This window comes from Dipodomys merriami, unplaced genomic scaffold (genome assembly GCF_024711535.1).
Source record: "Dipodomys merriami isolate MVZ:Mamm:240054 unplaced genomic scaffold, mDipMer1.0.p SCAF_23, whole genome shotgun sequence".
In the NCBI taxonomy this organism is placed as follows: domain Eukaryota; kingdom Metazoa; phylum Chordata; class Mammalia; order Rodentia; family Heteromyidae; genus Dipodomys; species Dipodomys merriami.
Genome location: NW_027203715.1, coordinates 7,502,372 through 7,646,550, shown reverse-complemented (window position 1 = coordinate 7,646,550; position 144,179 = coordinate 7,502,372). Strand labels below are relative to the sequence as shown.

At 38.3% G+C, this 144,179-nt stretch overlaps 2 pseudogenes; both read right to left on the bottom strand.

Moving 5' to 3' along the window:
- Nucleotides 1-1,101: 1,101 nt before the first annotated feature.
- LOC138835148 (tubulin beta-2 chain-like) lies at nt 1,102-6,817 on the bottom strand (annotated as a pseudogene).
- A 32,293-nt stretch (nt 6,818-39,110) lies between these two features.
- Nucleotides 39,111-118,635, bottom strand: LOC138835147 (leucine-rich repeat-containing protein 14B-like; annotated as a pseudogene).
- Nucleotides 118,636-144,179: the final 25,544 nt, after the last annotated feature.

Sequence of the window (144,179 nt, the reverse complement as noted above, 5' to 3'; positions counted from 1 at the left end):
TCCATGCATCCCTTTTGTCCTTACAACTCCCCCTGGGCCTCAGATAGCTTTGAATGCTGGAAAAGTGAGTATGAGAATGGGTCATTGGGCCATGACTCCCCTTCTCTCCTTCACTTGGAAGGACAGAATCAAGCAGTTCTTGATACACTATGGGGCTGGTCAGCTTTTCACTCCCTCAAAGAGCTAGACTCACTTCTGTCCTTAATGTTGCCAGATGCCTTGAGAAACTACCCTGGCAACCAAGATCTTGCACTCATCCTGTGAGTTCTGCTTCACTGTAAACTGAACTGTAAGCACAGGGATCGGGGTTCCTGCTACAGTTTCTGGAGAATGTGACTGCAATCCCTCTGATGGGGCATGAGACAAGAACCTATCATTGTGTGAAGGAGAAGTAGATCTGTAATGGCCAGTATTCATAACTGCCTTTTGTGGTTCCATTCCCAAAGAGGAATGTGTAATGGGTGGCAGGTATAGCCAGTCCTGTGTCAGAATAGAGGAGGAAGAGGCCCTGCTACCTCAGTGCCCAGACAAGCCTTGAACGTCAATCCTGTCAGTACTCCAAACATCAAATTGGTACTAGGAAAATTGTAACATCTAGTTTTAGTTTTCTTTCTCTTCAAACTGCATTTTTGCTACTGGCATGCTATTGAGAGATTGCTAACTTTAAAACTGGGCCAGGGAAAATAAAAAATATTGGCATTTGTCATACTCCTCTTCAAAATAGCAGGAATACCATGAATTTGAAACTCCTCTTGAGCACCAGTCCTATATTGCTAAGATTAAATCCTGCTGGCCACCTTTATATTTCAAATGCATTGAAAGAATAAAAGGGATTCTTAAGAAGAATAAGGACTAAGAGTATAAAATGTATACTTCTTTATTTATATAAATAAGGCTTTCATACAATTATATTTAAAAGAAATCTGTATTTTTACATTCACCACCAGTGAGTTTCTGACAGGAAAGGCTGTGCATAATGATACACAGCAAGGATCCCACTCCAGGACAACAGGAGCTCAGGAAAGCACCATTAATTTGAGAAGTAGGCAGGCTCTGACACTCCTGTTGCACTGCTAGCAATGGGAAGTCTTAAACTAGTTCCTACACCAAGTCTTCTTCAAATTCCCCCTGTTCATCAGCAGTGTCATCTTGGCACTGCTGGTATTCGGACACCAGGTCATTGATATTGCTCTCAGCTTCAGTGAACTCCATCTCATCTATGCCATCACCTATGTACCAGTGCAAGAATGCATTGCACTGGAACATGGCACTGAACTGCTCTGAGATGCACTTGAAGGGATCCTAGATGGCTATGTTGTTGCCGATGAAGGTGGCCGACATCGTGAGTCTATGTGGGGGTGGGGTGGGGGGGAAGGGAAGGGGGGATGTCACACACAGCCGTCTTCACATTGTTGGGGATCCAGTCTCCAACGTAGCTGCCGTTCTTGTTCTGCATGTTGAGCATCTGTTCATTCACCTCTTCATGGACATGCAGCCTCGGAAGATGGCAGCCGCTGTCAGGTAGCAGCCATGGCGGAGATCACAGGTGACAATCAAGTTCTTAGGGTCAAATATCTGCTGGGTGAAGCTCGTGCACTGAGAGAGCATGGTACTGCTGGCTGGCACGGCTGGCCAGGGGCACAAAGCCAGGCATGAAGAAGTGCAGGCGGGAAAGAGCACCATATTCAAGGCCAGCTTGTGCAGGTCTGCATTCAGCTGGCCAGGGAAGCACAGGCAGATGGTAACCCCGCTGTTGGTGCCTGACACCAGGTGGTTCAGGTCGCCATAGTTGGGCGTGGGCAGCTTCAAGTTACAGAAGCAGATGTTGTACAGGGCCTTGTTGTCGATACAGAAAGTTTTATCTGCATTTTCCACCAGCTGGTGGACAGAGAAGATCGCGTTGTAGGGTTCCAGCACTGTGTTTGACACCTTTGGGGAGGGCATGACACTGAAGGTGTTCATGGTGTGGTTTGGGTACCCCTCTTGAATATTGTTGAGAATCAGGGTGCCCATGCTTGACCCGGTGCCACCTCCCAAAGAGTGGGCCAGCTAGAAACCCTGTAGACAGTCACACCTTTCTGACTTCCGCCTCACCACATCCAGTACCGGCTCCACCAGCTCAGCTTCCTCTGTGTAGTAGCCCTTGGTCCAGTTATTGGTTGCCCCGCTCTGGCCTATCAGACACAAGCCATGATGGGACACACACTCCAAGAATATTTACTGTGCCATTTGCATTGTGAAGACAACAGGACTCTTCTGAGCCAACCTTTGCTTTTAATTTAGATAACTTTGGTGAAATAAAGGAAATGTTTTCATTGTATCTGGGACCCTACAAATCACCCAGGTTCTAAAGAAATAAAGACAATGTGGAGGAAGATACATTTTAACCCAAATCAACTACTTGTAGAAATGAAGAACAGAGCCTGCCTCAATACTGGAAATGTAATTAGTTTCACAGGAGGGACAGGAGCACATTGTGATCATAGGAAAGCTAAGCTGCAAGCACTTGTCTGCACCTTGCTCACACATAGCTATGCTTTGATTTCTGGTGTCCTGAAGTAGTTCTCTGTTATTGCCGGGCCTTTGAAATGACCAGCAGTGCTGAAACCTTGTTGGAGGCTTTCCCTGATTGCTGATCTTTCCCTTCAGAGGCTTCTTTGTCATGGAGGGCTTGCAGAGTTGCACTGATCTGAGCTGTCTGAGTGGCCGGGGGCATGACTCCAGTGGACTGGAATAGGTGGGTTAGGTGAGGACACTATCTAGGTGTATAAAAGCTCAGACCAGCACTGGAGTGCCTGGATGTTAGGACCCATAGACCATGATGACATACCAAATATGAAGTTGTCTGGCCTGAAGCTCTGGCCAAATGGTCCTGATCTCACTGAGTCTAAGGTTCCCGGCTCTAGGTCCACCATGATGGCCCGAGGAACATATTTTTTGCCTGTGGAGACAAGAGTTGACTTAGGCCTATAATTGACAAGAAACTTAGGGGCAGAGCTTATGATTCTGAGTGACTCTCAGCATTCATTACAGAAATTACAGCATTTGAGACATGGAAACAGAAAAGATTGGTTCAGCCATTGAGGGATTTTTTGAAGAGGAGATTAGCAGTGGTTCTCTCACTTCAGCCCTCCCTTCTTTTCAGGCCTCCTGGTCACTTCCGCCTTTTGCACACCATCCCATCCCTGCCAATCCTCCAGGGCTAGTCAGTCTTTACTGATGCAGTCAATATAAGCTAGCTTATGTGGATTCAGAACAGGCAGAAGAAAGTAGAAATGCATTTGGAAGGTGGATGGAAAATGCCTCTCAACTGTGACTACCCTTTTTGCCCCTTGGCCAATGAGACAGTCATGAGACAATCAAATTGCTTCAGCTTTCTTGTCATCAAGAGGTGATTCAAACTTATGCATTCTCTTTCTTGACACTGTCTCTCAAATTACAGAGGAACAATATGGTAATCTTGCTTCACAAAAAAAAATGGAAAAGACAACATTGAAGGAAAAGCTCATTGCTTCATGATGAGTGTTGGGCTGTTAAGAGCCAGTTGTCATTGTTGGAGTTTTTTAAAGTTACTCACCCATAAATCCTTACAGGTGTCTTCCTTGCCAAGGTAATTCAAGTCATTGATTGATATTACCCTTTAAAACTTCCATGGACATGTTGAATATTTTTGTGATTACCATCTTGTTGTGAGATGAAATCCATTTCTGACTTAGTAAGGAATGGACTTGAGAATTCTGATAATTCTATTAGAACTTCAATTCTGAAGGAAGCTAAATAAATCTTGATAGGATAAGAACAAATATATGTGAACTAATCCTTCCTCTTCATCCCTTTTCCTTCCCCAGTACTGTTAATTGGGCCACTGGCTCCTCTTCTCCAGTTCCAAATGCCTCAGGCCTTAACCCATTCCTTCTCCACCTCCTCGCATTTTTCTCGTCTCCATTCCTGCCAGTTTTCATCTTCAGGTTCACCTTTAATTCACCTGCTATTGTCTCTGCACATTCCAACACTGTAGATTCCACCAAATGTGGCTTGTCAAGGGAAATAATTATACACTATTTTCTTCTCATATACTTGTACTGTACTCTATAGTAAATCCACTGGCTACATAGCATGTACCTGTTATTAAGTATGATGTCATGTAGAGACACTTGAATGTGTGTGGCAGATTATTTGTAGGTTCTATACAAATACTATTTTATATAAAGAACTTGAGTGTGTGAATATGTTGTTATTGGTGGGGGTCCTCGAGCCCATTCCATGAGGATACTGAGGGGTGATTGAATTTTAAGTAATGGTGCTGTTTTCATACTTCTTTAAATGAACTTATGAACTTATTAAAAGACTATTTTTTCAGCCCTTTGTTTATGGATCAAATCTATAATCCTAGCTAATCAGGAGGCTGAGATCTGAGGATCATGCTTCAGTGTTGGCTCAGAAGGGAAGGAATGTACTTGGAACTCTTATTTCCAATTAACCACACACACGCACACACACACACACACACACACACACACACACACACACACACACACACACACACGCACCACAACACAACACAAAGCTAGAAGAGAAGCTCTATCAATTGAGCCACTAGTAGACTTCCATGTGAACAGTGACCTGATTGAGCCTCACAGGTGTCTGCTGGACCAGACATCCATTAAAAGGGCTAAAGGATGCAGATATCTCATACAAGCTGTGTGACATCTCTGATTGGGTCTGGGATGGATATGGCCACAGACTGTCCTATGACCTTGAGAGTCATATAGCTCTCTCCTACAGACAATTAAACCCTGTACAAAGCATCCCAGTAAGTACCTTCCCTTAGGACCCCTCCTGTCTAGCAAGACATTTGATATTCTCTTCTTCAATAAATCATTGCTGTTTTATTCTTCCCTCTGCATCCATGAACTCATTCTTTGCGATCATAGAGACAAAAGATGTGATTCAGTTATTAGGTTTTCAGTATCAACATGATGGCCTGCTTCAAAACAGAACTTTTTTCTGCTTCCTGGGCACCAAAGCTGGTGGATCCTGAATGCTTTTATCTTGAGCCCTTTTTGTGTTGCCACCAAACCTGTGCTAGAGTATCATCAGTGCCCAAGGGACACACCGGGAATGCGTTTGTTCCAATCATACATGGTATACCTAGGTGTTGAGTCTGCAAACATGATGGGTACTCACAGATGTGTGACTTAGTGATGTCAGCCACTCAGCACAAGGTTTCCCTGGACCAGAGTCTCATCTCCATGCATTGAGTGGATGATAGGTGAAACCTTTGTTTCTCATACACAGATTATATCCTGATTGTTCCTAGCAAATGAATTCCATAGACCACAGGGGAAACAAGCTGAATCCTTCTTTTAGTCATTTCTTCCCTAACACTGACACATCTGCTCCTTGAAGACACCATGGCCACATACCTCTCAGTAGAGGCTTTCCAAGACCCTACTCCATCATGTCACCCACCCACTTCAGATCTTTTAGCAGCCACTTTCCTCTAATAAACACTTCCCTCACGTCCAGCCTCCCCTATGAAAGTCTTCACTGTTGGGTTTTTATCCTAATGTAGGGGTCACATGCTTAACTATCAAGGTCATGGTTATTTGATATCTTTGGGGTCTACACACAGGACTGCTCAGGGCCATATTGATCCAATGTCTATGGCTCTGTTCACAAGACTGCTCAGTGCCAGTGCCAGGGTGATGGGATGTATAGTGTCTGCATATGGGACTGCTCAGTACTATAGTGAATGATGCAGAATATCCATAGAAGGGCACCATTTTCCCATTGAGATTTTCAGCTTTCATTACTTGTGTATAGCTGGAATTTCACACAGCACTCTAAAATCTATGGGAATTTAGGAGAGAGCCTCTTTATCATGAGTTAGCAGAGAATGGAATAAAATAGAATACTCAGCTGTAGTGGTGGTGGCTCTAGCTGGTATTTCTTGATAGCAGACTAAGATCTGAGGATCTAAGTTCAAGGCCAGTCCAGGCAAGAAAATTCAGTGAGATTCTTATCCCTAATTAACCACCAAAAATCCCGAAGTAGAACTATGACTGAAGTGGTAGAGCACTAATCTTCAGCAAAAAAAAAATCCAAATCAATGTTTATGCATTAATTTAAGCCTTAGGACCAACACACACACACACACACATACACACACACACACACACACACACACACACAACCATTTGTCCAGCACTGGTGGCTCACACACCTGTAATCCTAGCTATTTAGGACGCTGAGGTCTGAACTTCAGAGTTTCAATCCAGCCTAGGCAGAAAAGTTTGAGACTTATCTCCAATTAACCACCAGAAAACCAGAAGTGGTCCTGTGGCTCAAAGTGCAAAAGCACTAGCCTTGAGGGACAGTGTCTAGGTCCTGAGTTCAAGCCTTTCGACTGACAAGAAAAATAAAATGTAACACCTGGATCAGGTCCTTTGTCTCCTTTGTTTGAGGAAAGAGTCTACAGACAAAAAGGAAGAGGTAAGACAGCATAACTTTATTGAAGGAAAAGACCATCAGAACCCTTGCTAGACAGGAGAGGCCCATGGGAGGGAAGGCACTAGTTGGTGTGGGTTATGTAGGTATTAATGAGGTGTCTTTAGGAATGAACTATATGTCTCTCAAGACCATTGGACAGTCTGCAGGTCATATCACTCCCCAGGCCTAGTCAGAAGCTCCACAAAGCCAACCCAAGATCTTTATGCATTCTTTAGTCCTTCTGAGTAAGTTATAATTTTGGTACCTACCTCTGGGGTATAGTCACCTCATCACAGTGTTCATTGTTCCAGGGGCGATGGGCCATGATATGATGTCAAGGAGCCTGCACACAGGACTGCTCAAGGCCAAAGTAAAAGAGAACTTCTATGGGAGAGAGACTTTGCCTCCATTGCACAGACATGCTCTTTTTATGCTCTGATAACTCTGGGCGGTTTTTCCATGTTTTCTCATTTTTTTCTCCAATGCTTTAGATGGAAACCAGGACATCATGCATGTAAGGCACGCACTTTCCCATTGCACTTATATTTCTTTCCTTGGATTTGTTTTTAAATGAGCAGTAGATTTCATCTTTGTGTATAGGAAAATAGTTATCAAATATCTCCATTTTAAAGGTTTCAGCTGATGAAGTAGCACAGTATTTTTTATAATCTAAAATAGAGATATTCTGCCTTGGATATGTCCAGAGGCCTCAGACATAAAAAGGCTTGGGATAACTGCTGTGCAATTGGAAAGGCCAGGCTGAAGCCTTTTCCTTTTGCCCCAGCTTGCTGTTGCACCAGTGCTCCTTTCACCAGAAATGCTCATTTTCTCCATTTCTGCTCTTTGACACTTAGCTAGAGGAGTCAGCTCCAGCCCTCTGAGAACTCTCTATGGGGGTGCGGAGTGGGGATTCCAGTATGGGAGAGGGCTTCTCTTCCCCCTCCATCTTTTGTGCTGGTCTTGGGCTTGATCTCAGGGACTGGCTCAGTCAGTTTTTCTGTTTGTTTATTTTTTCTTGTTTGTTTGATTTTTAGTCAAGAGCAGAACTTAGGCAACAGTTTCACTTCCAGATATTTGGGCTCCTAATTAGTGATGAGTCTCATGAACTTCCCTACACAGGCTGGCTTTGAACCTCATTCCTCAGATGTTTGCCTCATGAATAACGTGGATTATAAGCATGAGTCACAATCACCTGGCAGAGAGAGGGGTCTTCTTTCAGACATACCGACTACACAGTGACAAAGATCAAGAGGGGTAGCCTCTTTGTTTCAGCTGACCCCATCTTTTTCCATCACATCCAGCGTCAGTCCTGTACCAGCTATGGAGAAGAGCTTGGTGCTTCTTCAGGCCTGATCTGAATTAATTCATTGATCATACTAATAATAAATAAAATATTTCATGAGTATGTTTGTCTTCTCACCAACAGGAACGGATCTAGAAATCAAGAATCATTTATACCTTAGCTTTCCAACTCCAGAATGTAGAAAATTACTCACGTTGTATATGCCTTTCTTTACTAAGTGAATTAGATCAGAGCAGCCTTCACATGTGCTTCTCACCCAGTGGAGATGATAACAAGGTAGCAAGATGTTGGGCAGTCTTGTATAGAAATTGGGCAAGGACCATAAAAACAAACACATTTTGACTTTGAAAGGCTGGAACAAAATCTACAAAGCAACGGTCCCCATAAACAGGCAGGAGTAGCAATACTAATATCAGATAAAATAGACTTCAAATTAAAATTAGTTAGAAGAGATAAAGAAGGTCACTACATACTAATGAAGGGATCTCTCCTTCAGGAGGATAGTACAATTGTAAATAGTTATTCGCCAAACAACGGAACACCCAAATTTATCCGAGAAACACTCCTTTCTCTCAAATCTCATATAGATCTAAAAACATTAATTGTTGGGGACTTTAACACACCACTATCGTCACTAGATAGATCAACTCAGCAAAAACTCAACATAGAAACCGCAGACCTAAACAGCTGCATAGATCAACTAGATTTAACAGACATCTACTGAATATTTCACCTAGCAGCATCAGAATACACGTTTTTCTCAGCAGCACATGGAACATTTTCCAAAATAGACCACATTTTAAGTCACAAAGCAAATTTGTCCAAATTCAGAAACATTGAAGTTATACCTTGCATTCTCTGAGACCACAAGGGAATAAAATTGGAACTCAACACCAAAAGCCACCAAAGAAAGTCCTATAACATATGGAGGCTGAACAACACACTGTTGAACCACCAGTGGGTCATGGAAGAGATTAGAAACAAAATTCAATTGTTCATGATATTCAAAAAAAATGAGCACACAAACTACCAGCTTCTCTGGGACACAGCAAAGACAGTACTCAGAGGCAAGTTTATAGATCTGAGTTCCTACATCAACAAATTGGAGAGAGCTGAAACCAACAATTTAATGAGACAGCTGAGCTTCCTTGAAAAAGAGCAGCAAGATAAACCCAATCCAGTAGATGGAAAGAAATAAAGAAAGTTAAATCAGAAATAAATGAATTAGAATCCAAAAAAATCATAGAAATAATCAACAAAACAAAGAGTTGGTTCTTTGAAAAACTTAACAAAATTGAGAGACCCTTAGCAAATCTTATCAGAAAAAGAAGAGAACACACCTAAATAAATAAACTCAGAGATGAGAATGGTAACATCACCACCGAAACAACCAAGATTCAGAATATTATAAGGGAATATTTCTCAAAACTTTATGCTTATAAGTTTGAGAACTTGCCAAAAATGGACCTTTTCCTAGCAAATATCGACATGCAGAGACTAAACCAAGATGAGTTAAACCATCTTAACAGGCCCATATCAAGAATTGAAATAGTAATAGCAATCAGAGACCTCCTTTCTGCTGTTTTACAGCGGAATTCTACAAGGCCTTCAAAGCAGAAATCACACGAGTACTCATTCAACACTTCAATGAAATTAAAGAGAAACTTCACTACCGAATTCATTCTATGAAGCTATAATAACCATCTTCCCAAATCCAGGCAGGGACTCATCAAAGAAAGAACTATAGACCCATATCTTTGATGAACACTGATGCCAAACTTCTCAACAAAATTTTGGCAAATCAGCTTCAACAATTCATCCAAAAACATCATACAGCACAATCAAACAGGATTCATTTCAGGGATGCAGTGCTGGTTCAATATACGCAAATCAATAAACATAATTCATCACATCAACAAGGGTAAGGACAAGAACCACATGATTATCTCAATAGATGCAGAAAAAACATTTGACAAGATCCACCACCCCTTTTGAAGGTTCTGGAAAAATTAGGAATCCATGGAACCTTCCTCAATACAATAAAGGCTGTATAAGACAAACCTACAGCCAGTATTATACTCAATTGTGAAAAACTAAAGCCATTTACTCTAAACTCAGGAAAGAAACAAGGATGCTCACTCTCTCCTCTACTCTTCAATCTAGTATTAGAATGCTTAGTTACAGCAATAAGACAAGACCCAAACATAAAGTGGATCCAAATAGGGAAAATGAAGTAAAACTCTCCCTCTTTGAAGATGAGGTGATCTTGTATTTTAAGAATTCCATGGACTCTGCTCCCAAATTACTCATGGTGATTAAAAACTTTGGCAAAGTAGCAAGGTATAAAATTAATCTCCCAATATCAATGGCTTTTCTATATGCCAACAAGGGGAAAAGTGTGGCTAAAATCAGGAAAACAACTCCATTCAGAATAGCCCTACAAAAAATAAAATAACTAGGAATTAACTTAACCAAACAAGTGAAGGACCTCTATGATGAAAACTTTAAAAACCTGAAAATGGAAATCGAAACAGAACTTAGAAAGTGACAAAAAACTCCCATGCTCCTGGATTGGAAAGATCAACATCGTCAAAATGGCAATACTTCCCAAGGCTATCTACAAATTCAATGCGATATCTATCAACATTCCAACCTCATTCTTCAAGGAAATAGAAGAGGCAATCTAAAAATTCATATGGAACAATAAAAGACCCAGAATAGCAAAAACGATCCTTCACAGAAAGAACACTGCTGGAGGAACATCAATACCAAATTTCAAACTCTACTATAAAGCCATAGTAATCAAAACAGCTTGGTATTGGCACAAGAACAGACCTCAGGACCAATGGAATAGAATTGAAAACCCAGAAATGAACCTACAGACCTATAGCCATCTAATCTTTGATAAGGGAGCTAAAAGAAATAGAATGAAAGAAAGACAGCCTCTTCAGTAAATGGTGCTGGCAAAAATGGTTAACTAGTTGTAGAAAATTAAACTAGATTGTTATCTATCTCCCTGCACCAGAATCAACTCCAAATGGATCAAATATCTCAGAGTCAAAGCAGACACTCTGAAAACTTTACAGGATGGAGTAGGAGAAACCGTAGGTCTGCTTGGCACAGGCCAAAATTTTCTTAATATATACCCAGAAACACAAAAAATCAAAGAAAAGTTGGACAAATAGGATTGCATGAAAGTGCATAGCTTCTGTATGGCAAAGGACATAGTTCGCAAGATTAATAGAAAGCCCACGGATTGGGAGAAGATCTTCACTATCCTTACAACAGACAAGGGTCTTATATCTGAAATATACCTGGAACTCAATAAATTAAATCCCCCAACAACAAATCATCAAAGAAACAACTCCCCAATAAATAAGTGGGCTAAAGACGTAAAGGGAAAATTCTCTGAATAGGAAAGAAGAATGGCCAATAGAAACATGCTCAACCTCTCTAGCCATAAAAGTAATGCAAATCAAAAAAATATTGATATACCACCTCACACCAGTTAGAATGTCTATAATCAAGAAGTCTAATTACAACAGATGCTGGAGGGGATGTGGATAGAAGGGAACCTTACTGCATTGTTGGTGGGAGTGTAAACTTGTTCAACAACTTTGGAAAGCAGTATGGAGGTTGCTCAAAATACTCCACATAGAGCTGCAATCCCACTTTTGGGCTTTTACCCAAATGTTCACAATCAACAACACACTAAAGCTCCCAGCACAACTATGTTTACTGCAGCATTATTTACCATTGCTAAGATATGGAACCAACCCAGATGCCCCTTGGTAGATGAATGGATCAAGAAAATGTGGTATATATACACAATAGAATTCTATGCCTCCATCAGAAAGAATGGAATTGCCCCATTTGTTAGGAATTGGAAAGACTTGGAAAAAAATATATTAAGTGAAGTAAGCCAGGCCCAAAGAATCATAGGTCCCATGGTTTCCCTTATTTGCAATAACTAGTATATGTCTGAGTCAACTAGAAAAGGTCAGATAAGTTGATGTTAGGGGAATGAACCCCAAGGTACGTATTCAGATGTTTTTTTGGTTTTTTTTCCTTTCATGCAATTGTTTCTATCATATTTACAAGATTATTTCTATGCTGCTTTGTATGTCCCTCCACCATACTTTCACTGTTTTTGATGTTGGGATAATTTGTGGAGGAGAAGTGAAAAAACAAATCGTTTAACTAGGGATACAGGTGGACCCATTGCACCAATGAGATGTACAAGTTGTTATGCCGAAAAACGAACTTAACAACTTGGGGGAGGATCGGTTGTGGGGAGGGGAGGAGTATGGGAAGGGATGGGAAGGGGAAAGGAGGAGTCAACAATGCTTGATAAGAAATGTACTCGTTATCTTGCCCATGTAATTGTAACTCCTCTGTATGGAATTCTCATAGTAAAAAAAGTAAAAAATAAAATAAAATAAAATAAAATAAAAAGATGTTGGAAAGGGTGGCTCGTCTGAAATCTGAGCTACTCAGGAGGACAAGATCTGAGGTTTGAGGTTTGAAGCCAGCCATAGCCAAAAACTGACACTTTTGTCTCCAGTTAACCAACAAAAAACCTCAAGTGTATCTCAAGTGACAGAGCCCTAGCCTTGAGCACAAAAGTGAAGAGAGAGTATAAGGCCAAAAATTCAAGCCCTAGGGCCATCACACACATATACACGCACACACACACACTCACACACTCACAGAGTGGGAGAAGCTACGTGGACTAAATGAACAATTGGGACTCTGCCAGTGGTTTTTTGTTTTGTTTGTTTGCTTTTGTTGGTCATGGGGCTTGAAGTCTGATGCTAGGCACTGTCCCTCAGGTCTTCAGCTCAAGGCAAATGCTCTACCACTTGAGACATAGCGCCACTTCTGGTTTTCTGGTGGTTTATTGGAGATAAGAGTCTCACGGACCGGGCACCAGTGGCTCATGCCTGTAAACCCATGGTTTCCCTTATTTGCAATATCTATTATATGTATGAGTCAAGCTGAAAAGGTCAGATAATGTGATGTTAGGAAAATGAACCCTTAGATATGTATTTTAATGTTTTTTCTTTCATGCATGTGTTTCTAACACATTTATAAGATTATTTCTTTGTTGCTTTCTATGTCCCTCCCCCACAATATAACCCCCGCTATCACTATATTTGATGTCAGTATAACTTGTGGAGGAGATGGGGGAAAAAAAGTCGTTTAAGGATTCAGGTGGACCTGTTGCAACAATGAGAAGTGCAAGTTGTCATGTCAAAAACGAGCTTTACAACGTCGTGGGGGGGAAGGATTGAGTGGGGGGAGAGGGGGTAGGCTGGGAAGGGATGTGAAAGGTAAACAAAGGAGGAGGCTGCAATGCTTGGTAAGAAATGTATGCATTATCCTGCCCATGTAATTGTAACCCCTCTGTACAGTATGTTCACAAAAAAAATTAAAAAAAAGAGTCTCACGGACCGGGCACCAGTGGCTCATGCTTGTAATCCTAGCTACTCAGGATGCTGAGATCTGTGGAATGCGGTTCAAAGCCAGCCCAGGCAGGAAAGTCCGTGAGACTCTTATCTCCAATAAACCACTAGAAAACCAGAAGTGGTGCTGTGGCTTAAGCGGTAGAGTGCTCACCTTGAGCTGAAGAGCTGAGGGATAGTGCCCAGGCCCAGAGTTCAAGTCCCATGACGGAACAACAACAATAAAAAGGAGTCTCATGTACTTTTCTGCCTAGGCTGGTTTTGAACCATGATCCTCAGATTCAGCCTCTTGAGTAGTTAAGATTGCAGCCATGAACGACTGGCACCCAGCTATGCCAGTGTTTTTAATGATCTCCTTCCCTCATGAGTTCTGTTTGAAAATATGGCTTCTGCCTTTGGACAGTGGCCACCGGTAGCGCTAGCTCTGGTCAAATCCAGGCAGGAATTTCTGAAGCTTCTCTGACCCTGTGTACCCAGGCACCCTCACCACCAGCCCTCGCTGCCAACAGGAATAAGTAATGAACAATCACATGACCAGATGAAGTGCAGAAAATTCCATGCTTAGTGATCTTTTACTCTAAATAGCATTTTTAAAAGAAACGTTTGGTAACACAATGAAGAGACAAAGGTCAAGGGGGGAACCAATACAACAACAATATAAACGAAACAATATGTTGGAAATGATCTGTACAACTTGGGGCTGGGTGATGGGGGTAGAGAAAGCAGGAGAAAATTGAGGGATGGGGTAACAAGTTTGTCAAGAAATGTATTTATTACCTTATGTAACACTAAACTGTCTGTACATCATCTTGACAATAAAAATAAATAAATAAAAATGTATAAATAAAAGGAAAATTTCAGCATAGCAGACTGGGAGTGAAAAGTCACGTTTATGAAAGCAGAGTCAAACAAGAATAGTTTCTTAGGTTAGTGAAGGAAAAGATGATGTCATATTCATTTTTATATTACTCAGCCTCAGAAGACAATGAGCACATATTTAAACATACATTTTATGCGAGGCACTATTGTCTCATGGATACAATTCTAGCTACTCAGGAAGCTGACATCTGAGGACCAACGTTCAAAGTCAGCATAGGCTGACAAGTTTTCAAGACTGTTATCTCCAATTAACTAGCAAAAATAATGATACTAGAGGCATAACTATATGGCATAGCACCAGCCACAAGCCAAAACAAAATAAAACAAAGAACCCCAGTAAGAATGAGAGATCCATTTTTCAAGACCTAATAGTGGGACACACACACACACACACACACACACACACACAGGTAAGCAGGATGCTAGCACTGTATGCCAGAGATTAACTTGTAGGTATGCTAGAAACTACTTCTCAGGAGATCTCTCCCAACCCTGAGCAAAGGACAGGCTCTCTGAGAAGATCCTCTCTTCCCCTGGCAAGTCCCACATATGCACAGCCCTCTGCCCTCCAATTAAATCACTTTGTTTTGTGTTTGCTGTTATGTGGTCTTGAACTCAGGACCTTTTACTGTGATGTAGCTTATTCACCTTTTCAGTGCTTACTTGGAAATAAGAGTTTCATAAACTTTCTTCCTAAGACTGGCTTTCAATCTCTTATCTTTAGATCTCAGACTTAGTACCTAGGGTTACAGGTGTGAGAAATGAGTGCATGACCTCTAAACTATTTTTAAGCCTTAAATTTCTTTTTTGTGCATTCATGGTCCCCCCTCTTCTTTTCAATGGCAGTCTCTGTGGTTTTCTGACTCATTTCCTTTGGCATTCAGTGATATCAGTAACCAGATCTCTGATGGTGGGACAAATCTCATTGTTTGATAGACATACAAGGAAAAAGTTGGGGCTTGAAATTTTTCCCCAGGTAACAGGAGATTAAAAACTTGGTGAGGATAGGAGTAGAGAGGTGGTCGTTAGGATTCTAAGGTGTATTAGTTAATATTGTTTAAAAAGAAATTAGGATATACTTACATAATTTTTCCAATTTTTAATGCTACTCATTAAAATCATATTCATTATGGTTCGGACCTGGAATGTCTCCAAAAAGGATAGTCATCCATTGTAGCGATTAATGTTCAGAGATGCAGCTTCAGTGAAGTAATTGCATTTGAGTGCTCTGTCCTCATCAGTAAGTAAATCCATTGTTAAGTTCCTAATTTGATAGACTTTTGGAAGCGATGGAATCTTTGAAGGTTAAAAGACCTAGTTGAAAGACCTGGGGTTTTAAAAGTGATATCCTTTCTATTTGGTCCATGAGCTGAGTAGCTTTTTCTTAACACATGCTTCCACCACAATGTGGCAGACTCTCTGGAATCTTCCCAGATTCATCAAAGGACAAAGCTGCCCTTGAGTGTGTTTACCACAATGATAAAAATAGGTAAATCTGTCATTTTTGGAGGTTAATTGCTTTTAATTAGAACAGTGATTCTCAGAGTATGGCTCAAACCTACATCATCAGCACTGAGGAATTGTCAGAACTGTCCGTTTTTTTGTCTTTTAATATTTTTTGGTAGTTTTGAGGTTTGAATGAAGGGTTTTACACATTGTAGGTAGTCACTCTAGCAATTTGAGCCATGCCTTTTAAACTTTAGTTATTTTTCCTATAAGGTTCTATGTTTACAACCCCAAGGCAAGCCTCAAACCATTATCGTATCATCTAGCTTTCTGAGTTGTTGGATTTACAGGTAGGTTTGATCCTGAGATAGGATCTTGATAATATTTTTTCTGAGTTGGCCTTGCTTCCTAAGTAGCTGAGATTATTGGCTAATGCAAACCCAAATTGCTGGCTGTCTTTTTCCTTTGCCCCAGATAAGCTAATTAGAGAAGAAGGGTAAGAGTGAGCCTATCCAAATGATTTTGGGGAAATGTAGATTAAATGTAGATTGGATTTGCAGGAACTGTGTTGAGGACTGCTTTAGTAGAAATTTAAAAAAATATTCTAAGGATGATAAAGGCTGATTTTTGAAGAGATATGAGTGATGGAAAAACATGTTTATCACTCTTTAATTTGTTATCTGTCCCTTCACAAACATGTGACATCCAAAGCTGGCAAAACTATGTCCATATTGTCAAACATAGCTAACATCCTGTCCACACACAGCCAGCAGGCAGCAGATATCCATTATTAAGTTAACATGCATAATTGAATAATAGTAGAATAATAAACTATTATTTCAGTCTTTATTAGAAAGACAGTCAGCAATGTAGGCCCATATAGTTCAAGCATTTGTGTGTCTTAAATCATTTAAATAAGGATACAGTTGGACTCATTGCAACAATGAGATGTACAACTCGTTATGTCAAAAACAAACTTTACAACTGTGATGGGGGAGGAGGATTAGGTGGCGGGGTATTGAGAGGATGGGAAGGAATGGGAAGGGGAAACAAAGGGGGAGACTACAATGCTTGATAAGAACTGTACTCATTATCTTGCCCATCTAATTGTAAACCCTCTGTATAGTATTTTCACAATAAAAAAGTCTACAAAATATCTGGGTTCAAGTTGTAATTAATTAACTTTAATTTTTGTGCCTTTCCTGGGCTTGAATTCAGGGCCTGGACAATGTCCTCATGCATTTTTGCTCAAGATTTGTGCCCTACCGCTTCAGACATGGCTCCACCTCTGGTTTGTTGATGGTTCATTCGAGTTAAGAGTATTACAGACTTTCCTACCCAGACTGGCTATACATATGATTCTCAGATCTTAGTCTCCTGAGTAGCTGGGATTTATGAATATATCATCAGTATCCTGAAAGCTTTTATTATAGAGATCTTAACATGTTCATTTGTATGCAGAATTAGAACAAATCATTATTCTCCTTAAAAGCTTTGATTGCATATTCTAATTATAGCATGTGCATTAATTTTGTTGCTGTCATTAAAAATCCCTACAACTTCGGGGATTTAATTGACTTAAATTTTGTATATCAAAGTGACATATAAGCTTGGTACTGGTGGTTCGCACCTGTAATCTTTGCTACTCAGAAGAGTGAAATCTGAGAATCATAGATAAAACTAGCCCTATCAGGACAGCCTATGAGATTTTTATCTGCAATTAAGAGCCGAAAAATGGCAGAAGTGGGGCTGTGGCTCAAGTTGTAGGGCATTAGGCTTTTATCAAAGCAGTTTAGGGACTCAGAATTCAAGCCTCAGGACTAGCAGACATAAAAGGAGACAAGGGAGCTGCACAGAGGCAAAAGGCCTGAGAAACACTGAAGGTTTGTGTTTTTAAGTTTTAATACAAAGTTGTAGAGATTTGATTACTCACAACGGTGGTACTTAAATGAATTAGCAGGCAACAAGTGAGTGTTTGTGGGTCTCCTTAGATGACTCAGTTTATTAGAGTGTCAATGGAAAAGATCACCTGACAAAATGAAAAGGGCAAAGATGAATTTTGGCTATTACAATACGAGTTATTCAACTCAGCTGAAACAAAAATTGGGAGAGAGTGTGCGGTGTGTGCCAATTCTGTGGTTTAGACAGGGCCTGGGTGCTGTCCCTGAGCTTTTTATTGCACAAGGCTAGTACTCTGCTCCTTGAACCACTGTTCCACTTCAACTTCTCTGTGTTTAATTGGAGATAAGAATATCACAGACTCCTCTGCCTGACCAGTCCATGTTGCACATGTAGTGACAATACCAAATGGAACCTCATTATCAAAAAATAACCATGGTTAAGTTCATACTTATGATAAAATATTTGAACTATAATTTTTAGATATTAACAAATATATTTTTGTATGCTAGGCATTGGTGGCTCATGCCTGTAATTCTAGCTACTAAGGAGGCTGATATCTGAGGATCAAAGCCAATCCAGGCAGGAAAGTCAATGAGACTTTTTTTTAAATTTTTCTTTCATTTATTTTGTGAACATACTGTACAGAGGGGTTACAATTACAGTGGCGGGATAATGCGTACATTTCTAATCAAGCATTGCAGCCTCCTCCTTTGTTGACCCTTCACATCCCTTCCCAGCCTCCCCCCCCCCCCCCCCCGCCACCCGACCCAATCCTCCCCCTCTCCCCCCCCCCCCGCACCAACGTTGTAAAGCTCCTTTGCTACATGACAATTTGTATTTCTCATTGTCGCAACAGGTCCACCTGAATCCTTAAACGACTTGATTTTCCCCAATTCCTCCACAAGTTATACCAACATCAAATATAGTGGAAGCAGGGATTATACTGTGGGGGAGGGACATACAAATCAACAAGGAAATAATCTTATAAATGCATTAGAAACAAATGCATGGAAGAAAAAAACATTAAAATACATATCTAAGGGTTCATTTTCCTAACGTCACATTATCTGAACTTTTCCGGTTGACTCAGACATATAATAGATATTGCAAATGAGGGAAACCTTAGGACCTATGTTTCTTTGGGCCTGGCTTACTTCACTTAATACAATTTTTTCCAATTCTTTCCATGTCTTAACAAATGGGGCAATATCATTCTTTCTGATGGAGGCATAGAATTCCATTGTGTATATATACCACATTTTCTTGATCCATTCATCTACTGAGGGGCATCTGGGTTGGTGCCATATCTTAGCTATGGTAAATAATGCTGAAATAAACATAGTTGTGCTGGAAGCTTTAGTGTGGTCTTGTTTGTAAACATTTGGGTAAATACCCAAAAGTGGGATTGCTGGGTCATAGGGAAGCTCTATGTGGAGTCTTTTGAGGAACATCCATACTGCTTTCCAAAGTAGTTGAACAAATTTACATTCCCACCAACAATGAAGTAAGGTTCCCTTCTGTCCACATCCCCTCCAGCATCTGTTGTTGTTAGAGTTCTTGATTTTTGCCAATCTAACTGGAGTGAGGTGGTATCTCAATGTTGTTTGGATTTGCATTTCTTTTATGGCTAGGGAGGTTGAACATTTCTTCATGTGTCTATTGGCCATCCTCCTTTCTTCTTCAGGGAAGTTTCTCTTCAAGTCTTTAGCCCACTTATTTATTGAGCAGTTGTTTCTTTGAGGATTTGTTGTTGGGAGATTTAATTTTTTGAGTTCCAAGTATATTTTAGATATGAGACCCTTATCTGTTGTATGGCTAGTGAAGATCTTCTCCCAATCCGTGGGCTTTGTAGTGATCTTGCTAGCTATGTCCTTTGCCATGCAGAAGCTCTGCAAGTCATGCAAACCCATTTGTCCAACCTTTCTTTGATTTGTTGTGTTTCGGGGTCTCTATTAAGAGAATTTCGGCCTGAGCCAAGGAGACCTAGGGTTTCTCCTATTCCATCCTGTAATGTCTTCAGAGTGTCTGCTTTGACTTCGAGGTCTTTGATCCATTTGGAATTGATTACGGTGGAGGGTGATAGAAAAGGATCTAGCTTTAGTTTTCTACAAGTAGTTAACCAATTTTGCCAGCACCATTTACTGAAGAGGCTGTCTTTCTTCCATTCTATTGTTTTAGCTCCCTTATCGAAGATTTGATAGCTATAGGTCACTGGGTTCATTTCTGATTTTTCAATTCTATTCCATTAGTCCTGAAGTCTGTTCTTATGCCAATACCAAGCTGTTTTGATTACTATGGCTTTATAGTAGTTTGAAATTTGGTATTGATATTCCTCCAGCAGTGTTCTTTCCGTTGAGGAGCGTTTTTGCTATTCGGGGTCTTTTATTGTTTCACATGAATTTTTAGATTGCCTCTTCTATTTCCTTGAAGAATGAGTTTGGAATTTTGATAGGTATCGCGTTGAATTTATAGATAGCCTTGGGAAGTATTGCCATTTTCACGATGTTAATCTTCCCAATCCAGGAGCATGGGAGGTTTTGCTATTTTTGAAGTTCTGTTTTGATTTCCTTTTTCAAGATTTTAAAGTTTTCATCATAGAGGTCCTTCACCTCTTTGGTTAAGTTAATTCCTAGGTATTTTATTTTTTGTGGGGCTATTACAAATGGAGTTACTTTCCTAATTTCAGCCACAGTTTTCTCATTGTTGGCATACATAAAAGCCATTGATTTTGGGGGGATAATTTTATACCCTTCTACCTTCTGAAAGTTTTGAATCAGCTTGAGTAATTTGGGAGTGGAGTCTATGGGATTCTTTAAATACAAGATCATGTCATCTGCAAAGAGGGAGAGTTTTATTTCTTCTTTCACTATTTGGATCCATTTTATGTTTGTATCTTGTTTCATTGCTGTAGCTAGGCATTCCAATACTAGATCGAAGAGAAGTGGAGAGAGTGGACATCCTTGTCTTGTTCCTGAGTTAAGAGGAAATGGCTTTAGTTTTTCACCATTAAATATAATGCTGGCTGTAAGTTTGTCATATTCAGCCTTTATTGTATTGAGGAATGTTCCATGGATTCATAATTTTTCCAGAACGTTCATCATAAAGTGGTGATGGATCTTGTCGAATGCTTTTTCTACATCTATTGAGATAACCATGTGGTTCTTATTCTTGCTCCTGTTGATGTGATGAATAATATTAATTGATTTGCGTATATTGAACCAGCTTTGCATCCCTGAAATGAATCCTGTTTGATCGCGCTGTATCATTTTTGGATGAATTGTTGAGGTCGATTGTCCAAAATTTTGTTGAAAAATTTTGCATCAATGTTCATCAAAGAAATGGGTCTATAGTTCTCTTTCTTTGATGAGTCCCTGCCTGGTTTTGGGATGAGGGTTATGATGGCTTCATAGAATGTGTTCAGTAGTGAACTTTCCTATTTCAATTTCATTGAAGAGTTGGAAGAGTATTGGTGTGAGGTGTGTTTGAAGGCCTTGTAAAATTCCACTGTAAAACCATCTGGTCCTGGACTTTTCTTAGCAGGAAGTCTCTTATTGCTGTTTCTATTTCCATGCTTGATATGGACCTGTTAAGATGGTTTAACTCATCTTGGTTTAGTTTTGGCATGTCAGTATTTGCTAGGAAAATGTCCATTTCCGTTATTCTCAAACTTATTAGCATAAAGTTTTGAGAAGTATTCCCTTATAATGTTTTGAATCTTGGTTGTTTCTGTGGTGATGTTTCCATTCTCATCTCTGAGTTTATTTATTTGAGTGTGTTCTCTTCTTTTTCTGATAAGATTTGCTAAGGGTCTGTCAATTTTGCTAATTCTTTCGAAGAACCAACTCTTTGTTTTGTTGATTCTTTCTATACTTTTTGGATTCTAATTAATTTAATTCTGATATAATTTTAATTATTTCTTTCCGTGTACTGGATTGGGATTTATCTTGCTGCTCTTTTTCAAGGAGGTTTAGATGTGTCATTAAATTATTGGTTTCAGATCTCTCAAATTTGTTTATGTAGGAGGTCAGAGCTATACACTTGCCTCTGAGTACTGCCTTTGGTGTATCCCAGAGGAGCTATTAATTTGTGTTTTCATTTTTGTTGAATAGCATAAACATTTGAATTTCCTTTCTAATGTCTTCCATGTTGCACTCGTGATTCAGCAGTGTGTTGTTCAGCCTCATGTGTTACCAGAATTTCTTTGGTGGCTTTTGGTGTTGAGTTCTAATTTTATTCCCTTGTGGTCAGAGAAAATGCATGGTATAACTTCAATGTTTCTGAGTTTGCTTTGTGGCCTAAAATGTGGTCTATTTTAGAAAATGTTCCATGGGCTGCTGAGAAAAACGTGTATTCTGATGGTGCTGGGTGAAATGTGCGGTAGATGTCTATTAAATCTAATTGACCTATGCAACTGTTTAGATCTGCGGTTTCTCTGTTGAGTGTTTGCCGAATTGATCTAACTAGTGGGGAGAGTGGTGTGTTAAAATCCCCAACCATTAATGTCTTTGGATCTATGTGGGTTTTGTGGGAGAATAGTGTTTCTTTGATACATTTGGGTGCTCCATTGTTTGGTAAATAGATATTTAGAATTGTAATATCCTCCTGAAAAAGGGATCCCTAAATTAGTATGTAGCGACCTTCTTTATCTTTTCTCATGAATTTTAATTTGAAGTCTATTTTATCTGATATTAGGATTGCAACTCCCGCCTATTTATGGGGTCTGTTTTCACGGTAGATTTTGTTCCAGTCTTTAACATTGAAAATGTGTTCATTTTTACGGGCAAGATGTGACTCCTGAAGGCAGCAGATAGAAGGATCTTGTTTTTTAATCCAACTAGACAGTCTATGTCGCTTACTTGGAGAGTGAAGTCCGTTAACATAAGTAGATAGAACTGAGGGGTATTTGGTATTTCCTGCCATGTTATCCACCTTCTTGGGGGCTGCGAAAACTAGGTTCTTCCTATGGTTCTTGGATTCTCAGTTTGGGTGCAGTTTCTTGGCCTTTATTGTGGTCTTGTTGGTTTTCTATATGTAGGAAATCTTTAAGAATCTTTTGTAGGGCTGGTGTGGTGGAGATGTATTGTTTCAATTTTTCTTTGTTATGGAAGGTTTTTATTTGGCCTTCAGTTATGAAGGAGAGTTTAGCTGGGTACAGTATTCTTGGTTGATAGTTGTTTGTTTTTAGGGCATGGCATACATCATTCCAGGCTCTTCTTGCTGTGATTGTCTCTGCTGAGAAATCTGAGGTTATTCTAATTGATTGCCCTTTATAGGTGATTAATCTTTTCTCCTTGACAGCTTTAAGGATCTTTTCATTGGTCTGAGTTGATTCTGTTTGGATTGTACTGTGATAGTGGGATGTTCTATATTCTTCTTGTCTATTTGGGGTTCTAAAAGTTTCTTGTATCTGAATAGGCCTATCTTTTTGCATGTTTGGGAAGTTCTCTGCTAGCATCCTGTTAAACAAATTTCCTAGACCATTAACTTCTGTTTCTAGGTGCTCCTCTACGCCCATTATCCAAAGATTAGGCCTTCTGATGGTGTCTTCCACGTGTTGGACAGATCTATCATATTTCTTGGACTTGTCTTGGATGGTAGTATGTTCTTTCTCTATAATATCTAGGCTGTCTTCAAACGCTGAGATTCGATCTTCTTCATGGTCTAACCTGCTGTCCAGACTTTCTACTTTGTTTTTTATCTCTTTTCCGTCTAATTGGTCGCTTTGATGGCTTCAAATTCTTTGTTGAAGGTTTGTTTTAGATCTTGTATGAACTTCTTTACTTCCTTAATTTGATGTTCAGTGTTTATTCTCAAATCACTTAGTTGATTAGTTATGGTTTCCTTGGACTCCCATTCCTTCTGTTTGGTTCCATTCAGCATTGCCTTTTTGGTCTTCCTGACTTCCTTCAGCTCTTTGTTAATGTATTCCATGAATTCCTTTAGTGATCTTTGTGTATTCTCATCCTGCTCTCTCAATTCCTGTATTACTCTTTGCTAGCTTCCTCCCTTTCGTGGGATTCCTGTAGTTCTCTTTGAGTATTCTCAGCCTGCTCATGCCATTCCTGCCTTTCTCTTTGTGTATTCTCATGCTGCTCACGCAAATCCTGTATCAATTTTTGAGTAGCTTCCTCGCGCTTATGATATTCCTGTATAAACTTTTGGATTGCCTCCTCTCTCTCCCTATCACGCTCATACAGAGACCTTTTTATGTTTTCAATCTTTTCATTTATCATGTTTGCCAACAGTGTTTGTAGAGCTATTTGGGAACTCTCCTCTGGATTATTCATTATCTGTTCCTTCCCCTGGTTATCAAGAGTGTGAATTGAGATACCCGGATTTGCCATTTTTCTTGTGTTTTTCCGGCTTACTCTGCCCGTTTGAGATGAAAAGAGCTCCAGTGTTGTGCTAGTACACTATCTTAAGGCAAGCATCAACCAAAGTCTGAATTTGCACACACAATAGTCTACAGATACAATCTAGTTCAACAGATACATCTATTCCACATCAAACAACTATATGTTAATGGGCTACAAACCGCGAATAAGAATTTTCACAACCAGAAATTATTAGGGTTAGGGAGAGATGTTGTTAAAAAAAGTAATAGATTGATGTGGGAAGGCACAGGGAGAGTTAACTAAGTCCAAATCTCAAAGCAGGAAATAGGTTGTGTAGGATGAAAGTAGAGAGAGAGATAAAAAAGAAGAAATGGAAAGGGAAAAGAAAGAGAATAGAAAAAATATAAAAGTAAAAATTAATAATATTATGCAGAACAAAACCAATCTATTTAGAGAAGAATGTGAATATATTGAGAGAAGGGGAGGGATATAAAGGAGATGTGAAAAACGTAAAAATAAAAATGCTTAAGGGGCTGGGATGGTGGCTCAGTGATAGAGTGCTTGCCTTGCATGCATGAGGCTCTGGGTTCGATTCCTCAGCACCACATATACAAAAAAAGCCGGAAATGGTGCTGTGTCTCAAGTGGTAGAGCACTTGCTTTGAGCTGAAGAGTTAAGGGACAGCGCACAAGCCCAGAGTTCAGGCCCACAACCGACCAAAAAAATAAAAATAAAAATAAAAATGCTTAAAATATTATATAGGTATAAAAAGGTAGTACTGCTATTAAGGAATTTAAGCCTCAGAGGTTTTGAATTGAGTAATAAATTTGTGGATTAAGTGTGTACACAATGGGGGATGTTGTCTAATAGTCAACTAAGAGTTTATCTGAGGATGTGCAGGACAACAATTAAGTCACATAAAGAAGAACGAAAGAGAGGAAATGGTGAAAAGGACAAGAAAGGAAGAAAAAAAGATCAGAAGTCCAGTAGAGCTAAACAAAAAACAAAAAGATAATTAAAAAAGAAAATGAGAAAGAAAACAAAAAAAAGAAAGAAAAACGCACACTCAGGTATCCCTAAAATAAAAATTATAAGAGGAATAAAAGTTACTGGAAAACAATTTTTTTTAAAAAAACGCAAAAATTAAAGATTAAAAAAAGTTTTAGAAAAGAAAAAAAAATTTATATAAGGTACCAAAAAAAGAAGAAGAAGTAGAAGAAGAAGAAGGAGAAGAAGAAGGAGAAGAAGAAGAAGAAGAAGAAGAAGAAGAAGAAGAAGAAGAAGAAGAAGAAGAAGAAGAAGAAGAAGAAGAAGAAGAAGAAGAAGAGGAAGAGGAAGAGGAAGAAGAAGAGGAAGAGGAAGAGGAAGAGGAAGAGGAAGAGGAAGAGGAAGAGGAAGAGGAAGAAGAAGAGGAAGAAGAAGAAGAAGAAGAAGAAGAAGAGGAAGAAGAAGAGGAAGAAGAAGAGGAAGAAGAAGAGGAAGAAGAAGAGGAAGAAGAGGAGGAAGAAGAGGAGGAAGAAGAGGAGGAAGAAGAGGAGGAAGAAGAGGAGGAAGAAGAGGAGGAAGAAGAGGAGGAAGAAGAGGAGGAAGAAGAGGAAGAAGAAGAGGAGGAAGAAGAGGAGGAAGAAGAGGAGGAAGAAGAGGAGGAAGAAGAGGAGGAAGAAGAAGAGGAAGAAGAAGAGGAAGAAGAAGAGGAAGAAGAAGAGGAAGAAGAAGAGGAAGAAGAAGAGGAAGAAGAAGAGGAAGAAGAAGAAGAAGAAGAAGAAGAAGAAGAAGAAGAAGAAGAAGAAGAAGAAGAAGAAGAAGAAGAAGAAGAAGAAGAAGAAGAAGAAGAAGAAGAAGAAGAAGAAGAAGAGGAAGAGGAAGAGGAAGAGGAAGAGGAAGAAGAGGAAGAAGAAGAAGAAGAAGAAGAAGAAGAAGAAGAAGAAGAAGAAGAAGAAGAAGAAGAAGAAGAAGAAGAAGAAGAAGAAGAAGAAGAAGAAGAAGAAGAAGAGGAGGAGGAGGAGGAGGAGGAAGAAAGTTCTTTGATTTTGGGGGGAGGGGTGGGAAAAATCCAGTATCTCCCTTGTGTATGTAACCAGCCTCTTGTTGGAGTCTCTGGTCTGCTTGTGGTCCTGTGTCTTGGTTGGTTTCTTAAGTCAGTTTTTTCGAACAGGCAGAAACATGCTCTGCTTTACCCAGGATTTCGCGATCCTCCTCCAAGGCTAGTTCAATGGGAGGCAGATCTACTTTGAGAATCACAAAAGAGGGAGTTGCAGTGATGAAGCTAGGTTCTGGGTAGAGTTGAGGCCTTTCAACAAACAGTAGCTTTTCCCGCTGGCTAGTTTGTGAGAAATTCACAGCACCCACTCTGGAGCCATTCTCAGGGTTTCTGTTTACTGAATTACAATTGATTGTCGAGGCTGCTGAAGGGAGGGGCAGCTTCTGGCTCTGATTACCCAGTGAAGAAAGCCACTGCTAGGGCTGGCGCCTGAGCTGGGTGACTTTTCCCTGGGTGGAGCTAAGTCTGGCAGGTCATGCCGCCGTTAAGTTCTTTTGACCTGCTAAATGACTTGTTTTATTCCAAGGCTTGAGTTGGGGCTAGCAGCTCCAATGAGCTTTGTCGGTATCCAAGATGGAGATCTCCGGTACTGGGGGGGTGGGAGGGGTGGCCTTCCTTCCTCTGCTCCCTGGGAAGGAGTGAGGATGTCAGGCTTCTACTCCCGCCGAGTCTTGGTTCCTGGGTCATCTCTGGTTCTCTGAACTGCAGGATGAAGATGTCCGTTCCTTGTCGGTTCTTGCTGGTGTTGAGTAGAATCCACTTGCCCGCTGCATCTGGCTCCTTCATCCCAGACTGTCTGTGGTTCAGGTATGGCCCCTGCAGTCTCCGCCGCCACCGCTGCCGCCGCCACCGCTGCCGCCGCCGCCGCCGCCACAGCTGCTAGCAAGAGCTCAGATCTGTCTCCTAGCCTGGATTTTCTCTCTCTGGCCTGACTCTCTTTTCTGTGATGGCACACTTGGTGTGATTCTCTGGCTTAGGACTGTTCACTGGAACTCTAAAACTGCTTTCTATGCGAGAGCTTGTTTAGACTCCAGCTTCTGCTCCTCCATCTTCCCGGAATTCCATCTCCATGAGACTCTTATCTCCAATAAACCACAAGATAAACCAGAACTGGCACTGTGATTCAAGTACAGTGTTAGCCTTGAGCTGAAGAGCTAACTGACAGCGCCCAGGCCCAGAGTACAAGCCCCATAACCAAAAATGTGTATACTCACACACACACACACACACATATGTAGGGATTGTGTTATTCTTTTACCCATTCATCATTGGTGGACCTACAGCTTTCTTAATGATTGCAATAAATCTGGACAAGATCACATAGTAGATCTACTATTGCCAACTTAGATATTTTAAAATGTGCATTTCCATGCAATTTAGTACATTAATGATGTTGTCCAGTGATCTACTTTGAAACTTTTTCCATCTTCTCTAATTGAAACATTGGAGAAATGCACCTTCTACAGATCTGCTTTGCTAATTACATCACCATCAATTATTTAATGCATATGGCATTCCATTAAGGTAACTGTCTTTTGAACTAGTGCAGCTGCAAGCACTTAATCATTCATATGTTTACTCATATTTTTTTTATTTTCAAGATGATGTACAGAGGGGTTACATTTACCTAAGTAAAGTAGAATGTGCATTTCTTCTCAAACATGTTACCACTTCCCTCATTTTTCTCATTATTTCCCTCCCCTCTTACACCTTCCCCCCAAGTTGTACAATCATTTCCGACATATTATTCTGTGTATATTGCTGCTCTGTCATCTTTTCCCACCTTTCTGTTGTTCCCCTTCCTTTTCCTTATTCAGATAAATGTATATAAAATACCAGAGTACCAAAATCAAATACAGTGACAACAGGGGATATATCATAGTGGGAAGAAAATACAAAAAATTTACTTGTTTTTATTTTTTATTTTTGGCAGGGGGGCGGGTGGTCATGAGGCCTGAACTCTGGACTGGGGCCTGTCCCTCAGCTCTTCAGCTCAAGGCTAATGTTCTACTACTTGAATCATAGCATCACATCTGGCTTTTTCTGTTTAGATGTTGCTGAAGAATTGAACCAGGGCCACATGATTGCAATAAATAGAGGCAAGTACTCTACTACTGAGCCACCTTCCCATCCTGTTGTTGCACTTTTAATGTACTATGTGATTTTTTCGTTTTTTTGGTACATTCTCTTTTTTTAAATGAGTTTCAAATAATTGTGGAAAATTCTTTCACATACAAATAGATCCTGTGGAGATTTTAGCTAGAAAAATTTTCTATGTGTTTCATTATTTTTTATTTTTGTCGGTCATAGGGCAAAAAAAAAGAAACTTTGCCACTTTAGCAGGGAGGGGGGAAGGGAGGAGGAAATGGGAAGGTATGGGAAGGGGAAACAAAGGAGGAGCAACAATGCTTGATAAGAAATGTACTCATTTCCTTGCCCATGTAATTGTAATCCCTCTGTGTGGTATTTTCACAATAAAAAACAATAATAAAAAATTGCTATGTGTTCTGGTATATAGGTATAATACTGTCTTCTTTGGAGGCCAAAGTAGGAAGATTTCTTGTTCAAGTCCAGCCCTAGTAGATTAGCAAAACTATATAACCCCCAAGTATAAACAAAAGGGGTTGTGGACATAACTCAAATACTATAGCACCTACGTACCATGCACAGGCTTTGGTTCAATCTTCAGGGGAAACAAAAGTGAAAAGGAAGAGAAAAAATCCTGAATTATCAAAGTTGATACTGTGCAGATATTTCTAGATAACCATTTAGCCATCAAATCTATACAGGAATTTTTAGAAAGAGATAAGAATTTCAACAAATTGCAATTGCAGCAAACATGGCTTATTTATCTTATTTATATTATGGTGGGAATAATAGGCAATTAGAATGAATATGAGAGCTTCAGAAGAAATTGGCAATTTATCGAGGAAGAATGTAAAGCATTGCTTTGAGACACTAAAAATGGAAGCAGCAGGTCAGATTTCAGACATATTTGCAGCTGAACTGGGATGTAGACCAGCCGTGCCCTTACTACAGTCCCCTGAAAAAATTTTTGCCAACCTCTGCTATCCTTCTGGGCTGTAAAGCCATTCTCCTAACCTGCTCAGAGACAGGGGCTTCACCCTCAACCAACGTCTTACAAAACAGTTCACCTTTTGCCAGCCCCAATCAAAAGTCCTGACAAATAAGCAATGGAATTCCCATCTCTCCTTCGTGTTTTTGAGCTAAAATTCTGCAGCCATATTTTAAGAATGTATTTTCAAGATTGTTTGAATTCATGTTTCCTGGATGGGAAACTGGAATAGCCCCAAATGCATCTATTTTTATTTGTTTCCCACTCTGCTGATGTTGTACTCACTTGACACCATGGAAATCATTGTGGGTAACCCTTGAAGTTGAGCTAATTTTTCAAGGCCCCTGGGCAGTGGGATAGATCACCCTCTCAGATTAGCTATTACAACCAGTGATTAAAGTGTAACCTGGTCTTTCAGAAATAACAGAAATTCTGCCACGTTTTTCAGTTCTGTTAAATGTGGTGGACAGAGCTAACCCTGAATGCTGGCTGCATGTTGGGTTGCCATAGAAGCAAGCGGCATCCTTGGCCACTTGTTCCAGTGCCCACTTCCCTATACTCCAGTTCTATCTAGAGAATAAAATACTCGAAGTCATCTATCTTCCACACTGATGTGTCTCTGCTTACCAGGAATCAATGCCTGGGGTGCTGGTAGGGCAGCAGAGGACAGCCTCCTTCTGCCTTCCTTATTTCACGCAAGTTTCTTTGTATATACTATCTCTCTTGTAACGCAAGGCTCTGGTGGAGCAGTGTTGCTAATGGGGCAAGATAGAAATCCTAGGAGGTGGAGTTCTCTTTTAATTTTAAATTACTTAATTCTCAGTTGTCTCACTTTCTGAGGTATAACATATAAGCAAGGGGACAAAGAAATATGCTTTTAGCAAATATCAGAAGAGTTCACTGTGTCTATTAGAATTGTTGTTTTTGTTGATCATAGAGTTTGAACTTAGGGTCCCGGCACTGTCCCTGGGCTTGTTTGCTCAAGACTAGAGCCCTACCACATTGAGCCAAATTTCCACTTCCAGTTTTCTGGTGGTTAATTGGAGATAAGAGTCTCACAGACTTCCCTGCCTGGGCTGGATTTGAACCACAATTCTCAGATTTCAGCCTCCTGAGTAACAAGTATTACAGTCGTGGGCCACCAGCACCTGGCAGAAATTTTTTTCTTTTTTCTTTTTTTAAATACTGTGAGATTTGCAGAGAAAGCAAGAAATTAGAATCTATTGTTGGGAGAGCAAATTAATTAAATGTTTTGTGGACAGCTTGACAAAGTACATTAAGTAATGAAATATGCCTCATCTTTGACCCAGCTAAATACATCTGAATATTCCTCAAAATAAGTCACAGAGAGAGGAAGATATTCTGGGCAAGCATGCCTCAGCACCATATGTCCGTCCTAGGCAAGGTCTGGAAAAATAACCTAGGTGATAAAATTATTACTGCATGTATTCAACTAACTGGAAAGCAATTCTTAAAATACTACATGCCTATTGAAAGGAAAAGGTATTCTTGACACAGGAAGCAAAACAAAAACAAAGTGTTAAAAATAATAGAGTTATCTTGGGGTTCATTTCGCCTAGCATCATCTTTTCTGACCATCTCTGCTTGTCTCATATGTCTATAGTTCTAGCTATTCTGGAACCTAAAGCCAGAAGCTCACTTGAACTCTAGTTCAAGGCTCACCTAAGCAACATATTGAGATACTGTCTAACACAAATAGCTGTCTTCATCCAACCAGACCATGCCCAAGAAATTATGTAGTTCCAAATGTTTGTATAAAGTACACTTAGGAAGAAGAGGTTCAGGTGTACCTTCACATACAAGGGTGACAGATAGGTAATGACAAATATTTAAGGCTTGAAGACAGAATTTTTATTGTGTTCACTATAAATGATGTATTTGAACAGATCAGACAGACAGATAGAATTGTGTCCATTCATTGAGCCTAAATCAGAATAAAACATACTTAATCGAATCCATTACATGTTACCACAAATTATAAGGCAGCTATCCAACCTGGGTCCTTGCATCCAGCATAAGGAGAATTCAGGTAAGAAGAAAACATATGTAAAGATGATCGAAGGGTTTGGTAGAAGAGAAAAATAACAAAGAGCACATATTATAGACACACCACAGAGAAAAGGGCAATTCGGCCCAGGTCAGCCATCTTGGCCATCTTCCTCATTACAGAGATTGGTCTTGGGTTAAATAGGGAGAATTGTAGACCTTGAAGATGGCTTTCCGATTGGTGGCTATCCTTTCTGTTTCTTGTAATGTTATGACTTCAAAGATTTATTGCCCCATCCTTATGTACTCAACATTTTGAGCATACTCTTTATTCTTCTGTAGCCCTCTTCGCCCATATCCATGTCAGCTAGCTTTGGTTTAGCAGCTGATCATGCCATCTGCCAGTTCTATAGACCACATGTTCTGATTGACTACTTTGCACTAACTCACACTAGAATTACTCTGATTTAAAAAATATGCCATGTTATACATGCATCTGAACAACATGTGGTAGCACATAGAACATTATGTATCAGGTAAAAATAGGGAATAAACATTTTCAGAACAAATACTGTAGTATATTCCCTAAAGTATTAAGTACTACAATTGTTTTATTGAAATGTATAATCATACGTAACTGGTATTTTTGTCAATAAACCTGCTTTTATTTAGGAGGTAGTATGTACAGAAATAGCTCTTAGACAGAATATTAAGTTATCGTAAAAACAACTCCACTTCCATTTCTATTCAAGATGGGTAATTTAGGTATCAATTCCCTCACTTTCTAGAGCAATGAGTTCTCTTCTTCATAGGCAGAACACAGATTCTGATAGCCTTCTTGCTTTAGAGCTGGCCCTGACATCACCCTGACACACTGGCATGGCTTTTTCTTCCCACCAGGTTTCTATCTGATAGGGAAGCTTTATGGTTGCACACTGAAGACTGACCACCCCAATCTCCAGTCCATGTCTCCCAACTTGAGATAGGATATTTCTTACAGTACCTGAAGTCCATTAGTCCATTAGTCCATTATCTATCTATCTATCTATCTATCTATCTATCTATCTATCTATCTATCTATCTATCTATCTATCTATCTATCTATCTATCTATCTATCTATCTATCTATCTATCTATCTATCTATCTATCTATCCATCCATCCATCCATCCATCCATCCATCCATCCATCCATCTATCTATCCATCTATCTATCTATCTATCTATCTATCTATCTATCTATCTATCTATCTATCTATCTATCTATCTATCTATCTATCTATCTATCTATCTATCTATCTATCTATCTGTCTGTCTGTCTGTCTGTCTGTCTGTCTATCTATGCTCTATTTTGTGTGCCAGTACTGGAGTTTGAACAGAAAGCCTCATGCTCTTCCTTAGCTGTTTTTGTTCAAGGTTGTCAGCCTCCCATTTTAGCCACACTTCTGCTTCCAATTTTTTGCTGGTTAATTAAATATAAGAGGCTATGGACTTTCCTGCCCAGGGTGGCTTTGAAACACAATCCTCAGATCTCATCCTTCCAAGTAGCTAGGATTACAAATGTGAGCCACCCCTGGGTGACTTCTTATCTTCATACACCTCCTATGGTTTGTGTCATCACCCAAAGGGCTTCTAGCCATAGAAAGCTTACCCATTCTGTCCATGGTTTCAAGATGGAGGCAGCCAAAACTGACAGTCTCAAAGCCTGTGATTTCATCCCACTAGACCCTACCGAAGCCTTCACCACATGAGGCATCTCCCTGCCATGTTCTAGCTCCAATCTTTTTATATCCTTTCTCCCTTTTCTCACCTTCTACCCAGACATGCATAATCTCATCATTACCTTGGAACTAGTCATCTATCCATCTCATTCCTGGCATTTAAAGAACCCCTGGATTCCAATAGCTCAAGCCTGTATTCCTAGCAACTCAGGAGTCTGAGATCTGAGGATTGTGGGTCAAAGTCAGCTTAGTAAGAGTGAAGCCCACGAGAACCTTACCTTCACTTAACTACTAGAAGTTGAGCTGTGGTTCAAGTGACAGAACATGCTAGCATTAAGTAATAAAGTTCAGGGACCATGTACAGGCCCAGGTCTGTTGTGCATGTACACAAATACGCATGAAAACACATAATGTAATCTGGTTTTATCGTTTGGTGTTTGAATAAGGCTACTTGTTTACAACCTTAGGAAAGAGCACATTTCAGTTGCTTTTTCTACAGTGAACTTGGATGTAAGTCCTGTGTTGTCCTCAAACCCCTGAGTTTCAACAACTGAATATTACAAGTACTGGGATGTTATGCCTGAATGAAATCAACTGATGGTTGAGTCTGCCTTTGCCAGCTGACACTGTCCACAGGGTACGTCTAGTCTTTAGACACTTCCTATGGAAGTGACTGTCCCTTGTAACGTAAAGACTTTTCAGCGGGGGGGGGGGGGGTGGGAGGGTGTTGGGCTGGTAGGGATGGTAAGGGGAAAAAAAGGAGGCAACAATGCTTAATAAGAAATGTACTCATTACCTTGTTCATGTAATTGTAACCCCTCTGTACAATGTTTTCACAATAAAACTTACTAATAATAAAACAAACAAACAAAAAAGACTTTTCTGCCCCCTGGCTCCTGAAACCTCCTCTGAAGGTTTCTTCCTCCTGTTGTCAGGATTCAGCTCATGTGTGCTCCTCTCCAAAAGGCTGAGCAAACTTTCTTGGAAGATGCATTCTGTCTCCAGGGAGAATGAGACATAATACCTCTTTGGGCAGTAACTCAGGTTTCTGCCCAATCCCATCTGCCAGGATTTTGACTGGGCACTCAGAGCTGCAGCTAATATGGAATGAATGAAAAAGACAACAGTGAAATAGAAGACCTCCCAAAAGAGCTTAGAGAAAGAGTCATAGATTGGAAATTGCTTGGAATATGGTCTTCCCTCCATGAGGCCTCTCCATTTACTAGCTAGCATTCCTGGGCTGGAGTGCCTCTTTGTGGCTCCACCCTTGTTCATGTAGACAATTCCTATATTGCCAATGTAACATCAAAAGCTGATGTTCCCAGGGACATTGGAGGGGACAGTAAGAGGTAGCTACCTATTACTTACACACAAACTACTTAGGCTGTCTAAAGAAATGAAGTCTGGTCATTTGTAGCATTGTGTTGGCAAATTCACCATCTATGGATGGGAGTGCATCTTAATCCTAGTGGAGCTAGAAGAGTCATACAAACGGATTACCCTGAAGCTGTGAGCAGAGCTAGCTGTTGCTGCTGGCTTCTCGACTATTATGTCTTTGAAGTACCAAGAAAATGATGAAAAAATCAGCACATCAAAGCAATTCTCAGTGTTCTTTTGTCACAAGAGTTCCAAAATAAGTTTCCAGCAATAGTTTTGCAAAAGCTTTGGCTGCTCTGTCCCCAGGAGAGACGTCACCTGCCCAAAGTGCCTATTGGACCTGGACATCATCTTAGAAACCAGCTCATCTGGGCTTGTTTGAGGGCTCTCGAGGTAGAGGCGGGGGTGGGAAGTTGATATCCCCAGACCTTATGTCTTTTATCGAGGCATTATCTCTTATTATAATGGTCTCTTTTCTTTTCAGTGAATATCAAGTGTTGTCCTGAATACTGGGTACAAAGCTGTGAACAGAATGAGGTACTTTCATCATGGGGCTTATTTATTGCTGCAAAGCCTAATGCATTATAAATAAGTGGAGATTATGCAGATTATTATGAGAAAAAGGTAAGGAAAACCAAACTGTATGATTTCACAATTGAGGGATGTGTAGCTTATACACAAAGCCCAAAAAACAAACAGCTTTAATGTTGTTTCTCTTTTTTTTTTTTTGGTGGTAGTAGGGCTTGAACTTTGGGATTGGGCGTTGTCCTTGTGCTCTTCAGCTGAGGTCGAGAACTCTATTTGGTTTTCTGGTGATTATTTGGAGATAAGAATCGCAGGGAGGGCTGGGAAGGTGGCTCAGTGGTAGAGAGCTCTCCTTGCATGCTTGAGGCCCTGGGTTCGATTCTTCAGCACCACATAAGCAGAAAAAAAAGCCAGAAATGGCGCTGTGGCTCAAGTGGTAGAGTGCTAGCCTTGAGCTGAAGAGATGAGGAACAGCACCCAGGCCCAGAGTTCAGGCCCCACCACCCGACCCCCACGCCAATATAAAAAAGAATTGCAGGGAGTTTCCTGCCCATGTTGATTTGAATCGTGATCCTCAGATCAGCCTCCTCAGTAGCTAGGTTTACAGGTGTGAACCACTGGTGCCTGGCTAATGTTGCTTCTTACTTGCTCACCTTTGGTGCCAACAACCTCCATGAGTCAAATCTCGAAGTGTCAAATTGAGAACTATCTTGTACTTTGAGAAGTTATAGGGAAATAAAAAATTCAGAGATATATGCCACAGGTTAGGGAGTCAAAGTTGGATTTGAATGTTTTGTCTCCCTTTGGGTGAATGCTTCCTCTTCAAAGATTTAACAATTTATCAAAAACAAAACCAAAAAATATGGGATGGATATACTTAAGCCATATCTTGTCTTGAAAGCCTTCTTGTTTTGAAATTATTTTAAACTCAAAGAAGAGTTGCAAAGAGTAGTGAGAGTTCCCACATACTTCTTCACTGCTTTTTTACTATGAACATACTATTAACATCTTATATAACCACTCTCATTTACTGATTCTAAGACATTCACATTTGCACAATATTTTCAAGCTCCAGATGTTATTTGAATTGTATCATATCCCTCTCTAATGTCTTTGTGTATGTGTTCTTGTATTAAAGTACTGATGGCCACAAAAAGGGGTCAGAAATAATTTTTTCCTTACCTGGAAAGGAAGAGGCATGGGGCATAGTGCTAACAGTGTGTAAGTGTGGAGACTGCACATTTTGGAAATGGTTACAAGCCTTATTAAAAGAACTATCTAGTTAATAAAAGTTGTCACCCTGGTCAATTTTCCTGGGCCACTGCCTCAAATGTTGCCTTAAAAACCAGCTGGACACCCGCCTATCAAGCCTATGCCACATATCCTTAACCAGTCTTAGTAGAAATTTGCAGCCCAGAAAAATGTGTGATAACCCTTTTGAGTCGGTGTGGGACCCTGCTGCTGCTTCTACCCACCCTTCTGGATAAAGTTCAAGGACGGCCTTATAGTCATCTGGAAGGAAATCTATGTTGTCATCCTGACCATGTTGACCATAGTGACAGTGGACTGGACTCCTGCCTGACTCCATCTCCTCTGACTGCTTCCCAGTGGAAAGCTGCTTTGGATCTGCTGAAACTGAGTCTGTGGTATATTATTTCAGTGATATCCAGTAACTCTCTCTATTCCCACAGTAGATATTGAGGGCAAGGATGATATCACTGGCTTGCCTCAGGCACTTCAAGGATTAGGAAACTAGAAATCCACTCTACAATCAAAGCCTTGCTTGGTTTGGGTGTGGTAAAAGGCCGCTTCCAACAATAGCTATAAAGGAGAGATCTTTATCAATGGAGGTAGTAAGAGGAATGAAACTCACCCCTGCTATTAGAATTAAAAATTTAACAAAATTCTCCACCCAAGGGATGCCTTGAGGCAGTTCTGATAACCTGGTTCCTCAAGCCAAAGAAGCAAAATGGGCCCAAAAGCCACAAAGAAACTCGGGGAAAGAAAGAGTGTAGTAAAGAAAGCCTTAGAAAGGAATTGAAAAAAAAATCTCATCTGGATTAAAAAAAAAAAAAGGATATAAAAATAAGGATTGTCTTAAAATGTTTGTCACAGTGAAAAGGGGAAGAAGACAAACCCCAGAAAGTTTAAGTATGTAACAAATGGTAGGAGTATGTCTTAAAAATGAAGCTTATGAGTAAGTTGGTATGAAATTAAACTAGCTTTCATATACATAGAGTCAGGATGGGTGAATTGATGTGGAACTATTCTTTATGTTTATCTGTATGGTAGGGAGGAAGGATATGCCCACTTCAATCTAGATGCTGGTTTAGCTAATTAGAGCAGACTCGTTGTGAGAGGGGATTCTCTTAAATTTAGCATGACTGAATGACTCCTTCCCTTTGCCCTTTTGCGCTCCCATTGCATTGTCTATTCCAAAGGGTTTATGCCCTGTGAAATGATGTTTGGCAGACCATCCTTCTTGTGTCCTCACTTAAAAACTGCAATGTTGACATAGATGACTGCTCCAGTCTTTACAGGCACTGCAGACTGTTCAACAGGAACTCCATTCCCAATTTCAGGCACTCCTGCAGGCAGCCCCTGTAGTTGGCCCTAATTACTGATCATGAGACACTGTGTGGGTCATATGACATAAAAAAAAACTAACTATCCTCAGTGGAAAGGACCTTATACTGCTATCCTAACAGCTCCAACCACTGTCAAGGTGAATGGGATCTGGTCCTGGATCCACGCTTCACCACTTAAGGTGGCCCTGCTACGAGAAGAGACAAATGGATGGTGTATAAGGACCCTGAAAAGCCTCTCAAGCTAAGACTTATCTCATCATAATTTTTCATTTATGCTTCTGTGCTCTAAATGATGTTAACTACCACTGGCAGTTTAAAATCAAAGAGACAAGGGGACAGTTTTCTTACTTCTGCTATTGTAATGTCCCTTATTGTAGCAATTTAATTTTACCAACCAACTCAACTTGTGGAATATGACAAACTGCTTCAGGTATCTTGATGTCACACCCCTTCTCCTACTATGTTCTGGTGCAATGGAAGCCTATGGTCATACATTAATCCAACCTTGGCATCTTGGATTTTGATAACAGCAGTTCCCCAATTAAATCTTTATACCAAAAGTGAAAATTTTCAGAGATTGTTATCCCACCTCTTAACCAAGAGGACAGATTTTATTCCTATAATGTTAGGGGTGAGTCTGGTTACCTCTGTTGGAGGAGCAGCTTTTGCTGGAGGTGCTGTAAGACATAGTTTAAAACTTGCTCAAGAATTTGAGGAGAGGGTAGATGAGGATACTCATGCCTCTTCAGTGTCTCTGGCATGCATACAAAGACAACTGAACTCTCTAGTAGGGGTGGCCTTGCAGAATCATAGGGCACTAGACCTTCTCACAGCTTCCAAAGAGGGAACCTATGTTTTTCTAAGGGAAGAGTGCTGATACTGTGTAAATTAATCACGGCTGGAGAAGAAAACATAAAGGTTCTAGGTAAACTGTGTGAAGGACTCCACCAGCATCCATCTGCTAAACTAGATCTAGTATGGGTTCAAAGCCTTTTGGCCTGGTGGCTAGTATCTCTAGCCACCAGCAATTATACTATTTCTTCTACTTGTTATTACTGGTTCCTGTGTGGTTAAGTCTTTGATATCACTTATAGAAAAAATAATTGGGACTGTCAAGCTGATGGCCCTTCAGGCCCAGTACAGCCTCCTGAGTCAGGAAAAAGAGTCAAGAATTTGACTCAGTTACAAAAAGAAAGGGGAATGTAAGGATCTCTTAGGATAAAAGACCCCAAGACCAAGCAAGGACACTGAGTCAGAATATTAACCTCTTATGGGGAACTGAGGAATGCAATAATCTCTTGCTTGAAACTGAGGAATGAAATAACAGGAATTTGCCATTGTAAAAGTCCCTTGTTTGAAAAAAAAAAGTTGATGTTATCATATTAATACAACTTTGCAGCTTGTACCTGCTTGTGTTTTTTGCCTTCAATAGCCTAGGCTGTGTTCATGTTTAGGGTCATAGTGTTAGCTCCCAAGTCTACACTGTGTCCCTGGCAGGACAACTTCTGTAACACCTAACAAACTTCTTTAATCTCTAAGCCCGCTTTGATGGACTCATTCTCAGACCCTGTAAGAATTGAAATAACAGTGATTAAGTTGTCTTAGACACTAATGAGGGGAATTTGTTTTAAGGATATCTCAGGTAACCTCAAAGTAAGAATAGAGTAGGATCAGACCTAAAATCTAGAAGTAGCCATGAACATCCATTGGCAACCTGGGAATGATTGTCTCCTGAACCCACATACCTGTTTCAGCATTCTCACTGTTAAGAAAATGGAGGAAAACAGAAAAGGAATAGGCCAGACTCAATGATCAACAGGTGGGGACTGTTTATTGCCAGCAAGGTGCATAGACCTTTCAGGTTTGGAGGTTGTTTGAGGGACTATATTTTGGATGGACTTATATAGGGCTTGTTTTCACAAAGAAGCAGAAAATAAAAAGTGGCTTATGCTCTCTTAGGCCACAAGGAGACTTCCTTGACCAGGCCCACAAGTTGAATGTTCTACACTGGATGAAGGGCTATTGTCCCCTGGGGACCAAGTGTTATATCCTTGGCCAGGCACTGATTGGAACCTGCCTGCTGACAGGCATGTGGCCACGCTTGTTTTCTTGTACCTGGTGTCTTGCTTAAGCTGGAGGAATTAGGCAGGAATCAATCTTTCACTCACTGTAACAAATTTTTCAAGCCAAATTGCACAGATTCCAGCCTGTTACCTTTCCTGCAGCAGAATGTGGGGACATCAGGTTATACAGTGCTGTGGCGTTTTAGTGAGAGCAATGAAAAGAGTCCCCAGTATGTGACTTCTGTTAGAGTCATAGGAACTCTTGAACAGAAAAGTGTTGGTAGCTAGTTGTGATTCAGCTAGCTGCAGAAGGTCTCTGGCATCTCTAAAGGAGAACTGGGTCTCTCTGTTGACTGCCACTGGCAGGTAAGAATGTTACTGTAACAGAATAGAGTTCTAATGCCTGTTCCCAGAGCTAGGGCTGGCTCTGATTAGTAGAACCAAAAGACAAGGCTTGGGAGTGGTAGAGGCTGGTGGTCAAATGAATCTAGCTGCTCAGCAGAAAATGGAATATGAATTTTACTAAGAAATACTGGAGCATCTCTTAGTCATGAGATACCCTCAAATCAGGCTTTCACTGAGCTGGATGCAGAGCAAAACAAGCACAAAGCCACTGGTAACAACCAAAAACCAGCCCTGCTTCTATTCCCTGCAAACATTCTCCAGGAAATATTGCCACACCATGCAGAACAATTCCTACCAGATCTGCTGAGTTTCTGCTAGGCCCAAAAGTCGGGTTCCCTTTCCATTTTACTTTTCATTTTCAGTCTTTTTCTCTTGTTTGTTTTTCTATGAGATCTTCTTTTATTTGTATTTATACACACACACACACACACACACACACACACACACACACACACACACACACACACACACACACACACACACAAACATTTGTGAAAATACCTTACAGAGAAGTTACAATTACATGAGTACATGAGCAAGGTAATGAGTACATTTCTTATTAGGGATGGTAAGAGGAAACAAAGTGGGAGGCAACAATGCTTGATAAGAAATGTACCCATTACCTTTTATTTGTATTCTGTGACAAGTGATCTGATTTTTCCCTGTTACTGCTTCCAGCACATGCTGCCCTAGGTCCAATTGAACACTCTACCACAATGCCTGGACCTCTGCTGTAACAGCTTCACCTAGTCCCATAATTGAATCCCAGGAGGCTGGGAATATGGCTCAGTGATAGAATGCTTCCCTAGCATGCATGAATTCATGGGTTCGATTCCTCAGCAACACATAAGCAGAAAACACCAGAAGTGGTGCTGTGGCTCAAGTGGTACAGTGCTAGCCTTGAGTAAAAGAAGTTCAGGGGCAGTGCAAAGGCCCTGAGTTCAAGCCCCAGGACTGGCACAAAAAAAGGAAAAAGAATTGAACCCCAGGGCTTCCGATGTCACATTTAGAAGGCATGTTTTCTTCCTACATTGTTTGTCATGTGTATCTACAGCTTTCTCTAACAAAGGTTTTTCATTGAAACTACAGTTGCTTACATCTTAGCCTTAGGATCTGATATAGGAATTGATCTCTGGGCAACAGGGCTGGTTGAAATGCAACACATTTCCTTAGCACAATTCAAGGGCCTACTCTCCTTGTTTTAATGTTCTGGGAAAGTTTTCTTTTTTTTTGGGGGGGGTCCAGTCATGGGGCCTGAACTCTGGGCCTGGGCACTGTCCCTCAGCTCTTCAGCTCAAGGCTAGCACTCTACCACTTAAGCCACAGTGCCCCTTCCGGGGTTTTCTTTTTGCTTATGTGGTGCTGAGGAATCAAACCCAGGCCCTCGAGCATGCAAGGCAAGCGCTCTACCACTGAGCCACCTTCCCAGCCCCTGGGAAAGTTTTCTAAAGCAGTTTTGAAAGTTTGAAGCAAGAAAGCACCAAGCTCATGGCTGGTCTCATTAACTATTGGGTGAAAACTCCAGAAAAGTGGTGGGAGGTGGGGATGTCTTCCTGCTTGGCCCATAGTAGCACAGCATGCAGCTCTTCTGCAATCAAGCTTATTTCTACTGATCATATGTGGACATGGCCAGCTCATCCTGGTACTCTCCAGGTAGTATTTCTTAGGCACCAGGAACTCCATGTAATGAAGTTCAGGGAGTTTACACAGTGCAGAGAAGAGGTGCTTGAGGGTGCAGGCTGACAGCAGGTTAGCAAGGAACTTGAGCTCCTAGAGATAGAGGCAGGAACACAGGCCCAGGATCATCATGACCACATAGCTATGGGTAATAGCACACTCCACTGGGGTCCACACCCGCACTATCTGGGCAACCTGTTGCCGGAGCTTGAGGAAAGTAGAGGGATATAAATGAAGCAGATTGTGTCTACTGAGGTGCAACACATCCAGCTGGGCAGCATGGATACAGTCTGCCAAGAAGTTCATGTCCACATGGTTCAGAGCACAATTGGCCAGGTCCAGCATTCTCAATCATGTCCTGAACGGGCTGTAGAGCATGGAATAATCAGCACTAATCAGAGGAGTTCCATGTGAGCAACAATGGATGTGAGCAATCCATCTGCTTGTCTGTCACAGAGAACAAAGACTACACCTTGCAGGGCAAGTCTTGTTCTTACCTGACTGCATGCAGTCTATGAAAATAGTTTGTGACACATGATGCTACATGAAATGCAAATGTCTGTGTCCATAAATATGATTCACTGGGATGCAGGCTTGCTCCCTTGCTTTCAGACAGTCTACAGCTGCTGGGCTTGCTGTGTGGTTCAGAATTAACCTGAACCAATGAAACCTTTGTCTTCATCTCACCTAAATGGCAGATTTTATCAACAACCATTTTCATATGAAAGGAGTTATGTACATGATCCTGGAGAGAACATCCACTCTGAGAGCTTGCTACAGAGGAAATGAGGCATTAGTAAGAAAAAAGAGCCATTACTCTAACAATAGAAGAATCCATTACTGTAGAGCCAGGAAGGGAAAGCCAGACATCCCCAACTGAGGCACCATATCCACAATCCATTAATTCTGATTTAGATAGTGTTGGCAGCAAACATCAGCAAAGGGGCAGCTGGGCCCTGTCTCTGACTGAGTCCCTCACTGTCTGTGCATGCCCCTCTTGATATCATAACTGCAAATGGGTGAAACTATTAGCTAAGACCTTATGATAATCCTGCTTATGGAGGAGGCCAGGCATTCCCTCAATTCCCATGAATGATCTTGGGTTAATATCTGCTCAGAAAGGCCAGGGTGACACTGCAGTCCCACAGTCAGCTGACAACAACCTCATGTCAACCAGCTGAGCCAGATTTCTATACCTGACCTGAGATAATGCCAGTCATACAGTGTTGGGAACTTTTTTTGCACCACAATAGACAGCTACAGGAGTCACTATAGTTAGCTTTGCCTTATAAAGCAACATTCTAGACCCATTAGTTAGCATGTTCTTTTCACAGAGACCTCTCCCTCTCCCTTCCCCCTTCCCCTTTCCCTCTCTGTCCTGCTCTTCTTGCTTTCCCCCACTCTTCCTCCTATCTATGCTAGGGATTACAGCCAGGGTTTTTCATGTGCTAGTCAAACACTGTAGCATCAAGGCACATTTTAGCCCTTATTTTTCTTTCTTTCTTTTTTCTTTTTTTTCTTTTCTTTCTTTCTTTCTTTCTTTCTTTCTTTCTTTCTTTCTTTCTTTCTTTCTTTCTTTCTTTCTTCCATCCTTTCTTTCTTTCTTCCTTCCTTCCTTCCTTCCTCTCTCTCTCTCTCTCTCTCTCTCTCTCTCTCTCTCTCTCTCTCTCTCTCTCTCTCTCTCTCTCTCTTGACTGTCTCTTTCTCTCTTTCTTTTCTTATTTTGAAGACCAAGACACCATTCAAACTCCGTATCTGATGCTTTTGCTCACTGGCTGGTACTCTAATATTTGAGCTACACCTCCAGACCTTGTTTTTTGAGGCATTCTCCCCATGTTATCCATGCTGGACTTGAACTCACTTTCCTTCTTCCTCAGGCTTCTGAGTGCTGGGATTGCAAGCCTGGTTTTGATGCCTACCTTACACATTGTCTCTTTCTAACTAGAAGCAGTACCCTGAGGTCCCTCAATATTCTGGATCACTCCTGGTCCTCCAACTTCTTTATTTCTCTTTTGTGCTCTCTTATGTGCAGCTCCAGAGAGCATTGAGCTTGGGGCTTTGTGAATAAGCTGTTCTTCTACCTATCACTCAGTGCCCCTACAGCCTGTGAAGCCAATGACCAGAGTGCTTGACCCATCCCTCCTCCTTTCAGTCTCTGAGATTCACCCTAGGAGAATCTGGATCTTCCCTGTCAGCATGGAGAGGGCCACACTCAGCTCTATCAGGTAAGTCATGTGACTGAGCTCTCAGGAGATGGAGCCAAGGAGGCAGTCTTCATGCTTAGAAGTTGGGACAGAAGTGAAGGGTGTGTCAAAGGCCTTAATGGGGAGGATGAGTGAAGTCAGACGAGGGAATCCCACCTGGGCTAACAACTGCTGCACATGCCAGCATGTAGTCGCACATTGTGGGCCACTTCCAGCTTGCACAGCTAACCTGTCCTGGCTAGGCCTAACACCTGCAGAAGCTACCCAGGGCTCAAGCTGTCTTCCCTGAATGAGGGGCAGTGCATTTGCAGAGCAGCCATATCTGCTGATTCCAGGGCCTGCACCACTATCTCAAAGTTGCCTTCAATGGGCTGGGAAGGTGGCTCGGTGGTAGAGCGCTTGCCTTACATGCCTGAGGCCCTGAGTTCGATTCCTCAGCACCACATAAGCAAAAGGAAAAAAGCCAAAAGTGGCGCTGTGGCTCAAGTGGTAGAGCGCTAGCCTTGAGCTGAAGAGCTGAGGGACAGTGCCCAGGCCCAGAAGGGCCCCACGACTGGACCCCCCCCCAAAAAAAAGTTGCCTTCAATGACAAAGAAATAAATGAGGACTTCAATAGGTCACCTAACTGCACAGGGCTCTGCCTGTAGTTGGCAGCATATTCTAGCCAGGAGCTCAATGTGGTTCCATATTCCCAGAGCCCTTCCACAAAGGCATTGCTGAACCTGCACATCCCGGATACCCATAAGGTCAGATCTCTGCAGCTGATGAATCCTTTTAAAGAATTATTAAGAAAGATTTTTCCTTTGTTTTATTTAGAAAAGAATATTTTAAAGGTTCATTCCCTAGAAAACACTTCCCCAGTTTTAAATGCCAAGACAAATAGTTGGGTTCCACATGAGAGTGCCATTAAGATACTAGAACTCTACGTACTTTTCAGGGATACAATGAATTTTGGGATGACTCAATGTTTTAGGTATCCATGATTCTAACACTAGATACATTTCTGCTTTCTCAAAACACTGAGAAGAGATTTTGATTCCAAGAGACTTTGAAAAATAGTATGAAGTCTTTCATAACTCCGCATCAACTCTTCATTTTATGAACTTATTTTCCTAATATAATTTATGAAGCTTTATAGTTAATTATTTTCTCCAAAGTCACAAAATCATTTTTTGAAGATTTTCTAATAGGGATAAAGCTTTGAGACTGAAAGGTCAATATAATCCTTTTTGTCTACTATAATCAAGAATCTCTTAAAATTATTGTTGAATGTTAAATTCCTCCAAAGCCTATACTTGAATGGAATCGCTTCTATCTTGAGGGTATGAATTGTGTGTGCTTGGGAAAAGTTCCATTTATCCCATTAATATGTGGAGGATATTTCACAGTAAGGAGATCCAGGTAGTACTTACCCACTTTGGTCTCATCTCTGTACTCTGTGCGTTTGGGCAAACATCAACTTTGTTCACGACTCATTTAACTTCTGTAGATTCTATGATGAAGATACTCTTTTTTTGTGGGGGGGGTCTGGTTGTGGGGCCTGAACTCGGCCTGGGCACTGTCCCTCAGCTTTTCAGCTCAAGGCTAGCGTTCTACTACTTGAGCCACAATGCCACTTCTGGCTTTTTTCTTTTTGCTTATGTGATGCTGAGGAATTGAACCTAGGGCCTCAGCCATGCCAGGCAAGCACTCTACCCCTGAGCCAACTTTCCAGCCTGATGAAGATTCTCTTAAATTTAATTTTTTTCTAAAATATATCAGAAGCCTGTAAGTATTCCTCAATACATCATGTATTCCCACAACTTATGCAATCCCTTCCTTTGATAAAAAGTCCTTCCTCTAATTAATATTAGCTAACTCCAATAGTATAGTATAAATAATTACTCAGGTTGAGGAGAGAAAGTTGTTCTATAAGTGAAATAAATACTTAGTTTTATCAAATTTTATCATTTTTAACCTCTGAAAAACTCTAGAGGTCCTAACTAAAAGCAGCTTTCATTTACACACACAAGAAAAGAGGTTAATTAATCTATTATACACTAAGAACAATGAACCTCTGAGAGAAAAACCCATGGCATTTTTAATTATGGCTGTTATTATTATTTTAAGAACTTTTGTATCCCTTTTTATCCAAAGAAAAAAATTAGATACTATTCTTAAACAGACCAAGTTTCATTACCAAGAAAGCTAAAAGAAAACCTAAATAATGTGAGAAAATAACTATATATTATAGATTTTAACCTCAGAGAATATATGAAGAACTCCTCACTCAAGTAACACAAAAGGAAATTCACTTTAAAATAGTTGTGGAACTTCAACAAACATTTCTTCAAAGCAGAGAGATAAAGACCCACTAAGCAACCCCAAAGTTGCTAGGAAAATGCCATCAAAATCACAGGAAGATACTGCTTCATGCCTTCTACAATGACTGTGACTTAAAAAAATACAGAAAATGGTCTGGGAATGTGGCTTGGTTGTAGAGTGCTTGCCTAGCATGCATGAAGCCCTGGGTTCAATTCCTCAGTACCACATAAATTGAGAGAGCTGGAACTGATGGTGTTGCTCAAGTGGTAGAGAAAAAGAAGCTCAGGAAGAGTGCCCAGACCCTGAGTTCAAGCCCCAGGACTAGGAAAATAAGAGGAGGAGTTGAACTCTTTTGGCACAGCTAAGGTAATGAGAATGTAGAATGTTACAACCACATAGAAAACAAGTTGGTGAATCTTCAAAGAGTCTAACATAGAATTACAATATGACTCAACAATTCTATTTGTAAAGATACAAACAAACAATGGACAATAGAACTTACATGGATGCCAGTGTTCATTGTAGCCTTATTTATAAATACTGGAGAGAAACCTTCCGAATGTTCATTTATAGATGAATGAATAAACAAAATATGGCATCTCATAGTGTGGAAATTAATGTGCCACAAGAAATAAATGACACTCTGTCCATGCTGTAACATGGACTTCACCAACCTTGAAAAACATTATAAAACTAAGTATTTCAAACCAGACACAAAAGCATAGCTCATGTATGATTGTACTTATAAGAAATATCTAGAATAGACAACAGAAACTGATAGCAGATTAGAGATTGTCCACAGTTAGAGGGAGGAAGAGATGAGTGACAATTTATTGATTAATGATGATACAGTTTCTGTCGGGTCTTTGTCCGTCCCACGAAAGACGGACGGGGTCTGAGGAAAGGTAAGTGCGGCGCTCGCCCGTTCCCCAGCCTCCCTCAGCCCGGGAGACAATCAGACACAGGAGGGAGCCAAATCCATCAGGTAGAAAACTCATTTATTAACAGAGAGCAGCCCTTTTTAAAGACAAAAAGGCAAAGGAGAAAGAGGAACCAATCACTGTCAAGGTCATACCCTATCATGCACCTAAGCCTTTACGGACTGGTTAGGAACTGATCAGAAGTTCAATTGGGATCTGCCCACTCTACTCCCTCCCAGCGCCATCTTTGCTGCCCATGTGCTCTACAGTTTCTGTTTGAAGCAATAAAAAATTTAAATACTGGTGATGGTTGCACAAAACTATGAATATGAGCAATGTAACTTAAACACTTATATATTGGAAATTTGGTTATTTATAATTCACCACAGTTTAAAATGTCAAAACATGAAAATTAGTATTAAAGATGTGTTTCATGGGCTGATAAAAACCAAAATGACAGCTCAACATGAGTGGCTCATGCTTGTAATCCTAGCTACTCAGGAGGCTGTGACCTGAGGATTACAGTTTGCAGCTAATCCAGTCAGGACTTTTATCTCCAATTATATACAAAATAAACTGGAATTGTGGCTGTGACTCACATGGTAGAGAGCCAGCCTTGTGTGAAAAGGGCTAAGGGACTTGAGCTCAAGCCCCAGTACTAGCACAAAAGAACAAAAAAAAACCCAAATGATAACGGTTGTTCTCAGCACTCAAGAAACCTACTAATTTTTGTTCTTTCTCAATGTTTCCCTAATGTTAGGATACGAAAACCACATCCAGGAACTTTTAAAAATTCATCTTTCCTCAGCGTTTCCATAAATGCATGGCAAATCCCAGAATTGCTATACTGATTTCTATTACAGGCTTGTGACATCATGATTTCAAAACCACACACAAGGGGCTAGGGATGCAGCTCAGTGGTAGTGTTCTTGCGAAGTGTGCACAAGACCCTGTGCTCCATCCCCACGACTTCCTTCTATGAAAAAACTCCAAATCACAACACACATACTCATAAACAAAAGTATTGTTTTAACTGATCATTTCCTATAAGAATGGCTTCTATTATTTCTTTGACTAATATTTAGCAAATCTGTGGCTCCTAAGAGAGACACAATTTACACTAACAGAGTTAACTGAAGTGATAATTTATGTGGAAGGTAGAAATTTCTCATAAACTCTAACGGAGAGCATTATATTTCAAGTGGTACTAGGGAATTTCTTTTATCTTGCAGAAACCAGTAACATTTAGAGGCACATCAAAGACCTTTTAAAAGAAAATATGGGAAAGAATAACACGACCATTTAGGAATGCCTCAATTTCTTTTTGAGACAACAAAATAATAATAATAATCAGAATGAATATTTTCTGGATTTTGAAGATTCTGTGTATTAGCACAATGAAAATATGAAGTTTTTATAAAATTTAAAACTCTTCATTCTAACAGATCACATACAGTTGGATTTAAAAGTTTCTCTTTCTTATTTGGTAAAAGAAAATGTTACATTTTGTCTGGCTTGCCCCACAGGATCAAAAAAAGCAAGAAAATCCAAGTATTCCAGCTGGTTGCTGGTGGCTCGTACATGTTATCTTAGCTGAGGATGAGATCTGAGGATTGCAGTTGAAAGGCCAGGAAGAAAACTTCCTGAGAAATTTATCTCCAATTAACCACCAAAGAAAGCCAGAAATAGGGCTGTGGCTTAAGTGGTAAAGTACTAGCCTTGAGCAGGAATGTTCAAGTACAGGACCCTAGTCCTGAGTTCATGCCCCAGGATTAGCAAAAACCAAACGAAACCAAACAAAAAATACCACCCAAGAGAAAACCCCCAAATATCCCCTTTATTCCAATCTTGCTTTCTCAGATATTAGTGAGCACATGCCTGATAAATCCTGCCCCATATTGGTGAGCATTGTCCCCCCAGGAAAACTTGATCATTCTCCATCATGTAAACTCTGAAGTGGATGAGAAAGAGAAGTGTTTGAGACTTAAGCACTAATATTTCGTTTAGTATCTTTTTTCCAGTAGCAGGAAAAATTGATGAAAGTCTGTTATTGCAATATCTCAAAGCTGGGATTCAGCCGAGCTGCATTCCTGAGTTCATAGAAGAATTTATGTTAGGAAGTGGCGCTGTAGCTCAAGTGGTAGAGTTCTCGCCTTGAGCTGAAGAGCTAAGGGACAACGCCCAGGCCCAGAGTTCAAGCCCCACGACTAAAAAAAAAAGAATTTACGTTATGCTCCTCAGTTCAACAAGAAGAGGTCCATGTTTTTATTTTCCATGCTACTTCAACACTTCAACCCTTGACATTCAGATAGAACACACACACACATATGCCTTAAAGGGCTTCTCTTCCACATTTTGCAAAAGATAACGTTGAGCATGTAGGTTTAGGTATCCATTTCTGTTGTTGCCAGGGGCCAGCCTCGGATCACAATCCTCTACATACTCATCCTTCATAGCTCAAATTATAATGTGTACCATTATCCCTGCTTGTTGGTTGATCTGGAAACTCACATTTTACCCAAGCTGGCTTCAAAATGCAATCTTCAATACTACTTTCCAAAGTGGTTGAGCAAGTTTATACTCCGACCAACAATGCAGTAAGGTTCCCTTCTGTCCACATCCCATTCAGCATCTGTTGTTAATAGAGTTCTTAATTATAGCCAACCTAACTGGGGTGAGGTGGAATCTCAATGTTGTTTTGATTTGTATTTCTTTTATGGCTAGGAAGGTTGAGCATTTATTTCTTCATTGGCCATCCTTCTTTCCTCTTCAGAGAAATTTCTCTTTCATTCTTTAGCCCACTTATTTATTGGGCAGTTGTTTCTTTGAGGATTTGTTGTTGGGGGATTTAATTGAGTTCCAGGTATATTGTAGATATGAGACACTTGTCCGTTGTATGGCTAGTGAAGATCTTCTCCCAATCAGTGGACTTCCTATTGATCTTGCCAGCTATGACCTTTGTCTTGCAGAAATTCTGCAATTTCATGCACTCCCAATTGTCCAACCTTTCCTTGATTTGCTGTGTTTCTGGATCTCTTTTACAAAAATTTCTGCCTGTGCCAAGGAGACCTAGGGTTTCTCCTATTTTATCTTGTAATGTTTTCAGGGTGTCTGCTTTGACACCCAGGTCTTTGATCCATTTGGAGTTGATTCTAGTACAGGGTGACATATAAGGATCTAGCTTTAGTTTTCTACAAGTGATTAACGAATTTTGCCAGCACCATTTACTGAAGAGGCTGTCTTTCTTCCATTCTATTTTTTTTAGCTCCCTTATCGAAGATTAGATGGCTATAGGTCTGTGGGTTCATTTCTGGGTTCTCAATTCTATCTCATTAGTCCTGAAGTCTGTTCTTGTGCCAGTACCAAGCTGGTATCATTACTATGGCTTTGTAGTAAAGTTTGAAATTTGGTATTGATATTCCTCCAGCACTATTTTTTCTGTTAAGGATCGTGTTTGCTATTCGGGGTATTTTATTATTCCATATCAGCTACTTTGAAAAGTAGTATGGAGGTTCCTCAGAAGACTCCATATAGAGCTCCCCTATGACCCAGCAATACCACTTTTGGGCGTTTACCCAAATGATCACAAACAAGGCCACACTAAAGCTACCAGCACGACTACGTTTATTGCAGCATTATTTACCATAGATAAGATATGGAACCAACCCAAATGCCCCTTCATAGATGAATGGATCAAGAAAATGTGGTATATATACACAATGAAATTCTCTGCTTCCATCAGAAAGAATGGCATTGCCCCATTTGTTAGGAAATGGAAAGATTGGTACAAATTATATTAAGTGAAGTAAGTCAGGCCCAAAGAAACATAGGTCCCCTTATTTGCAATAACTGGTATATGTCTGAGACAAGCAGAAACGGTCAGATAAGTTGATGTTAGGCAAAATGAACCCTAAGATAAGGACTCATTTTTTTTTCTTTCTTGTGATTTTTTCTTTTTTTGAGGGGGGGCGGTCCGGTTGTGGGGCCTGAACTCTGGGCCTTGGTACTGTCCCTCAGCTCTTCAGCTCAAGGTTAGCGCTCTATCACTTGAACCACAGCACCATGTCTGGCTTTTTTCTTTTTGTTTATGTGGTGCTGGGGAATTGAACCTAGGGCCTCATGCATGCAAGCAAGTGATCTACCACTGAGCCACTTTCCTGCCCCTTTCTTGTGATTATTTCTAACATATTTATAAGATGATTTCTTTCTTGCTTTGTATGTCCCTCCCCCACAGTATAACCACTGTTTTCACTGTAGTTGATGTTGGTATAATTTGTGGAGGGGAAGGGAATAAACAAATTGTTTAAATAAGGATACAGGTGCATCCATTGCAACAATGAGATGTACAAGACGTTATGTCAAAAAACGAACTTTACAACCTTGGTGGGGGGGGAGCATATGGAGGAAGGGATGGGAACAAAGAAGGAGGCAACAATGCTTGATAAGAAATGTACATTACCTTGCTCATGTAATTGTAACCTCTCTATATGGTACTTTCACAATTAAAAAATGCAATCTTCCCTATCTCCACCTGCAGAATAGCTAGGATTATATATATGTGCCACCGTGTTCAATGTAAAATTAACTCATTTTTTTGTTTGACTGAGGTTTGAACTCAGGGTGGCATTCTACCACTTTGTCCATACACCAGCTCTTATCAAGTTTTTTATCTTTAGTTTATGGATCACTTACTTCACTCCAAGTATCAATTTCATTTTAATTTTAAGAATTATAGTTTATTTTTGTTTTCCTTAAAATATTTGTGCAAAGGAAGGAATGTTCTGTTTGAAAAATAAAGATAGTTACCCTTTAAAATATTTACTCTGTATTGAAACTCTTAGAAGGCAAGGTATGGCTCAAGTGGCAGAGCACCATTCTTTTTTTTTTTTAATATTATTTTATTTTATTTGAGAACATACTGTACAGAGGGGCTACAATTACATGGGCAGGATAATGCATACATTTCTTACCAAGCATTGCAGCCTCCTCCTTTGTTTACCCTTCATCTCCCTTCCCAGCCTCCCCCCTCCCCCACCCAATTATACCCCCCTCCCCCCCCACCGACATTGTAAAGCTGGTTTTGACATGACATTTTGTACTTCTCATTGTTGCAACAGGTCTTGAGTAAAAACCAAGCAAGCATGTGAACAAGCCCAATTTTACCGCACACACACACACACACACACACACACACACACACACACACACACACACACACACACACACACACACACTACAACACTTGGCATGAAATTTTAAGATTTACAGGTATTAATAATTTTACTTCTCACAAAAATGATTGTGTTAACTAATATCTATAGTTAACACATGAAAAGTCACTAGAATTATATATACTATTTTATTTTCCAGATAAGGAAACTGAGTCATGGGAAAGATCAGAGGATATTTTAGAAGAGGAAGCCAGGAATTCTGTTTTAGAACCCACAGGACTTAACACACCATTGACACTATAATACTGCTTGATTTAGTGTATTAAAAATCCCCTCTGTACATTATTTTTACCACACCTCTGATGGACTTCCTGCTCATTGTGTTGATTAAAATTTAACCACTTTCATTAATTCACTAAACATTTTCCCAGAGCTGCCCAGGCTTCTGAAAACACTAAGCTAAGAGATAATTTTGAGGGTCAAGTAAAATCTGCAGAGATAGGTTTGTATGAAGCTAATGAAGTTTAAGCTTAACCTCTTGGGAGCCCTTCAAGATCCTGGAAGAGGAACAAGCTGTGGTCACCCAGTCAAAAATTTTGATACATTTTGAGACATATAAATTCAAATGGATAGAACTAGTATATCTTTCTAACCCAATATCTCCTGTGTCGTTTGGCATGGTTTCTTCCCTTTTTAATTATTTTTAGATAGTTGTAGGAGTTTCAACTAAATGTGTCCCTTTACATGTACAGTGCATTTTGATCAGTTAATGCTTCCATCATTCTCCCCTCCACATATCCATTTCCTTGCCTATTTTCTAATATGTCTGAGTTCCGTTTCCACATGTGCAAATTGAATATTATGACTATATTTGCCCACCATTCATCCCTCTATTTTTCTACTCACTTCTCCTTATTTCCCATCCCTCTCACTCATATTTGAGCTCCTTAGTATTCTTTTTGTTAAACTGTTGTTCAAAGTTGTACTAATTTATATTTCCACCAATTAAGGTTCCTTCTCCCCTCCTACTTCATTCTTGTCAACATTTGTTGCTGTTTGTATTCTTGATGATGGCCATTATGTCTAGAATGAGATGGAATCTTGATTCTGTTTTGATTTGCATTTCTTTTTTGGCTAGAGGTCTTCTACAGGTTGTATTTTTAGGTTAATAACCATGTCCTTTGCTGTGCAGAAGCTTTTTAGCTTGATACAATCCTATTTGCCAAGTCTCTTTTCTATTTTCTAAGTTCCTGGAGTTATATTTAGGGAGTTTCTGCCTACGTCAATACATTCTAATGTTTACTCTTTCCTGTAGTAAAGTTTTAAATCTTATATTGAGGTTTTTGATCCACTCTGAATTGATATTAATTTAAGGTGTGAGAGAGGTCATATATATGGACATTTGGTTTTCCCAGCACCATTTGTTGAAGAGGCTGTCTTTTTCCACCATACATTTTATCAGATAGCTGTGGGTTCTTGTATTCATTTCTTTGCCTTCTAGTCTGTTCCACTTCAGGTCTGTCATACTTTCTAGAGTGGCTAGGACTATTTTGAGATTAACTAAGGAGAATGTGAGTTGGAATTCATTTAGTTTGACTTTACAGAAGTCTCTGATAATCACATATTGAATAATTTATTTACTGATAGTGATTGTACTGTAGCAATAATTTTTATGGCACATTTTTAATAGAAACATTGAGCAAAGCTGTTTAATTGTTTAATCATTTGTTAATGAAGAGGAATTCATCACATAGATTGAGAGAATATTTTGGTTTTCTTGCTGATTGATATATATACACTTAAAATTGATGAAAGCAACATAATTGTTAGACACACAGGTTAATGAGTGTCTAAGTAAGTTGAAAATGATTTAAGGTTAGTCTCTGGACAGGAAAAAAATAAAAGGATCTGAGAATATAGAACTCACCTAGAAAAAACTTCAGAGAAAGGATTTCACAAACAAGACAATTCAAAACTGAAAATATGGAAGAATGAAAATATAGTCAATTATATTGTATGAAAGTATGAATTATTTTTTATAAAATATATTAATAAACAATTATCATTTTACAAAAGATTTATAGTATAACCTAAAATAGTAAAATACCTTTTCATTTCAAAGAATGAAAAAAAAGATACCAAAGGAATATGGGATAACTGCAAAAGACGTTACATATGGATGATGGGAATATCATAAGGAGTAAAGGAAAAGAAATAGAAAAAGTATTTGAAATAATAATGACAGAACTTTCCCCAAATTAATGTCAGGTATGAGCTATACTTTCAGGAGAAACTCTGGTAACAGCAAGTTACCAGAATGAATTCTACAAACAACAATAAAGGCCCCTAAAAGAAGAAAAAAATCCTCACACAAACAGGTATATGTGGCATGCTGTAATAGTTCATGGTTATAAATTAAAAATAGCCAAAAGGTCTAAGCATCTTGCAGAACTGTAGTACAGGTGATGACAAGTCCCTGGACACTTTCCTGATGTCTATGACAATCAGAGGGAAACCTTCCTTGACCCCATGAGAGCAGAACTTTCTAGAGGATTACGAGGTTCCTATGACAATGAGTCTGAAATACCTTATTTTCCCTGGGGACAAAGTCATTACACTACTTATAAGCTATATGAATCTTAAAATGAAGCTTACTCCTGCAAAATCTGCTTAAAGTGCATTTATGAAAGAAAGAACTGATAGCTCAATATAAGAATAAGAAAATGGGAAGCATTCCTAAACTCTGAAAATGGAATTCTCAAAGTTAGTCAGCTGACTACTGACCATATACATGCCCTGGACCTGCTTCTATTTTCTACATTGTAACACTGCTAGTGGTTCATACCTGTAATTATAGCTACTCAAGAGGCTGAGATCCTAGGATGGCAGGTCAAAGAAGTCAGACTGGGCAGAAAAATACCAGAAAATCTTATCTCCAATTATCCAGCAAATAGCCAGAGGTATGACTCAAATGGTAGCATGCTAGCCTCAAATCTCAAATAAATAGAGAGAGAATCCAAGGCCCCGAGTTCAAGTCTCAATTCCGGCACACAGAAAAACAAACTAAAAGAATACTGTTATGGGGGGAGGGGAGCATCAAAAATATAAAAAATAAAAAAGAAAACTGCTAAAGGAAAGTTTTTGAGTATTAGAAGGGGCTCAAGATTTATAACTTTATATTATATACGCATATAATACATACAGCTATAATTTAAAATATATAATCAATTTATACATGTAAGAGAGTCCAATCATGATATAGATTATATAATATGTTTTTCCTTTTTTTACTTTTTTATTGTGAAAATACTGTACAGAGAGATTATAATATATTTTTCTATGGACGAACAAAGACAAGAATTTCATTTTTAGAAGCCAAACAAGTAAGAATATGAAGTGAAATACTTAAACTCTACTAAAAACAAAAATCACTAACGTGGAATTCTGAACCCATGAAATTATCCTTCATCAGTCAGATAAATATAATTGACATCTACATTAGAAGGGATTGTTTTCAAGTTCACACATGAAAAAAAAAAAAAAAAGGTCACACATGAGCTTTCATCGAGACAGAGAAAATTCCAGGTAAGAAGATAAATGAAAACAATAGAAATAATATAATACCTGCTCTTGGACCAAATAGAATTAAACTTGAAATCCATAATATAAATTAATAATAGAAAGATACTTAAAGATTAAACACTTCTAGGTGTCCAGGGTACATATCTGTTGTCTTAGCTATGTGAAAGGCTGAGACTAGGCAGATTGATGTTCCAGGCCAGCCAGGGTGGAAAACAAAAGTCTTCAAAACTTCATTTAATGGAATGAAGATGGTATACACCAGTCATCTCAGCAATGATGAAAATCCATATGGGAAGGAGGTGAGACACATCTCAGAAGTATATAACCAATGCTAAAAAGACTGGAGATATGGATCAGCAGTATGACACCTGACTAGCAAATGTGAGGGCCTGAGTCAAACTCCAGTGTCACCTAAACAAAGAAACGAACAAATATATCTCAAACTGTGAAATGCATCAGAAGCAGTGCTTTGAAAGAAACTTCTAGCACTGAATGCATACAGTAGGAGGTAGACCTCAAGTTATTAAACCAAGTTTCTATTTTAGTTAACTAGAAAAATTCCTGAGTTCAATCTCTAATACCACTACCACCACCCAGAAAAAATAAATGAAACTTGTAGAAAATCCATACATCGAAACCTGCAATGATAAATTCAAAAGTAATTCTTTGAAAAGATCAAGAAAATCAGTAAGATACTACTTAAGATGAGGATAAGATAAATTAACAATATGAGAAATAAAAGAGATATCTGATAATTTCAATGATGTTAAAGTATAATAAAGATAACAAAGGAATATTGTGAACAAACCTATGCCACAAATTTGATAATCTAAATGTAATAGACCAATTTCTTCCAAAATATCTGTCAAAACTTACACAAGAAGAAATCAAGCAGGATAAGTCTGAATCAATTGAAAAAAATTGAATAGCTAGGATTACAGGTGTGAGAACCAGAACCTGTCCATCTTAATGTATTTTTAATGACTTCAAGTCTATCACGTTATCACAAAGACTGTGAAATCTTATTACTTATTTATCCCTTTTTATACTAGGTGCTATTCTAGGTTTTTTTCCATGTATTATTAACCTGTGTGATAGTTACATTATGCTTTGAGGTTGGTGTAACTACAAATTTTCCAGAAAGAAATTGATGCAAAATAAATTGTTCAATTCTATGAGGCGGTTTAAATGGCACACCGGGGGCTCAAACCAGAATTTGGTGTTTGTGCCTTAGTGCAGTGTACTCCTCTCTGTGCCACTTCTGTGAGATAGGATGCATTTATAATTCCCTACCTGGATTTCTATTTCACTTTGAATTCTATAGCATTTGCTATGGGTTCCATAGCTTTGTTTTTATTTCCTCTGTTGTAATTTTAGGTCTTAGAAAGGGCAGTGATTATTTTTTTTACTCTGTCCTATTGTTTCAGACTTTTAGACTATATATGGACCCAGCATTATAAAGCAATTTTCCACTGGTCTAGATAATTTAGCACACACTGCAAACTCTGAAAGCTTCAATTGGGAGATATGTCCAATTACTTTCCAATCTATTTTTATGTAATAATCAATTTTGAAAGGATAAACCATATTCTGTTTGTAGGATTTGCATTTTGCTTAAAATAAAGTCCAATTTCTGAGATTCTCTAATAAGCATTGTAGATTATCCAAAACCTTAGCAAGTCAAATACTTGTCTCACTTCTTCGTCTACCAAGAAGAAACCTGGAGTTCCCCAATCTTAATATTTTGTGCCATTTTGAGCATAATATTGTAACAGATCCGAAGGCCCTTTGACTGAGGGGCACTATCATTTGGGCTCAGAGATTAACCAAAAGCAGTATAAAAGCTTGGCATCTCAGCTTCCACTTTATATCCACCTACCAGACCAATGACTTACTGTATCCAGGTTCCAGCTGAGAAATCCTGAGATGATGAACTGCCTGGCTCTCTATGAGTACTGCCTTCCAACTCTCACCACATGAACACGTGTGTGACTGGGACTTTAAAATTATGCATTTGTTATTGGATGCTGGTGTCTCACACCTGTAATCCTAGCTACTCAGCAGGCTGAGATCTGAAGATCCTGATTCAAAGCCAGCCAAGGCAGGAAAGTCAGTGATATGTATTTCCAATTAGGTAGCCCTGAAAAGCCCAAAGTCGAGCTGTGGCACAAGTGGTACAGTGCTAGCTTGACTATAAAAGCTAAAGGAGTGCATCCAGGCCCTGAGTTCAAGACCTAAGAGTAGAACAAAAAACCAAACTACAAAAACAAAAAATATGCATTTCGCTCCTGCCACTGCCTTTTCCTCCTATATAAAGCTAAAGAAAATGTGTACTCAACTTGGGAGGGGGAAGGAAGTAGCTGGGGAGGTGGGGAGGGAAGGTATGGTAGAGGAAAAACAAAGGAGGAGGAAACAATGTTCAATAGGAAATGTATTCATTACCTTACTCATGTAACTGTCCCTCTGTATTCTATTTTTATAATAAAAAACATAAAAAAGAAGAAAATATATGCTTAGTCTGGACCTATGGAACCAGGAGTATATTCCTGGACCCTGTAACAATGGGTTTCATCTATCAAAGTTAATGGACGTATCTTTGATGCTTATATTCATAAGCCAACTATTTGGCATTTTGAATTTATGACAACATTTTTTGCTAGCTTTCAGACTTGAACTCAGAGCCTTGCACTCTTGCTTGGATTCTTCTCTAAAGTCTGGTGATCTCCCACTTGAACCACAGCTCCACTTCTGACTTCTTGTGGGTTAATTGGAGATAAGAGTCTCTTGGATTTGCCTACCTAGGCTCACTTTGAACTGTGATCCTCAGATCGCATCTTCCTGAGCAGCTTAGAATACAGGCCTGAGCCGCTGGCACCCTCCTATAACAAATATTTTTAACTTTTCAAAACCTCTGTGATCACCTGCCCTTGGAACAGGTAGCAGTACTCTGTTCTATACCAATTTTCCTCCACAGCACCTAAGCAATCGTCCCAGAGAAATCTTCCCTTACCTCCTACTACCCTGTCCCTAGACACTTCTCTAACCCCAATTTCTGTCTCTCTGCTCACACTGTCTTCATTTTCTCCACACTACTTACTGTCTTCTAAAATAACAAGTTGAACTATAAGAAATTGTGATTCATTTAGGGTAGAAGCTCTTGTTTGGTTTCTATGTTTACTTCCACATGGTCCAACATTAAAACAAGACATTTTATCTGCTTCATCAGTCACCTATCCCTACTTCCCTAAATCCAGTACCTGGCAGATATAATAAGATATAAACCATCTTTTCAATCTCAATCATTTCCTTCAATACTGAGTTAAGATAAAAAAAAATCAGGATGATAATTGACAGCACTTCCACAGAGAAGGCCTTTGGGTGTGATTTCTCTACATGTCTAATGATACACCTTTCAATACACACACACATCAACCCTGATCCCACCACACGTTGTGAGCATGCCACAGCCATTGCTCTGTCATGGGATTGTAATATAAATTCCATTTAATAGTGTCATTACATAATGGAGTTTTTTGTGTTTCCCTGTGAGCATGATACTTGTTAACTTTGTAGCAAATTTAACAAGCATCTCAGTGACAACCAAACCTCTACATCTTTTTCCTGTGAAAGGTGCAATGGGGAATGATACCAGGCAGGCCTGTATCCTTATATTGATTCAGTTAATCAATTTTATGATGGAATCATTATTTTGAACTTATTCTGCTAAACTGTAGTTAGTTTGCCAGATATGCATTTTTTGAAAATGGAAGAGCTTTGTGGTGCTAGGTCCTCTCCAGGAGCAAACCCACACAAAGGGATAGATTTTTCTATATCTCTTGCTCAACAATCTATTTTGTAAATATTTCTAATTGTGGATTGTTTTTTGCAACTCCTAACTCTTGAACTCAAGTCCTGTGCAATGTCCCTGAGCTTCTATTACTCAAGGATAACACTCTACCACTTGAGCCACAGCAACACTTCTGGCCTTCAATGAGGAATTGAACCCAGAACTTCATGCAAGCACTCTACCACTAAGCCACATTCCAAGACTATGGGTTTTGTGTGTGTGTGTGTGTGTGTGTGTGTGTGTGTGTGTGTGTGTGTGTGTGTGTGTGTGTGTGTGTGTGTGTGTGTATTGGTTCTGGGCTTGAACTCAGGGCCTGAACACTATCCCTGAACTTTTGTACTCAAGGCTACTGCTCTATCACTTGATAGCTCCACTCCAGGGTTTTGGTGATTAATTGGAAATAACAATCACACCAACTTTCTTGTTCAGGCTGGCTTCAAACCATGATCCTCAGATCTCATCCTCCTGAGTAGCTAGAATTACAGGCGTTGGAAATCTAATTCTGTTTGTTTTATTTTTGCTTGCAAATAAACCTATGCACATTGAATTTCAAACTTTACACTGGAATATTGTTTATATGTTTGATGAATAGTGATATTTCTATTGCAATGTTCATCAGAAAAGTATGAATAATTTCTGAAATTGGGTCATTATTTCTGTAGTGAATAACATTGTGATAACAAGTCCAGTCTCTGGCAAATGATTTAAAAATTTATTCTCTGAGATCAATTCATCTTTTTAAATTTGTACCTATCTTCAGTGATCTTAAGGATCACTTAAGGAATAATAATAGGAAGTACTAGTTTGGGGACTATAATAACTGCTCTTGCATTTTACATTAATGAAATGTATGTGAGAAAAATTAAGTTTTTAATTACCTTTTCTCTGAAATTTCCAAACTACCAACAAATTATTTGATAACCTGAAGTTAGTGGTGACTCTGTGGAGGAAGGACCTTGATTTGCAGCATTTGCCAAATTTTGTGCTGTAAGTAGTCCCATAATGGGCTATTTTAAGCTAATCAAAAGTTAAGCCCTTTTATATTTCTAAGTACTTTGTCACGGATTTTTGTAAAGTCAAAGATGCATTCGCCTTCCAGCTGACTATTATACTATGAAACTCCTCTTCAAAAACATTGGCCAAGATAGAAAAATAACAGTTACTCTGTCATTTCAGAACTAAAATATGTGGCTTAGATGGTAAGACTTCCTTCAGTGCAGTTTACTCTATGGTTAACAGGTGGCTTATTGGCTTCAACTGTTGATAATCCAGCACTGATCCTAGATTCAGAATCAAAGTAAAACTTCACAGTTACAGCCAGAGTTTATTCAGTACTTGCTTTTAAATTAGAAAATAAGCTTAAATAGTTAAAACACAAATAGGGCACAGATTTACTTTAATCTGTCAAAAATATAAATAAATATTTAATGGTTTAAATTTTGACCTTCAAAAATAGGTACAAAGTCTGACCCTTCTATTACCTTTGCGTACCTGGGAGTATGATCTCATTTAAACATAGGCTCTTTGCAAATGTAGTCAATAAAGGATCTTAGTGAGACAACATGTGAATTTAGAGTAGACCCTAAACCCAATGATAAGGTAATTTCAGGGATTGGATTTGTTTGGGTTGTTGTGCAGTACGGCACAGATCATAATTTACCCGAAAGACTCAGCTACTCAATCCCAAGCTGCTTGTTCCCATGGAAATATGACCTGCCAGATCTTCTGGGTGTTGTTCTTTTGTTTCGTTTGGTTTTGTTTTCCTGAGGAGAAGCCAGAAGCAAGATTTTCATTTGATAGCACTGTAGTTTTAAATGTCTCAAGCAAGGGAAAAGGAAGAAAAGAGAAAAAAATGATTGGTTCTTTTCAGGTTTTGAACAAATGTATGACCTTTGCTTTATAAAGTAACGTCTAGATCTAAAAGAGTTATGCTAATTTGTTGCTTGGTAATTGTCATTGTTTCTCAGTGCCTTCAATTAACAATGCTTCCAAATAAAATAGGCTTAAAATTTGTCATCCTTTATCATCCTAGTTAGAGTGGCCGATGTGTATACAGGAATATCTTAAATTTACAGGCAACTGGTTTTCTAGAACCATTTTGAAGTAAAGAATTTCAAATGATGAAAGTGTGGTATTACAAAACAATAATTTATTTTGAAGGTTCATCTTTTTCATATACTGCAAGGTAAGCTATTGGGCTGTTGGGTGCTCATAATAAAATGATTGTATAAAGAATTTTAATCTCCCATTTTAGGTTTTAAGCCTACAACTTTTAGAACTAGTTATGTCTTTAAAAAGTCAACTATCCAAGTGAAAAAGGAAATCCATTTTCTCAATTTTCAATCTAATTTGAAGAACATATTTTTAGCTATGGGAACAATAGTTAGCTCTGCCTGATGACATGTTGTCTTTAAATTTTATGAAAAGAAAGAATTAGAAACAATTTCGAGGCTATATATTGCAGAACATAGAGGAGGAGGTTATATTGTAATTTGATTCTTTATTATTATATGCTGTGAGGTTACAAAAGATGGTGACAATTTACATTATTCAGAGGTACAGCTCATGAAGCACTGGCATGGTAGCTGGAAGTCTGACTACAGAATTGGTCCAGACAAGACCCGCCTGCCAAGAAAGCAAACTAAAATGACGTGATATGATAAAAACAAATGAGTGAAAAAGTGGCTACAGCCATTTCCTATCAAATAAAATGATGAAAGAAAGACAGATGGGCCTCGTGGAGCAAGATGGTCGGGTTAACAGTGAGGATAAAATATTTAACTAAAGGCAGCCACTATTGTTGCAAATATATTTAATAAGTTGAAATAAACAAGTGTATATAGCCATAAAGACGAACTGTAGTTCATTGTAGTTTTCTGAAGAGGAATATGGGATATATGGAAAACAAATTATCATAGGAATAGGAATGGGCAACAAAGATTTGCATAAATGAAATAGAAATAAAAGCTGTTTTCTGGAAAACTAATTGTTTTTTATAGGTGGATGATTCATAGATGATCTGTGTGTGTGTGTGTGTGTGTGTGTGTGTGTGTGTGTGTGTGTGTGTGTGTGTGTGTGTGTGTGTGTACGCGCGCGCGCGCTGTTGTCACTGGGCACTGGGACTTGAACTCAAGGCCAGGGTACTATCCCATAGGCTTATTGCTCAAGGCTGGTGCTCTAGAAGTTCCAAATATAACTTCTCCTAGTTAGCTGGAGATAAAGTCTTCTCTGTCCTGGCTGTCTTCAAATTGTGATCCTCAGATCTCAGCCTCTTGAATAGTTACAATTACAAGCATGAGACATGAGTCAGTGGCTACCTGATAAGTCTATGCATGTTTTTGTGTTTTGTATGTTTTTAAATATTCTCTTTTAAGAAAAACCATGAAACATATGAAAATAAAACTTAGTTGAATTAAAAATTTAGCCAGACTTTGTGAAATATTAAATGCCTTAAGATGTGTATTGCCTGGGATTTCACTTCTAAAATAAATAATTTAAGCCTTTTTATTTGAGAGATGAGAAATAATTTTCTTCTCAAATGCACATTTCCAAAAGATTTTGGAATGTTGTCTCTAGTGATTTTGACTTTTTTAGGAGATGAATAATGATGAAATTATATTTTATTCAGGGTTCAGAAATCTAGCAAACATTTTTGGTTTGCATAAATAAACAAATGGTTAACATTCTATTTTAAAATAAAACAAAATATTCTCTTTTGGTAAAGTTTCCCATAGAAACCTAAGAAAAATAAAATAAATAAATGAGAACATCACTGATGCTTTGCTCCGAATGATTTACAGTATCCAAAAGTTTTCACTTGCTTTGTGCTAATATTGTCCATGACCATTACATGGGTTTTCAGGAAAAGCTATTATCCATTATGTATACCATTCATAATTGACTCATAGCTCTTACCAACATGCTGTTGAAATTCTTTTCACTTACTATTTTGGGAACAAAGAAAAACTCAAGGGATTTTTATGCAAAATTGGTAGTATTTCCCCCATTTCAGAGTCCAGGAAGGCAATGTAAACTTTTATGACTCTCCTGAGTCTCAAATTATTCTGCTTTAAATATTCCCTGTATGAGAAATAAAAAGAAGCAATCTATATGTGTGAACTATTTTTAATGTCAGTTTAAACAGATGTTTATCCAAAGAAGTCATACAAATCATCATCATTAGTCTTTGAGAGTATGTTCGCCATCATTATCAGGGAAGGCAAGTAAAATTATCTTAAGATATTATTGCTGTTAAGATGGCTATTATAAAAAAAGATAAGAAAACAGATAAGAGGAGTAAAACAACTATTGTCAATCAGATAGAGAATTCAGAACCTAGATCTCAGAACCTTTGTGCTCTCTTGAGGGTAATTTAAAATAGTGCAATAACTATGGAAACCAGTATGAAGATGCCTCATAAAACTAAAAATAAAACTTCTATATGATTAGTAATTCTACATTTGGATATATATCTAATAGATTAAAATCAGGATCCCATCAAAGACCTTGGAGTCAAAGCAGACACTCTGAAAACATTACAGGATGGAGTAGAAATAAACCCTAGGTCTCCGTTGCACAGGCCGAAATTTTTTTAATAGAGATCCAGAAACACAACAAATCAAAGAAAGGTTGGACAAATGGGACTGCATGAAATTGCAGAGCTTCTCCATGGCAAAGGACATAGCTAGCAAGATCAATAGAATACCGATGTATTGGGAGAAATCTTCACTAGCCATACATCGGTCAAGGGTCTCATATCTAAAACATACCTTGAACTCAAAAAAATTAAATCCCCCAACAACAAATCTTCAAAGAAACAAGTGGGCTAAAGACTTAAAGAGAAACTTCTCTGAAGAGGAAAGAAGGATGGCCAATAGACACATGAAGAAATGCTTAACCTCCCTAGCCATAAAGAAATGCAGGAGCTGGGAAGGTTGCTCAGTGGTAGAGCGCTTGCCTTGCATGTATGAGGCCCAGAGTTCGATTCCTCAGCACCACATAAACAAAAAGAAAAAAAAAGCCGGAGGTGGTGCTGTGGCTCAAGTGGTAGAACGCAAGCCTTGAGCTGAAGAGCTGAGGGACAGCGCCCAGGCTCAGAGTTCAGGCCCCACGACCAGACCCCCCCCAAAAAAGAAATGCAAATCAAAACAACATTGAGATACCACCACACTACAGTTAGAATGGCTAAAATCAAGAAGTCTAATAATAACAGATGCTGGAGGGGATGTAGACAGAAGGGAACCTTAAGTCATTGTTGGTGGGAGTGTAAACTTGTTCAACCACTTTGGAAAGCAGTATGGAGATTCCTCAAAAGACTCCACAGAGAACTCCCCTATGACCCAGCAATCCCACTTTTGGGCATTTACCCAAATGTTTATGAACAACACCACACTAAAGCTACCAGCACGACTATGTTTATTGCAGCATTATTTACTATAGCTAAGATATGGAACCAACCCAGATGCCCCTCAGTAGATGAATGGTTCAAGAAAATGTGGTATATATACACAATGGAATTCTCTGCCTCCATCAGAAAGAATGGCATTGCCCCATTTGTTAGGAAATGGAAAGATTGGAACAAATTATATTAAGAGATGTAATGCCGGCCCAAAGAAACATAGGTCCCATGGTTTCCCTTATTTGCAATATCTAGTATATGTCTGAGTCAAGCAGAAAAGGTCAGATAAGGTGATGTTAGGGAAATGAACACTAAGATATGTATTCAAATGTTTTTTTTTCTTTCATGCGATTTTTCTAACACATTTATAAGATTATTTCTTTGTTGCTATGTATGTCCCTCCACTACAGTATAACCCTGCTTTCACTGTACTTGATGTAGGTATAATTTGTGTAGGGGAAGGGGAAAACAAATTGTTTAAATAGGGATACAGGTGGACCCATTGCAACAATGAGATGTACAAATCGTTATGTCTAAAACGAACTTTACAAACTTGGTGCGGGGGGGGAGTGGGAGGAGGATTGGGTGCAAGGGAAGGGGTAGGATGTGAAGGGATGGGAAGGGGAAACAAAGGAGGAGGCTACAAGAGGCTACAATGCTTGATAAGAAATGTACTCATGGGCTGGGAAGGTGGCTCAGTGGTAGAGCGCTTACCTTCCAAGCATGAGGCCCTGGGTTCGATTCCTCAGCACCACATAAGCAAAAAGAAAAAAAATGGAAGTGGTGCTCTGGTTCAAGTGGTAGAGTTCTAGCCTTGAGCTTGACTGGACACCCCCCCAAAAGAAAAGAAAAGAAAAGAAATGTACTCATTATCTTTCCCATGTAATTGTAACCCTCTGTAAAGTATTTTCACAATAAAAATAAATAAATAAATAAATACATAAATAAATAAAATAAAATCAGGATCCCAAATAGACATCAATATTTCATATTTTTTGCAAAATTATTCACAATAGCCAATATAATGAACCAAACCAAGCATTCCCCAATAGATGAATGCAGAAAGTACAGTATGTACAGACAAAGGGATATAAATGAGCCTTAAAAAATTCTGCTACAGAAAAGGTCAAAAGCTATGCACATGTGGCCATAGAAGATGACCCTAAGTGAAATTAACCCCAAGATGGGGACAAAAGTGTTTTTTTCTTTCTCACTGTTGTTTTTAATTTACTAGGTGATTTTTTTGTATGTTCTTCCCATCATGGTATAACCCCTGTTGAAACTCTATTTGATTTCAGTGCTCTGCATCTTCTAATGTGGGGAGTGGAAGGGAAATAACAAAGTGCTGAAACAAGTTTGACCCATTGTAACAATGAGATGTACAAGACACTTTGTTGAAAATGAACTTTACAACTCTGTACAACTTCGGTGTCGGGGAGAGGGAGGAGTTCGGGAGATGGGGAAGGAAGGAATAGTAGGGGAAAAACAAAGAATAAGTAACAATGCTCCATAGGAAATGTATTCATTACCTTATTCATGTAACCATAGCCCTTCTGTAGAGTATCTTTACAATAAAAAAATAAGTTCTGCTACGTTCCCCAAAAGGTGTGAACTGGAGGACTTTATGTTAAGTGAAATAAGCCAGTCACAGAAGAATGCCTACGAGATTTGGCTTCTTTGAGGTATCTATAATGATCAAACCTACAGAGACAGGGAACATAGTGGTGGTTTCCAACAACTGAGGGGAAGGGGAAAGTGGAAAGTTGCTTGATGAGAATAATGATTGGGATTTTTTTTCTTGTGACTATGCTGGGACTTTAACTCAAGGCCTGGATGCTATTTTGCTCAAGTTTAATGCTCTACCATTTGAGCCACATCTGCAATTCCAAATTTCTTAGTACTTAATTAGAGATGAGTTCTATGGGCTTTCTTGCCAGGGCTCACTTCGTACAAAGATCTTTAGATCTCAGCCTCCTGAGTAGCAAATATTACAGGCATGAGCCACTGGTGCCCAGTAAGAAAAAAACTTTATGTTGGATAAGTATGTTCTGGAGATTGGTTTACAATATGGTGCTTGTAGTTAACAATTCAATATTGCATATGCCAAAATTTAAGATGTTTAGATTTCATAGCAAGAGTTTTTGCTACAAAAGAAAAACAAGGGAATATGAAGAAATTTTGGGTTGGATATGTCTATTACCAGGAGGGAAAAAGGAGCAAATTATTCTGTAATCTGTTTATATTATCTTCAAAGGATCATGACCTAAAAGCCCAAAAGCTTTGTCTGCATTTAGCAGGTGACAGTGGTAATCATTTCTACTAGACATTGAATCAGTAATGTTGAGTAGAAATCTAGAGTGGGAAAGTGAATGTTTATGGCTTTTGAAGTTCTCAGTTCCTGGAAATTTCCATACTGATTACAAGCAAGTGAGGAGAAATAAGTGAAATTAATCCACACAAATATACTCTAAAACATATAGTAGTCCTGCAAATTACACACTCTCAAACATATTTCTCATCAATTTCTGAAAACCACTCACAAAATTCTCAAGTAGAGAGAAAACTTTTGAAAGAATTTTATATTTAAAATGCTAATTGGAGTCATATACTGCTTTTTTGATTGGGAATTTAGTTTGTCAGGTAGCATTATATTTCTTCTAGAGTTAATGAGGTTTATAAAAAGATGAGGCAAAGTAAGAATGTTCCTAAACATTGCAAAGATACATTCATTTCCCTGTCCTGAATAAGAATCAATTTTCAATATCCAAGATACCTTCTTTTATGACCTTTATAGAATTATAAATATCAGAACATGCCCTTTTTAATTGTCCAAATTTCTGACAGGAAAATATCTAAATTATTTACCGTCAGCTTTCTTACTTTTGTACTCTTAGCTCTAAGCCCAGTGCTTGACATGTAAGTGTCTAATAATTGTTAGATGAGAGGGAAGGTATTCTTAGAAGAATTCAGTCCTTTTGATCAAAGATATAGCCTCTGTCAGTATTGTTACCTTGTCACCATAAGGTATTCATTAACAACTTTTGTCAATGTAGGAGAAAATCTTGTCAAAGTAACGATGTTTTATAACAAAGGCAAGGCTTGCCATGAAAAATTTTAACTTGGGAAATGAAATCAGTATTAATCAGTGAAAAACATTATATTTTCATCTCTGTCACTATAGTAGCAACTGGATTTCTGCTTGTTTTGATCTCTATCCTTTATCTTCTATCTTTTATCTTCGATCCTTTATCTCTGCTCTTTCAAAACTAGGATTGAGAAGGAGTTCATGTCTAAGGAGGGGGATAGAAGAGTAAGATAGAGTAGAAAGAAGGAAAAAATTACTGTAGAATATTAATTGATTTCAGTATAATGCTGCCCATTTAGGAAGTATGTATGGTTACTTATTTTTATCCGAACATATGAAAATACTAAGATGGTCTCAGTAAAAATAGCACTTAAACCAAAATTACACCAAAGCCTAATGTTTACACCAGGTGGTCACAACAGTTCAGGAGAATTGAGCATCAGCAATTGCACATCATAACGAAGGATGACAGGTTGTGTTCAGGATGAAAAAGGACTCAAATGACCCAAGAAGGGATTAATGATGATAACTCAGTTTTTCTCTACCACCTTGGAGACAACTCTAGAAGATCTTAATAATATCAAAAAATAATAATAAACATATAGAAGTGTAACAATATTAACAATACAGGTCGATATCTTAAGATGCACAATGGATTATGGTTAACCTTGTCATCATTTAAAAGTACAACTTACAACATAACTATGCAGATAAAATGATTAGTGTAACTGACTGTGGAATGCATCATTTTAGTTGTAGACCCTGAACCACGAAGATATTTTGAATTGTGGTCACTTTTGTAGTCATGTTTGTAATATTTGTGATGTTATTCTGGATACATAAAAGGCAAATAAATGTTTTAATACTATTAGTAAGAAATATTTTCAGAGACAGAGATGAAAGAAGAGGAGAAAGCTGAGGAGAGAAATTCAAAGATGTTGAAGTAAAAACCTTGTGTATTTAAACTTAAGTTAGAAATATTAGGCAGAATTCATGATTGCTATTTTCCCCTCTAAGGAAAAATGCAGCTATTTTTAAGGCATGGGAGTATGACAAATCAGATGCAATGAACATGGAGAATTCCAAATTGTCATATAAAAATGTGCTCCTAAATGGAACCCGAGCTCCTTGGGAAAATGGTTGGTTCTTTGTGTAGGACAGGAAGTATTCTTTCAGTATGAACATCTGATGTATTTTTGTATCAGAAAGCAAGAAACAAAAACTAATGAGGTTATGTCAAAAATAGGATGCAAAAATCTAGGTACCAGTGGCTCATGCCTATAATCCTAGCTATTCAGGAGGTTGAGATCTCAGGTTTGAAGTCAGCCAGGGTAGGACTCTGATCTCTGGCCAACCACCAGAAAACCAGAAGGTAATGATATTGTTCAAAACATGTTTAGCTGACTTAACTGTAACATCTCCATACATCACTTTATAATAATAATAAAAGTGCACAAAAGGAAAATAAAGTAAAACTAAAAAGAATAAAATTGCAATGTAATATAAGTTGCTTCTGTTGGTACTTAAAAGGAGGCAGAGGAACAAAAATGAAAATCACATACCAAACTCATTGAAATATGTATGTCATTGTTAAAACATCAACTCATTATTTTAACTATTAGTAACTTTAAAAAAATTAAGCAATTATCCTATATTTACTTACAAATGTTATTTCAGATAACTATAAAGAAATAAATTATAAAGGAATACAGAAAGATTCCAGTTAGTTAATTGTGAAGGATAAAAACAAGTCATATTTAAACACTAAGTAATGATGATCAATATATGCCAGAACTTTTAGCTAAAATCTTGATGTAGAGCTTTACAATGAAAGGAATCAAGTTGGCAAATCCTTGAATTCACTGAGGGTCTCAGCACCAGTAACTTCTGGCATAATATATTACTAAAGCAATAGCACCTCCTATTATTTATCCTTAAGAGCACTTTCTCCTTCAAATAATGAATCTGATTCACTTCAGTATTTAGTGCTCATTTCCAATCAATGGGAAATACTTTAGTACAAGTCAATTGCCATAGGAGGAAATAACCACGTGCATTTGCAGATATTCAAGAAAATAATTGACTAATTTCTATAATAAGCTAAAAACATAAAGGAAGAGAGTGAAAGAAAGAGCATGAGATTTTAAGACAACTTAAAAGACCAACAAATAGGAGCAATACAAGATAAACTCAGATATACAAGAAGCATAGATACGAAAATGATGGTCCAAGGCAGGCCCCGAGAGAAAATGGAAACGGGTGACTCTCTCCAAAAAATAACGAAGGCAAAAGAAGGGCTTGGGACATGTCTCAAGTAGGAGATCACCTGCCGAGCAACTATAAAACCCTGGATTCAAATCCCAGTATAAGCAAACAAACAAAAAATAAGACCAATAAATATCAGCAGATTGATTTTTATGCTTATTTCCCAAAACAAAATGAAATAAAACAATGGTAATGATAATTTGGAAATGGGCTCCTAATTGAAATATAACAAAGACTCACTAATTTGGGTAGCTGTGATAATACTCCTTTGTCAGAGACATCTTGAAATGTTAAAACATGGAATAACATGATTTTGCTATTGCTTTAAAATATTCAAGGAGAAAGAGAGTAGGAAGAAATAAAATAATTTTGGAAACATGTTGATGGGGGTTTCAGGTAGTGAATGGGTGTTAGAAATGTTATACTTCGCTATACTTTTGTCTGGAAAATGTTACAATAATTCTTAAAAGTTTCACTTTTTGGTAAGTTGCGCCATCAAGTTACATAGAAGAGAAACATATTTAAAAATATGGATTGCTAAAGTTTAGAGTTGAATCCAAGTTTAAAGAAGAAATTAAGTCATTTGGTTTAAACAATAAACAATCTGCCACAAACTGGTATCCTTTACTGATGTGGTGAGACTATCACAAACCTTGGAAGATGTCAAAATAAGTCCAAACATGATGAAGAGAGTAAGTCTTATAGTGTAGCTCTGGTCTTAGTCTGGTGTAAAATCATAAAATGTTAACACATGGTGCTGATATGTTTTAATAAATTTAATTGTATACTTCGTAACACATTTTGTAAGTCATTGAATTTGTGGGACCTTTGCTGTGCAAAGATTTGATGTATTAAAAGAATCAGTTATGTTAAATTATAATTGCAATGTTGTATAGAAATACTCAAATCTGCTGGGCGCCAGTGGCTCACGCCTGTAATCCTAGCAAATGAGCTGGCTGTGATCTGAGGATCACAGTTCAAAGCCAGCCCGGGCAGGAAAGTCTATGAGATTCATCTCCAATTAACCACTAGAAAACTGGAAGTGGCGTTGTGGCTCATGTGGTAGAGCACTCTCCTTGAACTGAAGAGCTGAGGGACAGCATTCCAAGCCCAGAATTCAAGCCCCATGACTGACAAAAATAAAAATTAAAAAATTAACTAAATAAATAACGAAATACTCACATCTGTAATCAATGGTTAGATGCTCAGAAAAATATTTGTTTCCAAACTTTCAAAAGATTCATAAGATTTTCATTAGATGCACAAAAGGACCTTAGTGAATTTTTGAATTATTTAGCACTTACTTGGCATTTAAAAATCCTGTCAAAATTAGTATTCAGAAATTTAAAGCTTTATGTTATTTTTTTTACTAAAGAAGAAAAAAATCCATCCTATGAAAATTGAAACACACTATGTTTATTTTAAGATGCTTTCTTTGTTCAGGGTTTTATGAACTTTTTAGAATTCTAGGATCTTTCATTTGCATATTGAAAAGGAATCATGACACTTCACATTTGTCATGACTGATATAAGTTGATTTGATTATTTGCTGTTTAAAATAGAAGAGGTTGTGTGTTTGTGTAATGTACATTCACATAATCATTTTCGTAATGAAACACTTGTATTTGCAATACATACCTCTTGGTGAATAAATCTGATCAGGACACTACTTAAGACAGACGTCATTGAGATATGCCCTAGAGCAATGTATCTCCTGAGACAATAAAGATAATGATTACAAGACTAAATGTTCATATTTTAATTAATTAATTTTAATTTAAAAATTATTTTTACATAGCTAGTCACATCTTTTTTTTTGAAAGAATTCTGTTATATAACTGCAGTCTGAATTTCTGTGCATTTGACATTTCAGGTATTCTACAAATTGAATATGAAGATTTCATTTATTTTTCCCAATAATATATCAACCAGGAGATGTCTGTTCAGAAAGAGATCATTGTCTTCAGTGGTTCTGGGTAGATGGCAGAGGAGAAGCTGGAGGCTAAACAAGCTCTCGCATGTAAAGCAGGTTTAGTGTTCCAGTGAACAGTCTTAAGCCAAGGAATCACACCAAGTGTGCCACTACAGTACAGAGATTTTGGCCAGAGAGGGAAAATCCAAGGAAGGAAACATACCTGAGCAAATGCCAGAAGCCGCAGCTGCAGTGACGGCAGAGGTGGCAGCGTCCGTAGCCACCATACTTGCAACACAGCGAGTCTGGGACCTAGGTGCCAGACGCAGTGGGCATGCAGATTCTACTCAACACCAGCAAGAACTGACAAGGGGAAGACATCTTCATCCTGCAGATCTCAGAAGAGAGACAACCCAGGAACCAAGACTCTGGTGTGAGTAGAAGCATGACATCCTCACTCCTTCTCAGGGAGCAGAGGAGGGAAGGCCACCCCTCCGCATCCCCACTACCAGAGATCTCCATCTTTGATACTGACAAAGGGCTGGCTGGGCAGCTAGCTCCAACTCAGGACTTGGAAGAAAACAAAAGATTGATTTAGCAGGTCACAGGAACCTAACCTGACTTGGCAGGCTCAGCAACACCCAGGGAAAAGTCACCCAGCCCAGGCAGAAAAAGCTCCACCCATACAGGAGTGGTTTTGTTCACTGGGTAAATAGAGCCAGAGGCAGCCCCTTCCTACAGCAGCCTTGACAATCAATGGAAATTCAGTAAACATAAAGCATGAGAATGGCTCCAGGATGGGCTCTGTGAGTGTCTCAGAAGCTAGCCCCTCAGGGAAAAGCTACAGTTTGCTGAAAGGCCTCAACTCTACCCAGAACCTAGCCTCATCAAAGCATCTCCAAAATAGAGGAAACAGCCATCTCCCTCTTTTGTGATACTCAAAGCAGATCTCCTCCCAGAGAACTACCCTAGGAGGAGGATCACAAAATCTTGGATAAAGCAGAGCAATTTTCTGCTTACCCAAACAAACTGACTTAAGAAACCAATCAACCCACAGGAAAATCAAACACCATAATCAGATCAGAGACTCCAACAAGAGACTGGTTATGGACACAAGGGACATACAGGATCTTCCCATGCCCCTCAAAAATATCAAAGAACTCTTTTATTGTACCTTTTTTAATAAAAACTTTTTTAACTTTTCTTAATTTTTAATTTTTAACTTTAAAAAATTGTTTTCTATTAAACTTTTTTTCTTCCTCATAATTTTTATTTTAGGGGTATATGTGTGTGGGTGTTTTTGTTCATATAGGTTTACTAATGTTTTGATCCTTTATTTTCTTTCTTTCTCATTCTTTTCACATTCTCTTCTCTTTTGTTCATTTTTGCATGACTTAATTGCTGTTCTGCTCACCCTCAAATATACCCGTGGTTGATTAGACTTAAATTCCTTAATAGCAGTACTACCTCTTTATACCTATATACTATTTTAAGCATTTTTATTTTTTAGGTTTTCAGGTCTTATTCCTATCCCTCCACCTTTCTCATCCTATCCCCGTTCTTCTCGGTATATTACATTTCTAATTTTGCAGAATTTTAAAGTGTTTCACTTTTTAATTATAATTCTTGTTTTTCTTCTCTCTTTTTTCTTTTTCTTCTTTTTTTCTCTCTCTCTACTATCATTCTATCCAATCTATTTCCCTCTTTGAGAGTAGGATTTAGTTAATTCAACACTCCCTTTATTTTTCCACAGCCCTCTATTCCTATTTTTACCCACATCTTACCCTAAACCTAATAATTTCTGGTTTGCCAAATTCTTCTTTGCTGTTCGTAGTCCATTAATACACAGTTGTTTAATGTTGAATAAATATATCTGTTGAACTAGATTGTATCTGCAGACTTTTGACTGTTCAACTACACACTTTGGTTGATGCTTGCATTAAGATAGTATTCTAGCACAAAAATGGTGTTACTTTCATCCCAAATGGGCAGAAGAAGACGGAAAAACAAAAGAAAAATGGCAAGTCCTGGTATCTCAAGTCCCACTCATGAAAATCAGGGGACAGAACAGACAATGAATTATCCAGAGGAGAGCTCCCATAAAGCTCTACATACACTACTGGTAAACATGGTAAATGAAAAGATTAAAACCTGCAAAAGACTCAGTGTGAGCGTGATAAGGAGAGAGGAGGCAAACCAAAGATAAATACTGGAATATCATGAGCTTGAGGAAGCTACTCAAAGATTGATACAGGAATTGCATGAGCAGCTTGAGAACACTCAAAGAGAAATCAAGGAATGGCATGAACAGGCTGAGATCAGTCAAAGAGACAGGAATTGCATCAGCTGGCTGAGGACAGACAAAGAGAAAGTCAGGAATGCTGTGAGAATACTCAGAACACTGAAAGAGAACTACAGGAATTGCATGAACTGAGGAAGCTAATCAAAGAGTAATAAAGGAATAGAGAGAGCAGGATGAGAATACACAAAGATCACTAAAGACATTCATGGAATCCATGAATAGAGACCTGAAAGAAGTCAGGGAGTCCACAAAGGGAATGCTGAATTGAAAACAACAGAAGGAATGGGAGTCAAGGAAACCATAACCAATCAACTAAGTGATTTGAGAATAAACACTGAACACCAAATTAAGGAAGTAAAGTTCATACAAGATGTAAAACAAAGCCCCAACAAAGAATTTGAAGCCATCAAAGCCGACCAAATAGAAGGAAAAGAAATATAAAAACAAAGTTGAAAGTCTTGATAGTAGGCTAGACCATGCAGAAGATCGAATAATAGGGTTTGAAGACAGCCTAGATATTATAGAGAAAGAACATACAACCGTACAAGACAAATCCATGAAATATGATAGATCTATCCAAAACTTGGCAGACACCATCAGAAGGCCTAATCTGAGAATAATGGGTGTAGAGGATGACTTAGAGACAGAAGTTAATGGTCTAGGAAATTTTTTAACAAAATCTTAGCAGAGAACTTCCCAAACATGCAAAAAAATAGGCCTATTCAGATACAATTAGCTTTTAGAACTCCAAATAGACAAGACCAAAATAGGACATCCCACCATCACAGTATAATCCACACAGGATCAATTCAGACCAAGGAAAAGATCCTTAAAGCTGTCAAGGAGAAAATATTAATCATATATAAAGGGAAATCAGTCAGAATCACCTGAGATTTCTCAGCAGACACAATTAAAGCAAGAAGAGCCTGGAATGATGTATGCCATGGCCTAAAGACAAACAATTATCAACCAAGAATACTGTATCCAGCTAAACTCTCCTTCATAACCAAAGGTCAAACAAAAACCTTCCATAGCAAAGAAAAATTGAAACAATATATATCCAACAAACCAGTCCTACAAAAATTCTTAAAGATGTCCTACACATAGAAAACCAGCAACTCCACAATAAAGGCCAAGAAATCGCCCCTCAACTGAGAATCCAAGAATCATAGGAAGAACCCAGTTGCTGCAGCACACAAGAAGGTGGATAACATGGCACAAACTCCCAAATACCTCTCATTCCTATCTCTCAACGTTGAAGGACTTAACTCTCCAATTAAGCGACCTAGACTGTCTAGTTGGATTAAAAATCAAGATCCTTCTATCAGCTGCCTTCAGGAGTCACACCTTGCCCATAAAAACAAACACATTTTCAAGGTGAAAGGCTGGAACAAATTCTACCAAGCAAACGGCCCCCATAAACAGGCGGGAGTTGCAATCCTAATATCAGATAAAATAGACTTCAAATTAAAATTATTGAGAAGGGATAAAATATGTCACTACATACAAATTAATGGATCTCTCTTTCAGGAGGATATTACAATTCTAAATCTCTATTCACCGAACAACGGAGCACCAATAGTTAGCCACTACTTTCCCTCAAATACCACATATATCCAAAGATATTAATTGGGGATTTTAACACACCACGCTCCCCACTAGATAGATTAACTCGGCAAAAACTCAACAGAAACCACAAATCTAAACAACTGCATATGTCAACTAGATTTAACAGACATCTACCTTATATTTCATTCAGGCAGCATCCAAACACACATTTGTCTCAGCAGCATATGGAATATTTTCTAAAATAGACCACTTTTTGGGTCAGAAAGAAAACTTGTCCAAATTCAGAAACCTTGAAATTATACCTTGGATTCTCTCAGACCACAAGGGTATAAAATTATAACTCAACACCAAAAACCACCAAAGTCCTGTAACACATGGAGGCAGAACAACACACTGCTGAATCACGAGTGGGTCATGGAAGAGATTAGAAACGAAATTCAAAGGTTCAAGATATTGAACAAAAATGAACACAAAAATTAACAGCACCTATGGGACACAGCAAAGGCAGTACTCAGAGGCAAGTTTATAGCTCTTAGTTCCTACATCAACAAATTGGAGAGATCTGAAACTAACAGTTTAATGACACATCTGAACCTCCTTGAAAAAGAGCAGCAAGATAAACCCCAATCCAGTAGATGGAAAGAAATAATTAAAATTAAATCAGAATTAAATGAATTAGGATTAGAAAAAAAACATATATAGGATCAACATAACAAAGAGGTGATTCTTCGAAAAAATTAACAAAATTTACAGATCCTTATCAAATCTTATCAGAAAAAGAAGAGAACACACCCAGAAACATCACCACAGAAACAACCAAGATTCAGAATATTATAAGGGAATACTTCTCAAAACTTTATGCTAATAAGTGTGACAACTTGACAGAAATGGACCTTTTTCTAGCGAATATTGACATGCCAAAAGAAAGCCAAGAAGAGTTAAACCATCTTAAAAGGCCCATATCAAGCATTGAAATAGAAACAGCAATAAGAAACTTCCCAGCTAAGAAAAACCCATAACCAGATGGTTTTCAGCAGAATTCACACCAAGCAGACCTCACACCAATACTGCCCCAACACTTCAATGAAATTGAAAAAGAAAGTTCACTACCAAACTCATTCTATGATGCCATCATACCCTCATCCCCATACCAGGAAGGGACTCATCAAAAAAGAGAACTATAGGCAGTTTTCTTTGATGAACATTGATGCAAAACTTCTCAACAATATTTTGGCCAATCGACTTCAACAATTCATCCAAAAAATCATACTATGAAACAGGATTCATTTCAGGGATGCAAAGCTGTTTCAATATAGGCACATCAATTAATATAATTCATCACATAAACAAGAGAAAGCATAACAACCACAACGTTATCTCAATAGATGCAGAAAAACCATTTGACAAGAGCCAACACCCCTTTATGATGAAGGTTCTGGAAAAATTAGGAATCCATGGAACATTCCTCAATACAGTAAAGGCTGTATATGACAAACCTACAGCCAGCATTATACTTAATTGGTGAGAAACTAAAGCAATTTCGTCTTAACTCTGGAACAAAACAAGGAATTCCACTCGCTCCACGTCTCTTCAAACTACTATTAGAATGCCTAGATAAAGCAATAAGACAAGATGCAAATATAAATGGGATCTAAATAGAGAAAGAATAAGTTAAACTCTCCCTTTTTGCAGGTGACATGATCTTGTATTTAAAGAATCACACAGATTCCACTACCAAATTACTCAAACTTATTCAAAAGTTTGGCAAAATAGCAGGGTATAAAACTAACCCTCAAAAATCAATGGCTTTTCTGTATGCCAACAATGAGAAAAGTGTGGCTGAAATTAGGAATGCAACTCCATTAGTAATAGCCCCACAAAAAATAAATTACCTAGGAATTAACTTAACCAAAGAAATTAAGGACCTCTATGATGAGAACTTTAAAAACCTGAAAAAGGAAATCAAAACAGAACCTAGAAAGTGGTAAAAAACTCCCATGCCCCTGGATTGGAAAGATCAACATCATGAAAATGGCAATACTTCCCAAGGCTATCTACAAATTCAATGCAATACCTATCAAAATTCCAACCTCACTCTTCAAGGAAATAGAAGAGGCAATCCAAAAATTCATATGGAACAATAAAAGACCCCGAATAGCAAAAACGCTCCTCAACGGAAAGAACACTGCTGGAGGAATATCAATACCAAATTTCAAACTCTACTACAAAGCCATAGTAGTACAAACAGCTTGGTATTGGCACAAGAACAGACCTCAGGACCAATGGAATAGAATTGAAAACCCAGAAATGAACCTACAGACCTATAGCCATCTAATCTTCGATAAGGGAGCTAAAAAAATAGAATGGAAGAAAGACAGCCACTTCAGTAAATGGTGCTGGAAAAAAATGGTTAACTACTTGTAGAAAAATAAAGCTAGATACTTATATATCACCCTGCCCGAGAATCAATTCCAAATGGATCAAAGACCTCAGAGTTAAAGCAGACACTCTGAAAACATTTCTGGATGGAATAGAGGACAAACCCTAGGTCTCCTTGGCACAGGCAGAAATTTTCTTAATAGAGACCCAGAAACTCAACAAATAAAAGAAAGATTGGACAAATGGGGTTGTATGAAATTGCAGAGCTTCTGTATGGCAAAGGACATAGCTAGGAAGATCAATAGAAACCCCCGGTTTGGGAGAAGACTTTCACTAGCGACACAATGGACAAGGGTCTCATATCTAAAATATAGCTTGAAATCAAAAAATTAAATCCCCCAACAACAAATCTTCAAAGAAACAACTGCCTAATAAATAAGTGGGCTGAAGACTTAAAGAGAAACTGCTCTGAAGAGGAATGAGGATTTCCAATAGACACAGGAAGAAAAGTTCAACCTCTCTAGCCATAAAAGAAATGCAAATCAAAACAACATTGAGATATCACCGCACCCCAGTTAGAATGGCTATAACCAAGAACTCTAATAACAACAGATGCTGGAGGGGATGTGGACAGATGGGAACCTTACTGCATTGTTGATTGGAGTGTAAACTTGTTCAACCACTTTGGAAAGCAGTATGGATATTCCTCAAAAGACTCCACATAGAGCTCCCCTATGACCCAGCAGTCCCACTTTTGGGCATTTACCCAAATGATCACCAACAAGACCACACTAAAGCTATCAGCACGAATATGTTTATTTCAGCATTATTTACCATTGCTAAGATATGGAACCAACCCAGATGCCCCTCAGTAGCTGAATGGATCAAGAAAATGCCATATATATACACAATTGAATTCTCTGCCTCCATCAGAAAGAATGACATTGCCTCATTTGTTAGGAAATGGAAAGACTTGGAAAAAATTACATTAAGTGAAGTAATCTAGGCACAAAGAAACAAAGGTCCCATAGTTTCCCTTATTTGCAATAACTAGTATATGTCTGAGTGAAGCAGAAAAGGTCAGTTATGTTGATGTTAGGGAAATGAAACCTAAGATATATATTCAATTTTTTTCTTTCATGTGATTGTTTCTAACATATTGGTAAGATGATTTCTTTGTTGCTTTGTATGTCACTCCCCCATACTATAACCCCTGCTTTCACTGTATTTGATGTTGGTATAATTTGTGGAAGGGAAGGGAACAAACAAATCGTTTAAATAGAGATACAGTTTGACCCATTGCAACAATGAGATGTACAAGTCATTATATCGAAAAATTAACTTTACAACTTTGTTGATGGGGGTATAGGGAGCGGTGAATTTGGTGGAGGTGGCGGGGTGGTGGGGAGAGGATGTGAAGGGATAGGAAAGGGAAACAAAGGAGGAAGCTACAATGCTTAGTAAGAAATGTACTCATTATCTTGCCCATGTAATTGTAACCCCTCTGTACAGTATTTTCACAATAAGAAAACGAGATCATTGTCTTCTTAATCCTTAACATCTATAACATCTGTTAACATTCTTAATAGTCTATAACATCTGTTTATTCTTCTGAAAGAATGTCACTTTCAACAAAAAATGTCATCCTCAGATTGCCGGGACAGAATTCTTGCAAATGCAACCAGCAATTGATGTTTATGGCTTCCAAAATTAAGTTTGAGCCTGTTGCATATTGGACAGTCCATGAACGAAACGCATTCAGGTTCCTGCTTTTTTTGGCATTTTCTTTTGGCATTTTCTTCCATTACCTGCCTGTGATGCTCACAGTCACAGTGCTCTTCCTCCTTTGTCTTTGAACCCACTTTCTATAGAACATGGCTGTCATTTGGACTGCATTTTAAATAGGCTTCAGATTCTTGGAACTTCTGTTTGTCCTAGACGTCTAGCCTTAGAATAACAAGACTATGTCTATTAGATTTTTTATGGTAGTATATTACATTATGGTCTCTAATAAGAGTAGTAAACTGGGTCTGCAAGTACTTCATGTATTTCTAGATAAATTACTTCATTCTCTGCTGTTTCAAGGTAAACAAGATTCGTCATATTATTTAGCTCTTGTCTGCCAATTTTTTTTTCTTGTCTCAAGGATCAGATGCCTTCTATGATTCAGAGTCTTCCTCTGCTGCTATTAGAATATTTCAACCATTTGGGGGGATGGCTTTTTGTAAATTTTCACTTGCAAGGTTTTCTTCCATGTAAGTGTTAATTGAAAAATACAAGGCAGTGTTGTCAGCTTTAACAACTCAGTATAAAAAAAAGAAAAAAAGCAGACAATGTTATTTCTCAAGACTTTATGACTGTTTGTGGACTTGTTCTGAATCATTTTTATGTGACTCCTACCTCAAAAATGCAACAAAACTAGTTCCACCATCTATCCCATAATGTTCCAGAGTTTTCCTGTTGTTACCATTGATAAATGCAATGAAGGGAACAAGTGACTCATTGAAAATAAACGTAGTGCTAGGTTTCCAGACTTGGAACTATAGTCTAGGAGTTAAGATATGACACCACAGCAGGAACTTGTTCTTAGAAATAAAATACAATCCCTACTGATAAAAATATCCTATCATTTATGAACTTTGAATGCCTTTTTTGTTGCTTTTTATGAAATAATAGCATTTTTTCTGAAGGCTAGGAAATCCAAGCTCAAGGTCTCTTTTGGTTAGGACCCGGGCTCTCTGTTTCCAAGATGATATCTTGTCACTGCACTCTTCTAAGAGGGGTGCTCTATCTTCACTATAGGAGATCTAAGGGCAAGGAGGGGAGAATTCTCTTCATCAAACACATACAAGGACTTGTAATCTACTTACCTGTCAAGTACCTCCTAAAGGCAATGCCTCTTTCTATTAGGCCTTGGATGATGAAGTTTCAGTGCTAGTTCTGAGAAGACAATAATATTCTAAACATAGCAAAGCTAGGTGCCAGTGGCTCAAACCTGTAATCCTAGCTACTCAGGAGGATTATATCTGAGGATCACAGTTCAAAGCCAGTCCGGGCAGGAAAGTCCGGGAGACTCTTATCGCCAATAAACCACTAGAAAACCGGAAGTGGAGTTGTGGCTCAAGCGGTAGAGTACTTGCCTTGAGCTGAAGAGCTGAGGGACAGCGCCCAAGCCCAGAGTTCTAGCCCCACGACCAACCAAAAACAAATGTCCTACACATAGCACAGATATTTATTGAAAATGAAGTAGTAGTTTTTTTTTAATACTATCCTATACAAAGAAGAGTAGAAAATATTAGGAGTGATGTTTAGAGTTGAAGGTAACTGTCATACAGGAAGTGGACATGGTGGGAGAGGTAGAGTGGAGGAATGCTTTCTTGTTATGATTTGAAGTACCAATGAGAGTTTAACCATGTCACATGAAATATTTTATTGAGAATAAAAATATTTGAAGAAAATTTTGAGTGACAGCCAGACATTGACATTGAGGAAGAACTAAGTCTGATGTTAAAAATCAACCCATTCAAAAATGGAATCTGACAGAGTAGAAATCCTAGAACCCGAGATGAATGCTAAATACTTAAAAGGACTAGATTTTAACAAGAGTATCTGCCTCTTAGTTTTCTATTGGGCCCTTCAAATTATGTAGCCAGAGTGACCAATAATAATTACTTGGATTCTAACAATTCTGATTAATTTTGAGTGTTTTTGAGACATATGTAAATAGATTTATGTACTATGTGTTTTTCTTTTGTTTGGTTTCTTTCATTCAACACTGCATTTGTGAGATCCTTCCATATTCGTGTATTTATTGGTAGATTATTTATACTCACACTGCATAGCACTGTTTTCAAGACTTTGTATGTTTAGAAAAAATCTGGAGTGTTTATTTTATTTTATTTTTTTTTATTTTTTTTTGGGTCCAGTCGTGGGCCTGAACTCCGGGCCTGGGCACTGTCCCTCAGCTCTTCAGCTCAAGGCTAGCGCTCTACCACTTGAGTCACAGCGCTACTTCTGGCTTTTTTTTTCTGCTTATGTGGTGCTGAGGATCGAACCCAGGGCCTCATGCATGCAAGGCAAGCGTTCTACCACTGAGCCACCTTCCCAGCCCTCTGGAGTGTTTATTAAAGCAGATCTCTAGATCCACTTTCAGAACTTCTGTTTTAGCTACTCTAGGGTAAGTTTTAAGGACTGGTTTTACTAACAATGCCCATATGTGATGCTGGAATGGGGATCGTATCTTGAGAACCATTTCTATAGAGGATGCCATATAGGAATAGACTACCATGCTTTCAATAGGCATTTGGTTTGTGATTACTGTTTTCTTTCTTGAGATAAGGTCTCCCTGTTGCTTAGGTTGGCCTGGAACTCTTTATCAGAATTCCCACTTCTGCCTCTCAAGTGCTGAACTTACAGATGCCCACCTTTTTCTGATCACTTTAAAAAATATTATTCATGTATTTACTTTTGGCTATACTAGTTTATTCTGATAATCTTCATTAATTCCTTTATTAAAAATAAATAGCTCATGTAGTGAGACTATGTATTATCTTATTTTAAAAAATACATTGTACAGACAAAGGATAATAATGACATCATATTGTTTTCTGAGTGCCAAGCAATAAACTCATTTTATTACCATCTCCAGTTTGCTTATGAGAAAGTAAAAAGTATAGGATGCTGAGGTTGGCAAAGTTCAAGGACATGTCCTTAAGTACCACATCTCTTCCCCTAGACATGCCATATTAAGTATGACAAGCCAGAAGTGTAATCTATATAGATATAGATCAGAAGATACAGGAGAAATCACTCTCACTGCAGAAATCTCTGCCTTGCATTCATAGAGCCAATACTCCAGCTGATGGGACAGATACAAAGTCTATACAATAAAGGATAACAGCAGGTAGGTGGGTACAAGTCAGTGAGCTCAATTTCATTTGATAAAATATACAGAAATAATTCAAAAAGAAAAGAATTGAGTCCTACAATAAACGGAGAAATTTAGTAAACAATGTGAAAGGGCCTTCAAGGCAAGGAGGATATTCTGAGTAAAATGTCATATGTTCTGACAACTGAAAATAGTTCTATCTGGTTGAGACATGGGGTGAATACGGATGAATTGCATCGTAGAAAACACCTCATGGGGGCTTTGTTATATGAGAGTTTAGAAAAAGGTAAACAAGGGAAATGAGGTCAGATTTGCACTGTGTGTGCATGTGTGTGTATGCGTATGTACGCATATGTGCAGAGCATGTGTGCACTGGGCCTGGAGCTTGAATTCAGAGGCTAGGTATTATCCTCAAGGCATTCTGCTGGTTAATTGAAGATGAGACTTTGGACTTTTTTTCCCTCTAGCTGGCTTCTAACCTCAGTCCTCAAATCTCAGCCTTCTGAGCATCTGTGATTATAGATACGAGCCTCTGGTACCTGGTTCAGAAGTAGAAACGGTCAGATAAGTTGATGTTAGGTGAAATGAACCCCAAGATAGGGACTCAAATGTTTTTTTTCTTACTTGCTATTGTTTCTAATATATTTATGAGATGATTTCTTTGTTGCTTTGGATGTCCCTCCCCCACGGTATAACCCCTGTCACTGTATTTGATGTTGGTATCATTTGGGGAAGGGAAGGGAAAAAGCAAAGTGTTTAAATAGGGATACAGTTTGACCCATTGCAACAATGAGAAGTACAAGACGTTATGTCGAAAAACGAACTTTATAACTTCGGTGCGGGGGAGGGGGGAGGAAGACGGGGAGGTGAGGGGAAGAAGGGGAGATGGGAAGGGATGGGAAGGGTAAACAAAGGATGAGGCAACAATGCTTGATAAGAAATGTACTCATTACCTTGCTTATGTAATTGTAACTCCTCTGTATGGTATTTTCACAATAAAAATAAAATAAAATAGGTTTAAAAATTTGCCTTTTAAAAGATCACTAAGATGTCAGATAAAGGATAGACTATAAAAAAGGAAGAAAACAATACATTGTCATAACTGAAACTTTTAAGGAGTATTCAGTCAATAGTACATTTTCCTCAAAATTTCTAGCCATAATAGAGCAAGTGATTGATATAATTTTTGTTAGGCACTTTAAGTAATTTCTAATATTAATCTATCTATGCCTACTATATTTATTATCTACTAAAACAAAGATAATGATAAAATGTCATTCCATTGTAATACTTCACTTGAAATCACTCTGTCTCCAAAGATAACACAATAGATAAGTTACAAAAGTATTCTGGAAAATTACAGACTTGAAAGAAATTGAACTGATTGTAAAAACAAATTATTTCAACTTGATTGATTGGTTCTAAGAATACAGAGTACTTGTAAAGGGTTGGGTATAACAATAGTCATGAAATTAAAAGAAGTGATATTCCTCTGGTATGTGAGAACTCTCTGTTATAGAGCTACAGAACTAGGTATATACATACTCTGTTCCTCTTGAGCAGTGCTTTCAAAAATTTTAGATACACTGAAAATGTTAATTATGACGATGGCATTAATGATATAGGTAACTACTGTTCATTAAGAGCTTATTGTGAATTGAATGTTTCATTTTTAAATTAATTTTATTTCTAATTAACATTTTTTATTATTGTATAAGTGGTTTCAACTCAATGGTCAAGTGTTTCATTTCTATTATTTCAATTATATAGATTAACTATCCTTTCTTTGAAATGTTAGGCATCAGAAGTGTTTTAGATTTCAGATCTGTGATTGGATTTTGGAATATTTCTACATGTGTGTGTGTTTGCATGTATCTTTTAGGACAAGATTGAAATAAAAATATGAAATTTACTGTTTCATATACAATGTACATATTCTGAGGTGATTTTATATATATATATATACATATATATATATATATATATACAGTGTGTGTGTGTGTGTGTGTGTGTGTGTGTGTGTGTGTGTGTGTGTGTGTGTGTGTACCTTCATTTTCGCTGAATTACATCAGAGGCAATTGGGAATTTTCCTCTTGTGAGGTCGTGTCAATACTCTGAAAGCTCTGGATTCAAGTATTTTGGACTTTAGATGTTCAGGTTAGGAGTGTTCAGCCGTTTCCAATTCTATGAAGCTGGTATCATTATTCCCATTTAGCGCTAACAAAACTAAGGCTTAAATAATTCATCCAAAACACTCACATTGAATGTGTTAATTACTTACAATGTGAGGATTTTAAGCCTCACATTTATGAGGGTTTTAAGACTCACATGAATGTTACCTAGAAACTCATGTCTTCAATTACGACATAAATCTCTTTGTTCTCTAGATCTGCATGTGATACTCAATTTTCAATAAATAACTGGCTCCAAAATACATGAAATATGTCAAACAATGCATTGAACAAAGCTTTTTAGGACCTAAATAACTTTCTTTAAATCTTCATAAAAGATAAGAATGATACACAATTAACAAAATTATATCCCATAATTATAGCCATAAGGAATAGGACTATAATTATAACCATAAGGAATAGAAAAAATGTGTAAAATTTAGAACTGATTTCAAAACATTTTCTCAATTAATTCTAAAACAAAAGAAAGATAAGCATAATGAAATTAGAGATCTCTATACAATGGACAAGAGAAGGGGTATAAGAGGAAGATTTATATGCAATGGGAACTAGAACAATAGATAAAATATATGTAAGCGCTCGTGCCTGCTATCACAGCTACTAAGGAGACTAAATCTGAGGATCCTGATTTGGAGCTTAGCCAGACAGGAAAGCCTGTGAAATTATTTCTGATTAACAAGAAGTAGATGAGTGGTTTAAGTGGTAGAGAGCAGAGAGCCAGCCTTGAATGAAAAAAAGCAAGGGAAAGCACTCAGCAAGCCCCAGTACTGGGAAAAAAGGGAACACACACACACACACACACACACACACACACACACACACACACACACACACACACACACACACACACACACACACACTGCACATAGATATGGAAACTGAGAGTGTGATAGGGCTTAAGGGTTTGGTGGAAAGTATCCCTTCTGATTGCTTTGGTAATTAAACTTTATATCATAATATTATAGAGAGGAATGACCCCCATGAAAATATCAAGTAAATATACAGACATAAAACTATGAGTATTTCAACCCCCAACTCTAAAGCAGAGGGAAGACATTGGGATTTTGTAGAGGGATTAGGCAGCCAAGAGTTGGAGTGTTAAGTTCTGGTTAGCTTGAAACTTGTGTGTCTCAAAGTTTTTGACTATTAAAGGTGTATGTTCTGTTGGGCACTAGTGGCTCACCCCTGTAAATCTTAGCTTAAAAATTGCTTTTTACATATAAAATTAATGATTATAAATACTAAGAATGAAGTTGACATAACTAATTTAAATATTTCATTAGTTATTTCTGGACTTTGACTTTAGTCAGTTTCATATTTCGAAACTAATTTCAAGGTATTTTTATGCTTCCAGCACTTATGTAAGTCCTTGAAAAGCTAGCAGGTGCAAGGCTTAGGTCCTATATTGTATAACAGAACCAATGGTCATGCACCACATGTTACATTGAGTATGCACTGGTGTGGCATGAAGACAGGCACACTTTCTCCTGCATCAACTCCAGTCATTCTCATAGAGGGTTTTGAAACAGAAGTTCAAATTCTACAAATACACACACACACACACACACACACACACACACACACACACACACACACACACACACACATACACACACACACACACACACACACATAGGCATTTTACCAGGGGCAAGATCACAGAAGATCCATCCTCTTTCCAGTAGTCCCTTTCCTCCAAAGGCTTTTCACTTAGCAGCCAGTAATTTTGTCTGACTTATCTCTTAGCATTTATTATAAATATAAAATGGTAAATTTCTAACTACATTGTTGTCTCTGATGTATTCAGTGTCACACTTCTACTGTAAAAAGAAGCCTTTCCTTCACATCTATTTACTATCTAATTTATATAATTATCCATACATCTACCCACATAGCCATCTATCTATCTATCTATTTATCTATCTATCTGTCTGTCTGTCTGTCTATCATCACTGGTGTCTTGCACTTTTGGAAGAACCAATGTGTAGCCTTGGATTCTTATTCTATGCAATGGATTATTGTCTACTTACATTTTCATAGATATGGCCAAATGGGACTTTTTTAGAATTGATCAATTGCCATATTCTTTTGTGGTGTCCCCAGATATTTATAGGAACTCTAGATCTTATTAGTGTGGAAAGGTACTAAGGAAAAAAGATTTGAGTGCTTGATAATGTGTTTAATTAATTTTCTTTAGTAAAGAAAGCTAGAAAACACAAAATATGTCCATGCATTCAAACTTCTACTAAGCTTTACATTCTAATCCAGACTTCATAGAATTTTTCCTTTACTATCAATATTCCATTTGTAATGCCCATCTATAATGAGAAATTTTGTTCCCACTATAAATACATTTCCTTACTTGTTCAATTTATGTAGTTCTACAATATACACAAAGTTTCAGAATAACTAAATTCTTACACTCCTAAAAAGGACAGCAAAAAAGAGTTTATAATTTTTCCACGTTTTTATTTAGTAAGAGCTTGCTGAATAACCTAGGGTAGCCTCAAAAGCATGATCCTTCTGCCTCAATCTCCCAAGTAATAAGTAATAAGTAATAAGTAATAAGTCTGTTTGACCACCACCTCTAACATTGCCTTTGCTAGGCAAGCTTTTTGCCACTAGCTATATGTTAACTCTTTATCTTCTTTAGATTAAAGATATAACGTAAAGCTATTATATGCCAAAATAACTGGGATAAGTTGGATTTATTTAATACTATTTCTGGTTCATTATCAAATGTGAGGTATGGATAATTTCTACTCCACTTATTAGCTTAAATAAAACTTTCTAATGCTCTGAATTAAGTTCTGTTAGGTGATTTCAGTATCTTTGTTTTTCTGTGAAGAAATTTCCCTTTGAATCTGTTGTGTTTCAAAATAGCAGTGATCTGGTCTCTCATTTCAGCTCTGTTAACCTCTGAACAAGTGGTGAGTTTCAACACACTTTTACTGAAAAAATTGAATTTTATGTAATAATTGCTACAGGATTTTTTTAAAAGTAGGAATTGGAAGAGGTAAGTTGTTACCTATCTTTCTGCTCTATTCCACCTCTTTTCTTTCTGATTTCACAGGCAGAAGAGATACTATTTGAAGTTTGTTGACAAACATTTCTTAAGATGTTGGGTATATTCTAGGCACTGAAACAACTAGATCTATCTGAGGATTAGCATCTAGTGTCAAAATGAAATTGTCCTGTGACATGAGGCATCCACTGAGAACATTATAAGCTTTTTCTACATGATATATCAAAAAAGTACATGTTTTTATTTGACTAATAATAAGCACATTTCTGTTTATTTTAAAGTATATTTTTGCCTGGTTTGCTTTCCCTCTAGTGATTAAATGGCAAAACTAAATTTCTCACTTGGAGTCCTATGTATCAAGTATGTGTAAGAGTCTGAAGATCCATTACTGACATCACTATACTATAAATCACTGTAAATAATTTTTAAGATGGGTCAAATCTATGTAACCTAATTTGGACCCACCAAATGAAAATTATGTGTTCAAAATTAATTTTTTCATATGTATTTACAAATGATAAAAAGAAGACACAAGACAATGTATCTTCAACAATAGGGGAAAACCTCTTCACACAAAATTTAAATTAAGTAGGAAAAATATTAACATGAAGTGTTTTTTGTCTCATTTTCTCCCTAGATTCTATGAGGTGTGCCCATCTTTCTCTATAGTCTAAACAGATTATTGCTTATTTCTGTTAAATTCCTATGATGCAGTTGATAAGATTTCCTTCTTCTGCCTTAATTGCTGGAGAAAAGAGTATAGTAATGAACTAGAGAATGCACAAGGAACTCCCATGGATTTATGAGCAAGTTTATGCTAGAATTCAGAAAATCCCTTCCCTGTATCTCTCCTCTTCTGAAAGGAAAGCCTTGGATAAAGCCAGTGTTTATTACTAAATAATGGTCCATTTTGAGGATATATTTTTTGAAGATTTAAAATTATATGATGTTCCTCACACTTTGACTGATGGTTAGTGATCATAAGCAATTTGTAGGCCTTATGTGGGTTCTCTTTCTTTTTCTGTGCACAGGTCTGTTCTGTGGACAAATATAAATTAATGCTCAGATACAATTTCTGTTATGTATGATTGGGTGGAAAGGGGAACAGTAAGAGGGATAAACCTGATATTATTCTTAATAGTGAAGCGAGAATAAAGCCAGTCACTGCAGACACAGCACTTATACACTCAGCAGCATGCACTGGAGGATTTTTTAAATTTTAATTTTATTATAAAGGTGTTATACAGAGGAGTTGCAGTTATATAAGTAGTGCAATGAGTACATTTCTTGTTGAACAGTGTTACCCCCTCTCCTGTTTTTTTTTTCTTTTAGAGGATTTTTCTGACACGAGACAACAAAAACAGTGCCCACAAATTGCAGGAGTTGGTTCTAAGAGTTATCAATCATAGTTTTTAATGGACACGAAGTCAAAAGTGACCATGCCTGGCCTTGTAGCAAGATTCAAAATGTTGGCCAAATATTGTCATAAAACATTCAGGTGTTAGCTGGCTGGTGGCTCATGCCTGAAACCTCGCTACTCAGGAGGCTTAGATCTGAGGATTGAGGTTCAAAGCCAGACGGGCAGGCAATTCCGTAGACTCATCTCAAATTAAGCACCAAAGACCTGGAAAAGGAGGTGTGACTCAAGTGGTAGAACATTAACCTTGAGCAAAAACCTCAGGAACAGCAAGCTGGCTCAGAGTTCAAGCTGTAACATACCAAAAAAAAAAATCAATCAAACAAACAAAAAGAACTGATATACTCAACAATCTTGTTAAGGGAGGTTTTCAGATAACAGAAGGCAGACAAGAGCTAGGTAACAGAATTGCTAATACAGAGTAAGGGCCAATTCCTAAGAATTAAATCTCAATGTATCCTGGGTTTAGGTTAACATACAAGGTCTCTAATGATTAGATGTTAATTAGGTTACTTACAGAGGCTTTAATACTTTGGCCATAAAATATATCCATTTCAAACAGGTGTTACTTCATACAAATAACACCTTATATGAAGCATGTCTATGTGGGAATCTATACGATTGGATTCCTGTTATGTTTACAATAAACAATCTTATGCCAGGTATACCCCGCTGTGAATGACAACTTTCTTGTTAGCAATACCCTGGGTTTTTGGTTAAAGGATATTATCCTTAGAATATTTGTTTATAAGGATATTTAACTAGTCATCTTTTCTCTTCCCTAGAAGTATCCTCTTACAATGGAAACGAATGAATTGGAAACCTTTTGTTTATTTCCCAGATGGCAAAATCCAGTGTGTTGAAATCCAGCCAAGTTCTTCCTTTCTGAAATCTGAATTCATTTTGTAATTACTTAAGAACAGAATCAGATAAACTTTAAGGAATTTTGTTTGTCTCATATTCATTTACCTAGTAAATGTATCTCACATCAAATTTTAATAGGTAAAACAGTTCAAGCATTGGTGGCTCATGCCTGTAATCCTAGCTATTTTTTTAATTTAATTTTATTTTATTTGAGAACATACTGTACAGAGGGGCTACAATTACATGGGCAGGATAATGCATACATTTCTTACCAAGCATTGCAGCCTCCTCCTTTGTTTACCCTTCACCTCCCTTCCCCGCCTCCCCCCTCCCCCCACCCAATTATACCCCCATCCCCCCCCACACCGACATTGTAAAGCTGGTTTTGACATGACATTTTGTACTTCTCATTGTTGCAACAGGTCCACCTGAATCCTTAAACGACTTGTTTGTCCCCATCTCCTCCACATGTTATACTGACATCAAATATAGTGAAAGCGGGGGTTACACTGTGGGGGAGGGACATACAAAGCAACAAAGAAATAATCTTATAAATGCGTTAGAAACACATGCATGAAAGAAACGAAAACATTAAAATACATATTTAAGGGTTCATTTTCCTAACATCACATTATCTGACCTTTTCCGCTTGACTCATACCTATACTAGATATTGCAAATAAGGGAAACCATGGGACCTATGCTTCTTTGGGCCTGGCTTACTTCACTTAATATAATTTTTTCCAAAACTTTCCATTTCCTAACAAATGGGGCAATGTCATTCTTTCTGATGGAGGCATAGAATTCCATTGTGTATATATACCACATTTTCTTGATCCATTCATCTACTGAGGGGCATCTGGGTTGGTTCCATATCTTAGCTATGGTAAATAATGCTGCAATAAACATAGTTGTGCTGGTAGCTTTAGTGTGGTCTTGTTTGGAAACATTTGGGTAAATGCCCAAAAGTGGGATTGCTGGATCATAGGGGAAATCTATGTGAAGTCTTTTGCGGAACCTCCATACTGCTTTCCAAAGTGGTTGAACAAGTTTACATTCCCACCAACAATGAAGTAAGGTTCCTTTCTGTCCACATCCCCTCCAGCATCTGTTGTTGTTAGAGTTCTTGATTTTTGCTGTTCTAATGGCGGCAGGGTCGCTGTGGCGGCAGGGTCGCGGCGGCGACCACCGCTGCGGGGTCATACCTGAGACACAGAGAGTCGGGGACGAAGGAGCCAGACGCAGCGGACGAGCGGATTCTACTCAACACCAACAAGAACCGACAAGGAGCGAACATCTTCAATCCTAGCTATTTAAGAAGCTGAGGTCTGAGGATCATGGTTTGAAGCCAGCCAGGACACAAAAGTCCATGAGACTCTTACCTCTAATCAAACTCTAGAAAATCACAAGTGGCTCCATGGCCCAAAGTCGTAGAGCACTAGCCTTGAGCAAAAGAGCTCAGGGACAGTGCTCAGACCCTGAGTTCGAGCACCACGACTCACACAAAAAAAGGAAAGGAAAGAAAAGAGGAACGAAAGAGGGAACGAAAGTGGGAAGGAAAAAGGGAAGGGAAGGGAAGGGAAGGGAAGGGAAGGGAAGGGAAGGGAAGGGAAGGGAAGGGAAGGGAAGGAAAGGAAAGGAAAGGAAAGGAAGGAAAGAAAAGGAAAGGAAAAGAAAGGAAAGGAAAGGAAAGGAAAGGAAAGGAAAGGAAAGGGAAGGGAAGGGAAGGAAAGGAAAGGAAAGGAAAGGAAAGGAAAGGAAAGGAAAGGAAAGGAAAGGATAGGAAAGGAAAGGAAAGGAAAGGAAAGGAAAGGAAAGGAAAGCACTGGCCTTGAGCAAAAGAGCTCAGGGACAGTACTCAGATCCTGAGTTCAATCACCATGAGTCACACATACAAAAAGAAGAAGAAGGAAAGGAAAGGAAGGAAGGAAGGAAGGAAGGAAAAAGTAAGGAAAGAAAAAACTTACACATGATACTTAAAAACGTGCTCTTTACTATCTGGCATAAGGGAGATGGGACAAATTGATATAATCTGGGCAGTTTTTGTGACCTTTCCTCTTTGAATTTAACTTATTCTCTCAGTGTGATATAATAAGGATGCATTATGCTAGGGAATGATATCCTGTCTTATAAAATCAAAGCATAATCACCCAAAATGCAAAATAGGAGTAAACGTAATAGAGTAAGTCACATTTACTAATGTTAGTAAATAGAATAAATAGAGTAAGCGTAAGTAAAAGTAGTAGAATAAGTAATATTTACTAATGTTAGTAAATATCCTTTAATGATATATATTCTCTCTTGAATGGGATCAACTTAATTTATCATTAATAAATTCATGACCCATTATCAAATTCAGAAATCTCTCTTAGCAACATCTCATACCACCTGGAAATATTTTGTAAAGAAATTGTTATATCTCAACCATAGCTTCTCATGAACAGTTTCATATCAAACTAAATGTCAGTAGATTTCCTTCCAGTTTAGTTTTTGCTCATAGTTAATGAATAAGCAAGAATTAGATATCTTGCATATAAATAATACAAAAGAAAAGAAAACTAAGCAATATTAGGACTATGAGTCTGTTGGCTTTGTGTCTTCCACTTGATGGGCTTTGATACACTGTAACTACTATGAACAGTGTTCCTCTGAATCTGAGCCTCCTGAGTAGCTAAGCTTATAGGCATAAGCCAACTCTATTAAGCCACCTCTGTTTTGGAGAGTTCATGACAGTTCAAATGTAACTATAGGCTTAAAGAGAAAGATATACAGGATAGACTATTATATGTTTTTGAAAAGCAATTAAATTATAATCAAATCCACGTCCTTGAATATAGATGATATAGATTTTAAGAAAAAAGTTTGAAACTACTAATTTGCCAATCTTAATGAGCTTTTATTTATTTATTATTGTCTAATCTATTATTGAAAATAGCTCTAAGAAAATCTTATGTTCTACCCGTATTAGTAACATCTCAATATGGAAACAGCTTTTGCTTGAAGTACAATTGAATCTCAATGTGGATGGTACTCAGGAGTTTGTAGAGGAGCCTCTGCTGGCCTCCTAAAGATGTGCCTACTGCCATCAGAGTACTGGCTGCCAACCTTCTGCCTTTCAAGTCCAGCAGATGAGGGATTCTAAGAAACATCACTTCTTGCCTGTGAAACACACTGGGCATAGAAAGAGGGTTACCACAGGCCAAGGATGGATACCATAGCTTACTATCTCACTATCTGGTACATTGAAATTTTATTTAAAGCATCTGTACGCAATCTTTGTATGTTAACATTCATGTATTTACCTCAAAGATATGAATTATATCTTCTTTATATAAAAATTAGCCACTTTAAAGTATAGACTGAAGGAAATTCAAAATGGATTTGTCTCATAGTTGAAAGTAATCATGTCGAGAAGACATAATCTTTTGATACTTATATTTATCATTTTAGTCACAAATGTTGCAGAATACTCTGAATTTTGCTTTGTGTTTTGATAAGCAAGAACTGTTGTTTATCATTCTTCAGTGTCACAAGCATGACTAGAAGACAATAATGGTTGGGATAAATTTGTGATCTTTTCTTCATTAGAAAAAAGGTTTTAAGAATCAACATATAAGTATGTATTTACTTCAGTTAACAATACTATTTTTAAATGTTTAATATTTATTTGAAATCATTCCAGGGAACCATATGCAAGGGGCTAATAATATTCCTCTTCCTACTCCTCGTCGTCCTCCTCCTCCTCTTCCTCGTCCTCCTCCTCCTCCTTGTCCTCCTCTTCATCCTCCTCCTTCTCCTCCTTCACGAGTCCTGGGCTTGAACTCTGTATGGGCACTGTCCCTGAGCTGCTTTTGCTCAAGGCTAGCAGTATACCACCTGAGGCACAGCACTACTTCTGGCTTTTTCTGTTTATGTGCTACTGAGGAATCAAACCCAGCGCTTCATACATGCTAGATAAACACTCTACCACTAGGCCACATTTCCAGCCCAACAATACTATTTTTAAATTAAGGATCTGTAGGAAACAAATTGGTAGTTTGCCAATTTGTTTTTCACATGAATGGTTTATACTGGATATATTTATGAGTTATTGAATTATCAAGTCCTTTTATGTGTAAAATTGTTTGAAATGATGCTATATATCAGACATTCATATCTAAATTTTATGAGGAAGAAATATGGAGGCTAACATCACAGATAGTCAGTGATATTATCTAGGAATTGGATCTAGGTGGCTCCTGTTAACCAATTGCAATTGAAGGTAATATTATAGAACTAGTGGGAACTATATGTTTTTTTTTTTATTTCAGTATACTAAAAGCCAAAGAGCTGAAGTATCTTGCCTTTGACTATATTGTGAACTACAGAGCTGGAATTATAAGGTACAATAGCAAGGCTACGTTAAGCAAGGTTGTAGCAAACTTGAATCTCAGTGGATTTAATATAGAAAACTGTGATTTATTCTTTCATAATGGCTACTAGGTATTCAGAACACCCTGAGAAATGTATTCTACTTCCCTTACTGCCTTAGACTGGAAGTGACACATTAAATTCCTTTACAAAGAATGAAAACAAATGATCTCAACCTCACTTTCAGAATGTGTGCAGGAATGTAGTCTTTTTACAGATGTCCCTGTCAGAATGAGTCCTTATACTCAGCCACTTACTCTTATCGTGACACTTACCTGTGTCTCAACTTAGATACTGTGAACTTTGAATCTGGTCTGATGTTATTCAAAGAAAATTTGTATCCCTAAGAACTGTTTATTCTTAGCTTTCCTTGCTTTAAAAATATTAACTTAAATATTAAAAAATATTAATATTCTTATAATGGATTGGATTTGGGATATTTTCTTTATCATACTCAATATTAGACAACAATAAACCCTTATTCAAAATTGATGGAGAAACTCATTAGGCTTCAAGAAAGAATTTAGGTTTCAGATTTATTTCTTCAGGTTTTATAGTGAAAATGGGCACTCTGAACATTTCATATCCCTACTTTCTCTTGAAAAATGTCATTCTATAGCTCCAACTACATTTTCTTAGGTGAAATAGCTACAAAAAATATCATTGTAAAACAGAGGAAAATTAAGCCAAGAAATGATGTTTTTATAGTACTCTGAACAAAACCCATGGTATATAAATGAGAGACATACACTTCATATTTATCATATTCATATAATATATAATGATGCAAAAATTCTAAAATTAAGTAATATTTTAATAAAATATGTAAACCTCACTCTACACTGACACCAAAGGATAATAAAATATGGTAGAACAATTTAATATCACCAAACAAGTTGTGCCATGAAGATTTTACTCTGCAGCCATGTGCCCATATCAAAGGCCTGGCTCATAGCCTCTGGGAGATTTGGAAAGCTCTATCTTTGTACAGAGAATTTGGGACAAACCAGAGGCTTTATACTAAGGATGACACGTGTGAATGTTTTTGTTATCCTAGGATGCTGACCATAGTATGTAAGTTTACTTCAATGAAGACAGGAGGTTATAGGGACTGAGTCTCATAGCTGATTCATGCCTCCATGAGCAGCCCCCAGTAAAAACCCTGATGTTAACACTCTTGTGAGTTTCTCTGGTTGGTACCAAACCTTGTCTCATACTGTTGCTGGGGGAATTAACTTCTGTCTGCTTCTACTATGTTAGTCGAGAATAACTCAAAGTTTGCTCATGGACTTTGCTGTCGGGTTTGTTTTAATGCCTTTGCTTCAGTTTTCACTGCAATAAATGGCACTGCTTTACCCAGGTCTTCAAGTCTTTCCAGTGAATTACTAAAAAGGAGGGAGTTCTTAAGTCCTTTAAAGCTCAAAGTGACTAAAAGTTCATAAATAAACTATTTTCTAAACAAATTATGAGACCAAGTATCATAATAATATTTCAAGTATTTGTTAGGCACTTTTGAATGAATATCCTTTTCTCTGTTTTCTCTAAAGACAAAGAATCCAGCATCGTTTTAATCTGTAGAAGTCTTAAAAGCTTTGTGCATAAGGGTATGAGTTTTAACCTAATCTTACAGAGCTCAGGAGAGAATAGAGCAATGCTTGAAAGCTGCAATCCAGACAACAGTGTAATGAGAAGAAATGAGTTGAAATGTGACTATGAGGTAAGTAAAAAGTTAGTCCTAACAATGTAGATTGGGGCCAAGTTGAAGAGGTTTTTGATTTTTCTGTTGTTTTCCATGAGACCAACAGATACACTTTCAGTAAATTTCAGTTAATCAGATTTCTGAAAGTTTCTGTATGAAGACAATTCCCTATAGGGATCTCTGTATGCTGCTAAATTCTAATCAAAATCTTACTGTTAGAAAAAGCACCTGTAATAAGGATATTGCAGTATTCAACACATATTCTCTCATTGTGACGTCCTTATCAAATTAACACAATACAAAACTGCAAAACTGATTTGTCTCCAGCCAGAAGTTGTTTTCTCCACCTACCATCTAAGAATCCAGCTATGTTCTCTTGGATTATTGTAAATCACAGTAGTAAAGGTTTCACAATCACAATCATAATTTGAGTAATGAAATATGATGCAAATCCACTTCTGTCCCAGTTTCCCTGTGTTTTCCATGGCTCTAAAGCTTCCAGAATGACTGTTGTCAGAAAGATGCACTGGCATTTATGTTATTGATCACAGAGAACCTGAGTGCATACTGGTTTCTTTGGAAGTTATTTTTGAGGTATGAGGGTTAGAATGGGTGGAATTCATAAGTGTCAGATTGAGGTAAATATTTGGATTACACAAGAACATGAGGACCTCATGTAGGGTTTCAAAGGTTATAGCTTCATGATGACCACCTCACATTTTCACTTGCACCAGCTTGGCCATTGCCTTTTCCCCACTGCTATATAAAGATAATATATGAAAGATATGCACTGATTTTAGTTTGTATTGTTTGTTTGTGTTTCTTCTGTCAAATGTGGAAAATAAAGGCAATCTATACTTGATGCTCCTTAATTTGATTCACTTCAAAATTCAGGTGTTTTGGCCATATTGTAGTAATAATTTTCTCACAACTATAGGCTATCTTTCACATTTATGAACGTATCATCTGTATTTATATTATGTGAACATTTATTCCATTTGCTTCTTACTATTTAGTAGACATGAGCTTGCAATACACTAAAATTAGACCTCTTATTTATTTCCTTTTCCTTAAAATTATATTCTTTCATATATTTCCTATCTCAATGTCATCAGTGTCCACGGTGATTTTTAAGTCAGAATCTGCAATCATTATGATTTTTCCCACTTCTTCATAAGTCCATTTAGCCACCATGTTCCAGATAATTTACTGCCAGAAACTTCATTATCCTATGCTCATTTTTTCCTGTTCTCCTATATATAAACAGCAGCATTAGTTTAGGCAACTATTCTTGTCTGATTCCTGTTTCTTATTTTGTATTTTTCATTTTGAAAATATATCATGAAATGTTGTAACAGATGCTTAGAGTATAGAGCAAGAGACATAAAAAGGTCAAGGTAAATCTTGTTTCCCTATGCTGCTAATCCTAGAGGAGTCTTCTATTGAGGAAAACGAACTGGAGCTATAGAACTGGAGTTCTATTGATATGTTAGGCTGAGCACCTGGGTGGAGATGTTGAATTGATGACTGACCCATAAATTGGATTTAAGGATACAGATTTTGGAAGTCACCTGGTTAGTAGTGGTATCAAAAAGCCAAAAGGTTGGATAAGGTCAAAAGGAACTGAGTCTAAGTAGAAAAGGTAGCTCTCTGTAGACTAATAAGTAGAAATTTCCAATTATTTAGGGGATGAGATAAAGGGGACAAGGGAAGTATAATGTAGGTGAAGGTCAGCTACAGTGAAGTGTAGTTGTAGATGTGGGAGGGAAGGGATGGTAGGGGAAAAAAAAGGAGGAGGCAACAATGCTTGATAAGAAATGTACTCATTACCTGGCTCATGTAACTGTAACCCCTCTGTACAATATTTTCACAATAAAAAATTATTAAAAAAAGAATAATTGAGGTGATTAAGCAGGAGCTTCCAGAGATGTGTGGTGTTGGAAACCAAGTGATAGGCTCTGTGAACTGATGGTGAAGGGGAAATAGATGAGAACTATTAGCAACTTGAAGGTTATTGGTGACTTTCCAATTCTACTAAAACATTGGGGCAAAAATCAATTATGAACAGTGTCTAAAAAGAATTAGATAATACATTGAGAAGGAAGAGTATAAGTGAGGTGTATAAGGAAGAGTATATAAGTGAGCAGAGAATTGGGATGGTTTTCTAAAAAGAGAAGTACACTCTAAAAGGGTTTTTGAGATGAGAGGTGTTTCATGCTACTGAGCAAGAGAAAATTGATGGCACAGGAAAGGAAGAAGAGAGGGAGCAGAGTAATGTTCTTGAATAAGCAAGAGGGGATTGGATCTGATACATGAGTGGAAGGACTGGATTTATCTAAGATCATGGAGATTTCCTGAATGCACAGAAGAGGAGGCCGAGTGCATAGCTCAGATGTGGACAGATGAGATGTGATGAGAGCTTTTGAAGTTTTCTTCCTGTTGATGCAATTCTCACTGAGAAATGAAGGTGGCTCAGTGGTATAGCACTTGCTTTGCATGCATAAGGCCCTGGGTTCGATTCCTCAGCACCACATAAGCAAAAAGAAAAAAGCCTGAAGTGGTGCTGTGGCTCAAGTGGTAGAGTGCTAGCCTTGAGCTGAAGAACTGAGGGACAGCGCCTAGGCCCAGAGTTAAAGGCCCACGACCAGACCCAAAAAAGTAAAAGAAATGCAAACCAAGGTCATGATCTGGAAGTGAGGAACTGAAAACTTTGGGAGGTAATTTTCTTTTTCTCTTGTTTTAAAGAAATTTATATAAGCCTATGAACTGGGTACCTGTAGCTCACATCTGTAATCTTAGCTACTCAGGAGGCTGAGATCTGAGAATCATGGTTCAAAGCCAGCCTAGGCAGGAAAATCTGTGAGATTTTTATATCCAGTTAACCACCAAAAGCCAGAATTGAAGCTGTGGATCAAGTGGTAGAACACAAGCCTTGAATGAAAAAGGTAAAGGACAACACCCAGGTCCTGAGTTCAACCTTTGGGACTAGTACATGTGCACACATGTACGATTGTGTGCACACATGCCACCACACCCACACATGGCTACTTGAATAAAAATAGAACAATTTATACAAGAAGTTGGAGATTTAAAAGATAAAAAACGATACATAAACCTTCAGCTAACCTGACTAAAGGAAGGCGGGAACAGGCTCAAATGAATAAAATTGTTGGTGGGAGTGTAAACTTGTTCAACCACTTTGGAAAGTAGCTATGCACGTTCCTCAAAAAACTCCACATAGAGCTCCCCTATGACCCAGCAATCCTACTTTTGGGCATTTACCCAAATGCTCACAAACCAGACCATCTAAATCTACCAGCACGACTATGTTTATTGCAGCCTTATTTACCATAGCTAAGATATGGAACCAACCCTATGCCCCTCAGTAGATGAATGGATCCAGAAAATGTGGTATGTATACACAATGGAATACTATGCCTCCATAAGAAAGAATGACATTGTCTCATTTGTTAGGAAATAGAAAGACTTGGAAAAAATTATATTAAGTGAAGTAAGCCAGACCCAAAGAAACATAGGTCCCATGGTTTTCTCTATTTTCAATTCCTAGTGTATGTCTGAGTCAAACAGAAAAGATCAGATAGGTTGCTGTTAGGGAAATGAACTCTAAGATAGGTATTCAAATGTAATTTTTTCTTTCATACAATTGTTTCTAACACATTTATAAGATGATTTCTTTGTTGTTTTGTATGTCCCTTCCCCACGGTATAACATCTGTTTTCACTGTATTTGATATTGTTATAATTTGTGGAGGGGAAGGGAAAAAACAAATCATTTAAATAGGGATACAGGTGGACCCATTGCAACAATGAGACATACAATTTGTTATGTCGAAAATGAACTTTACAACTTTGGTGGGTGGGAGCGGGGAGAGTGGGGAGGATTGGGTGAGGGGGGTGAGGGGAGGATGGGAAAGGATGGGAAGGGGAAACAAAGGAGTAGGCTACGATGCTTGATAAGAAATGTACTCATTGGGGCTGGGAAGGTGGCTCAGTGGTAGAGCACTTGCCTTGCATGCCCGAGGCCCTGGATTTGATTCCTCAGCACCACATAAACAAAAAGAAAAAATCCGGAAGTGGCGCTGTGGCTCAAGTGGTAGAGCGTTAGCCTTGAGCTGAAGAGCTGAGGGACAGCGCCCAGGCCCAGAGTTCAGGCCCCATGACCGGACCCCCCCCCAAAAAAAAAAAAGAAAGAAAAAGGAAATGTTCTCATTATCTTGCCCATGTAATTGTAACCCCTCTCAACAGTATTTTCACAATAAAAAAGAACAAAAAAACAAAAAGGGATAACACACACATCAATGAAATAATGGGCATAATGGGCTGGGAAGGTGGCTCAGTGGTAGAGCGTCTTGCCTTGCATACCTGAGACCCTGGGTTCGATTCCTTAGCACCACATAAGCAAAAGGAAAAAAGCCGGAAGTGGCACTGTGGCTCAAGTGGTAGGGCGCTAGCCTTGAGCTGAAGAGCTGAGGGACAGTGCCCAGGCCTAGAGTTCAGGCCTCATGACTGGACCCAAAAAAAACCAAAAATAATAAAGAAAAGAAATAATGAGGATAGTGAGGGAATATTTGAAAGCTTATATTCAAGTAAACTGGACAATCCCAAAGGAAGACACACATTTCTAGAGGTACTTGAACTACCAAAATTCAAACAAGAAAATATAAATCACTTAAATAAATCTATAAGGAATGAGAATGAAGCAGTAATAAAATTCTCCTGACCACAAAACGTCTAGGATCATATAATTCAGTGCTGAATTTGACCAGACCTTTAAAGAAAAACAAGCATAAATACTCAAAATTTTCCATGAGTAGAGGGGAAAAAATACTTTCAAACTTGCCACGCCTACTCCGGTGGAGTCTGCTTAGCATGGAACACCTGCTTTCAGACCTGAGAATGGGGCTTCACAGAAGCCTACCTCTGAGAATGGGACTTCACCAAAGTCTACCTCAGAGAATGGGGCTTCAAAGAGGCCTACCTCTGAGAATGGGACTTCACCGAAGTCTACCTCAGAGAATGGGGCTTCAAAGAGGCCTATCTCTGAGAATGGGACTTCACTGAGATCTACCTCAAAGAATGGGGCTTCAAAGAGGCCTACCTCCTGGAAAGGCTGGCAAGCCCCTGGGAAAGATGTCTTTCTATTTCTGTTTTTCTTTTCTTCGCTGTATAGGAGTGCCTATTAATCTTTTACTGTTCTTGCTGCTTGTTCTACTTACTCATGCTCAACGTTCCCTTATTCAAGGCTCTTTCTTGGAAGTGTTGATGATTCCAACATCTGATAAGTGTCCTGAGACTATGACTAACTCACCAGACTTAAGTGCTACCCTAAAAACCCCTCTTATGGAGGGTATTAGACAAGTCATAAGTAAATATAAAAGTATTGGGGGTTTCATGACGTCACTTCAGCAGAAGGAATTGTTTGTAAGAAATTTACAAGAATCTGTAGGCACGGCTAGAGCAAAAAGAATGTATGGCTATTGGAGACTTCCTTTTAATCCTAAAGCATATACAGTAGACTCATATAGATACCCTGTAGATAAAAAAGATGCAGAGGGATATTTGGACCAAAAGCTAAAAAAGATCCCTAAAAGGTTGATAGATGAAAGGTGACAATGGCTTATCAGAGGAAAATGGTGGGATCCTCCATTATCTAGAGGACCCCAAAGACTTCCCCCAGATCCATAGCCTTTTACAGGTGTGTATGATAAGGATGGCAACCGTTGGGAAAACTACTTAGGAGAAAGAAATTCCTATTACTCTCTTTCATTTACTGAGAGACTTGCTAGATCTAGGCCTCCTTGGTTTGGTGCTTACTATCAAAGAAGGAATAAGAAAGATCTTATGAGACAGTTAAGGCCACTATGGAAAAGAGTAAATGATTATGTGAAAGGGTTACAGAAAAGACACTATGAACTTAAATTTGATATATGGCCAGATTTAACTAAGTATACTGAATATCATGATTTTGGCCACAAATTGGGGACCCTCTAAAGAATGACAAAGGATCACAATTGCTTAGAAAAGTTTTGAAACGCATAAAGTACAAAACTAAACAAAAGTAACAATAAAGTACTAGAGTTCATGCCTTTCTGTCCAGCACCTTGCCCATATGCTCTGGTTAATGGTTAATAGATGATAAACATCGAAACCAATTGTATTTCTTAAAAGTAGAGCTAAAGCCGAAAACAAGTGCCTATCGTCATAGCTCCTCATCCAAAAAACAAGATCAGGTGACCAGCTGGTGACCACCCAAGAATGAAGCCTTGCAGCAAGATTGTGTAACCTTTTGCCCTTTCTCATGGAGACTTTTGCTATAAAAGCTTGTTATCCTCTGCAATAAATCGCACTCAGCATTCACTCCTCTTGTGTGTGAGTTGTGTTTGCCATCTCCCCACCTGTTCCAGTTACCTCCACTAGGTATCCTCTGTCGTCCCGACAGAGCCGGTCCGCGGCACAAACTCATCATATGAAGCCAGTATTCCACTTATTCTAAAACTAGACAGGATACAACAAAAAGAGATTTATAGACCAATCTCTATGATGAACATAGATGTAGAAATTCCCAAAAAAATTGTTGCATGCCAAATGCAATACATCAAAAAGATTATATCCTATGACCAAATTGCTATATTCTAGGTACTCAAGGTTAGTGGATCAACATACTTACATCAATAAATGCAATATCACATATGAACAGACTCAAGGAATCCTATTATCATCTTAATTCAGGCAGAAATATCCTTTTACAAAAATTCAACATCTTTTCATGACAAAAGCTCTAGAGAAACTATGAGTTTAGGCAATGTTCCTCAATATAATAAATGCTATATTTGACAAGCCTATATTGTCAACGTCATAGTAAATGAAGGCAGAACTGAAATAATTTTTTCTAAAGTCAAGAACAATACAAGACATTCAGTCTATTCCCTTTATTTCTATTCACAATAGCACTGGAATCCTAGCCAGAGCAACAATGCACAAGAAGAAACAAAAGGGATTCAAATAGGGAAGGAAGAAATAAAGTATTGTTATTTTCAGATGATACGATTCTATACTTAAAGCACCTTAAAGTTCCACCTCTTTTGTAATATAGCAGAATATAAAGTCAGCATTAAAAAACAAATAACTATTCTGTACATCAACAGAAAAATAGGAGAATAATTCCATTTCCCAATAGTTTCAATTTTTTCTATGAATAAATTTAACAAAGGTGAAAGATTTCTATACTTAAAAGCATGAAACATTGAAGAAGAAATTTTAAAAAGACACTAGAAGATAGAAAGACATCCCTTGTTGCTGAATATACAGAATTAATATAAAGAAAATGGCTATATTAAGGAAAGCAATGTTTGCAGATAATGAAATTCCTACCAAAATCTCAATATCATTACTCACAGAAACAGAAAAAAAAATCAATACTACAAATATAGCAAATATACAATGCAATCCTGAACAAAACTGAAACAAAGTTGAAGGTATCATGATACCTCACTTCAAATTATATTACAAAGCCATAGGAACAAAAATAGCAAGCAACTGGCCCCAAAATAGACATGAAGATTACTGAATAGAATGCCCAGAAATGCTGCTACCACAATCTGATTTCTGACAAAGGATCTCAAAGCATGTGTCAGAGAAAAGACAGACTTTTCAAGAAATGGTGCTGGAAAAACTAGCTTTCTTCATGCAGCAGACTGAAACCAGATCTCTTTCCCTCTCTCTCTCCCCTCCTCTCTCTCTTTCTCTCTCTCTCCTAACGTCAATTAAAAGTGAATCAAGAATTTTAATGTAAGACCTGAAATTTTGAAACTACTAGTCGTAGTCAAAATACTGGAATGCATTGGCATAGGTAGTGACTTCCTGATTAGAAATTCAATAGCTCAACAAATAAGGGCAAGTATTGACAAATAAAATTATATTAAACTAAAAAGCTTTTACACAACAATGTCTCTAAAGGCTAAAGGGACAACCTACTGTATGGGAGAAAATCTAAAGCAATTATTCATCTAACGAAGAATATACATAATACAGAATATACAGTATATACATAAAACTCAAAACACTGAACTCTTCAAGAACAAAAATGGGCAAAAGTGCTGAACAGATCATTCTTGGGGTAAGAAGAACAAACGGCCAATAAATACATAAAGAAATGCATAACGTCCCTGGCCATAAAGAAATGCAAATCAAAATGACAGAGATTTCATCCCACTCCAGCCAATATGGCTAGAGCAGAAACAACATCACATAGCATATGAGGATGCCAAGAGAAAAGAGTCCTGTTTGTAGGAATGCAAATTAGTGCAACTACTATGTAAATAAGCCTAAATTGATTTCCTCAAAAAAAATAGTACTGTATGCTGCAACCATGTCATGATTGGGTATTTTATTTATTGAATATTGTTAGTGGGAGTAGGTATTGAATTTAGAGCCTTGAACTTGCTAGGCTGGTGCTCTCCCACTGGAGCCACACCTCCAGCTCTGCTTTATGCTGGGCCACACCTCCAGCTCTGCTTTATGCTGGTCATTTTCAAGATGGAGTCTAGCAAACTTTCTTAGGCAGGTTGTCTTTGAACTGCGATCCTCCATATCTTAGCCTCCTGAGTAAGATTACATGTATAAGTTATCATCATTTGGCTCACACTTAGGCATCTATCTGAAGGAATGAAAGTCATAAAACAATAAATGTACTTATATATCCATGTTCATTACAATACTTTTCTTAATAGCCAAACCTGAGAAAAACCCAGATGCCCTATAACTGATGAGTGACTCCAAATATGTGCTCTATATATACAATAGGCAAGGAAAAGAACCACATGGTCATCACAATATATGGGGGAAAACATTTGACAAGATCCAACACCGCTTTATGATGAAAGCTCTGGAGAGTCCAGGAATATATGGGACATTCGTCAATATAATATAGGCATATATAATATAGACAGACCTACAGCCAGCATGTATTTAATGGTGAAAAGTTAAAACCATTCCCTCTAAAATCAAGAATGAGAGAAGGATGTTCACTCTCTCCACTCCTCTGCAATATAGTACTGGAATTTCTAGTTAGAGCAATAAGGCAGGAGACAAACGTAAAGGGATCCATATAGGATAAAGAGCCCCATGGATTCCTTTCCTAAGTTACTTTGGCTGAGTTAGCAGGGTATAAAATTAACCCCAAGCTGGGCACTGGTGGCTTATGCCCGGCATCCTAACCACTCAGAAGGCTGAGATCTGAGGATCGTGGTTCAAAGCCAGCATAGGCAGGAAAGTCCGTGAGGCTCTTATCTCCAATTAAGCACCAGAAAACCCAAAGTGTCATTGTTGCTCAAAAGTTAGAGCACTTACCTTGAGCTGAAGAGTGCTGGGACAGAGCCCAAGCCCAGAGTTCAAGCCACATCGCCAACAAACGAAGAAAGGAAGAAAGAAAGGAAGAAAAAAAGAAAGAAAGAAAGAAAGAGAGAAAGAAAGAGAGAAAGAAAGAGAGAAAGAAAGAGAGAAAGAAAGAGAGAAAGAGAGAAAGAAAGAGAGAAAGAAAGAAAGAAAGAGAGAGAGAAAGAAAGAAAGAGAGAGAGAGAAAGAAAGAAAGAAAGAAAGAAAGAAAGAAAGAAAGAAAGAAAGAGAGAAAGAAAGAAAGAGAGAAAGAGAGAGAGAGAAAGAGAGAGAAAGAAAGAAAGAAAGAAAGAAAGAAAGAAAGAAAGAAAGAAAGAAAGAAAGAAAGAAAGAAAGAAAGAGAGAAAGGAAGGAAGAGAGAAAGGAAGGAAGGGAGAAAGGAAGGAAGGGAGAGAGAAAGGAAGAAAAAGAGAAAGGAAGGAAGGAAGGAAGAAACCCCCCAAAATCAGTAGCTTTTCTGTATGCCAATAAGGAGAAGAGTGAATCTGAAATCAGGAAAGAAAGTCCTTTTGTAATAGCCTCAAAAAACACTTTGGAATTACCAAAGAGATGAAGGACCTCTGTGATTAAAACGTTAGAAACAGGTTTAAGGAAGTAGAAAACCTCCCATGCTCCTGGATTGGAAGGTTTAACCATGAAAATAGCAATATTGCCCAAAACTATCTACAAATTCAATTCAATACCCATCAATATCCAACAAAATTCTTCAGTGATATAGAACAAACAATCCACAAACTAATCTGGAATATTGGAAGACCCTGAATAGCACAACCAATCCTTAGTAGGAAGATCAGTGCTGGAGGAATATCAGTACCAGGAGGAATATCAGTACCAAGCTTTAATCTCAATTAAAAAGCTATAGAAATTAAAACAAACCAAAACAACTTGGTACAGGCACAAAATAGGACAGAGGACCAATGGACTAAAATAGAAGAACCAGAAATGAATTTACAGACCCATAGCCACCTTATATTTTATAAGGGAGCCAAAGGATGGCAAAAAGGGCAGCCTCTTCAAAATTGATGCTGGCAGAGTTGGCTACCCAGTACTTGTGCAGAAAACTGAATTTAGATCCTTATATATCAACCTGCACCAGAATCAACTCCAAATGGATGAAAGACTTTAATGTAAGATCAGATACCCTGATAATATTACAGGAAGATATAGGGGACACGTTAGGGGGTAGTACAGTTCAAAACTTACTAAGTAATGATCCAGAATCAGAACAAATCAAAGACTAGGTAAATGGGATTGCATACAACTGAAGAGTTTCTGCCTGGCAAAAGACATGCTTTAACAATTGCTGGTGGGGATGTGGCCAAAAGGGAACATTACTACACTGTGGTTAGGAATGCAAACTGGTTTAACTACTCTGGAAAGCAATATGGAGGTTCTTTAATAGACTAAACATATAACTTCCCTATGACCCAGCAATTTCACTCCTGGGTATGTATCTAATTGTCTAAAATCAGGCTATACAAAATGCCACCAGCATGACCATGTTCAATGCATCATTGATTACCATACACAAGACATGGAATCAGTTCAGATGTCCCTCAATGAATGAATGGATCAAGAAAATGTGGCCAGGCACTGGTGGCTCATGCCTGTAATCCTAGCTACTCAGGAGGCTGAGATCTGAGGATCGTGGTTCAAAGCCAGCCTGGGCAGGCAAGTCCAATAAACCACTAGGAAAAAATGGAAGTGGTGTTGTGGCTCAAGCCGTAGTGCATTCGCCTTGAGCTGAAGAGCACCAGGACAGGGCCCAAGCCCAGAGTTCAAACCCCACGATGAGAAAAGAAAAAGAAAATATTGTATGTAACAATGCTCAACAAGAAATATACTCATTGCCTTACTCATGTAACTGTAACCACTCTGTATAGCAAATTTAGAATAGAACAAAACTGTTTTTCCAAAAGAAAGAAAATGTGATATGTATACACAGTGTAATTCTATGCTTCCATTGGAGAGCATGACATTCCCTCGTTCATAAGGAAATGAAAAACTTGGAAAAAAAATTATAGTAAGTGAAGTAAGACAGACCCAAAGAAATACAAGCTGCATAATTTCCCTCATTTGTAATAATTAAAATGTGCCTATAAATCTACAAAAAATTCCAATGGATAGTAAAAGACAAATAACTACACTTGGACATAATGAATTAAACAGAAGTCTAAACATTCATACAGTGAGACCAAAGGAGGATATCCTCAATAGAGGGCTCAATAGGTATGTACATATGAGCATATAAAATGATATTTATAGAAATGAACTCCAAAAAATGGAAGTAAAAAGTTTTTTTATTGTACTGTTTCAGTTTTTTAAAATCTTTCTTCTCTTCTCTTCTTTCTTTTTCTTTTATTTTTTCTTAATTTTTATTTATTTTTTACTGTGAATATACTGTACAGAGGGGTTACAATTACATGGACAAGAAAATGAGTACATTTATTATCAAGCATTGTAGCCTCCTCCTTTGTTTCTCCTTCCCGTCCCTTCCCAACCTCCTCCCCCCCCACCCCAGCCTTCAAGCCCCCCCCCCCAAAGCTGTAAAGTTCGTTTTCGACATAACGACTTGTACACCTCATTGTTGCAATGGGTCCACCTCTATCTTTATTTAAACGACTTGTTTTTCCCATTACTCTCCACAAATTAAACCGACATCAAATACAGTGAAAGCAGGGGTTATACTGTGGGGGAGGGACATACAAAGCAACAAAGAAATTATCTTATAAATGTGTTGGAAACAATCGCATGAAAGAAAAAAAACTGAATACATATCTTAGGGTTCATTTCCCTAACATCACCTTATCTGAACTTTTTTGCTTGACTCAGACATATACTAGATATTGCAAATCAGGGAAACCTTGGGATCTATGTTTTTTTGGGCTTGGCTTACTTCACTTAATATAATTTTTTCCGAGTCTTTCCATTTCCTAACAAATGGGGCAATGTCATTCTTTCTGATGGAGGCATAGAATTCCATTGTGTATACGTACCACATTTTCTTGATCCATTCATCAACTGAGGGTCATTGGGTTGGTTCCAGATCTTACTATGGTAAGTAATGCTGCAATAAACATAGTTGTGCTGGTAGCTTTAGTGTGGTCTTGATTGTAAACATTTGGATAAATGCCCAAAGTGGGATTGCTGGGTCATAGGGGAGCTCTATGTGGATACATTTAAGTAACCTCCATACTACTTCCCAAAGTGGTTAAACAAGTTTACACTCCCACCAAAAATGCAGTAAGATTCTCTTCTGTCCAAATCCCCTCCAGCATCTGTTGTTATTAGAGTGCTTGGTCATAGACATTCTAAGTGGGGTGAGGTGGTATCTCAATGTTGTTTTGATTTGCATTTCTTTTATGGCTAGAGAGTTTGAGCATTTCTTCCTGTGTCTATTGGAAATCCTTCTTTGTTCTTCAGAGGAGTGTCTCTTTAAGTCTTTAGCCCCCTTATTTATTGGGCAGTTTTTTTCTTTGAGGATTTGTTGTAGGGGGATTTAATTTTTTCAGTTCCAGGTATATTTTAGATATGAGACCATTGTCCGTTGTATGGCTAGTGAAGATCTTGTCCCAATCTGAGGGCTTTCTATTGATCTTGCTTGCTATATCTTTTGCCATGCAGAAGCTCTGCAACTTCATACAATCCCATTTGTCCAACCTTTCTTTGATTTGTTGTGTTTCTGGGTCTCTATTAAGAAAATTTCGGCCTGCACCAAGGAGAACTAGGATTTCTCCTATTCCATCCTGTAATGTTTTCAGAGTGTCTGCTTTGAATCCGAGGTCTTTGATCCATTTGGAGTTGATTCTGGTGCAGGGTGATATATAAGGATCAAGCGTTAGTTTTCTAAGAGTAGTTAACCAGTTTTGCCAGCACCATTTACTGAAGAGGCTGTCTTTCTTCCATTCTATTTTTTTTAGCTCCCTTATGGAACATTAGATGGCTATATGACTGTAGGTTCATTTCTGGGTTTTCAATTCTATTCCATTGGTCCTGAGGTCTGTTCTTGTGTCAGTACCAAGCTGTTTTGATTACTATGGCTTTATAGTAGAGTTTGAAATTTGGTATTGATATTTCTCCAGCATTGTTCTTTCTGTTGAGGAGCCTTTTAGCTATTCGGGATATTTCATTATTCCATATGAATATTTGGATTGCCTCTTCTATTTCCTTGAAGAATGAGGTTGGAATTTTGCTAGGTATCACATTGAATTTATAGATAGCCTTGGGAATTATTGCCATTTTGACGATGTTGATCTTTTCAATCCAGGAGCATGGGAGGTTTTGCCATTTTCTAAGTTCTGCTTTGATATCCTTTCTTCAGGTTTTTAAAATTTTCATCATAGAGCCCTTCACTTCTTTCGTTAAGCTTATTTCTAGGTATTTTTTTTTTGTGGGGTTATTACAAATGGAGTTGCTTTCCTAATTACAGCCACACTTTTCTCTTTGTTGGCATACAGAAAAGTCATTGATTTGGGGGGTTTAATTTTATACCCTGCTACTTTGCCAAAGTTTTGAATCAGCTTGAGTGATTTGGGAGTGGAGTCTATGGGTTTCTTTAAATACAAGTTCCTGTCATCTGCAAATAGAGAGAGTTTTACTTCTTTTCTTATTTGGATCCTCTTTATGTTTGCATCTTGTCTTATTGCTGTAGCTAGGCATTGTAATAATAGATTGAAGAGAAGTGGAAAGAGTGGACATCCTTGTCCTTGTCCTGAGTTAAGACGAAATGGCTTTAGTTTTCACCATTAATATAATGCTGGCTGTAGGTTTGTCATATACAACTTTTATTGTATTGAGGAATGTTGCATGGATTCCTAATTTTTCAAAAACCTTCATCATAAAGGGGCGCTTGATCTTGTCAAATGCTTTTTCTACATCTATTGAGATAACCAGGTGGTTCTTATCCTTGCTCCTGTTGATGTGATTAATTATATTAATTGATTTGCGTATATTGAACAAGCTTTGCATCCCTGTAATGAATCCTGTTTTATAAGAGTGTATGATTTTTTTATGAATTGTTGATGTATCTGTTGAACTAGATTGTATCTGCAGACTATTGACTGGGCAAATACAGACTTTGGTTGATGGTTGCCTTCAGATCATGTTCTAGCACAAAACTGGTGTTATTTTCATCCCAAATGGGCAGAGTAAGCCGGAAAAATAAACACAAAAAAATAGCAAGTCCGGGTATCTCACTCCCACTCATGATAATCAGGGACAAAATAGATAATGAATAATCCAGAGTAGTGTTCCCAAATAGCTCTATAAACACTGCTGGCCAACATGATAAATGAAAAGATTGAAAACCTACAAAGGACTCTGTATGAGCGTGATAGTGAGAGAGAGGAGGCAAACCAAGATTTATACACGAATAGCATGAGTGTGAGGAAGATACTCAAAAACTAATACACGACTTGCATGAGCAGCTTGAGAATTCTCAAAGAGAAAGGTAGGAATGGCATAGGAAGTCTAAGAACACTCAAAGAGAACTACAGGAATGGTGTGAACGTGAGGAAGCTAAACAAAGTGTAATACAGGAATTTAGAGAGCAGGATGAGAATAAACAAAGATCACTAAAGGCATTCATGGAATCCATTAACAAAGAGGTGAAGGAAGTCGGGAGACCACAAATGGAATGCTGAAGGGAAACCAACAGAAGGAATGGAAGTCCAAGGAAACCATAACCAATCAACTAAGTGATTTGAGAATAAACACTGAGCAACAAATTAAGGAAGTAAAGAAGTTCATACAAGATCTAAAACAAAGCTTCAACAAAGAATTTGAAGCCATCAAAGCTGACCAATTAGAAGGAAAAGAAATAAAAAACAAAGTAGAAAGTCTTGACAGCAGGTTAGACCATGCAGAAGATCGAATCTCGGGAATTGAAGACAGCCCAGATATTATAGAGAAAGAACATACAACCATCCAAGACAAGTCCAAGAAATATGATAGATCTATCCAACACTTGGAAAACACAAGCAAAAGGAATAATCTGAGGATAATGTGTGTAGAGGAGCACCTAGAAATAGAAGTTAATGGTCTAGGAAATTTGTTTAACAGGATCCTAGCAAAGAACTTCCCAAACATGCAAAAAGATAGGCCTATTCAGATACAAGAAACTTTTAGAACCCCAAATAGACAAGACGAGAATAGGACACCCCACTGCAACATTGTAATCCACACAGGATCAACTCAGACCAAGGAAAAGATCCTTAAAGCTGTCAAGGAGAAAAGATTAATCACCTATAAAGGGCAACCAATTAAAATCACCTCAGATTTCTCAGCAGAGAGAATGAGAGCAAGAAGAGCCTGAAATGATTTATGCCATGCCCTAAAAACAAACAACTATCAACCAAGAATACTGTACCCAGCTAAACTCTCCTTCATAACTGAAGGCCAAATAAAAACCTTCCATAGCAAAGAAAAAAAAAAGAAACAATATATCTCCACCAAACCAGTCCTACAAAAGATTCTTAAAACCAGGGAGACCACAATAAAGGCCAAGAAACTGCACACAAACTGAGAATCCAAGAACCATAGGAAGAACCCAGTTTTTGCAGCCCCCAAGAAGGTGGATAACATGGCAGGAACTCCCAAATACCTCTCAGTCCTTTCTATCAACATTAACGGACTTAACTTTCCAATTAAGCGACATAGACTGTCTAGTTGGATTAAAAAACAAGATCCTTGTATATGCTGCCTTCAGGAGTCACATCTTGCCCCTAAAAACAAACACATTTTCAATGTGAAAGGCTGGAACAAAATCTACCAAGCAAACGGCCTCCATAATCAGGCGGGAATTGCAATCCTAATACCAGATAAAATAGACTTCAACTTAAAATTTGTGAGAAGAGATAAAGAAGGTCTCTACAGATTAATTAATGAATCTCTCCTTCAGGAGGATATTACAATTCTAAGTATCTTTCGCCAAACAAAGGAGCACACAAATTTATCCAAGAAACACTACGTTCCCTCAAATCCCACATAGATCCAAAGACATTAATTGTTGGGGATTTTAACACACCACTCTCCCCACTAGATAGATCAACTCGGCAAAATCTCAAAAGAGAACCCGCAGGTCTAAACAACTGCATAGATCAACTAGTTTTAACAGACATCTACCGAATATTTCACCCAGCAGCATCAGAATACACGTTTTTCTCAGCAGCACATGGAACATTTTCTAAAATAGACCACATTTTAGGCCACAAAGGAAGTTATACTTTGCATTCTCTCAGACCACAAGGGAATAAAGTTAGAACTCAACACCAAAAGCCACCAAATAAAGTCCGGTAACACATGGAGGCTGAACAACACACTGCTGAATCACAAGTGATTCATGGAAGAGATTAGAAAGGAAATTCAAATGTTCATGTTATTTAACAAAAATGAGCACACAAATTACCAGCTCCTCTGTGACACAGTAAAGGCAGTACTCAGAGGCAAGTTTATAGCTCTGAGTTCCTACATCAACAAATTAGAGAGATCTGAAACCAACAATTTAATGAGACATCTGAACCTCCTTGAAAAAGAGCGGGAATATAAACCCCAATCGAGTAGATGGAAAGAAATAATTAAAATTAAATTAGAATTAAATGAATTAGAATCCAAAAAAACTATAGAAAGAATCAACAAAACAAAGAGTTGGTTCTTTGAAAAAATTAACAAAATTGACACACCCTTAGCAAACTTATCAGAAAAAGAAGAGAACACACCTAAATAAATAAACTCAGAGATGAGAATGGAAACATCACCACAGAAACAACCAAGATTCAGAACATTTTAAGGGAATACTTTTCAAAACTTTATGCTAATAAGTTTCAGAATTTGGCAAAAATGGACCTTTTCCCAGCAAATATTGACATGCCAAAACTAAACCAAGATGAGTTAAACCATCTCAACAGGCCCATATTAAGCATTGGAATAGAAACAGCAATAAGAGCTCTCCCATCTAAGAAAAGTCCACGACCAGATGGTTTTACAGCAGAATTCTACAAGTCCTTCATTGCAGAGCCCACACCAATACTCCTCCAACTCTTCAATGAAATTGAAAGAGAAAGTTCACTACCGACCACATTCTGTCAAGCCATCATAACCTTCACCTTCATCCCAAAACCAGTTGGGGACTCATCAAAGAAAGAGAACTATAGACACATTTCTTTGATGAATATTGATGCCAATCTTCTTTCTTTCATTCCCTTCCGTTGTTGTATAAGATTTCTGCAACCTTCATCTTGTATATAAGCTCATCTGATTTGGGAAGGGGGAACACAGAAATAGTGGGACAATAGGAAAACCAATCTGCAGTTGGATATGAACTATACAACTTTTGGAGGGAGAGAAGTCAGAAGGTGGAAAACTGGGAGAGAATGACGGATGGGGTGACCCCGTTCGAAAGAAAATGTACTCATTACCTGAATTATACTACCCCTGTGGACATCACCTTTACAATAGAGTTTTTAAGAAAGAAAATGTATTTTATTTCTAAATAGAAGAAAGAAGAAATGGTTGGAACTGGGAACACATTAATTGAAGTAAGCCATGTTCAGAAGGACAAAGGTCAAATGTTTTCTCTCATATGTTCATGCTAGACCTAAAAAGATAACATATACATAAACACATAAAGAATGTTTGTAATTTAGGGGATTGTTGAGGAATGATATAGAGGAAAGGAAAAACAAATGTTAGCTGATGAACAATATAGAAATACAGTGCACCTGTGAAGAGAGCAGAATGAAATTCAGTGAAAGCATTTGAGTAATAGATAGTACTGGAGATAGGAGAAAATTAGAGCAAAAGAGGATAGCAATAGAGTAAATTACACACATGTAAAAGGGCATGGTGAAACCCGTTTGAATAATAACCATACATTGAAACAAGCGAATGACAATCAGGAAAAACAGGTCTTATCCAGGGTATAGGTACTAGTGGCAAGGGGAAGGGAGAAGGAAAAGGAGAGTAAATAAGATCAAACTACTCTATGCTCACGTGTGTATAATGGATAATGAAGCTTGTTGTGATTGGTTTGGGAAAGGTAGAAGGGAAAAGAGGGAGAGAGGAGGGATTGAGTCTAATGAAAGTGCATGGTATAAGTATGGACATGTCAAATTGTTCCTCTGCAACTAATTGATGCTAATAAAAATATACAAAAGGAATTGTTATGCACTAAAATGTGATTATTAATTTAAGTTTAAAAAACGATTATATTTGTTGGAAGTGTGCTATTCCAGGTAAATAAAGAGATGGCATTAAGACCACTTTCAGCGATCATTTTTATAGTTTGTTACTAGAGAAACTCTGCTGATTGTGTAGAGTACCACTATACTATAATGGTAAAAAAATCAGAATCACTACAGATCTCTCTACACTGAATGCAACAAAGGCCTGGGAAAGTATGATCCGAGCCTTGAGAATCAATAACTGCCAGCGCAGACTGATTTAACCAGGAAAGCTAGCAATCACATCCAATGGAGAAACTAAAATTTGTAAAAATAAAGAAAAAAATAAATGGATTCATAAACAATAAGCTATCATTACAAAGAATATTAATATGGGGAACACAACCTGAAGAAAGCAATCATGAACAGAAATTCACATCAGCAGATATCACTAGAAGTCTGACTTAATAAGCTCAGGAAGAAAGGAAAGAAGAAAAACTTAGGAAAGCAGGAAATTGACAGGAAACACAATGCATCTCTCTATAATAATCATAAATATTAATGGACTCAATTCATCAATAAAAAGAAAAAAACTGCAGATTGGATCAGAAAACAAGACCTATCCACCTGTTGACTTCAGGAGACCCACCTCACAGCCAAACATAAAAACAAACTCCAAGTGAAGGGTTGGAGTAAGATCTACCATGCAAATATTCCCAGCAAGAAAGCAGGAGTAGCTATCATGATATCTGGCAAAATAAATTTTTCATTAAAATCAATACAAATAGAAAAAGAAGGATACTACATACTTATACAGGGAACAATCCAAGAAGAATATATAACCATTATTAGCTTATATTACCCAAATACTGGTGCACACAAATATGTTAAGCAAATACTCTCAAACTTAAAGAATAAAATAGATCCAAATACTATAATACTGTTGTGCCCAGATCGCAGGACCCCCACCAAAAAGAACACAAGGGTCAGACTTTACAACTGTTTTAAGTTTTTATTTAGATGGGCTGCAGCTCAGGCCTCTTCCTACACTCCGACACAGCGGAGACTAGGAAGAGAGCCCTGAGATAAGGACTTGCAGGGCTTATAAAGGCTCACAACCCTATGTACCACCACGTGTTGCTCTGCTAGCTGAAACAAGCAACAAATGGTCACTGCCTCATAACCATTCATTCCCTGCCCCGCCCCACCCCGCTTGACTTATGGTCCTGAGACACAATCTTGTGGCTCCTGCCCAAAATTAACTCCAACAGCACTCGATCTTGAATGAGTTCTTATATTTCTAGTCCCTCTCTGACAGTAGCCATAAACAACAATAAAATAACAATCAGTCCATTTTTCTTTTCTTGAGGCATATGCAAAATGGTTGGTTAGGATGCTTGGAGACTTCCCATGTTTCCCCTGGTCGTCCAGGGCAAAGGGGTCAGCTGGTCTGGAATGGGTGCAGTGGACCCAAGCAGCAATGCCATCTACCTTAAGGGCAGGAGGAGTAGCCAGTAGCACCATGTAAGGTCCCTTCCACCGTGGTTCCAGAGATCTCAGGTTGTGTCTTTGAACAAGCACCCAGTCCCCTGGTTTAAACGAATGGGCGGGGGGTAAGAATAGAGGCAGAATCATATAATGCTCTAAACTGGGGCCACACATTTTTGTGGACAAGCTGTAGATAGTCAAGTTTACATTGAAATTCAGTATCACTCAAATCAGCAAGCAATTCAGTCTGAAGGCTAGGGATAATGGGTGGAGGGTGTCCATACATTATTTCAAAAGGAGTAAAGCCAAGCTGATAGGGTGAATTTCTTACTCTAAACAGGGCAAAAGGAAGGAGCGATACCCAGTCTGTGCCAGTCTCCAAAGCCAATTTAGTTATGGTCTCTTTTAGAGTCTGATTCATTCTTTCCACCTGCCCTGAACTCTGGGGTCTATAAGCACAGTGCGATTTCCAATCCATCTCCAGTGCTGCGACTATTCCCTGACTTACTTTTGAGATGAAGGCCAGTCCATTATCCTACCCGATGGTGGATGGAAAGCCATACCTGGGTAGGATTTCTTCCAGGATCTTCTTAGCCATGACGTTCACGGTCTCATGCTTTGTTGGGTAAGCTTCAACCCAACAAAAACTAGCAAATATTTATATCCAAATTTTCCAGTTTTATTTTCTGTGAAGTCTACTTTCCAATACACACCTGGCCTATCTCCATGGAGGCAAGCTTCTTTTGTAACCGGTTGAGTGGGGGCATTGGTGAGCTGACAGGCTTTACAATTTTTAACAATGTCCTCAATGAGTTGATTTCCTTGCCTAATTTTTACTTCTGAGTCGGAGCAAGTCCTGCATTCTTCGGGTTCCCATGTGAGAGGTCCAATGGATTTTCTTAAGTATCCCCTTTCCTAACCTTTGTGGCAAGATAAGTTTCCCCTCCCCAGTTTTTCAACAGCCCAGGTTTTATAGACCATGGGAATTTTCTTTATCCACTCCAATCTTCTTGGGAGTACTGAGGCTCATGAGGCAAATCTCATGGCCCTGGATCTACTAGAGTCAGTACTTCTGCTCTGGGCTGGAGGGCCGCCTCCTTAGCTGCCTGATCAGCCAAGTTATGTCCTTTGGTTATAGAATCAGTTCCCTTTTGCCGGGCGCTAGTGGCTCATGCCTGTAATCCTAGCTACTCAGGAGGCTGAGATCTGAGGATCACGGTTCAAAGCCAGCCCGGGCAGGAGAGACCGTGAGATTCCTATCTCCAATAAACCACCAGAAAACCGGAAGTGGTGCTGAAGCTCAAGTGGTAGAGCATTGAGGTGAAGAGCTGAAGGACAGTGCCCAGGCCCAGAGTTCAAGCCGACCAAAAAAAAAAAAAAAAAAAAAAGAATCAGTTCTCTTTTGATGTCTCGGCAGTGCATAATGGCAATATTTGCTGGTTCCCATAAGGGAGGGATGAGGCTTAAAATTTCTTGTTTGTTTTTAATAGCCTTTCCCTCAGCTGTCAGCAGCCCCCTCTCTTGGTAAATGGCTCCATGCACATGCATGGTGGCAAAAACATACTGACTGTCTGTGTAAATGTTTAGTCTCTGCTCTTTTCCCATCTCTAGGGATTTTGTTAGCACCACTAGTTCTGCTCTTTGTGCAGACATTCCCTTAGGGAGTGCTTCTGCCCACACTATCTCAGTGTCTATGGTGACTGCTGCACCAGCGTACCTTTTTCCATCTTGAATGAAACTGCTGCCATCTGTGAACCAGGTATGTTCGGTATGCCATAGTGGCAAGTCCAACAAGTCTGGCCTCTTTTCTTTGGCCAAGTCTCTCTTTTCACGCTCAATTTCATGTTCTCTATCCTTCCTTTCCTGTCTTTGCTCCTCTGTCTCTCTCTTATTGTAAACCTTTTCCGCCATGGCTACTAGATCCCTAATAAACTTTTCACCAAGTCTGTGTAGAGCCAGCAACTTTGGCTTTATGTCTGGTGCAGCTTGATTTATATAGGCAAACATAATCATCTGAGTCGACTCCTGGGTCTCAAGGTTTTGACTAAAAACTTCCATGAGCCTCTCAAGATATGCTGCCAGACGTTCACTTCCTCCCTGTCTAACATCATAAACTTTGGCCATGTTAATAGGTCAGTGAGCTGCCAACTTGAGACCTGCCAACAGAGCCTGGCGATAGAGGAGGAGTCAATTCCTAACTTCAACAGTATTACAGTACCATGTTGGTCAGATCTCAGGAAAATAGGCAGCGATCAAGGCAGGATCTGTGATGGGCACTCCTGTGGGCCCAGGGATATGTTTCCAGGATGCCTCTCAGATATGGTCTCTCTCTTCAGTGGTAAAAAGTACCTGCAAAAGCTGACTACAATCATCCCAAGTGGGCTGATGAGTAAAGAGAATAGTTTCAAATAAACGAATTAAATTCTGGGGTTTCTCAGAAAAGGGGGCATTTTGGGCAAACCAATTGTATATATCACTGGTAGAAAATGGCCATTTTTGGGATTTCTGTCTACCATCCACATCCACAGGATCTACAGTGCATAAGAGAAAAACAGCTGCATTAGATGGCATCGTCGAGTGACTGGCCCCTCAGAAACTTTAAGGGCAGGTGCCGAGTGTTTGGCTGCTGGTTCTATAGCTGCCTTCTCCTCTTGAATATTCTCAGGCTCCACAGAAGGAACCTGGGAAGGGGAGTATGGGGGAGGAATATTTCTTCTTCCAAATCATCTCCCTGAAAAAGCGGGGGGTACAATTTCTTTTCCTCTTTCTTAGTTTCTTTTTGTAAGTCTAGGGGGCTAGATGGAGGGTTGCCCATGGTTTCCAGTCCCGTCAGTCGTACAGTCCAAAAAAACAATAAATAATACAAACAAAACACATGCAGGCCTGACAGTTACGAAGTGGAGATCTCCCAAATTGGTCCGCTGACTCCTGTCACGGCAGGGTTCCACAACACCCCACGCCCCACAGCAGCAGTAGCAGATCCAGAGTGAGTGAGTTGGGCCTTGGTTAGGAGGTCCTCTTGATCAGTTCCGGCCCAACACCAAACAAACCCATACCCCACAATTCTCATGGCGGGGTTCCAAGAACCCCCCCCCCACAAGAGGATCTGGGACTTCTCCCAGTTCCTCCAGGTTTGTCGTACCAGCATGTCTATTTCAACAACCCTTTACACAATATGAATCGGAGCGTTTGTCCTCACAAAGGAAAATGAAAGTGCAAACAGACAACAACAGGACAAGACAAATTAACAAAGACAGCTCTGTTTTACCTTTGGAGTCTGAGGTCTCAGTGGTCTTTGGGGGGATCTTGAATGAGTCCCCACTAATATGTTGTGTCCAGGTCGCAGGACCCCCACCAAGAAGACCACTGAGAGTCAGACATTACAGCTGTTTTAAGGTTTTATTTAGGTGGACTGTAGCTCAGGCCTCTTCCTACACTCTGACACAGCAGAGCCTTGGAGGAGAGCCCCGAGCTAAGGATTTGCAGGGCGTATAAAGTCTCACAACCAGGTGTACTACCATGTGTTGCTCCGCTAGGTGAAACAAGAAACAAATGGTCACTGCCTCATAACCTTTCAATACTAGGAGAGTTTAGTTCCCCAATCTCACCAAAAGACAGGTCTACCAACCAGAGGATTGGCAGAGAAGCCACAGAGTTAAGTGAGGCCATATTTCAAGTGGAATTAATTGACATTTACTGAGTTTGCAACCCTAAAATGACACAGTGCCTATTCTTCTAAGCATCTCATGGAACTTTCTCGAAAATAGATCATATCATAGTTCATACAAGGAATTTAAACAAATACAAGGAGACTGACATAATCCTTTGAATCCTGTCTGACCACAATGGAACCAATCTAGTTCTCAATAACAAAAGACACTGTAGAAATTGCTCAAATACATGGAAATTGAACAGCACACTTTTGAGCAATATCTGGGTAACAAGAAATTAAAGAAGAAATTTAAAAGTTCCTACAATCTAATGACAAGGAATACACATCACAAAGAAACCTGTGGGACAGGACAAAAGCAATCCTGAGGGGTAAATTTATAGCTTTCAGTGCACACATGAAGAAAATAGACACAGACCAAGAAAATAATTTCATGTTGTGGCTGAAACTGCTGGAAAATCATGGCAAAATAAATGAACCTAAGGTTACTAGATGGAGCAAAATAATCAAAATAAGAGCTGAGATCAATGAGAGAGAAACTAAGAAAACCATAAATAAAATTAATAAAACAAAAGGCTGTTTTAAAAAAATAATAAAATTGATAGAACTTTAGCAAGATAAACAAAAAAAAGAGAAGAAACCCAAATCAATAAGATCAGGGATGCCACGGGAAAAGTTACAACAAATACCAAAGACACCCAAACAATTATAAAGAAGTATTTCCAGAAACTATACTAAGGAAAGAAAACCAACAGAAATCGATGAAGTTTTAGAGAAGTACAAATTGCCCAAACCGAACAATTAAATAAGCCAAGATCTTACAATGAGAAATAGGAATCAATCAGAAGTCTCCTAAGAAGGAAAACCCCAGGACCAGATGGATTCACTACAGAACTCTATAAGACCTTTAAAGATGAACTAATACTCATACTCCTCATATGCTTCCGAGAAAGAGAAACAGAGGGAGATATCCCAAACTCATTCTATGATTCCAATATCATACTCATCCACAAACCAGGCAAAGACCCAACAAAAAAAGAGAACTACAGACCAATCTCCTTGGTAAACACAGATCTTAACCGAATTCTAGCCAACAGAATCCAGAAACACATTTTAAAAAATCGTACATTACGACCAAGTAGGCTTCATTCCAGAGATGCAGAGATGGTTTAACATGCATAAATCAATAAATGCAATCCATCGCATCAACAAATCCAAGGTCAAGAACTACATGATAATCTCCATTGATGCAGAAAAGGCCTTGGATAACATACAACATTCATTCATGCTAACAGCTATGGAGAAAATAGGAATAGAAGGAACATTCCTTAAAACAATGAAAGCCATATACAACAGAACAATAGCCAATATTATACTCAATGGGGAAAACCTACAACCGATTCTCCAAAAATCAGGAACAAGGCAAGGATGCCCACTTTCACCACTCCTCCTCAATATAGTTCTGGAATCCTTATCCAGAGCAATAAGGCAGGAAAAGGCATTAATGGGATCTCCATCGGGAAGGAAGTAGTTAAATTACCTCTTTCTGCAGATGACATGGTACTAAACCTACATGATCCAAAAAAATCCAACCCCAAACTCCTAGAACTTATAAGTCACTTCTACAAAGTAGCAGCATACAAAATTAACTCACAAAAATCAGTTGCCTTTCTGTACACCAACAATATACAAGCAGAAAGGGAAATCAGGGAAACAACCCCATTCACAATAACCTCAAAAAAATTTAGAAATTAACTTAACCAAAGATGTAAAAGAACTATTTAATGAAACCTATAAAAACTTAAAGAGATTATAGAGGATACTAAGAAATCGAAAGACTTTCCATGTTCTTGGATAGGTAGACTTAATATAGTGAAAATGACCATACTGCCAAAATTGATATACAAATTTAGTGCAGTTCCGATTTAAATCCCAATGACCGTTCATTACTGAAATATAGAAAACAAATACAAAAATTCATCTGGAACAAAAAAGGAACTAGAATACCCAAAATAATTCTAGGCAAAACAGACAACACTGGAGGGATCTTGATGCCAGACTTCAAACTGTACTATAGAGCCATAATAACAAAGACAGCTTGGTATTGGCACAAAAACAGACCCAAAGACCAATGGAATAGAATAGAAGATACAGAAATAAAACCACACACACACATCAGCTGATATTTGACAAAGCGGCCAAAGTCACACAGTGGAAGAAGCACAGTCTCTTCAACTACTGGTGCTGGGAAAACTGGGTGGCCACCTGAAGAAAACTAAAAGTGGACCACAGCCTGTCTCCATGCAGTAACGTAAACTCAAAATGGATTGAAGACCATAACCTCAAACCTGAAACTGAAACTATTGCAGAACAGAGTAGGAGAGACACTTGAACTTATAATAGGCACAGGCAAGAACTTCCTGAGCAGAGGTCCAACAAATTGGAGAGAGACTCGACAAATGGGGCTACCTTAAAATAACAAGCTTCTACACAGCTAAAGGCATAGCAATCACCCTAGAAAGACAGCCAACAACTGGGAAAAAATACTTTCCAGCAATATATCAGACAAGCAGCTAATATCCAGTATATGCAGGAAACTCAAGAAAATAATCCCTCCCAAACCCAACAAACCAATTACAAATGGGCAAGGGAACTAAAGAGAGACTTCTCAGAAGAAGAGATAAAAATGGCAAAAAAAAAAAAACCATGAGGAAATGTTCACCTTTTCTGGTTGTAAAGGAAATGCAAATAAAGACAACCCAGAGACACCACCTTATCCCAGTCAGAATGGCCCACAATCTAAATTCAGCCAGTGACAAATGCTGGTGTGGATGCAGAGAAAGAGGAGCCCTATTACACTGCTGGTGGGAATGTACACTTATACAACCACTCTGGAAAGCATCTGGAGGCATCTCAGAAAGCTAAATATAAACCTCCCCTATGACCTAGCCATACCATTCCTAGGCATCTATCCTGAGCAAGAGGAACCAGGATTCAAGGACACATGCATCTTCATGTTTATTGCAACACTGTTTACAATAGCCAGAAAATGCAAACAACCCAGATGCTCCACTACAGATGAATGGATCCAGAAATTATGGTACCAATATACAATGGAATATTATGCAGCCATTAGAAAGGACAAAATAATGGCATTCACAGGGAAATGGATGGAACTAGAAGAAACCATGTTGAGTTAGGTAAACCAAGAGCAAAGGGACAAATGGCACATGGTATCCCTGATAGGTGGATGTTAAATACAAAATGTAAAGAGAAAAGACAAAGTAAATAAGACTTGAGAAACAAAGGACCTCCACTCATCTGGTCAAATCATTACTAAATGACCCCATGCTTCTGACCACATATATGGCATATATGTGCACATTGGAGGAGGACACAGAAATAGAGGGAAAGAGGGGAAAACATATAACAATGGGACCCATCAGCTGCACTGGATATTAATCAAAACGAAATAAGCAACTCAATGACAGTGATGGGAGGGAAGGAATGAGTGGGAAAGAGGGAACAGCTGACACTAAGCAAAAGGAAAGAAATATACATATCACCTGATATGAAAGAAATAACTGTGTTGTCAAACCTCATAGAACTCATAAACTTTATAGACCATGATAAAGACAATTGCCCCCATGAATCTTAGAACGTGTTTGTGACATAACTATCCCACAATACAGTGAAATTTGTGAAATTTATGCAATCACTTAATCACAATTTAAAAATTGCAAAAAAGAGATGTATCAAAGAGAGACACACACATACACATATTTGTGTGTGTTTATATGTCTGTTTATGTATGTTTTTATATATACACATATATTAATATATATCTTTCTATATCTATAGATATAGATACTTATATCTATAGATATAGAGCTACAGGTATAGATATATTACTCCAGTTCTATGGTTGAACTCAGGGCCTGGGCGCTGTGCTTGAGCTTCTTTGGCTCAAGGCTAGCACTCTAACACTTGAGCCACAGTGCCACTTCTGGCCTTTACTGAACAGTGTACTATAGATAAGAGTCTCCCGGATTTTCCTCCCCAGGCTGGCTTCAAACCACAATCCTCAGATCTCAGCCTCCTGAATAGTGAGGATTAAAGTTGAGAGCTATCAGGGCCTGGCTCAGACTTATATTTGACCTTTTATTAGTCAAGAGCAGTCAGCAGCAGAGAAATATTATTTATTCATTTATCTATTTGTCTATTTATGTATTTGCAGTTCTATGGAGCAGGGAATTGCTTACATAGTTGACAGGAAAAGGTAGGGTGGGCAATTCAAAGATTAGTGTGCACAGCAGCAATGACAACTACTAGGCTACAACTCAGGGTGGCAGTTGAGATACCAGAGCTTCAAAGAGGAGGCCATGTACTGAAGTTAAAACTTTAGTTAGATTCCCCCAGTGGAACTAAGGTTCCATCGGAATTCATACCTTATTTTCAGGTCCAGTGGGTCTAGTTACAGTTTTTGAGCTGGAGCTGCTTCTAGAAAGGTTATTTCAAGCAAAGCAAAACAGGGGAGGTATTCAATCTTGAGTCCTCTTGTCTCCCAGTATCTACTGGTCCTAACCATCCCACTCCATGGAAGCCATTCAAAAGTAGCTGGGTGCAAGAGCTCCTGCCAAAGTGTGCAGGACAAGGGGTGGGCAAGAAGAGGGCAGAGGATACATCTGAGAGCAAAGACACACTCAAGACACCGTATTCAAATTCTTATCAACAATACTTGAAATACTGCACTGACAGAGTCTGCTTTTTCATCTATAATGCAAAAACGGGACATTTACTCCATAGGGTTTTAATAATTCTAAATGCAATAATATATAGGCATAGTGTCTGGACATAGATCTATTCCTTTATAAGCATTGGTTTTCCTAGAGAGGTGAAGCGGCTAATCATTCTAAAGTGAACTTCTCCACAAAATCTTTTTTGGCAATGCTTTCATTTTGGTTATTTGATCAAAAACATCAGCAGAACCTAAAACTTCCTCAAAGAAGCAACTACTTAAAGCTCACATTTGTGCTAGAGGTCCCTGATAAGGTACTGCTTATAAGAATGCTCACAAAGATCAAGGAAAAAGTGTTATGAAAGACAAGTCAGTAGCAGCTAATCCTTGCTGGTAAGATAGAAACATAAGTTTTCATAAATCTACAAATAGAGAGCCTTTAGTGGCTGCACCAAAGTTTTCGGAGAGGCATGTTTCTTAACAGTAAAATATGCTTTCAAGGTTAAAAGAGTTCTCAGAAAAAATATATCTGAGAAAAGGTAATCAAACTTTAGTTAGTTACTTAGTTAGTTTGACCTAATTTGAATTTAGGAGGAAAACGTGGTCTGGGAAAGATTTAGGTTCCTGCAAGAGGATCTAATTAATTAAACTCAGCCAGTTCGTGCCCACCACCTACAGCTGTACATGACCTAGAGCTGAGCCCAGGGTGAAAATTCATCATATCTCTCATACTGTCTCTACTTTCAAGGACTTTGTTTCTTGTTCTTTGTGCAAATTGTGATTTAGGGAGCAAATGAAACAAATCTATTTGATAATAAATAAATAATAGGCAAATTTTATGGATCACTGTAATTCTTTTCTGTGTGTGCTGGTCCTGGGGCTTCATCTCAGAACCTTGAGCACTGTTCCTGAGCTATTATGCTCAAGTCTAGTGCTCTACCACTTGAGCCAGAGCTCTATTAACAGTTTTCTTGGTGTTTAACTGGAGATAAGAATCTCATGATCTTTCCTGCCTAGGCTGACTTTGAATAGTGATCCTTAAATCTTAATTCCTGGCCAGGATGAGCCACTGGCAACTGACTTCAATCTATATCTATATATGTAACATTATATATATATATATATGTATATATACATTTATATATACATATATATATATATATCACTTGATTAAAGCTAGCTGCATAAAACTCTTACTTTGTTTAAAGAGACATTTAATTTTAATGGAAATAATGAGGATTTTCAACAGCTTGTTCTGGAACAATATAGGACTTTGTCATTTACTAGCGTAATGGTTTGGGGAAAATCACCAGCTTGTGGACAATAATATTGACTCTTGTATTTCCATAGTGAGTACCTAAGGATCACCTAAGAGGGTTTGGTCTGCTGCCTGGTTCTACATTCACAAGTAACATGAGACTAATTCATGTGGACATACTCCATCTCGGAGCATCAAATTATTGTTACAATTATTGGAGAGTAATAAATGTTACTCTAAGTTTTCTGCACTTCAAAATTATTTGACGAACATTTGGGTAAATGCCCAAAAGTGGGATTGCTGGATCATAGGGAAGCTCTATGTGGAGTCTTTTGAGGAAAGTCCGTACTGCTTTCCAAAGTGGTTGAACAAGTTTACAATCCAACCTACAATGCAATAAGGTTCCCTTCTGTCCACATCCTCTCCAGCAGCTGTTGTTATTAGAGTTCTAGATTATAGCTATTCTAACTGGGGTGACGTGGTATCTCAATGTTGTTTTGATTTGCATTTCTTTTATGGCTAGAGAGGTTGAACATTTCTTCATGTATCTATTGGCCATCCTTCTTTCCTCTTCAGAGAAGGTTCTCATTAAGTCTTTAGCCCACTTGTTTATTGGGCAGTTGTTTCTTTGAGGATTTGTTTTAGGGGGATTTAATTTTTTGAGTTCCAAGTATATTTTAGATATGAGACCCTTGTCTGTTGTGTGGCTAGTGAAGATCTTATCCCAATCCGTAGGCTTTCTATTGATCTAATTAGCTATGTCCTTTGTCATGCAAAAGCTCTGCAACTTCATGCAATCCCATTTGTCCAACTTTTCTTTGATTTGTTGTGTTTCCGGGTCTCTATTAAGAAAATTTCGGCCTGCACCAAGGAGGCCTAGGGTTTCTTCTATTCCATCCTGTAATGTTTTCAGAGTGTCTGATTTGACTCCGAGGTCTTTTTTCCACTTCTAATTGATTCTGGCATAGGGTGATATATAAAGAACTAGGTTCGTTATCTATAAGTAGTTAACCAATTTTGCCAGCACCATTTATTGAAGAGGCTGTCTTTCTTCCATTCTATTTTTTAGCTCCCTTATCAAATATTAGATGGTTATAGGTCTATGGGTTCACTTCTGGATTTTCAATTCTATTCCATTTGTCCTGAGGTCGGTTCTTGTGCCAGTACCAAGCTCTTTTGATTACTATGGCTTTATAATAGAGTTTGAAAATTGGTATTGATATTCCTCCAGCACTGTTCTTTCTGTTGAGGATCGTTTTTGCTATTTGGGGTCTTTTATTGTTCCATATGAATTTTTGGCACACTAAAGCTACCAGCACAACTATGTTTATTGCAGCATTATTTACCAAAGCTAACATATGGAACCAACCCAGATGCCCCTCAGTAGATAAATGGATCAAGAAAATGTGGTATATACACACAATGAAATTCTATGCCTCCATCAGAAAGAATGACATTGCTCCATTTGTTAGGAAATGGAAAGACTTGGAAAAAATTATAATCAGTGAAGTAAGCCAGGCCCAAAGAAACTTACGTACCATGGTTTCCTTTATTTGCAATAACTAATATATGTCTGAGTCAAGCAGAAAAGGACAGATAAGTTGATGTTAGGGAAATGAACCCTAAGACATGTATTCAAATGTTTTTTTTTTCTTTCATGCGATTGTTTCTAACACATTTATAAGATTATTTCTTTGTTGTTTGGTATGTCCCTCCTCCACAGTATAACCCCTGCTTTCACTCTATTTGTTGTTGTTATAATTTGTGGAGGGGAAGGGAAAAGAACAAATCGTTTAAATAGGAATACAGGTGGATCCATTGCAACAATGAGACGTACAAATCGTTATGTCGAAAACAAACTTTACAACTTTGGTGGGGGGGTGGGGAGGAGGGTTGGCTGAGGGAGTGGGGAGCAGAGGGGATGGGAAGGGGAAACAAAAGAGGAGGCTACAATGCTTGAAAAGAAATGTACTCATTATTTTGCCCAGGTAATTGTAACCCCTCTGTACAATATTTTCACAATAAAAAAAATTTTTGATGACAGTACTTTTTTTCAATATTGGGGTTTGAACTCAGGACCTGTGCTTACTAGACAAGTAGACTGCTACTTGATCTATGCCCTCAGCCCTACAAAATTATGTTTAACAAACTATGCTCTGTTACCTGTTGTGAGTTTACTTGAATTAGAAAGGAATTTTTCTTGTGTTTCTTATATTTATCTCCAAAATCACAATGAGGTGTGGGGCGGCGGATGGAATGAGATTGTTTTCTCCTGATGACCAGATTATTATGAGAATATTGTAAGGAAGCAGAAATTATTTTTCTTAGCTTCATTCCTGAATAGTACCACTGCAACATTATTGGCATATTTTTTCTGTGCTTATTTTTTCCCTTTCGGGAAATAAAGGTTGTGCTGGAGGCTGAGTAGACCCTCTTTAACTGTGGAGCTGTGCATTGAGTCTTTATGTTTGATCATTACTTTTGAGTTAGGCTGTCACATTCTGCCTGTGTTCATCCCTGGGCATGACCCACTTACATGAGGCTTGCTGGTAGTGAGTGTAGCATATCTATGTCACGACATCCAGGGCTCCATTAAAAAGAGGTTTCATTAATTTCTTTCTATCTGGGCTGACCTTGAGCCACGATCCCAAAAATCTCAGCCTCCAAGTTGTGAGGATTAAAAGCATGGACCACCAATATCTGGCTTCCTTTAGACAGTTAATGGGCTATTTATAAAGATTAAATTTGTACTATGTTTACTATGCATATTACTATCATGCCTTTTGGTTAATTTTGTATTTTAAGGATTTTCTTATGTCAGTAAACATGCAGAGGTGCAATGCTCATAATGTTATAATATTTCTTAATTATAGAAATATTGCTTCACTGTTGGGCCCTTTGATAAAAATAGCATTCGTTTTACAATAAATAACAATATAGCTATCTTGGTGTATTCATATTTGCTTATACAGCTTGGTTGTTTCCTTATACACTAAGCATCAAAATTAAATGCATAAAATATAAGCCTTTAAAAATATTTATCTCTAATCAATAAAATAATGTGTATTATATCAGCTTTTATTTATTTTTACCAGTGTTGAAGGTTTTTTGTTTTGTTTTGTTTTGTTTTTGCTGGTATTGGAATTTGAACTCAAGGCAGTTGACCGTACTCAGCTTTCTTGGCTGGTGTTCTACCACTTGGGTCATGCCACCAACACATAATTTGCTAGTTATATTAATGGATTCATATTGATTTTTCTACCTGACTGGTTTAAAGCTGCAATCCTGCTGGTCTCAGCCTCCTGAATAGTCAATATCATAGTGTTGTGAGATTAAGGAGTTTTAAAAATAGGCTTGGTAGCCATTTGAATATGAGTTTCTTCTTTGACAAACTATTTGTGAAGGAGAAAAGAATCTTTCTTTTATTTTTTGGGATTGAACCTAGAGTTGCTATACTAGCCCAGCATATTTTACTACTGGAGTCTACATATGCCTTTAGTCCTGTTTTTTTTTCTTTTTCTTTCCTCAAGTTCTGTTGTTTTTGAAACAGGGTCCCACTTCCATCTTTGTCCAAGCTGGCTTTCAACTCATGATCCTCCTGCCTCCTGAGTACCTGAAAATATTTCTTGAACATAATTTATGATGTATTCATTGGAAAAGAAGTTTGATATGTAGAGATGCATAAAATATGAATTCTGTATTCAAGTAGCTCTAAATATAAAGAGAAGAGTACAGTGTCACAGGATCAGCAATGGGAACCTGGAATGGCTTCTAGGTAGGCTGAAGAAAAGTTATTCATCTTTGAGAGTGACAATCTTTTGAAGAATGAGTAGGAATTTTCCAGGGAGATAATCAACAGAAGTTTTTCAGAGCAGAAAGTGAATACTATATATGAGCAAAGGCTGGAAGCCTGGAAGAACAAATATACAGAAATTTACAAAAGCTAACAACTGCTGAACTATAAAATAGGTTAAGAGGAGATGGAATTAGAAGACATGAAGGTGGAAAAATGGAACTTAAATGGACTGAATGGTGATGGACGTAGTACACTTCACTGACTTGATCCTGAAGGAGATACGTAGCCCCTGAAGTCTAATTTATGACCACATAGCTAAATAAGTAGATGGCAATTTGAGTTTTTTGAATGTCTCATCTGTAGGCCAGAATCCTCTGTTTAATAATTGGCATTTAATAATTTGGCATTCTCAAAGAAACTCAATACTGATTATGTGCTAGTTATCTTGGAGACACGGGCATTATTTTAGGAAGATGAATAATTGCCTTATCCATAACTTAATCCCAGTAGGACCCAAATTTATTTCCCCAGCATCACACACATCATATATCTACTTAGTTCTGGAACACAGTGATATTGTTTTATGTCCCAGTCAAATCAGTGAAGCAGTTTTCATCCTACATAGATACAACATCCATGTCTTTATCCAGCCATTGCATATCATTAGATTTGGGATGGAATTAAACCATATTTCCATTATAGATACTCATTTCATCACCTTGTCCCTTGGAGGTCAAGGAGTCCCAAAGAGCCTCAGGCTAAACTATATAAATATACCTCTCTTGTATTGGTTCTGTCCCAGTAAAAACTGGAGCTATATTTGGTATAGGAGATTTGGATGGCATAGACTAATTTAAATAACAACTGACATCTAGTTATTTCTATGATTTTTTTAAAAAAATAAACCTTTATATGATACATAGCATATAAATAACTAAATAGCTAGAAGAATTATCACAAATGAAGCTTCCCTTATACCCAAATTTCAGGTCACAAAATTAAATTGGAAATAAAAGTTACCCGCTTATATCTGCCCCTTCACCCCAATTTCTATCCTAACTTTTTTTTGGAGGGTGTCCGGTCATGGGGCCTGAACTCTGGGACTGGGCACTGTCCCTCAGCTCTTCAGCTCAAGGCTAGTGCTCTACTATTTGAGCCACAGCGCAACTTCCAGCTTTTTTCTTTTTTTGCTTATGTGGTGCTGAGGAATCGAACCCAGGGCCTCATGCATGCAAGGCAAGCGCTCTACCACTGAGCCATCTTCCCAGCCCTATCCTAACTTTTATCACCATAGATTACCTTCTTTGTATTCATCCTGGATAATTATAATATTGTTTGTTGTCTGGTGCTTCTCAACCGATTTGTCTATTTTCCCCCCACCGGCCATTACGTACCTTCCAGTAGTAACATATTATTTCCACTCTAAGTTCACTGGCCTGAACTACTTAATAGTTTTTGGGTCATAAGAAGCCCATTTACTCCATGTATCCAGAGTGAGGGAAAATTGAAAATGCTTGTAAACACTACTGATGACAAGCCCCACCCCCCACCATTAACTTGCACTCTGTGGAAATCTTCGGTCTTTACTTACAACTTGAAGGTCAAAGAAAAAACCCTATCAATATATTGAATGACAACAACGAATATTCCTTCTTCAACACCTCATATATTCTTGGAATTGTCATCCAAACAATTTAGCCTTCAAGTCCCCACAGGCAGGTTTGTCTGAGAATAAGACATATATTTTCTTTTGTCCCCCAAAATCTCAAGCTAAGCACCCCTCTGGTGTATATGTTGTCTGGGAAAGGGAGTCTGGATGTTTCTTTGGTGTCTCTTAGTAATAATCATTGATTGTTTAAAAATATTCTCTACATTCTAAAATATCATATGGAATGCCAATCTTCAAAAATACCAGACAACACAAGTTTAATTTATTTCTTTTGTAATGCAAATACATCACAATGTAGATGTTTTGTAAATGTACCACAATGTAGAATTAGTCCAACATACTAACCCAACATACCACAGTGTTTTCAGATTTAGTCTATTATATAATAATGATGCTACTTATTTTCTTCATGGTTTCTTTTTATGTATACATATGTATTTCAGTTGGACACATACACATACATGCACACACACACAAGCATTTGTACGAGTGAGATACCAGACCCTATAATGAATTAATAGTTACCCTTAAGCGTCAATGTTACAAGGTAGTGTTCCACAATTGGATTTAACCTTCAGTGTCTGCAGCTGCAGTGCATTCTGCTCACATTCACATTTCTTTCCATTCTTGGCCTTCTTCAAAGTACACTGGTACAGCACTTGGTTGTTTTTTTTTAAATTTAATTTAATTGTAAGAGTGATGTACAGAGGGGTTACAATTACACAAGTAAGGCTATGAGAACATTGCTTGTCGAACATTGTTACCTCCTCTCTCACTTTCCCTCCCCGACCAAGTTGTAAAGTTCATTTCCACCATTGTGTCTTGTGACTATTGCTGTTGCATTGGTCCTTTGTCCTTTGTCTCACCATTTTGTTAGCCCCTTTCCATTCCCCAAATCACATAAATACATACACAAGACATGGGGTACCAAAATGAAGAACAGTGACAATAGGGGATAAACTACAAGAGGGAAAATGAAAGAAAAAAGAATTTCACAAAGAACATAAAAATTGAAAACAAACAAAACCCCTCATTTCTATGGAGTTCATTTCAATTAGCATCATCTTATATGGTCATATGTATGTTTGGTCATATGTACATTGAGCTACTGAGATCCTCTGCTACGACTATCATAGACACATGCTAATTATTACAAATAAGGGAAACCATGGAGCCTATATTTCTTTAATCCTGGCTTACTTCATTTGATATGATTTTTCCCAATCTTTCTATTTCCTTATGAATGAGGTGATGCCATTCTTCCTGATGGAAGCATAGAATTCTATTGTGTATATATGCCACATTTTCTTCATCCATTCATCTACTGAAGGGCATCTGGTTTGGTTGCTACAAAGAACATAGTTGTGCTGGTAGCTTTAATGTGGCTTTGTTTGCAATTGTTTGGGTAAATGCCCTGGATCCTTAGGGGATCTATGTGGTTTCTTTTGAAGAACCTCCATAATACTTTCCAAAGTGGTTGAACAAGTTTACATTTCCACCAACAGTGCAGTAGGGTTCCCTTTGGCCACATCCACTCCAGCATCTGTTGTTATTAGACTACTTGATTATAGCCATTCTCACTGGGTGAGGTGTAATCTCAATGTTGTTTTGATTTGCATTTCTTTTATGGCCAGAGATGTTGAACATTTCTTCATGTGTCTATTGGCCATTCTTATTTCCTCTCCAGAGAAATCTCCTTTTTATTCTTTAGCCCATTTTTAATGGGGTGGTTGTTTCTTTTTTAAAAAATAATTTTTATTGAAGTTGTGATTACAAAAATTTCACAGTATTGTGGAATTGTGATACATAGTTATAATCACAAACACATTTTAGCCTTCACAAGGCAACTTGCCTTTATCATGGTCTATAAAGTTTGTGAATTTTATAAGCTTTGGCAATACAACTATGTCTTCCAAATCGGGTGATATGTACATTTCTGTACTTTTTCTTAGTGTCAGTTGTTCCCTCTTTCCCTCTCATTCCCTCCTTCCCATCACTGCCCTTGAGTTGCTTAGCTCATTTTCATCAATGTCCAGTGCAGCTGATGGGCCCCTCTGTTGTATATTTTCCACTAATTCTATGTCCTCCTCCTAGCTTCCCTCAGATGTGCACATGTATATACCATATATGAGGTCAAGAACATGAAGTCATTTAGAAATGATATGACAAATGCAGTAGTGGTCCTTTGATTCTTGTGTCGTGTTTACATTGTCATATCTCCTTTCATTTTGGATTAACATACACATATCAGGGAGATCATGTGTCATTTGTCTCTCTGATCTTGGTTTACCTCGCTTAACATGATTTGTTCTAGTTCCATCCATTTCCCTGTGAATGTCATTATTTTGTCCTTTCTAATGGCTGCATAATATTCCATTGTATACAAATACCACAATTTCTGGATCCATTCATTTGTAGTGGAGCATCTTGGTTGTTTTCATATCTTGGCTATTGTGAATAGCGCAGCAATGAACATGGAGGTGCATGTGTCCTTGTATCCTAGTTCCTGTTGCTCAGGGTAGATGCGTTGGGAGTGGTATGGCTGGGTCATGGGGAGGTGTATATTTAGCTTTCTGAGGTGCCTCCAGACTGCTTTGCAGAATGCTTGTATTAGTATACATTCCCATCAGCAATGAAGTAGGGTTTCTCTTCCTCTGCATCCCCACCAGCATTTGTTGTTGGCTGAATGTAGGATATAGGCCATTCTGACAGAGGTAAGGTGGTATCTCATGATTGTTTCTATTTACATCTCCTTTATGGACAGGGATGGTGAACATTTCCTCATGTGTTTCTTTGCCACTTTTTTCTTATTTGTCAGTTGTGGGGCCTGAACTCTAGGCCTGGGCACTGTCCCTCAGCTCTGCAGCTCAAGTCTAGCACTCTACCACTTTAGCCACAACTCCACTTCCAGGTTTTTCTGCTTATGTGGTTCTGAGGAATCAAATCCAGGAGCTCATGCATCCAAGGCAAGCACTCTACCACTGAGCTACTTCCCAGCCCTTCTTTGACATTTTTATCTCTCCTGAGAAGTGTCTCTTTAGTTCTCTTGCCCATTTAATGATTGGTTTGTTGGATTTGAGATGGATTTGTTTATTGAATTACTTTTTTTATTTTGGATATTAGGTCTTTGTCTGATATAGTGCTAATAAATATCTTTTCCCAATTGGTTGGCTGTCTTTCTAGTTTGGTAGCTATGTCTTTAGCTGTGCAGAAACTTTTTATTTTAAGGGATTCCAATTTGTTGAGTCTTTCTCCATTTTATTGTGCCACTGGGACTTTGTTCAGGAAGTTCCTGCCTGTGCCTATAAGTTCATGCGACTCTATTCTCAGATTTGATGTTTAGGTCTTTAATCCATTTTGAGTTGGTGTTAGTGCACAATGACAGGCAGGGATCCATTTTCAGTTTTCTGCATGTGATCACCCAGTTTTCCCAGCACCAATAGTTGAAGAGGCTATGTTCCTATCACTGTGTGTCTTTGGGTCCTTTTTCAATCATCAGCTGACTATAGGTATGTGATTTTATTTCGGGATCTTCTAATCTATTTCATTGGTCTTCAGGTCCGTTTTGTGCCAAGAGCAAGCTACTTTTGTTATTACGGCTTTATAGTACAGTTTGAAGTCTGGCATCGAGGTCCCTCCCGTGTTGTCTCTTTTGCCTAGAATTGTTTTGGTTATTCTAGGTCGTTTGTTGTTTCATATGAAGTTTTGGATTTTTTTTCTATTTTCAGTAAAGAACATCATTGGGATTTTGATGGTAACTGCATTGAATTTGTATATCAACTTTGGCAGTATGGTCATTTTCACAATATTGATTCTGCCTATCCAAGAACACGGAAGGTTTTTCCATTTCTTGGTGCTCTCTTTGATTTCTTTCTTTAGGCTTTTATACTTTTCACTAAATAGGTACTTTACATCTTTGGTTAGATTAATTCCTAAATATTTTATTTTATGTGATTATTGTGAATGGAGTTGTTTCCCTGATTTCCCTTTCTGCTAGTACATTGTTGGTGTACAGAAAGGTAACTGATTTTTGGGGTTAATTTTGTATCCTGCTACTTTGCTGAAATGATTCATAAGTTCTAGGAGTTTGGGAGTGGAATTTTTGGTGTTGCTACGGTATAATATCATATCATCTGCAGAAAGGGATAATTTAACTTTTTCCATCCCTATGGAGAACCCTTTAATGTTCTTTTCTTGCCTTATTGCTCTGGCTAAGGATTTCAGAACTATATTGAAGAGGAGTGGTGAGAGTGGGCATCCTTGCCTTGTTCCTGATTTTTGGAGAATTGGTTGTAGGTTTTCTCCATTGAGTATAATATTGGCCATTGTTCTGTTGTATATGGCTTTTATTGTTTAAGGAATGTTCCTTCTGTTCCTATTTTCTCCATAGCTTTTAGCATGAATGAATGTTGTATCTTATCCAAGGCCTTTTCTGCATCAATGGAGATAATCTTGTAGTTCTTACTTTGTATCTGTTGATGTAATGGATTGTATTTATTGATTTATATATGTTAATCTATCCCTGCATCTCTAGGATGAAGCCTACTTGATCATAGTGTTTCATTTTTTGATATGTTGATGGATTCTGTTTGCTAATATTTTATTGAGGACCTATGCATCTGTGTTCATCAAACAAATTGGTCTGTAGTTCTATTTTTTGCTGTATCTTTGCCTGGTTTGGGGTTAATTGTGATATTGGCTTCCTAGAATGAGTTTTGGTTCTCTCCCTCTGCTTCTATTTCATGGAAGAGCTTGAGGAGTATGGGTATTAGTTCCTTTCTGAAGGTCTTATAGAATTCCATAGTGAATCAAACTATACCTGGGCTTTTCCTTATTTGAAGACTTCGGATTGCTTCCTCTTTCTCATTGTAAGATCTTGGCTTATTTGATTGATTTCTTCTTGGTTCAGTTTGGGCAACTTGTATTACTCTAAAACTTCATCCATTTCTGCTAGGTTTCCCTACCTTAGAGAGTATAGATTCTGGAAATAGTTCTTTCTGAGTGTTTGGATGTCTTGGATGTTTGTTGTAATTTTTCCTGTGACATCCCTGATCTTATTGATTTGGGTCTCCTCTCTTTTTCCTTAAGCTGGACAGAGGTCCAGCAATTTTATTAATGTATTGAAAAAAAGTTTCTTGTTAATTTTATTTATAGTTTTCTTAATCTCTACCTCATTGGTATCAGCTCTTATTTTGGTTAACTTACTCCATGTATTATTTTTAGGTTGAATTTTTTCTTGCTTTTCTAGCAGTTTTACTTGCATCATGAGATTACTTACTTGGTCTTTCTCTATTGTCTTTCTTTCTTTTTGGGGGGGGGGGTGGGGGGGTCCGATCGTGGTGCCTGAACTCTGGGCTTGGGCGCTGTCCCTCAGCCCTTCAGATCAAGGCTAGCACTCTATCACTTGAGCCACAGCGCCATTTCTGGCTTTTTCCCTTTTGCTTATGTGGTGCTGAGGAATCAAACCCAGGGCCTCATGCAAGGCAAGAGCTTTACCACTGAGCCACCTTCCCAACCCCTGTCTCTATTTTCTTGATGTGTGCACTGACAGTGATAAAATTGCCCCTAAGGACTGCTTTTGTAGTGACCCATATATTTCTTTAAATTCATTAAATTGTAGGAACTTTAAAATTTCTTATTTAATTTCTTCTGTGACCCAGGTGTTTCTCAAAAGTGTGTTGTCCAATTTCCATGTATTTAGTAATTTCTATGGTATGCCTTGTTACTGAGAACTAGCTTGATTTCACTGTGGTCGAATAGAATACAAGGAATTAGTCGATCTTCTTGTATTTGCTTAAATTCTTTGTACAAACTATGATGCTACTTTGGAGAAAGTTCCATGGGCTACTGAAAAGAATGTGTACTGGGTTGTTGTTGGGTTGAAAACTGAGATATTGTATCATTGAATTCAGAGGCTTCTTTACTAATCCTCTGGTTGGTAGACTTGTCCTTTGGTAAGAGCGGAGTATTAGTATCTATTTTGAGAATATTTACTTAACATATGGATGCATCCATGTTTGGAGAGTTTAAACTGATAATGGTGATATCCTCTTCTTGGATTGTTCTCTGTATTAATATAAAGTGTACTTCTTTGTCTTTTTGTGTTGATTTTAATGAAAAGTTTATTTTGTCAGATATCAGGATGGCAACTCCTACCTTCTTGCAGGGAGCATTTGCATGGTGGATCTTCCTCTATCCCTTCACTTGGAGTTTATTTTCATCTTTGGCTGTGAGATGGAGTTCTTTTGAGGATTTGTTTGGGGGAGGGCTAAATTTTTAATTTGAAGTATTTTTTGCCAACCCTATGGCTGGAACTTTAGGCCTTGACACTGTCCCTGAGATTCATTTGCTCAAGGCTAGAACTCTACTACTTGAGCCACATCACTGCTTCAGGCTTTTTCTGTGTATGTGGTACTGAGGAATTGAAGTCAAGGCTTCACATATGCTAGGCAAGCACTCTACCACTAGGCCAAAATTCCCAGCCCCTGAGCTTTAGGTATATTTTTGATACGAGGCCCTTGTCTGTTGTATAGCTAGTGAAGATCTCCCAATCTATGGGCTTTTTATGTATCTTCCTAGATATGTCCTTTGCCATGCAGAAGCTTTACAGTTAAATGTAGTCCCATCAATCCAGTCTTTTTCTGATTTGTTGTGTTTCTGGATCTTTATGAAGTTTCTACCTGTGCCAATGATCCCTTGAATATCCCCTATCCCATCCTGCAATATTTTCAGGGTATTTGGTCTTTCATTGAGGTCTTTGATCTATTTGGAGTTGATTCTGGTACAGAGTGATACATAAGGATCTAACTTCAGTTTTCTGCACATGTAGTGAATTCTGCCAGCACCATTTGTTAAAGAGGCTGTCTTTCTTCCATCTTAGAGATCTGTGGGATCATTTCTGGGTTTGAATTCTATTCCATTATTCCTCAGGTCAGCACTTGGTTTTAACTTACAGTTTTCTGATCCTAATTAAGTGAAGAATCATTTCATACTTTATTGACTCTATGCACATTTTTAGTAAAGTGTCTATTCTGATAGACACTAGTCTCTAACCGAGGTTGTTTTTGTTTTTGTTGTTGTAGGTCATGGGCCTTGATCTCTGGGCCTGGGTGCTGGCTCTCAACTATTCAGCTCAAGGCAAGTACTCTACCAATTGAGCCACAGTGCCACTTCCAGTTTTCTGGTGGTTTATTGCAGATAAGAGTCTCATAGACTTTCCTTCCTGGGCTGGCTTTGAACTGCAACCCCCAGATCTCAGCCTCTTGAGTAGTTAGGATTACCGGTGTGAACCATGGGCACCCAGCTAAGCCAAGTTTTTATTTACTCATTCTTTACTTATTTAATTTTTGAAAGTATTTCCTATATTTTGGGTACTATTACATTCCTAATAAAATGTTTATAAGTATTTTTTCAACATGATTTTGTCTCTTCAAAGTATCATGTATGTGAGAAAAGTGTTCTGCCATTAAACTATATCCCTAGCTGTGTTTGTCTTTTTTACTTACTTCATTTGATTAACAGCCACTTAATATTAATGTCACCTGCTTAATCTCTATTTGTGTTAATCCTCCCCTTTATTGTCCTTGGCTAGACCTATTTTCTCCTTCTAGCCATGGAAAGGCAATGCTGAACAAAATTGCTTTTATACAGAAAGTTTACTTAATTTCTTTGCATCCAATAGGAAAATTAACATGGAGAAAGCACTTTGAGGGTACTGAGACACTCGGGACTGCACATGCTCAGATGGATTAAGGTATAACTTTTCTGAGTTGGATCTTTTTCAGAGCTAGGGATTCTATGCTGTCATTTGCCTGATGAGGCTTATTCTCAATCTGTATTATGGGAAAGTCAGGACTTTTGGTCCATATAGATTGTATAATCTTTCTCTTGAGGAAGAACGGTACAGAAAAGGAGGGTGGCTTATTAAGAAAGTATCATTCACCAGGCCCTTGTGGCTTATACCTGTAATTCTAGCTCTCAGGAGGCACAGATCTGAGGATTGAGGTTTGAAGCCAGCCTAGGATAGAAAAATTGGAGAGATTCTTATCTCCAGTTAACTAATAAAAAGCAAGAAATAGAGGTGTGGCTCAAATGGTAGATCATCAGTTTGAGTGAAAACACTAAGCAAGAGTAAAAGCACCAATTCCAGCATGCAGCTTTGAGTGAAAACACTAAGCAAGAGTTCAAGCTCCAGTTCCAGCACATGCATGTGCATGCGCATATACACATGCACACACACAGTAGAAGAAGAAGAAGAAGAAGAAGAAGAAGAAGAAGAAGAAGAAGAAGAAGAAGAAGAAGAAGAAGAAGAAGAAGAAGAAGAAGAAGAAGAAGGAGGAGGAGGAGGAGGAGGAGGAGGAGGAGGAGGAGGAGGAGGAGGAGGAGGAGGAGGAGGAGGAGGAGGAGGAGGAGGAGGAGGAGGAGAATGGGCTGGAGGAGGAGGGGCTGGAGGAGACGGAGGAGAAAAAGAAGAACAACAACAACAATAAGGAAAGGAGAAGGCAAGAAGGAGGAGAAGAAAGAAGAAGAAGGTGGAGGAGGGAGAAGGGGAGGAGGGAGAGGTGGATGAGGAGGAAAAGGAGGAAGAGGAGGAGGAGGAGGGATGATAAATAATTCATTTACCTTTTACCCTTTTGCCAGCATTGGTAAAGGTCAGATATTTGCCAAAATCTCACCCCCAAAAGACAAGTACTTCCAGGGAGGAGTGCACATCTACTTGTGTCACAGAGAAAGACAGCTTTGAGTTGAAAAATTAGGAAATTTGGTGAAGAACTACAAGATAATCTTGGCCAATCCCAGAAACAGGTGGTATTGATGACCCATGGTTGGGCTTCAATGTTTCAGAGAAAGTCACCTGAATGGAATTGAAACATATCTAGAAATGCTTGCATTTCAGACCCTTTCCATGTATTTTCTTCCTTTTTTTAATGTTAGACACTCCTATATCAATCTAATTCTCATAAGATCAAATCTGCTCATTATGAAGTATGACCATAATTTTAAAGAATTACAGCTCTCTGAAAATCTCCCATAAGCAATAAAGATTATTTTTGAAAGTTGTATTTATATTAAGAGAGCATTCCCGCTGTGTTCCCCTAAATATAGTGAAGAAACATAAAATTCTTCCTTTCTTCTCTGGAGATTGTTATTAATGGCATTTTAAGGGTATTGGAACAATAGGCCAGAGTTTAACATAATTCTGCATTTCTACAGAATTCCTCTGATGGAAATGTGATGCTATAAGCCAATCTGATTGTCTTTGGGAGTCATTCTTCATATTGGTGATCAAGTATGTACATCCTGCATGCCTTTTACCAATTAAAAGAGTCTATATGAGCCTGATATATTTTTTTTTACCAAAGAAGAATTCGTCAAAGAACTATTTAGAATTATTGGCCAGAATACTTAACTATTACATTAATATAGCATTCTTCACTTACTTTTCAGTCATTTCCTGTCTTCAAGTACAACCTTTTGCCACCTTCTCACATAACTAGTCTCCCTCTTTCTATGGACTTTAATTGTTCTTGGAATTCTGACTCTTGATCCAAGTGTCATGCTGTTAACTACATTTTTGGACAACAAAATCTTCTATTGGCAAGTGGCAAAATAGAACACAAATGCTTCTCTTTCATAAATACCATTTATCTCTCCAATACATTCCATCCTTAATTATACCGAACTCTTTCTAAACATCTAGTACCTCTTGCCCCTCCACTCCTCCTTGATGTGCTTTTCTAGTCTCAATGTGTTGACTGAAGTTGCTGCTTCCACTTGTGCTTAGAAACATTATAACTCCATTCCATCTATTGACAGGAGTTAGTAGAAAACTGGTCAGGAAATTGAAGCTGATACAACTTGCAGATGACAGAATAAGCTGATAAACCAAAACTTGCCTAATGATAACTTGCCTGAGGACAAGGGTTACAGAAGAATAAGGAAGGAAGACGTTTGTTAAGTAAGAAAAAAAAAGAATGAAAAACTAAAGCTAGGATATTAAATCATTGGTGCCATAACTTTACAGAGAAAAGAAGGAACCTCACTAATATTGAGGTCTGTAGTTCTCCCTATTCTCCCTGATGCTAATATCTCTATCCCTGAAGATGGGTGAAGATGAGCTGAAGTACTGTCTTCTCCTAGCATAGCTATTGTATATGTTCTCAATTTTGCTTAAGTTCAACTTTTGCCTGACCTCTTTTCTTGCCAGATACAAAGACCCAAGGTCAATTTAGCTACCCTAAATTTCTGATAACATGATCAACTTCTGGTTATATTTATCCTTCCTGGTTTCATTCATCAAAACTTACCTGGTCATTCCTTTATTTTTAAGTAGTTGTACAAAGGGATTTCAGTACAAAAGTCAGACTATGAGTACGATGAATCATGATCAATGTCATCTCTTCACACTAGAGATTATTTAGAAAATGAAGTATATAACTTGCAAGTGGGGACAGGAGGGAAAAACTGGAAGAGAGGGAGAGAAGGGGTAATATTGTTGAAAAGGAAATGTACTTGTTACCTGACATGTGTGGAGAGCTGCAGGGGCCACGACCAAAGATGGCACTGGCCTCCGCCTTCCACCTTGCCGATGGCGAGTGCTCTCTGTGAAAAACAACTCCTTATATGGCTATGGCTTGGCTACTGGCTTGCTTCCGTGTTTGCGACCCTATTAGTATATGCTGCGTGGCATCTCGGGATTGGCCATCCAGGAGGCTTATAACCGGAGCGCGGGTGCGGGGGGAGGGAGAAGCTTGCAGATGAGGTTCCTGGATAAACTGCTTTGAGAAGAATCCAGGGTCCTGTCTTCCTTGCTGGTCGAGGCGGTCGCGACAAATGGTGGCCCGTACAGGGATCTAATTCCACAAGGGATTCAGAACTCCTGGCAGTCAGGGTGGTGCACCGGTAAGTTCCCAGGTAAGTGGGAATCCGAGATTAAAGCAGGCATAATACGGGGCTCTTCTCTGTAGATAAAGAGAGAGCGGTAACCTGGGAAGAAATAAAATACAGGCCTAAAGTGAAAGTAAAAGAAAATAAAATTTTTAATAACTGAGATGGGTGCCACGACATCACATCCAATTTTTCTGGCCCTGGAAGAGCTACTATGCTCAAAAGGACTAAAGTTAAAGAAGGGTACCTTACAGAGGTTCCTTGATGAATGCAACATTGTGGCTCCTTGGTTTATAGTGTCCGGGAGCCTTACAGTAGCCTCATGGGACAAATTAGGGAAGGATTTGGACTTTGCCTATGAACAGGGCACATTAAAGGCAGGAGTCCGCCCCATTTGGAAATTGATTAGGGGCTGCCTGGAGGACCAGCGCTGCTGTGAGGTTATAGAAAATGGACAGTCAGCACTGGAACAATTACAGGAGGAGAGGTCAGAGAAGGCGATCAGTGAAAAGAGAGACAATGAACAGGGCAAAAGGGGGCGACTTTACCCAGATCTGTCTGAGCTAAAATTGGAAAGAGGAAGTTTCAGCGAGTTAGAGGAGGAAGAAGTGAGAGCACTTATTCAACAGATGAAAAGGAGCCGTATAAAAAAGGGGGTCACTTTTTCATAGCAAACATGACTTGCAATTTGACTAGCACTGCCCATACTGTGGGTGCCAATTGTCATTTTAGTAAGAATTATACGGTATTTAGTTATCAGCCTACCCCCGTGTGTGTGGTTTCCCCTTTTGTGTTTTTGGTAATTAACAACACATCTGTATGCTCAGATGATGTGTGTGCTTGTACTAATGAAACCTGCTATTTTGCTACCTGCTGGAGTTCTCAGTATCCGTTAGCTATAGTTGCACGCATTCTGCATTGGGTGCCTTTGCCAGTAGATGCTTCTCAAGCTGTAACCTTGTTTAGGCATAAGAGAGATTTTGGCATCACTGCGGCCATTGTAACTGCTATAGCTGTGGCTGCTGCGAGTGCGACGGCTGCCGCTGTCTCCATGTCACATACTGTGCAGACGGCTCAGACTTTAAATAACTTGTCGGCTACTACAGCCAGAGCTCTGGATTTACAACAAGTGGCCAATGCACAATTAAAAGGAGGACTGATGCTGTTAAATCAAAGGGTTGACCTTGTGCAGGAGCAGGTTGCTATCCTGTGGCAGTTGGCTCAGCTGGGATGTGTTCAAAAATATGAAGGGCTTTGTATTACCACTGTTCAGTATTATAACTATACCCAGGCAGCAAATTTGTCTAAACAACTGTCAAGTTATCTTTTAGGCAACTGGACAGGGGAATTCGACCAATTGATGTTACAGC